General features: G+C 39.2%; 5 protein-coding genes and 2 pseudogenes across 11 annotated transcripts; 4 read left to right on the top strand and 3 right to left on the bottom strand.

The window, feature by feature from the left end:
• Nucleotides 1-2,633: 2,633 nt before the first annotated feature.
• On the top strand, nucleotides 2,634-3,206 carry LOC104608784 (tobamovirus multiplication protein 1 pseudogene; annotated as a pseudogene).
• Nucleotides 3,207-18,575: 15,369 nt separating this feature from the next.
• LOC104608722 (protein LURP-one-related 11) lies at nucleotides 18,576-19,782 on the top strand. The gene is made up of 3 exons (XM_010274786.2): nucleotides 18,576-19,152; nucleotides 19,285-19,521; nucleotides 19,647-19,782. Exons 1-3 carry the CDS (start codon nucleotides 18,907-18,909, stop codon nucleotides 19,779-19,781), a joined length of 618 nt encoding a protein of 205 aa, XP_010273088.1. The 5' UTR covers nucleotides 18,576-18,906; the 3' UTR covers nucleotide 19,782.
• Nucleotides 19,783-19,810: 28 nt separating this feature from the next.
• On the bottom strand, nucleotides 19,811-22,398 carry LOC104608723 (low-temperature-induced 65 kDa protein-like). Its single transcript, XM_010274787.3, has 5 exons — nucleotides 22,191-22,398; nucleotides 21,888-22,091; nucleotides 21,548-21,730; nucleotides 20,179-21,081; nucleotides 19,811-20,041 (listed from the first exon to the last, which is right to left on the bottom strand). The coding sequence occupies exons 1-5, from the start codon at nucleotides 22,273-22,275 to the stop codon at nucleotides 20,013-20,015; spliced, it is 1,404 nt and encodes a 467-aa protein (XP_010273089.1). The 5' UTR covers nucleotides 22,276-22,398; the 3' UTR covers nucleotides 19,811-20,012.
• Nucleotides 22,399-24,323: 1,925 nt separating this feature from the next.
• Nucleotides 24,324-79,676, top strand: SHOC1 (shortage in chiasmata 1). Of its 6 annotated transcripts, XR_016077374.1 has the most exons (13): nucleotides 24,324-24,764; nucleotides 25,077-25,163; nucleotides 25,349-25,432; nucleotides 25,519-25,593; nucleotides 26,441-28,419; nucleotides 34,834-35,041; nucleotides 38,236-38,754; nucleotides 39,564-41,045; nucleotides 41,127-41,240; nucleotides 72,916-73,209; nucleotides 77,599-77,740; nucleotides 78,064-78,185; nucleotides 78,370-79,670. XR_016077374.1 is itself a non-coding variant. In XM_010274792.3 (10 exons), the coding sequence occupies exons 1-9, from the start codon at nucleotides 24,411-24,413 to the stop codon at nucleotides 41,196-41,198; spliced, it is 4,860 nt and encodes a 1,619-aa protein (XP_010273094.1). In that variant the 5' UTR covers nucleotides 24,324-24,410; the 3' UTR covers nucleotides 41,199-41,240; nucleotides 68,216-68,934. The 6 variants fall into 6 exon arrangements, 2 of the variants coding, with proteins under 2 accessions (XP_010273094.1, XP_010273090.1); XR_016077373.1 differs by having other exon boundaries at nucleotides 78,064-79,676; XR_016077375.1 differs by having other exon boundaries at nucleotides 73,008-73,209; nucleotides 78,064-79,674.
• Nucleotides 44,933-45,310, bottom strand: LOC148790775 (uncharacterized). The gene has a single exon (XM_088890356.1). It carries the CDS (start codon nucleotides 45,308-45,310, stop codon nucleotides 44,933-44,935), a length of 378 nt encoding a protein of 125 aa, XP_088746482.1.
• Nucleotides 79,677-88,259: 8,583 nt separating the features above from the next.
• On the bottom strand, nucleotides 88,260-94,351 carry LOC104608726 (Myosin heavy chain-related protein). Its single transcript, XM_010274797.3, has 9 exons — nucleotides 93,777-94,351; nucleotides 93,312-93,512; nucleotides 93,086-93,208; nucleotides 92,874-92,911; nucleotides 92,657-92,765; nucleotides 90,199-92,454; nucleotides 89,699-89,854; nucleotides 89,007-89,149; nucleotides 88,260-88,818 (listed from the first exon to the last, which is right to left on the bottom strand). Exons 1-9 carry the CDS (start codon nucleotides 93,852-93,854, stop codon nucleotides 88,572-88,574), a joined length of 3,351 nt encoding a protein of 1,116 aa, XP_010273099.1. The 5' UTR covers nucleotides 93,855-94,351; the 3' UTR covers nucleotides 88,260-88,571.
• Nucleotides 94,352-124,290: 29,939 nt separating this feature from the next.
• Nucleotides 124,291-127,830, top strand: LOC148790774 (putative ascorbate-specific transmembrane electron transporter 1; annotated as a pseudogene). The gene is made up of 4 exons (XR_016077758.1): nucleotides 124,291-124,647; nucleotides 125,165-125,213; nucleotides 126,190-126,379; nucleotides 127,319-127,830. The product of XR_016077758.1 is annotated as a putative ascorbate-specific transmembrane electron transporter 1 (transcript).
• Nucleotides 127,831-144,179: the final 16,349 nt, after the last annotated feature.

The following is a 144,179-nucleotide window of genomic DNA, read 5'->3' as shown; positions in this document are numbered from 1 at the left end:
AATCAAAGCACTCGTGAATTTTGATGAATTGGTTAGTTATTTTATGATACCAATTGATTTGATGTAAGTCAGAACCCTTTTTTTTGTATTTTTAATAATTTCTATTTATTATTTATATTTTTCATTTGATGCACTAATTTTTAATTAATATAGTGAATATGTAACATCAGAGATATGCTTCATCTTTTTTTTCGACAATGTAAGGGCACATGCTATGTATATGTGCGGGTAAAAAATAACGGATAAAGAAATAAGTTAAGATTATATCGTCAAATTTAATTTTTATGATCTGCATGTAAGGAGATCAAAGCAAATATCTACTTTATATATTATTAGTAGGGACCCATATAGGAAAACCCAATAGTTGATGATAAAAGGGATCATAATGATGTTTTAAGTGTTGGCCGCATGAATTATTATTTAAACAATTTTTGAAATAATTATGAAATAATTTTCAGTAATTAATTTCCTAATACTCTAATTCTCAATTTTATAGAAGTTAGTAAATTACACTAATTAGTAATGATTTTTAGCAATAAATAATTATTGTAAGAAAAATTAGTGAAAAATTATTAAATTACAATGATTAACATAAATTACACTAATTGGTTGAAATTTTGAACATTTATTAATTATCCAAAAATTATCGAATAATGGATTATCTATTAATATTTGGTATATTATTTTCAGAAATTATTTAATATTTTTAAATAATGGGTTATTTCCAAAATAATTATTAAATAACTTTTGGTAGATTATTTTCCAGAATTATTTAATAATTTTCATAAATAACGGGTCATTTAACAATAGATTATTATTTGCTAAATAATTACTAAATCACTATTTAGTAATTACTGAATTACTATTAGTAATTACTGATTACTAATTAATCCATCCTAATAAGAAGAGAGTGCATCCTGAATATCATCAACCCATCCTAATAAGTGCCAAGGAGCTTTAGCTTTGTCATTGATAATGTCAGCCATTATCTTGGACTCACATTTTTTATTGGCACATTTAAGATATTTAATTGAAAATGAGCTTTTCTCTCTCTCTCTCTCTCTCGGGGAGGCTGACCTGGGTTGTGATAATTTAGCTATTGAGTCCATGTAATAATTTTTTGAATAACAACTTGGGAAGAGTGAGCTTTATTCTCCATTCTTTGAGAGCTTCTCTCTTTCCATATCTCCCAAACAATGGGGGGAGGGAGGGAGTGGAAATATCTAACACTTTGATGAGGAACAAAGGGAATATCCAAGATTTGGCAAAAAAGATGCCATACTTAGTAGCAAGGGTGCCAAAAAGCCAACAGATGATCAGCTGATTCAATTTTCCTCTCCTTGCAACAATTGCATTTTGAGGTTAAGGCTATGTTTGGTTTGAAGGAAAAAAGTAGGGAAAGGAAGGGAAGGGTAGGGAAACCAATACAAGGTTTGTAAAGGTTTTCCTACCCTTCCATTCCTTTCCCTATTTTTTCCTTCAAACCAAACACTGCCTAAGGGTCTGTTTGTTTACTGAGAAAGGGATGAGAAAAGGAAATATTCTCGAATGATTCTCCCTTTCTTGTGTTTGTTTGTTGGTAAATAGTGTTTTGGTATGAGAAACGAGAGGGACACGGGATCCCAAAATGAAGTGAGCGGGATCGCACCAAAACAGTGCGACCCCGATGGAAAAAGAAAAAGCTAAGAAAATTGGTTGGGCTTTGTCAGAGCAAGAAATCGATAGGTGGTTTGTCGATGGAGGTATTGTCTCAAATGTTAATGCATTCCAACGAGGAATAGAAGTTTAGGTTGTCGTTAGCGTCTGCTCTTTCCAATCATATACAAAGGTGGACATAGGGATCAGTGATGTGTTAGGGAAGTTGGTGTATCAAAATCGCCTGGTATGAATGATGATAATAGAGGAATTATGAAGACGGAAGGATTGATGAGGTAAAATGGCCAAGAGAAAGCAGATCGCCATTTGGTGTGAATTGCAATGGCGATCGAGAAGAAATATAGAGGGTGAAAGAGGAAGGAGGTGGAAGATGAAGGAGTAGTTGCCGCCCGTTGCTGGTTCACCGCCTTTGTTGAGAGCGGGAGAAGGTTACCGAGTTGAGAACTTCTGCCGCCGGCTTGCCGTGTCTAGACAAGGAAGATAAACAGGCTGACCTCCTTAGGTTTTGGTTGGAAGAAAGAGAAGATGAACAGTCATCTCTTCTCTATTCGGACGAAGGGGAGAGTGAAGAGAGTGAGGGAATGTTGAAGCGAGAGAGAGGTCGAAGGAGAAGGAGGTTGGAGAAGGGGTTGCTGTAGCTGGTTCGCCGTCTCTGGTGAGAGCTCTAAGAAAATTGTTTGGGGTCACCGTCTCTGGTGAGAGCTTTGTGGATGAGTATGACAACTCCAAATAGCGGTAGGAAGGCTTTTTCTACACTCTTTGCGCTTTATACGCCCTTGTTGCCTTCGTCGCCTTGGTTCAGCTTACCCGGATTCAGATGAGAGTACCAGGATATGGTTGAACAACACAAAAGGCCTTCCACTTGATGAACTTTGTTGTGAATGGGTTGCGTGCTATACTCTTTGGACTCTACAAGAAAGTGTTTCTCCTCAGGCCAAAATGTATTATCACATAATTTAATTTTAGTATAGATATTTGAGATGATACTTTTGGTTATCCCTAGACTTCTATTTTTCTCAACATACACATTGCTTTTCTTGTTCTGGGTAGAGATATATCACCAGGCTAGAAGCCTTCCCACAAATAAACTTAGACATGTGCATTTGATTGTTGATGGAGTTATGTACTTTGTACATGTATGCATCTGGATATATCTAAGACTAAGTCAGAAGCCCACTGCAATGACAATTGCTAAACTCTTTCTTTTAGCTATTTCTTTCTTCGCTGCTCTTGGATTCTTGATATATGGTGGAAGGTTATTCTTCATACTGAGGCACTTCCCAATTGAATCTAGAAGATGTCAGAAAAAGCTATATGAGGTTGCTTTAGTAATTGGGATTTATTGCACATGTTTCTTGATAAGATGCTTTGTGGTTGCTTTATCTGCGTTTGACAAGCATGCTGACATTGATGTCTTGAACCATCCCCTCCTCAATTTTGTTTATTTCATGTTGGTTGAGATAGTTCCATCTTCTCTGGAGCTCTTCATCCTTCGGAAGTTTCCCCTCAGGCATGTCTTTGTCTCTAATCAGTATCACCCCATTGAGTGAAACGAAGAAGCTAGCAATCATCAATTCAATGCTATCCCTCTCCCTTTATAGCTCTCATCTGCTGGAAACTCTTTTGACATGGTTTGGCTTGCATCAAGACTCAAAAGAGAGTAATATTATGTCTATTCCATATAATCAAATCATGTAATATTATGTCTATCCCCTTCAAAAAGAAAAAGCATTTAACAACAATTAAAATAAAGTTCAAATAATGAAGCATTTCTTACTCTTAGTAAAATTTTTGAATGAGCAAGTTTAATAACACTATCATGCCACGTGGCAAGTTTAATTGCACGTGTCATACATTTGGGGGGTGCAAGTTGTCATAAAAGTAAATTACATGCATTTTATAGTTGAGCATGATTTTTCTCATAAATTTTCTTGCAAAACAAACATTGGAAAGTGGATTTTCTCACAAAAATTTTCTTAGCAAACAAACGCATTATAACTAACTGAGAAGATAATTTTTCCTCTTCTCATCCCAACCTTTCTCAACCCAATTTTCCCAGCAATCAAACAGACCCTAAAGGAATTAATTCCAAGATCCCTAATAGCAGCATCGGTTATGTTGCCCATTAAAACTTTCCAACAATGGAAGCCACTTGTTCAATAAAAACCTACTCCAAGGAAAATGTCCACAAGTTGTTCCAATATCTTTCATTGCATCCCGACAGCTAGAAGAGCTGGGAGTTGGATTTCCAAATTCTAATGTTTGGACCAGTTTTGTTTCACATATTCTAAGAGAGGCATCGACCTCAACAAGATTTTGGGCATACCAAATTAAAGGAGTATTAGAAATCAATTCTCGAGTAGTCGGGCCTAAAACACACCTTACCTTTTTTGATATGCCAATTGTAGTCAAAGAATGAAATTCCTCCAACATAGAATAAGTTTTCTTCCAAGTAGAGGAACATTTGTAGGCTTGGTTCTTCTTAAAAACTATAATAATTTTTTACTAAAAAATTGAGGCCACAAACCTTTCATGTTCAATGCTCTGAATAAGGATTTAAGCCAAAAACCTTGTTGACATCATTCAGATGTCTTAAACCTAGGCCACCTTCCTGAATATTCTTGCAAATATCACACCAAGCAACCCAATTGTGCTTGTTGTAATCCTCTAGGCTAGATCATAAAAATTACCATAACAGTTTTTCCATTCGATGGATAGTGTTTTTTAGCAAATTAATCAAAATCCATCATCATATAAGTGTTCATAGATGCAAGAGCATGTTTAAGTAAACTTGTCCCCATATGAGAGAAGTCAGGCCTTCCAAGAAGCAATTTTATTTTGAAATTTCATAAAAAGATCCTCAAACATATGTTGTATGGCTTTATCTTTATGGATTGGCATCCCAAGAGATTTGCAAGGAATAGTGCATTTCTCAAATCCCTAGAGTAGCTTCAACCAAGTTGCACCGAGAAGTAGAAGCCTTAGAGGAGATATAGAAAGCATTTTTCCTCATATTAATCTTTTGCCTCGAGCATTGTTCATAACACTTGAGGAAATCCATTAGTTTCGACAAAGAAATTTTGGTGCCATTTACAAAGATAATGGTATCATTTGCATATAAGCAGTAAGTAATATATGGGCAACTCTGAAGGACTTGATAGAGCATGGAGGGATAATCCATGTACAACTGAGTAAGCCCTCTACTCGAAATTTCTTTGACTATAATAAAGAGGTAGGGAGAGAGAGGGTCCCCTTTCCTTAACCATCGAGTTGACTTAAAATAACCATGAAGGCAGTTGTCTATTTTTAAGGAAAAACAATAGTTACTAATTACATACTGCTTTTTAATCAAATTTATCCATCTAGCTGAGAACCAACCGATCTAGAACAATAAAGAGGAAGTATTAGTCTAATCTATCATATGATTTCAATACATTTAGTTTAATTGCCACATTGTGACTTCTTATTGGTCTTTCCAGCTCTTGGAAACCATCTTGAACAAGATCAATATTGTCCACAATGTTCCTATCCTTCACAAATGCAATTTGCTAAGGGGATATTATTATATGCAGAAGAATTAAAACACAATGATTTTATAGGAGAAATTGCAAACACTGATTGATCTGAGGTATAAAAAGGAGGAAGAAGCCTTATACTTTGGGATGAACGAGATATAAGTGGAAGTAAAACTCAGAGGGAGGTCTCCTCCTTGGAAAAAAATACTAAATCGCATCCATAACCTCCATTTGGATCATATCCTAGTAGTGAATATAAAAATATCCCATGAAACCATCGGCTTAGGGGAACTATCTTTTGAAAGAGAGAAATTTTGAAACATGACTTCTTGATTATTACACCATGTATATATGCTACTAGTTAAACCTAAATCATGAAGACCTTGGTTTGAATAAATTTTGAAAATCGTGCATAGATGAGGTGTTTGGCCAATTTCCACCAAGCTTTTCTAAGGGGTAAAGAATAACATTAAAATCCCCCCAAAATCATACACATCATTGAAACTTGTGTCAGAGCTACAAATAATTGATTCCAAAGTTTTCTATGTTCTGCCAATTACAATTAGTATGAACATTAAATAAAATGAAACTTGGAATCCAAGTAATTTTAGCATAGCAGCATAACCAAGAATTTGTTGAAGAGATGATCTTTTCTACACTAACTGACCCACACCAAAAAAATAACTAGTTTGACCATTTTAGAGTTATTGAAAGCAATGCCAGAGTAGCCTACCCTAGAGGTAATATGAGAAGTCTTTGGAAGAAATTTTGAATTGTGCTATAGCAATAATTCCAACAGAGTGAAGTCTACACAATTTCTTTAATCTATAAACAGTGGGGTTGCTTCCCAACCCTCTATTATTCTAGAATAAAATATTCTTAATTAAAGTGACAAAAACATTGTACCTAGATTCATACTAGATCTTGTATTCATTGTTCTACTTATGACATTGGTTGTAGGCTCGTAGCCTTCTTTTTCCTTTTGTTACCTTTTTTTTCTTTGGTTATTCAAAGTCTCCATTAGATAGCATGCCAAACTGATGGCCTTTGTTTGCTATTATTTTTTGTAGATTTTGAATTCTTTTACCAATATGAGATTGAAAATTTCAAAGCTCCTCCATGGTAGCCACACTTGCATCTAATTTCCTCTTAGAATGATCCTAAAACTCATCATGTCTAGTTGTAGCCACACAAATATCATTAATAGATTTACCTATTTACAGAATCAAGGAAACTATAATTTCCTCATTTTCAACTCTCATATGATTTCGAGATGGGGAAGGATTTTCACAATTTAGAGAAAAATTTTGATAATTGACATGGGTGTTACCTTCATAAGGATCATTGAGAATGAGAGCATTCTCACCTGATATTTCTGGATCTAGAACCACTATTTCAATTATAGGTTGAGAAATCAGCCTATACATAGTTTTTTTCTTTTGTAGGAGAGATTCGATTAGGCTTTTTCCCTTTTTGTTTAGTATGTTTTTCTTGATTTTCCTTGTTCTTCCTACATCAAATTACCGCATGCCATACTTTAAACAATTTTCGCAATAGTTTAGAAAATTTTCATAAACGATTGGTTGCCAAAACCCTTCCTTTCCAAATCCAATCTAGACTCTTTGGGGATGAGGTTTCAATAGATTAACATCTATAAAAATCCTAGTCTCCATTGTTTTGATAGAGTGAGCATAGCTTGATCAAACTTCATAAGATGATAAGAGTAATTAATCTTGACATGTACAATCGAGGTTTCCCACTTGGGGACGAAATCCAAAACCAATTTCAACAATCTAACAATATAGAACCAAACCTTGAAAGCTTCTTATTGTCCAACAGATGAGAAGAAGAAGAAAAGGAAGAGAGAAGAGAGAAAAAAGATTTGAGAGCCAAAAATGTTAGATTGGTGACACTAGCTTTTTAGTATTTATATTAGGGTGATATAAACAAATAAAAGAAAGGGAGAAATTATAACAATACCCTTACGGTACTAATCTGAGTATACTAATAGACTTTTGACACTCCCCCTCAAGTTGGAACATATATATCAATCATGCCCAACTTAATTGTCACATAAATCATGATGTTGTAAGTGATGTAACCCCTTTGTGAAGATGTTTGCAAGTTGGTCTTCAAAACGGACATAGGGGGTACACTCTGATAAAATATGTTTGTCAACTTTAATGTGTTTAGTTCTATCATGCAACACTGGATTAGAAGCAATGTTTATGGCTGCTTTGTTATCACAATATAAGGTCATAGGTTCATCAATTACAAATCCCAACTCACCCAACAAGTTTTTTAGCCACATAATTTCAGCCACTCCATGAGACATTGCCCTATATTCGGCTTCAGTACTAGACCTAGCCACCACATTCTATGTTTTGCTTCTCCATGTGACTAAGTTCCCTCCTACAAAAGTATAGTAGCCACTTGTAGATTTCTTATCACTCAGAGATCTTGCTCAATCTGCATCAGTATACACTTCAACCTTCAAATGCTCGTGCTTTTGGAATAATAAATCTATACTTAGAAATTTCTTAAGATATACGAGGATTCTTTCAGCAGCTTCAAGATGGGTGGTTTTAGGGCATGTATGAATTGACTAAGAACACCCACTACATAAGTAATGCCTGGCCCAATCATGGATAGATATAGCAATCTTCCTACAACCCTCTGAAATTGTTTCACATCCTTAATGGAATCACCTTGACAATCACCTAATTTGTGATGATGATAGGTTTCACTCCTAATTTTTCTGTATCTTGGAGTAGATCTAAGACATACTTTCTCTGGAAAATGAAAATACCCTTTTGTGAACAGGTAATTTCAATTCCAAGGAAGTACCTTAAAGGACTTACATCTTTCACCTCAAACTGAGTAGCAAGAAATCCCTTCAACTTTTGAATTTCATATTTCCAATCACCAATTATAACTATATCACCTACAAACACTATCAGGGTTGCAATTTTTTCTTCCCCTCTTTTCACAAATAATGTGTGATCAGATTGATACTACTTGTAGCCTCTTTGTTGAATAGCTACATGAAACATGTTGAACCAAGCTCTTGGTGATTGTTTTAGGCCATATAATGGCTTTTTTAACCTACACACTTTTTGTTAATCACCTTGAGCCTAGAAACCAGGGGTTGTACCATGTACACTTCTTCAAGATCACCATTTAGAAATGCATTCTTGATATCTAGTTGATGAAGGTCACAATCAAGATTAGTGGGTAAAGAGAAAATGACTCTAATGGAGTTCATCTTAGGAACTGGTACAAAGGTTTCTATATAATCTACTCCATACACTTGTGTAAACCCTTTTGCCACTAAATGAGTTTTATACCGCTCCATTGTGCCATCAGCCTTGTGTTTTACTGTGAAAACCCATTTATATCCAACTGGTTCATTCCTCTCAGAAAAATCTACCAATTCCCATGTGCCATTTTTATTCAAAGAATTAATTTCTTCATTCATAGCATCTGTCCATTCAGGCACCAACAAAGCTTCTGCCGCATTCTTAGGAATAGGAACACTATCAATGGAAGAAAGAAAGGCCCGAAAGGAAGATGAAATATTCTTATAGGAAGCAAAATGGGAAATGGGATGTTTAGTGGTGCAATACCTAATACCCTTCCAGTGAACAATAGATAGGTCAATGTCATCAGCAATAGAGGCATTAATAGCAATAAGGTTAGAAACATCAATGGGAACCAAGGTACCTAGTTGGGTAGGATCCATCCCCAGAGAGTTTGATGGCATTGGTGGTACAACTTCTAGGTGCTCCACAGCTCTTGAACCTGATTGACCTTTGTAACAACGAAAGAAAACATGAAAGGTAGGAAGATTAGGAAGAGCGAGCTGAACCAGTTTTTCCTCATTCCTATATTCCCCTTAGGAGAAATAGGGAAGAAAGGCGCACTCTCAAAGAAAGAGACATCCATAGAAATGTAATATTTTTGAGAGACTAGACCAAATCATTGGTACCCCTTCTGAGTTGTGGAGTACCCCAAGAAGATGCAAGAAATACCATGAGGATCCAATTTTTCATGGGTGGGTGATAGGTTTTGAACAAAACAGTGATAACCAAACACACGTGGAGGAATAGAAAGAAAATGAGCTTTGGGAGAAAGGAGTTGATGTGGGGCTTTGTACTCTAACCAACGAAGAGGGCATACAATTAATGAGATAAGTAGCACAAAGGACAACCTCAAGCCAAAAACGTTTTGGGACACTTATGTGAATCAGTAACCCCCTAGCCACTTCAAGAAGATGCCGATTCTTTCTTTCAGCAACACCATTTTGTTGGGGTGTTCGAGCACATGAGCTATGGTGAAGTGATCTACGCGAAGCAAAGAACTCCATGATATCATTATGAAAGTATTCTTTGGCATTATCAATATGGAAGACTTAGATTTTAGTTTGAAATTGGGTGAAGATCATTCGTTGAAAAGTTTGGATAATTTTTGATACTTCATCCTTAGTTCGCATGGGATACACCCATGTGTATCTAGAGTAATCATCAATAAAGGTAATAAAATACTTATTGCCACTCTCAGATGGTAAGTAACAGGGCCCCAAACATCAAACTGAACAATATGGAAAGGAAATTCAGATTTATTATTCATTGAAGAAAAATGAGTTCTACAATATTTACTCAATTGGCATGTAAACTCTGACACAAACACTGACTTAAACAACTCTAGGAATATTGATTTCAAAGACTCAAAAGATAAATGACCAAGATGAGTGCGCCATAAATAAACTTGAAACTTATAGGACTGACTCTTAGACTATGTGACTATAAGACCAGCCTTATTCTCCAACCCATCCACCATACATCCTCTACCAATCATCTTCTCCGAAGCCAAATCCTGGATCACATAATAAGGGAAAAAGGTCAAGGAGCAATTTAACAAATTAGTGATACTACTAACAAAGAACAAGTTAATAAAGAATTTTGGAACATGTAAAACATTAGAAAGGGTAAGACCAAAGGGAAGAGAAGTTCATTGACCAGCTATGGTAGTGCACGACCCATCAACTAGTCTCAATTTGTCTTTTTTAGAGAAGATGATACCTAGGTCTAAAAGTAAGTGGACTTACCAATCATATGTTTCGACGCTCTAGAATCAATTATCCATGGAGAGTCATAGGAATGAGATAGTACATGGAAAACTGTGGCTGAATTACCTGATGTACTATCATAGAGTCCTAAATGGTCATGAAAGGAATTAATGATGTCCTCCCTAGGGTCAGAACCAGAGGTGTGTATCTGAGTTACAATACTAGTAGGGAGATGATTCTCTTGAGTAGCCATGTTTTCTGTAGTGAGCTTTCTTGGACCTTGCTGTCCTGATTTTTTATTCAGATCTGAACCTTATGTTTTACTCAATTTCTGAGCCCATTTTGGCTTCCCATGAAGTTCCCAGCATGTATCATGGGTATGCCGAGACCTCTGGCAATGGGTGCACCATAGTTTGTCTTTCTCATCCACCCTTTTTTGAAAGTCCCCCTTCTTAAAGGGATTTCCCCCACCTATATAACAACATTTCCTTTCGCTACAAAAAAAATTATTCATCAAATTTCTTCTACTTTCATCTAACTGTGCTAATGCATATACCTCATGGACAAATGGAAGATCCTTACTGCCTAGGATCTAGACTTTAATGAATTCATACATAGGGTTCAAGCCATGGAGAAATGCAAATACTCGTTGCTAGGAAACAAGGGATTTGTATGCTTTTGCATTTTCATCACACTTTCAGTCCACACTCTAATAATGATCTAACTCCTTTCAGATGGAGGTTAAGTCTGAATAGTACGTAGATAGACTCCTTTCCCCCTGTTTGCAAGTACAACCACAGGGAATGATAAATCCATACCCCAACACAGTCCATTATGCATTGGAAAAACACCAGATGTGGCAGAATCTTCACCATTCATGATAACTATTTTAGGTCACAACCAAAATAGTAAAAAACCCTAAAACAGTATAGTCCAACAACCCCAAAAGTCAATGTTTATTTAATTTTGCCTCCAGCCTACACAATTTCCCCTTTCACACACTATATTATTATTAAAAAAAGTTTTTACACCAAAAAAACACCAGGAAAGTAGAAACAACCACCTTTCAGTTCAAACACAACCCTTCAATCATCAAAGGAGAAAAGTCTATAGCCCTTCAATCATCAAAGAAGAAGAGTCTACTGTTGTTATAGTACATATAGGACATCTCCTGACCTACAAACATACTATAGGACTGTTGTCAAAGCATATATAGGTCATCACTGACCTACAAATCATCCCAGGGATCAATCGATCCCACAAAAAGGAAAGAAGAGGTTTTGATCACCTCACATTAGTTAAGCAAACCTATTACAGGTTCTGTCCTGGTACACGACTAGAAAAAAATAAAAAAATGGAGTGAATCTACTTCTAGAACAATTCAATGTTGTACTCTGGATCTTCAGTAAAAACAACAACTACTGGTGAAGAGAGAAAACATAAAGAAGGCTTGCTTGACCTCCTATAAGATCTAATAGTCCCACTCTGATACCATATTGTCTAGAAGATGAGAAGAAGAAAAGGAAGAGAGAAGAGAGAAGAGAAAAAAAAGATTTGAGAGCCAAAAAGGTTAGACTGGCAGTGCTAGCTTTTTAGTATTTATATTATGGCAACATAAACAAATAAAAGAAAGGAGGAAATTACAACAGTACCCTATGGTATTAATCTGAGTATACTAAGAGACTTTAAGCACTTCTTGTATTCTTGAAGCCAAACTTTCAGATAATCTTCCTCCCCTACAAAACAAATTAAAATGTGCTTTGGATATAATTTTATAATCCATACCTCATTTTTTAGAAGGAAAGAATTGGAGATGGAATCTTTTAATTTAGGAAGAGATGGTTGACCATACATGCATTTGCTCATCAACGCCCATTAAGAAAAGATCATAGGACTGCTTCAAAACTTCTTCTAGGAAAACTATGACCGGTTCTCCTTGTTTAAGTGTGGCATTAACAAGTGGCACTTGGAGGGAAGGTTTTGAGAGAAGAAAAGCAAATGCAGGTTTTTCCCCATTAGGATTCGCCATGAAAGAAGAGGGAGGAGGGGTGCTTAGGGTTTCATGCCATGAATTGTTTCCACTTATCAATCACATTAAAGTGCAATAAATATGGTTTTTCAAATATTCAAATAATCTATTTGGGTTGGATCTTGGTTGGAGTATCTAAAATCCAAGACAAATATATCTCCTTCTTGACCCAATTTCACTATAGCGGTTGCTTGACATAGTGACCATAGTGTGAAATGGTCTTTGGAACGACACTTGTGACCAATAATTCTTACAAAAGTGGCAGCCAATGGACGGTGGTCTTAAGGTTAGCTTGCTTACGTGTTTAATTACATGGAATTAAAAAAATAAAGAATTCAAAATTTTCTAAAAAGGGAATGGGGATATTGGAGCAAATTGGTATGGAAGGTAGACTGATTTGCTTTATATATGTAGTATAGATATATTTTTCTAGATCGTTTATCCATTCAACCCAAATGGTTGAACCGTTGATATACCACTTCCATGAAAAAGTAATTATATTTCTGGTCCTATTAACAACATTGATTTTCCTAGCCATAGCAATTTCTTATCTTAAGTGGTCCGAGTCGTGGCACTTGGAGCATAATAACAGAATTAGTTAGAGAGTTTGTTATAATCCATGTGGAACAATTCACCATGTCAGTTTACATATGTAACCCTCTATATATATTGTACTAAATCTCTAAATGAAATGCAAGTTTTCTATGAATTCATTCTTCCTCTATTCAGAGTTTGTTATGGTATCAAAACTCCGTCAAGTTCTTGTTGGTACTTGTACTTACATAAACTTCCATTGATTTCATAATTCTTGTGCTCTCCTTCCAATATGACTTCTGACATTAGCAGTATTGCAAGATCGATGATATTGGTGGAGAATGATCCTTCGTCATCGTATTTTCTGCAAGCTTCCAATAATCTTGGCACTGTTCCTATTTCTTGCCCCCTTACATGGGAAAACTATCCAACATGGTAGAAAGCCATGTGGAATGCTCTGTAGGCAAAGAATAAGCTCACCTTCATTGATCGCACGCTTCCTCAACCAGATCCGGGATCCCCTGAATTTATAGAATGGCTCAAATGCAATTCGATGGTGATTGCTTGGCTCTTTAGCTCAGTAGCAAGAGAATTGCATGAGAGAGTAGTCTACATTAATTCGGCTTAGCAAATATAGTCCGATTAGGCAAAGTAATTCTCACAAAGAAATATTCCAAGAATATATGAAAACAAACTTAAAGGTTTGTGGGATAGCCACCTTATCCCCAATGCTTGGTTGCATCAACTACAATGCAAGGAAAGAAGTCTTGGATGAAAGAGAATGTGTTCTGTTGTATCAGTTCCTCATGGGACTAAATGATACTTTCAACACAGTCCGGTTCAACGTTCTTGCCACTGATCCTCCATTGGGAATAAACCGAGTATATATTCCTTGATCGTCTACGAAGAATGTCACCAGTTTTGTTGTCACCATTCAAAGCTTGATCACAGAAGCGGCGATGATGCACACTATGAGCAAGATGACCAAGAATCCAGGAGAACCTAAAGGCCGTCCACGCTATGATCATTGTCATCCCAATGGTCATACCAAAGACAAATGTTTTAAGCTAAATGACTATCCTCCAAATTGGGATAAGAATAGAACCAAATTCAAGAAAAATGGTTTTGGTGGTCCATCTAATTTCATGCCATCACAACCGATCCGTTGCACATGTTGCAGACCAAGGTGTCTACGATAGAACAATCACTGATTCATGGACTCTCTCTAGAAAATTACAAGCAATTGATGAATATGCTCACTAATGAGGCATCTCTTACTTTCTCTGTTGAAGATAACCCCCACCTCAACTATATTGCCTCAAAGACAAATGGCTCATGTTGAAGATAGGTTTGTTCGACTACCTGATGGATCTACATTGCTTGTAACCTATCACGGTTTGGTTCTACTAGCACCAAATATATTAATCGACAATGCCTTATGTGTTCCAAGTTTCCACTGCCATCTCTTGTCCATTAGTAAACTCATTTCACAACTGGATTGTTCTATGGTGTTTTCTTTTGGTTTCTATCTGCTATAAGACCATGCCTCCAAGAGGTCGATTGATCTGGGTAAACTTCAGCAAGGAGTATATTACCTTTAGTGCCTTTTCCTCAATAAAATTAGCATAGTAGCTACTACATCATGTTCAAATTATGCTATTTGGAATCGTCAAATGGGACATGTTGCTCCATCCCACATCATTGCCATATTTGGTTTTTCACCTTCTGAGAACAATATGTTCCGTGAAATGTGCCGTTGAGCCAAGCTAGCTCATTTATCATTTCCTTTGAGTACTTCGTGGGAACTTTATCCTTTGAACTACTATACATCGACATTTGGGGCAACTACAGAACAACCTTACATTCTAGAGCTCATTTTTCTTACCATTGTTGATGATCATAGTAGGTGTACATGGGTTTTCTTAATGCGACACAAGTCTAAGACCTACACCAACTTTGTCACATTTTACCAAATAGTTTCAACACAGTTCAAAGAGTTCTATTAAGCAAATTAGAACTGATAATAGATTTGAATTTCTATCTACACCAATGCTAGAATTCTACGTATGGTATAGTATACCAACAAATTTGTGTTGATATGCCTCAACAAAATGGTATTGCCAAGAGAAAACATCACCATCTTCTTGACGTGGTTAGATCACTGTGGTTCTAGGCCCATTTGCCGATTTGATTTTGGGGGGAATGCATACTTATAGCTATTTACCTTATCAACCACACCCCAATACCAACCTTGAATGAAAAATCTCCCATAGAAGTATTGTTTCACAAACCACCTATGTAGATCACATACAGGTTGCCTGTGCTTTGCACGGAACACAACACCCTCACGTGACAAGTTTGGTGCACGTACCCAAAAATGTGTCTTTGTGAACTACTCATATGCACAAAAGGGTTACTCTATATATGATTTGGATACCAACACCATCTTTACATCCAGGGATGTCATATTCTATGAAAACCATTTTTCATTCCAAGACACTCAATCCCCTGACACACATCCGATTATCCCATTAGCTCAACTTGATGATGGACCTTTACCAAACCCATCCATCCATTCTGAAGCACAAGTAGCTACATCACAAGTTGTTGATATTGAACCTGAGCTTCCAATTAATAGCCCTATCCCTCCATGACCTACAAGGACTCAGAAACCACCCCCATGTCTACTTGACTACCAATGTCATCCACCCCCTTCACTTCACCCTTCAGCCCACAATACAATTCAGCCCATAACAACCATATAACCATCAACCTTCATTGAGTCCACTTCCTTTGCTGAAGTCGTGAAATATGATCATAGGTGCAAATCTACGACTGAAGAAATTCAGGCCTTAGAACTTAACAACACATGTCACCCGACAAATGACCCATTGGATCCAAATAGGTATCTAAAACCAAATTTCATGCCAATGGGTCTATTGAAAGATATAAGACTCGTCCTATAGCCAAGGGGTATACCTAAGTAGAGGGTCTTGATTATCATGATACCTATGCTCCAATAGATAAGCTTGCAACAATCCAATGACTCGTGGTTGCCATAGTTAGGGATGGCCGTTACACCAACTTGACATGAATAATGCCTTCCTTATTAGAGATCTACTTGAAGAAGTATAATGAAGATTTCTCAAGGTTTTGACAAAACCAAACCAAACATGGTATGACAATTGCACAAATCCCTTTATGGTCTCAAGTAGGCTTCAAGGATGTGGTTTGAAAAATTTTCCATTGCTCTCAAACGATATGGCTTCACACAATCAACAGCTGATTACTCTTTATTTCTATCATCAACAATCTGATGCTTACACTACAATACTTATCTATGTTGGTGACCTTTTAATCACTGGTGACAACCCATCTCATATACAAAGTTTGAAAGAATACTTACATTCTTGTTTCTGCATCAAAGATCTTAGAGTTCTCACCTACTTCTTGGGGATTGAAGTCAGTCGCTTTGCATTTGACATTTTTTATGTCAACACAAATATCTTATGGATCTCATACAAGATACAAACTTGGTTGGCTGTTGACCCAATGCTACACCTATAGAGCAACAATGTCAGTTTCATGATTCCTCTATCCCTCTCCTGGAAGTAGAGGTGTAAATCAGGCTATGCCGCTAGCGGCCCGACACGAATTTGGATTGGCCTGGCACAATGGTCCGTGGGCTGTGCCAGGCCCGACACGACCATGCAGGCCGTGTTGGGCCTGGGGTTTTAGGTCCACAGGCTAACACGACATGGCACGATCGAGCGGGCTGGCATGGCCCAGTCCACAGCTAGGCCCAACATGGCTCATATATATATTTATATTTATATATATTATATATATATATATTATATATTTTATATATAGTTATATAATATTATATAAATTATAATTATATAATAATATATAGTATATAATATATTAATAATTTTTTTTAATTTTATTATACTAATTTATTTAATTATTGCATATATAAGCAATTTTATACACAAAATTCAAATAAAATTAAAATTTTAAGTTTTTTTATCAATTTTTTTAAATAAATAGCTCTGACCTAATGCACGACCCAACCTGGCCCAAGGCTCGACCCATGGGCCAGCCCGACCAACCCCCAAAATTTTCATCGGGGAGGGCGGCATGGTCCACACTTTGCACAAGCCACCCACAGGCCATGCCGTGCCAGCCCTACATGGCCCACTTTACACATTTACTTGGAAGATCCTACACAATACCGAAGACTTGTGGTTCGTCTTCTATACCTCACTATTAAAAGGCCTGAACTTAGCTACTCCGTTCACATCCTCAATCAACACTTACAGAAGCCCACTTAAGAACATATGGATGTTACTTTCTGGGTGTTACCTTATCTTAAAGCAACACCATCCCATGGCATTTTCCTCTCCTCTACAGTTGAGTTTATTGTTAAAGCCTTTTGTGACTTAGATTGGGCCACGTATCCTTTAACCAGAAGGTTTACAACAGGTTATGTTACAATGTTAGGAGATTCCCCACTCTCTTGGACATGGTTTTTAAAACTGGACCGGACCAGACGATCGGATCGAAAAAACCGGAAACCGATCACTTGACTGGTTTCATTTCCCCAAAAACCGGATTTTCCCCCAAAACCGTTGATTTTGGTTAGCGAACCGCTGAACCGGGCAATTAATTGTTTGAACCGTTCGAACAGTTTTGACCATTTTTATTTTTTTTGAATTTTTTTTATTTTTCTATCAGAATGGGCCGAGTATTCGATTCAAACGATCGTACCATTCAACTCGGTAACCGGACCCCTAACCGGTTCGGTCACCATGTCAGTTTTAAAAACCATGCTCTTGGAAGACCAAGATGCAAATTACAATTTCCAGGTTTTTTGCCAAAGCAGAATATCGTGCCATAGTAATTGCATCTGCAAAGCTAATATGGTTGAAACATGTACTTTCAGATCTCACCATCTCAATGAGTGGCCTTATACATAGCTAAAGCTAATAACCCAGATAGACTGTCATTTCATTCATGAGTATATCGCCAAGAAAGAGATTGCTACTCATCTAGGCAAAGAACAACCTGCTGGTTTTCTCACAAAGGCTTTGGATTCTCCTCTTTAACTCATAAGTTGGGCATTTGCATAATTGCATCCTCCCTAGTTCTCCCTAATCCAACTTGAGGGGGAGGGAGGGGGGATAACAGAATTAGTTAGACAGTTTGTTACAATCTACGTGGTACAATTCACCACGTCAACTCACATATGTAATCCTCTAATATAATTATATATTGCATTAAACCTATCAATGAAATATTCATTCTTATGCCACGTGTCAAGAAATCTAGATTCAAGATATAAACAACAATGGTTTTTAGCTGGAGACAAAAACATACACCCGGCTGAACTATTGGCCCACAGTGAGCACTGGCGTGTTCAACTGTGATAGGTAGTTCAGCCGGGTGTGTATGATTTCGTCTCTAGCTCATCCGGCTGGTTTTCATCAATTACGATCAAAAGTTCATCTGGAATTAGATCATACTGATTATTTTTCTTTTCTTTTTTTTTTTAAGCCAAAATTAGATCATGTAGATAGTTTGTAGATTTCTTGGCTCTCTTCGTTGGTGAGCCTCCAGTTTAAGACGAAGTTTGATCCACGTCAACGTAGGACAAGGAATTAGACAAAAATGTGGGTTTGAAACATTGAAGCGATAAGTTCTAATGAATAAAACAAAATATAAATGCATAAATAATCACTAGACTTCCTCTTATTACATGCATTAAAACGTACTTTAGTGGTTTAAAAGCTTCTTATACTTTTCTTCTATAATTATTTAAGTCTTAATCAATTAAAACACCCAATAAGAAGAGATGAAGTTCGACATTCTAACTTCAAGTGTGTCACTATGTGGATTAAATAAAGGTACTCACTTCCAACTCCACGTCTTAAACGTGACCAGCTTAATTAACTAGTCATAGATGAATTATGACCAAGCAGCTGTCACAAACCCAAATTAAAAGGGTTGCTGCCTCTCTAATTTAACATAATTAACAACTTGTAATAATTGGAATCTATTAGGAGAATCTTCATCATCTAATTAACCCAGCTTTCTTTCTGATGGCAAAGGTGCATCCGCAGCTGGCTTCTTCTTCTTCTCCTCCTCCTCCTCCTTCACCCTACGCGTCAAGAAGAGAAACTTTTACCATCTGGATGAAATCACTGGTACTACACGGTAATGGCTGCACTGCCTTTGATGCAAAAGGAGATGTTGTTTATCGGATTGATAACTACAATAAGAAGGGTGGCAACCAAGTTTATCTCATGGATCTCAGAGGCGAAGTCCTCTTCGTTATACATCGGAAGGTACAATAAAATTGTGATTTTCTCTACATTTTTTTTTTTAATTTTCTTTCTTTGTAGTTTATGGTGATCTAGTGATCATCAGAAAGGATTGAACTGATTTTGCTTTTTTTTTTTTTTTTTTTTCTTTTGCAGAAACCGGGAGTGCTTGGATGTTGGGAGGGTTACAGAAGCAATGGCTCCGAAGAGAGTATGGAGAAGCCATGCTTTAAAGTCAGAAAAGTTTGCAGGATTCTGAATGCAAAGGCAACCTATAGAGTTACCGTGGGATGTGATAGAGCTCAACCAGATTACTACAAGATAGAAGGAGGATTGAGGACTGACAAATCAGCTTACAAGATAGTAGATGAGTTAGGGGGAGTTGTAGCCGAGGTTAGTTCCTCTTGATTTGTGAAATCTCTTATTCAACTTTCTGTTTCTTTTATTTTTATCAAATTAGTTAATTACAAAAGACAGCATTAATTAAGTCTAATGTTTTTGTGATTTTGGTGGAGCAGGTAAAGCGAAAGCAATCATCTTCAGGAGTTGTGTTGGGAGGTGATGTATTCACTTTGATGGTAGAACCTCACGTAGATCACTCCCTTATCATGGGTATTGTGGTTGTGTATGGTTTAATCAATCATAAACTGTGACTAGATCTCCATTTCTTCTTAAATGATGATTATGAAATCTACTTTAATCTTCATTTATTTATTTGATTAATTGTTGTCTTAATTACTGCAAAGACTTCTATATATATTTACCCAAATACCACACAATTCAAGCATAAATATACAACACAAAATAAATATAAGTACAAATTTAGACCAATACACATCTCCTGCCAGCTCCTGATAGTAACGATATATCATCCTTCAAATTGTTCACTCTTGAAGCTTCCGTCCATTTGCACCTACACAAGGAATGAAGATGAAAAGAATCAATGGATCACGTTGTCTTCAAGCCTCTAGAAGTACTTAATTAAACTTATTGACAAACTGCCATGAGATCACACTGAGACTATATATATCGATAGATAGATAGATATACCAGCAGGAGCACTGTGAGAACCCTGTAACGCTCCATGTTGTCCTTCCTTCCCGAACCAAGAATAAACCGCTCCTTTGATCTTACTGACCATGCCCTTTCGATACTTCTCATCTGCAGAGCTGACTCTCTCCGTGGAATTCTTTTCCTCGGAGCTCAAACGGATTTGTGTACCCGTCGACTCTGTCACCTCCCTCTGAGGTGGTGATCCCTTTTCTGGCTCCTCCTTGCGATTATTCAAAGCTTCGGAAATTACCTCGGAAAGTGCTTTATCTTCATCACCAGGCCTCAGCTTTTCCGCCAAGTATTCCTTCACAGAAACTCCTTTATCAGGCACAATAACGTTCCCGCCTTCTGAACCGGTCCCCGACGCTGCCGCAGTCGCGGTTCCGTTCCCTCTCCCGTTCGAGTTCATTTGCATCTTGGATACCACCGCGCTTCCTGCCCCCGAAACTTTCTCGTACACTGGGGCTAGCGTTCCCGTCACCCCTTCAGCAAATTTTCGGCCATATTCACCGGCAGGCGCCGACTTAGTTGAGTCCCCACCTTCTGGCGTTCCCGGCACCGCGGCATCGTTTCCACCATAGCCAAGTTTTGACGCGACTGCATTTTTTGCAGACACTGCTTTCTCGGCGATTGCGGAGGTAGCAGAAGAAATTTTCTCAGTATAGCTGCTGGGCTGTGTTGTTGGATTTCCGGCTTCCCCGGCTTGTGAATGAACTACTGCTTCGGTAACAGGGACGGTCTGAGCATTTCCTGGGGATGTATTGGTCTGGTCGGGAGGCAAATCCGGAGAGAACTGATCATGACTTCCGGTGTTGGACCAGGCTTCCGGTTCTGGCTGCTCGGAGACCTTCATTTTCCCGAAGGACTCGAGAATGGGCTCGACTCTTACTTCTTCGCCCCCTGATCAAACATATTAGCACAAAGTTAATGATCAATAATTTAGGTTGCGTTTGGATGAGGAGCTTAAAATTGTTTGGCTATGCTTTTATAAGCAAATCTTAGTATCTTACCAAGCGCTCAAACCACTTTTTTTTTTCTTTTTTGCTCAATTTTGTTTTCCACAACCCGAAGCTCAAAAGCAAAAACCTTATCCTAACGAATACGGAGTAGGTAATTCTGAATTATACTGTAGTTGATGGTTAATTATGGACGATTGATGGTATGATCAATAGACTAATCATCTCTGTTGTATGGTTTATAGAGACACATGTATAAATGCATGCTATTACTCTAAGTGATTATTGTTTTTCGTACTTAGAACAATAAATTAATTAATTAAGAAATTAGTACAGTCGTGTTAATTAAGAAATTATCGGCTACAATCCCAAGTAACAACCAAACATGGCATTAATCCTTATGACCTTACCTGCGCCTGTGGGATCAGTTGCTTTAGTCTGATAATTTGCGGGGTCAGAGGTATCACCTCTGCCCTTTGGAGCATCAGGGTCCTTCAACAATGGCGGCAACCGTCCTATAGGACCCAAATTGACCCTAATCGATTGCCCTGAGGCATCCTCTTCCTCGATCCGATCCGCTATGGATTCGTATACTGAAAATTTCACAGCAAAATCATCAACAAACAACTTTCATTCATTAATCCCCCCTATTCAATTCCTAAAATAATTGTTACCAGCAACTAAAGGCAGGCAATCTCGCTTATAATCTACCAACGCCAACAAATCTTTAATACTGAGATAAGAACCTACTCGGTGGTTCCTTATGAACTTCAGTGTCTTGTTCATCTTCTTCCACTTCGTCGTCGTCGTCGTCGTCATCATCGTGATCATGATCATAATCGTGGCCGTTGCCATGCTTTTTAATACCGAGTGTATCCTTTATCTTCTTCGCCTTAGCTTTTACCTTCTTTAACACAGATTTCTTCTCATGGTGTTCATCCTCACCTTCAATAACTTCACCCCAAAAAATAAAAAATAAAATGCTTGTAGCAAAATGGAAATAAAAATGATCTTAACAGATAAGATAATCTCTGAAAATTAATGCTTCCTCACCGGAGCGGAGACCGGCAGTATGAGGGTCATGTGGGCCTTCCTCGTAAGTATGGCTTTGAGCAGTTGCCACTCGATCAGTATCCATTTTTTTGGAGCAAAAACGCTCTTACTCTTACTAGTCAGTAGTCACCACACGGAGAGACCTTACTTCGTCGGTCAGTACGAGTAGGACTAAACTGAAAGAATAGTAGATCCACTGAACTGTAAGGTCTACAATGAACGAAATTGGCTGTTATATAAGAGGGGGCGCCACAGGCAGAGGTGATCGTATCATGTTTTCGCCACCTTAGCAATGGGTTGGTCATTTTATTCAAATACATGCAACACGTGTTTGGTAACTCTCAACGTGTCCTCGAGAGACACGTTCCAGCTTTACACGTGGCTCCGAAGTGGTGCATGAATTAAATAAGCAGTGCAATAAGAAGATGAGGACGAGGACTGAGGGGAACGGGATCTGCTACCCACACATGGGCGGCTCACAGGCACATCCACCGTGCAATGGGAACATCTGGCTTCATAAGGAAATTGTTTAAAACTCATTATTAGTTTTCAGCGTTTTTCTTAAATTCACCACAACTTTCAAAACGTTTAAAATTCACCATGTTAATAAGTTTTTATTTCCAAAATTCACCTTCCGATTGTACCATTAATGTTTCTTAACAGAAGTGTCTATGTCAGCATAAATAACAATTTTTATGATCAAATCACCCTTAAATGGCGCATTAGAGGAAAATGGTCTTTTTCATTTTTTTTTTTACATTTTAGTGTTTTGTTATAATTTCTAATGTTTTTTATAATTTCTGTTTTTTTTGCATTTTTCTTTTTTTTACATTTTTCTATTTTCTACAATCTATAAAATTTCCTGTATTTTTTGTTATTTATTTGTAATTTCTGTGTTTTTTATAAGTTTTGGTGTTTTTCTACAATCTTTATTTTCTGATGTTGTTTTTTAACTTCTATAGTTTCTATAATTTGAAAATATTTTTTTTTATTTTGTATGCAATTTCTATAATTTTTTATATTTTTTACAATTTCTGTGTTTTTATGTATTTCAAATGTTTTTTGAACTTTTTCCTTTTTTTTTCATATCTAAGTATTAGAATATATGTATATATTTTATATTTTTATATAAAGGTTAAAATGGTAATATATTAATAGCCATTAGTCTCTTTAACGTCAAGTTAGTGACATAGTGAGTTTTAGATATTTTGAAAAGTTGTAGTGAGTTTAAGAGAAATGTTGAAAACTCATGATGAGTTTTTGACAATTTCCCTAAATTATAGGTACGAGAGATGTTTCCAATGCATGGTAGAATGTGCATGTACGGTCGGTGTGAGGCACCCTATGTGAGGAGCAGATTCGGTTTTGGATTGAGGACTGAGGCGTAGAGGACCATGAATGGTTAAGAGCCTGAATCTCCTGCCCACGAGAACCTTGCCCACGTTTATCGCAACTACACATAGAGAACATCTCATCCTCTGCATAGTATTATGCTGGGGGAGATGTTCCCAATTCACAAGGGGTGATGTGTTGTGGGTAAGTGTGGGCAGGAGATCCGGAGTCTGACTGAGTCTGGATCTACTGCCCGCACAAACTCTACACATTTATCGCGGCCACACATGGAGAACATCTCATCCTTTGCATTATGCAGGGGGAGATGTTCCAAATTCACAGGGGTAGTGTGTTGTGGGTAAAGGTGGGCAGGAAATCCTGAGTCTGACTAGTTGTTCTTTAGGCCTCATCGCTGATGTGGCCATCACCGTTGGATTTTCGGTGGGGCCGTGAATTTAGGTTATGCATCAGGCCTCATCGTTATCTAACACCATCACAGCGCTTTTAGCCGTGGATTAAGAATATCTCCCGTACTTGGAAGATATTTCCAATGCACGGCTGCGATGTGCTATCAGTTGGCATGAGGCGCCCTGTCACAGTGTCACCCTGTGTGAGGAACAACCGAGCAAATCCGATTTCTTGAAAATCGACAGGGTCCATCTTCACTAATTTGGTGCTTACGTGGAGGAGGGACAATAACGGCAACGTCACACTATCGTACGCATAGTGCGCGTAATTTAGTGGAGATCCTCACCTCTATTTAAACTGATCAGGCGGCAATTCATTCGCAAAACGGCCTGAACTTCTCCATCTACTCTGCTGCTTCTCGCGACAAAGAAATTGAAGAACACTACACCTCTGCTTCATCGAAAAGCCACCGTTAATAGCATGCGTACTCGTTTTCTCAATATCGACTACTTCAAAGCTTCGAATGGAGCCCTAGATGAACTAAACTTTCTCCGTCTTCCAGTCCCTCATTTCCCTCCCTCGAACATCTGCTTCGGAGGAGAACTTTGTTGCTTTGATTCCGTTTTAAGCGTCTCTTTGGACGTCGAGGGATTTTCAATTGATGATGCTCTCTCTCGCTTCTTCTCTGACGTTCTTCCTCACAGCATTGTCGTTGAAATTGCAGATTTTCCTGATTTTTGCGCACAGAATCGAAATGATTGCACTGTCGGAAGGAAAAGAATTGCAGAAAGGACATTTTCAATTTCTCAACTCGCCGACTTTCGATCCACAGAGGTGAGATGGAAGTTTCACTAAATTGATAAATAGTTCCTCTGCACCATTTTTTTTACTATGAAAAAAGGCGTTATCCACTTATCTGATTCCCCCCTCCCCCTTTGCTTGAAGTCTCTACATAGAGTCCTTTGCCGTTTCTGTACATTGTTAAATTTTAAAAAGGAGGAAAAAATTGGAGAACTTTAGATCTCAACTCTTCATTTCTGTACAGAGAGCCGCTAAGAACTTCTGTTCATTTTGTTTTTGTTTTCCCCGGTTAGAATGCTTTTCCTAAACTCTTCATTTACTATTTATATTTGAAACTCCTTGCAGGAGAGAAGATTCTCTTTGTATGACGGAATTATTTCAAATAAGGCAAGGAATTTCGGATCTGAACTTCTGGATATTGAAGTAATAGAGGTAAATGATTTACTTGAAAGGGAGAATGAACTTCGAGTTTAGTTGTTTCTTGTTTGAATTTGTTGATCGGAATATCTTTTAGCGAATATAAGTCCTATTATCAGCTGGAAATAGATGATCTCTTGTTATTTGAATTTTGGTAAGGATTTCACTTTTACAGTCTTTGGTTCATGTTTGTTGCAAAGGAAAATGAGCCTACTGGTGAAGACAAGTACAGAAGCGGGTTTAGAGTTATGCAATTTGAATCACATGAGCTGGATTTCTTCTTGGTTAGTTGGCAATATGTTGAAGGGATTATTACGTTTATGTTTCATCGCTGTTTTTTCATTTTTTTTCCTTTTTTCCCCTTCCACAGGATGAGCATCTGTTCTTTGATGGAAAAGAAGATGGACAAATCTTCTCTGAAATCCTAGAGCATAATAGTACTACAGTAAGTATTTATTTACCTTATTCCTCATCTAACGCATAGAACAATAATTATATTAATCTTTCTTTCTCTCTCTAAGACGATAGTTAGTCTTTCTCTGCGGCCCTTAATATGAATGTTCAGATTCAGATTTTGTGATCAGTTCCTTTGTGGTACCAGAGAAAACTTGGAATTCCCATTCCACTGTTGCTAAAAATAGATGACGAAATGTCAGAACCATGTATGCTCGTAGGAGAGCCCAAATCCTGGAAATGCCCCAGTAAGAAGACAACGTGCTGTCAACTTAGAAGTTTATTGTTATGGTCCTGGATCAATAGTTGACTCCCGTACCCTTCCTTTTCTATTTCATCTCTCTTCTATCCATATAGGAGAGCAGATAGTTATTATCATATGTTCTAGTAGATCATCAGAAGTTGAAACAATTACCAAGCGGTATTAACTGAATCCGTTAGCATGACTATTTCAGATTTCTAGGGACAACGCTGATATTTTCAAAGAAACTAAAGACACCCAAATATTCATTCTGTTCTCTTTTGATAGATAACAAAGGATTTTTTTTTTCTTTTCTAATAAATAATGAACATTTGAAAAGATATATTATTTCTTTGTGTAATTGGGAAGAAGTCTTCTGTATTAGCCTTTCATCCATGTCTTGTACCTCTTATTACTAAATTTTGTTTGTTTGTTTATTTACTTGTTTGGTTTTAAGTTGATTGCTTATTTATTTCTGTAGCTACTTTGGGAGTTATTCACAGTTATTAGCTTATTGCATATCTAAGGGGACACCTGTCACACGCTAAATAGAATTCCAGGATAAGTGCAGCAGATCCTGACTTGGTCCTTGTTGCAGCATATGCTGGATTTCGTGCTGGGAATCACAATTCAATACCCTCATGAAGCTACAAAATCAGTTTATTCAGTTGAAGAGATAGCTTCAGACTATCATATGGAGGAAAGGGAATCTTATCTTATGGAAGATGCAGGTTCTGCACAGGATGCGATTTGTTACTATGGAAACAAATTACCTCTTTTAGAAGCAAATGAAATTAGCACGAGATGCTACACAGGCCCATCCATGGATGAAGAGCTTCATTTTCTATTTGAAAATATTGGATATCAAAATTTGACTGAGGAAGATGTCCTAGTGATTGACAACAAGGAATTATTGAGATCTATGGATACTGATGTTTTAGAGTGCTTACCAGAACAATGTTCAATAAAGCAATGCCCTCAACCTGAACTGACACATCTTGATTTGGCCCTAGAAATGGAATTTATAAATGTAAAGGAAGAGAATGATCTTAAAGAGGTATCAGCGGTTAGCCTGGAAATGTCAGGTGGTGGTTCTTTTCCGGTAACCAACCTACCTTATTTTCAGGAGTTTCAGATCCTTGATTTAGACTACAAATCTTTTGAAGCCTTTTCTGGCTCACAAACAATCAAAGAACCAGAGGCATGTGCCAAGATGTTCAAAGAAGATACAGACTCTATTTGTAATTTTTATGAGTCAATTGTTAGTCATGAGCTAACACTGGCTGATGACTCATTCAAACCCTTACCTATTCCTGTTGTCTCTGATGGCATAGATGTACAGTTAATGTCTACAATTATTGAGGAAATATTGGTCGACTCCAAACCACATCTTCCATCTGCATCTGATGGGATATATTTAGATTGGCACTTCTTGGAGGAAGATGGATGTAGACATGATATTTTTACTACTCAGTGGAACATACTAGAGGGGATAGATACATATAGCACTGATTATGAGTCTTTTAATACTGAACTGGTGGTAACTGATTTTGTTTACTTTGAGGATATTCCTGATGGGTCAAACGTGTTAGAAAGAAAGGAAATATTGAATGAGATTACCAGTGTTGATAATAAGCAAGTTTCTTCAAGTTTGTCAAAATATGAATGTGAAACCGGAAAAGAGAATCTCCAACCCAGTGGAATTGTTGAGAAGGTTGTGCCATTATCTGAAATGATGTCAAATTTCAATGATCTGGAGTTTTTCTTGAATCCTCACAGAGCTGCTATACAGAGAAATAGTGAACCTGCTGTTAAGGATACACCTGACAACAAAGCTGAATTCTCTGTTGTTTCACCCAGCAACTCAATATCAGCATGCGCTTCCACTGAAGCAAAATTGCAAAAGTGGGATATTGAGGTTCACCAAGTTAAACTATCTGACAATATTCTGGATCTCATTGTCCACTTCCAAAAAATCTACTTGGAGGTATTGGAAAGTAGTACAGATTTGAAAAAGAACTCATCTTCAGTTGTTAATGATATTAACTTGCTAAGCATTAAAAAGCAAAAGCTGATGGATTGGATTAAATACAGAAGTGCAGGGAGAACAACATTGGCTTGCAGTGATGAAACCCTCGTAGCATTTGCCACATTATATGCAATTAAACAGATGGCTTCTTACTTGTGCTTTTATGGAATCCATGTGACTTCTTTGTATGTAAACAAGTTATGTAGAAGCTTCAATCACTTGAAACTCAGATTAAGCTTCCTCCAATCCTCGATTGAGAATGAGCTCCAGAAGGCTGATATTAAAATAACTGAATCACACCCATCCCTATCTGTTATCCAGGAGATTTTGTTGGCAAAAACATCTGAAAATGGTAAAGTATTGATTGTGGCTGACCAAGTTTTCTGGTGTCCATTGAAGAGATTGTTGAATTCCATGGGAGTATTATTCCATGAAGTACAAAATATTCAAAAACATGCAGATCAGCCAGATGCTTGGGATGGTGATGAGGGCAGAGAACTTGCAATGCAAGCCTTGCAACATTCTGATTGCTTATTAATATCTCAAGAGTAAGTCTCCATCTCTACTTATTGAAATCTTCACAATTTCTATGGGCATGAATCCCAGGAAATTCTGCTAAATGCAAGTTATAATTCATTTTTCTTTTTAATATTTCATATGTATAGCTAGTTGAATTTTCACTTTTTTCATTATTCCTCTTGTTGAATTATAAAGTTAATCAAAATCTGCATAGAATAGGAAAAAATGTTACAATTTAAATGTATTTATTAGACATTGCAACTTTCCCCATGGCATGCCTAAATCCTGAGACAATAGGTCAGTTAGATGTACTACACCACAATTATGAGGTTATTTAATCCCATTCTATCCACAAAATGAAATCTAGTCTATTATAGTTGTAAGAACACTGAATGTGTTTGGCATGCATGATATTCATTTTAGCTTTTATAGCTCATTTTTCTAGTCTTTCAAAGATTGTAGTAATAAGTTCTTAATTTTCATATTTTAACTTCTAGCTTTTTCTTCTTTCCATAATAAGAGTCTTTACATACTTGTGGACTTGTCCTGCAAGATATGCAGGTTGTATTTTTGGATTCTTGAAACAATCTTTCCAAATTTGATATGATGTCCTGGTTTATGCCTTTTATAAATAGATAATTATTATTTTTAGTTTATTAGATAAGCGACTGCTGTTCTGTGGGATCACACCTAATCACATCATAAGGGATTTCTTGGTGGTAGACCACTCGAAACTTGAAAGGGTTTACAGCTTGTTTTGCAGTAGTCCCATTTCAGGTTGAAAGGCTGCTACATCAGCACCACATAGGCGATTCAACTTTAACGTTCAAAAAACGTATTTGGTATAGCAGATTCAACTTGGACTCTGGATTTTGCATCAGCTTTTGCACATAGGGGGGGGGTCTGGAAGAAACATCAAAATGATGTTTATTGAATTTGGAGGGTATTCCTGCTTCATTTGTCTTGTGGTGGCCTACATGTTTGAATTACCAAATATTGTAGTCTGATTTTTGTGCCAAAATGTTTCTTTGTTACCTGTGTAGCTTGAAACACCATGATGCAAGTTGAAACATTCACCTTGAAACACGACTGTATCAAATACCATCTTAATTTGATTGTGATGGGTCTTCAGCCCATATTGCAATCCACACCCACCCTAGATACGACTCAGGTTAGCATTCAGCCCAGACCAGCATCAGAAGCCCAAACACCAGCTGGCCATGCACGTGAAGTTGGTTGCCCTCCTATTCGCTACATATACACAAGGAAGCCATGCTAGTCGTAAATATCTGCCATGCATGTCACTTGTGGATCCTTGTATAAGCTATAAATAACACACAATAAGAGACCACGGCAGACCCTGATTATTCTCACTCATTCGCTTTTTCCTATCCCCTTGTCTTCAGGAGGATAGGTTACCCTTGAAGAGACCTCTGTAGTGGGCAGTATCCCATTAGAGTGGTATCAGAGCCCTGATCAACGAGCTGGTTGGAGAATGAGGATGCCAAACATGAGAGCTTCAGCAGTGGAGGACCGCACAGACTGGCTAGAAGGGAGCTCCACAAGGTGCTAGGAGAACTCCGAGAACTGAAGGAGTTTGTCTCGGCGGTAGCTGGTCAGTGCCAGAGGAACGCTAGTTCATCTCAGAAAGAAGGCGACAGTGAAGGGTCGAGTCAATAGGACCAGTCTCACACTAGAACCAACTTGGTATGATCAGCCAAACTGGTATTTCTGACGTTTTCAGGTGAGGACCCCCTTTCTTGGATATTTAGAGCTGAACAGTTTTTCGAACTTAATGACATATCTGAACACCAATGAGCATCGATGACCTCAATCCATTTGGAAGAGGAAGCCATCCAATGGCTACATTGGTATCAGCATTCCAACCCCCCAGATGGGATGGTTAGAACTTACAGAAGTTTTATGCATTCAGTTTGGTCCTTCTAGGTTTTAAGACTTTGGTGAAGCCTTGGTGAAGTTAAAACAAGTGGAGTCTGTGAGAGGCCAAAATGAATTTGGAAAGCTAGCCTCTCAGGTTTATGGGTGGCCTTAGAAAGCTTTAGTCTACAGCTTTGTAAGGGGACTGTGAGAGGGTATCCAAGTGGAGGCAAGGCTCTTCAGCCAATGACAATGGTAGTTGTGGCCGACTTGGCCCGTTTACATGAAGAACTTCTGAATAGACTCAGACAGATACCAAGGCCCAACCACATCGACCCAATCATTAAAACTCCACCTCCTAACATTGAATTGCCCTCGGTAAAACCAATTGGACCATTGGGCCTACCTCTCAGGAAATTATCTTGGGTGGAAATACAGTCCAAAGGGAATGGGGCCTCTGCTATAACTACGATGATAAGTTTGGTCTGGGTAAGAAGCCCCCGTTGTTCTTACTACAACTTGATGAGGGGGATGATAAGGATCCTATGGTTACAATTGATGAGGAGGATCCGATTGAGCCAAGGAAGGAAGAAGCCCCAAAGGTTTCTTTCCATGCCCTCACAGGTACCTTCTCCCCTCAAACCACGAGGCTTAGGGGAATTATTAAAGGCCAACCCATAGCTATTCTTGTTGATAGCAATAGCTCTTTGAATTTTGTCTCTAAAGTATTAGCTAAAAGGTTGAGCATGGTGGTTGAGCCCATTGAGCCATTTTCAGTACATGTGGCCAATGGATACAAATTGGTCTCTGACGGGGGGTCTGTAAAGCAGTGGAAATTTAGACCCAAGGTTATTTGTTAAAGGCTGACTTAGACCCGTTGGAGATAAGGGGGTTGGATGTAATCCCGGGGGTGTAATGGCTAAGATAGCTGGGCCCAATCACAAGCAACTAACCAACCTAACTATGGTGTTTTAGATGAATGGTCAACCCTGCACCTTAGAGGGCCTTGAGCTTAGGCCTCAAATACAAGAAGATCCGGGAATGGGCCTCAAATAGTGCCAACACCTGTCTCCACCAGTTGTCTTATTCATGGGCCTAGATCTAGTTGGCCCAACCCTCACGACATAAATGTGTACAAATGGGTTAAAATCGAATTAGATGGGCCTTTAACAAATTCTCAACTCCTAACATGATGTCTTCCAAGAACCTAAAGAATTACCCCCCCACTAGAGCTCAAGACCACAAAATAACTAGCATACCTAGAGCGGGACCCACCAATGTGAAACCATACTGATATCCACACTTCCAAAAAGAAGAGATAGAGAAGATAGTAGTGGACCTCTAAGAAAAGGGGATGATACAACCCAACTCCAATCCTTAACTCCTCCCCAGTTTTTCTTGTTAAGAAAAAGATGGGACGTGGAGGTTTTACGTGGATTACCAGGCTCTTAACTGCATCACGATAAAGGACCGGTTTCCCATACCTGTCATAGATGAGTTACTAGACAAGTTGGAGCTGCTAAGGTGTTTTCTAAATTGGATCTCAGAGCCGGATATCGCCAAATTTAGGTGCACCCAGGAGATGTCCATAAAATAGCATTTCAGACACATGACGGGCACCATTTTTGGTTATGCCTTTCAGCCTAAACAACGCCCCATGCACTTTTCAAGCCTTGATGAATGATATATTCTGTCCTTATTTGAGGCATTTCATCTTAGTATTTTTTTGATGATATACTTGTGTACAATGACAGTTGGGAGTCCCACTTGCAGTACCTTATCATCACCCTAGACACCTTGCGAAAGAACAATCTCTATGCTAAGACTTTAAAGTGCTTATTTGGACAGACTGAAGTACATTATTTGGGACATATAGTCTCGCAGAGACAAGTGAGAGAAAACCTAGATAAGATCTTAGCTGTAATCAACTGGCCTACCCCTTACACAATCAAAGATCTCTAGGGGTTCCTTGGTCTTACAGGCTACTACAAGCATTTCATAAAGAATTATGGGCTTCTGGCAGGCTCACTGACTTGGCTACTCAAGAAAAATGCCTTTAATTGGGATGAGGAGGCCCAAAAGGCTTTTGAAACTCTCAAGGCAGATCTATTAGCTCCTCCCATTCTTAGCCTACCAGATTTCTCCCAAGAATTTTTTGCCGAATGCAATGCCTCTAAGTCTGGGATTGGTGCGGTTCTGATGATAAAGAATTGATGGTTGTGGCCTTATCAGTGTTGAAATGGTGACCCTACCTCTTGGGACACCCCTTTATCATAAGAATTGACCATCAGAGTCTTAAACACCTACTAGAGCAACCAGTACACAACCCAGAGCAACAATTATGCCTTTTCAAATTGTTGGGTTATGATTACCGAGTAGAGTACAAGCCAGGCCCAGTCAATCAGGCTACAAATGCCTTGTCTTGAGTCCATGAGTTATTAGTAATGGTTGATTCTAGGCCTACATACCCATTGTTAGAAGGGCTCCAGGAGGAGGCCAAAAATGGCGAGGCAGTTAAGGAGATTACCAAGAAGCTTTAGACAAACCCTACAACCACACCTAGGTACAACCTAATAGGTCTCGACCTCTTCCACAATGGTCGATTGATCATTTCAGCCCACTCTCAGTTCATTCTCAAGGTGCTTAGGTTGTTCCATGACTCATCCTTAAGGGGACATTCTAAGGTTCTAAGGACCTATAAAGGGGTGCACTATCATTTCTTCTTGCTAGGTATGAAGAAAAGCATACAACAGTTCGTGGCCCATTATGTTGTCTGCCAGTAGTGTACATATGATAATTAGACTCCCGTTGGTTTTCTTATGCTACTTCTTATCCCGAGTCAGGTCTGGGATGACATCATTATGGACTTTATCATGGGGTTGTCCCTCTCTACCGACAAGTCAGTGATCATGGTGATTGTAGATAGATTGACCAAGTATAGTCACTTCATGGGCCTTACACACCCCTACACAGGAGCCCAATTGGCCTGAGCATTCATCCAAGAAGTTACTCGATTGATCGTCACTGACTGAGATCCAACATTCATGAGTAGGTTTTGGATCAAATACTTCAAGGCCCAAGGGGCCAAGCTGTGCCACTCCACTAGTTACCATCCACAAACGGATGGGCAGTCAGAAGACGTGATCAAATGCCTGGAAACTTACTTAAGGTGTTTTACCGAAGAAAGACCCAAAAATTGGTTGCAGTGGTTGCCATGGGATGAGTTGTGGTATAATACCACGTACCATGCCTCAACAAGTATCACTCCTTTTAAGGTGCTCTATGGGAGAGAGCCCCCTTCTATCTTGCCATATGAGCAAGGATCATCAGTGGTAGCTAAGGTGGAAGACTCCCTAATGAAGAGAGATGAAATCCTAAGATCCTTGAAAGAGCATCTAGCGTGGGCCTAGTAGTAGATGAAGGCCCAATATGATAAGAAACACATGCCCGCCCACTTTGAGGTTGGTGATTATGTCTATTTAAAACATTGACCTTACCGTCAGGTGTCCTTAGTCCACAAGCATTGGCCCAAATTCACACCATCGTACTTTGGCCCATTTCACATCACAAGCTAGGTGGGCGAAGTCACCTATAGGCTGGACTTGCCCGCTTGTTCCCGCTTGCACTTAGTATTCCATGTTTCACTACTGAAGGAAAGCCTCGGGCCTAACACATCAATTAGCCCCAGCATTCCTGAGTTCGATGATGAAGGGAAACTACATCCTGAGCCTGTTGAGATCATTGATTTCCAATAGGTCAAGGTAGGGAAGAAATATAGCAAGGAAGCCCTGGTAATTTGGAAGTATCTACCTTGTGAAGATGCCACTTGGGAGGAGTATCTGGAAAAATAATTCTCTCATCTTAACCTTGAGGACAAGTTTAAATTGAAGGGGGGGGAATTGATGGGCCTTCAGCCCATACTTCAGTCCATACCCCAGATATGGCTCAGATTAGAATTCAGCCCATACCAGTGTCAGAAGCCCAAACACCAACGGGCCATGCACGTGAAGTAGATTCCTTATGTTTTGAGTGGTTTTCACTTGCGGTGTAAATGCTGTAATCCATGTTGTGCAGGTGGTCATATTATTAGCATGTATCCGAAGGCTTTTTTTTTCCTTTGTATGTTAGAGGATATGCAACACCTGCTTTATAGTTAAATCCCCTCTTAACTCGATGGATTCTATTTTTCATTTTTACAATTACTGGTTATTATGTGACAGAGAAATATTACAATCAAAATGTTCATTACAGCCTTGAAGACGTGCATCATAGTTTCTCTTTATGGTTAATTAGTCGTAATCTAGTAGAAAATTATTCCTTTTGATTTTATTCCGAAGGCAAGAGCAACTGCCTTTGTGCATGTTACAAAATAAGGAATGGCTGATATGATAGTTAAATCCTTTCATATCCCCAAATCTCCATTGTTGTTTGTACTTTGTACATTTATTGGTTATTGTGTTACAATAACATATCACATATTACTGCATCTGAAGGCAAATTTATGTATGCTTTTTGGTTAATCACTAGTACAAAAGATAATTCTTCCTTTTCAATTTATTCCGAAGGCATTTTACTGCATCACTTCCATTCAACAAGTTCAGAATTCTCTTGGAATATGGAGGTTCATACAGCTCATCTAGAATATCCACAATTTGCCCGAAGGTAGTTGGTTTGCCTTTTGTCCACTTCCTGAAGGTGGAACTAGATGAATGCATTGCTTCCAAAGCGCTTTGTGAAGGTGTTTATGTACCAGAAAGTTCTCAGTTTATAATGGTAACATTGTTTCCTTATGAATGGGTATCAACTATGAGATAATTAACTATTTCCTGAATATTCATACATGCTATGGATTGATTGAGTTACAAGGATGGTCAGTAGTTTATATTTTGTTTCTCTTTTCATTTATCAATTTCTTAATTATTTTTTTAAGTTAGTTTATTTATGCAACGTTTTGCAAAAGAATGGATTTTTATATTTAAGTTTTCATACTTTATTCCATTAGGCATTAAGAGATAGCAAATTCAGAATGTCTATTGTCTTTTAAGTGGTTATAAAAGATGGACTTGTCAACCTGATTTCTACTTATTTTCTGTATATGAAAACAGATGATTTGAGTTTGATGGGCACAAACACAGTGATTCTGGAAATTATCTTTCTTTGTAACTCAGTTAAAATTGGTATTCAGGGTTTAGAAAATAGGAAAAGGTCAGATTAATAAGTTAGACTTTGGGTTAAACTGAGGCAGCTCAAGAATTAAGGTTTGTCAAGCACAAGCAATTAAAACATGTGTCCAGATCTTCATCACATATCTATACATTACTCAGTTTTCTGGATATTTAACCCTTAAATTATGGGTCCGTTTGGCAAGTCTTTTTGAGAAGATCTTCTCGTAGCTCTGACAGTCAATAGATGCATTGAGCTTTTGACATAAGATCTGGGCAGCCTGAAGACCGTTTGGCAGACGTGCATCTTTCCGTGCGTCGTTTTGGGTCTTTCCGCATGAGATTAAGACGCGGAAGACGCGGGAAGCTTCATTTGGAGCTTCCCGAAATCAGCCCAAAATGGGCTTCCCGCATCTTTTGGGTACCCTGTCTTTTGGCAGCGGAATCTTCCGCGTGCCAAATGGGAATAGACCGATTTTCGGTCTTCCTGGCTTGTAAGTATCCGAAAGACCATGCGGAAAGACACGCCAAATGGGGCCTATGTCCAGATGTTTTGCATGCAGCTACTCATACGAACTTTCGTTTTGGACACAAGATTGTGCAAGTGTGTATTACAGCTATTTGGATGAAGCTTTAAATAATAAAATTAAGGCAATGTTCTGTTCTTGAAACAGAACTAAGAGGCCAGACATAAAGTAAGATACTTGAGACTATCTCTATTAGCTAACCTGTCCATTTGAGTGTGACCTGTTTTACCTCCAGTATCAAATTTTACTTCCCAGCAATGCTTTTAAAATCAAGCTGGAAATGGAACCACTTTTTCACCTGCATGGTGAGTAAGCAGTTCAACCATTTGGGTCAAATAAGTCAGCCTGTGACATAAAAAAAAATAAATAACAAAGATATAAAAAATAAACTAAAATGTAAAGGAAATTACAGAAATATTGAGCATTCTCTAATATTTTATATTTGTTATATTAAATAAAAATAAGTGTGTTAAATGAGAATTATTGTTATTAATGATGGAAATGGCCAAAAATATAAAAGGAAAAAAAATAATATATGTCTGACATGTGACCCAGTGAACAGGTCAAATGTTTAAGTGGTTCAACTGGATTGGTCAACAGATTGTTGACTAAGTCAACAGTTTTTGAAGGTAGATGATTCCAGGTGTGATTGGGTTGAAAACATTACTTCCTAGGGATTGTTTCATTTATGCAATGTATCTAAATGACTTTGTTGTCAAACCATTTATTGTCTATAAATCTGTTTGAAATCATAGTTTGCATTTCACATTACTCTTATTTTTACAGAACAATTTTCCATAATGTTAAGTGTGCTTTCATGGTTCAGTGTTTCTGTGCAGCACAACCTTACCCTCCATCCTTCTTTACTCCCTTAGTACATGTTATTACTTGGCAAAGAATCATAAGAAATTGTGATAACTAAAAATATAGTTAGTAGCGTAGCATACTGAAGAAGGAAACAGGTAATGTGTCAGTTATAGATATGTTATGTTAGAAGATAGAAGAGGGAACACAGTGTAAGATGGTAGCAAACCTTCCTATGAACACTAGGCAGTTGGTGAAATTAAGGAATTGTTGTAAAAGGAAATGGTGAAGAGAACTGGGAAAAGTGATAGGTTAAGAGCCAGGGTTTGGGGCTGGAAGATGTGGATAAGTCCAAGAAATGGTTTAGGATTGGTATGGGAGGTTAAGAAAGGGTGGAGAACTTTCTTGGAAATCAAAGACAGGTTGAATCAATAAAATTGTTGTCTTCTAATGGATTTGAGTTACAACTATAATCAGTATTTAGATCAAAGTTACAGATAAGAAGAAAAACTAAAGAATACGAAGAAAAAATTAGTAAAAGAGTAGTAGAAGAGGATTAGGGTCTAGGAGAAGAAAACCTTCAGAAGATCTAGAGTAAAAATCTATTTTATTAGTCCATTCTGCATTGAAAAGAAAAGATAACAAATGCATATAAGTAACTAGGATGATGGCTTTGGAGTTGACCATAATTATAATATGGTCACTGCAAACTAAAGTAAGAGAAAAGAAACACTATAACTTATAATCTACTGATCCAATGGTTCTGAAACTTCACAGAAACCCTAACAATGATCTAATTAACAACTTAAATTGATGAAGTTCACATAAAAATGTAATATCACCAAATCTGTGACAAGATTAGAGAAAAATTCAAGAAAAAACAATAAATTCCTAGGCTCAACTCTAAGACTACTTTGATGTCCATATTAGAATGGTGTACTGCAGGAAATGAAGTTAAGAATGAATGGCTCAAGTTTGATGGATAAAGGGGTATTATATAAGAAGGGACATGGTCCCTCCTCTCTCATTGGAGGTAGGGTCATTTTACTTTTTCAAACAAGGACAAGAAAATAACAAATTAAACAATATCTAAACATAACATTTAGATTTTCTCTTTCTGTTGCTTATAAGAAATTTTGTTCTTCTGTTATATACAGTTTTGTAGGAAGATGAATTTCAGATGCAAAAGTTAAAGTAGACAAATTCATATAGGAGCTTAAAATCCTAATGAAAATTTCCTGTTTTTAAATTCTGAATTCATGTCATTGATTTCTACACTATATATACTAGTTCCTGTTCTTTGATGGTTCCCATGGCTTTGTCATTTCTCTGGTTTCCTTGGTACATCTAAATATTTTTTATATGATTTTTTCACTTCCTTTCTCAGGCTATGCATTGTCTATATTTATTATTGTTGATGTTATAACATATAGTTTGACATTATACTAATGCACTCACACTAGCTATGCTCTAGGGGGAAACCACTCAATCAATTCCTACCCTGTATGAGGGTATCTATGGCCAGAAGTTTGAGGAACTGCTAAACGTTTTACCTATTGAGGAGAGTTTTCAAATGGAAATTTTGGGAGCTACAGATCATGTAGAGACTTGCAGTGTGCCTATGACAGGTCCTAGTGTGTCCTCTGACATGGAAAGCAAGCAGATACAATCAACTATGCCTTCATATCCTGATATAGTCCTTGTTGTGAACACCCAAAATTTTGATAAGGAAATGCTAATATCCCGGAGAAGCTCATACCAAAGGATTCTTGCACTGGAGAAACAAGGAGTTCAAGTTGTGGAGCGTGAAATGAATCTTCCTGTGGATCTTGTCATTAGTGCTGCAATGTGCCTAGTATGGTATGATTATAGAAACATTGGACAAAAAACAACATCTACAGAAGAAGCTTCTTCAAGCATACCATTGTGCATTGAAAATATTGCGACGAACATTCTGACATCACTCAGTTTTGCTTTCAGCAATTGTATCCTGGTAATTGCCTTTTTTATGATGCTTGGCTCTTATTTAGACATTAAAGTAGGCTATTTCACTGGAAAAGACAAAACTAACCAGGTGCAAATGATGACAATTTCTTTCTCTAAGGTATATAGACAGATGGTATGTCATTAATAGAATGAACTGAAAACTTAGACTTGAACCTACAACCTAATGATTAAAATTATATTATTCATGTCAACTTTACTAGGTAGATACATGGTAACTTCATATACATATGTTTGGATGTTGTCAGATTGAATCTAAATCAGATCGGATCAGATTCAGTCCAGTTTGGTTGTAATGCATATCTAAAACTAGAGATCCATAACCTACTTAATTGAGTCCATCAAAGAAGAAAAGAAAAAGAAAAGCCTACTTAGTTGGATTGTATCCAACAGCCGAAGGTAAGGTCACAAAGAGATGGTGAAATTTTGCATGAAAAAAGATCACTCAAACAGCAAAAAGATGTTAAGATTTCCTGTCACAAATTTCCAATCACTTTAGGCTATCTTTGTTGGTCTTAGTTTGATCTTAACTGAGTGCACATCTACTTAAATGAAGGTTCCTGGTTGTTACATGCCTCTATTTGTGCAGGTCCTGCATGATGTAAGTCAATTTCCTTCAGTCAAAATGAACCAAACATGGTTAATTTAAGAACCATTTCTTTAGTCATAGAAACATTTATATTTTGCTTAATGCTTTAAAATCCACAATAAGCCTACAATGAAAATTATTTTATATTGCTTATAAATGATACTGGATGACAACCTTGGCTCTTTACCTTCCACTCTTTTTCTTCACAGGTATTTGAGGGGGAGAGAAATTTCCTTGCTTCCACAATGGAGTCATCAGATGCAATCTATGCTGCTGCAGCTAGTCTGGGAGTAGATTTACAACTCTTTTACTCGTATTCATGTGAATTAACAGATGAGATTATCCTTGGTTGTATCAGATATGCTATTAAGTTGAATAGAGGCCTATATCCAAAAATGCTTGAATCAGAAACCCTTGCAGAATCATTTCTTACCAGCTTTCCTTCAATTAATCCACTCTTGGCTCATGCAATACTGTGTTCTGGAGGCCTTCTTGTTGAATTTCTTAATTGGTCACATGATCGCAGAATCAGGGAAATTGGGAAGTATCATGTTCCTGATGAAAGTCTTGCTCTATTTGGTGCTCTATGTAGATTTGGGGAGCTTGAAGAATGTAAGTCTGGAATGACAGAATGTTCATCAGTATCTTCTGCTCCAGATTCAGGGGATAATCACAGCAGAAGTGCCTCAGATAGAAAAAAGAGAAAATATTTAAGCGCCAGCACACTTGAAATACCCATGGATGACTTGCAGTTGGATAGATTAAATCAATCTACAGGTGACAACTTGAAGTCTTCTAGAATGTTTCAGCCATTTCAATCATGGAATTTTGGCAAAGGTCCTCAAACATTAGACAAGATTGAGGGTTCCAGTTATTCTCTGAATGATCAATTGTTTGGTCCAAAATGGGGCTTGAATATTTTTCGAATGGATAATGTAGACTATAATGGCAACAGCCCTGAAAATATGCAGGAGGATTTCAGAGGTGAAGTTGTTGAGCCCATTAATAGTTCACTTATGTGTGAGGACTTTCCCTCCATTGCTAACCCTTTCAGGATGCCAAATATAGAAAGAGATCATATAACAGGAAATTTTATAACCACTAGATCATCATTTGGTCCAAGCAACCATCCTTCCTTCCCAATGTCTGAAGAGATCAGCTCTAGCACAGATATCTGGAATCTTTTAAAGGATCACAAACCAAGGTTGGAGGAAAACATTTGTGGATATCCAACTATAGATGCCAACAAGGGCGCATCTGCATTGAGACAACAAGAAATGTTAGACAAAAGAACTATCCAGGGCTCTAACAGAAATGTCAAAGAACAATTATCTCAAGATAGTGGAACAGTACTGTCAAATTCAATTCGTTCATCACAAATTCAACAAGCATCACCTTGGACAATCAAGTTTCTTAATCGAATCAAAGAAAAGAGCAGGGCACATAGGTTATCCCTTCCATGTGAAACTGCCATAACTAGTTTTGGATATTCTGGGAATGCGGAGAAAATTACAAAGAGAAAAAGTCCATCAACTTTTGATCATTATAGGTATCAAGGAGGAAGCAATCCAAAGAAAACAATCAAACAAAAGAGGCAGAAGTCATCGACACAACCAACTTCATCCAAGAATGAGAAGATTGCAGATTCCATTCTTCCAACATGGACTCCTATTGATAAGAGAGCGAGACAGGTATATCTGCAATACCTGTTTTAGATTTGCAAATAATTTTCTTGAGATTGTATGAAATTTATTACACTTGACCAACTGCAGACTCTATCTTTTGTGAGGAATGCAAGCGGAACACAAAGTAAGCTAGTTTGGAGTAATAGAAATCTAAGATAAAGATTGCAAAACAAAGCATGAAATGGCTGGATCATGTGCCAGGTACAGTTCCTGCACCTTCTGATCGCTATGGTTTCTTCATTTCTAGTTAACAGTACAATACATTGGATTAACTTAGAGCAGGTTTTGGTGTATAGTTGAACCAAGATTGGTTCCCTATGACTTGATGTTAACTTCATTGAGTAGTTTTAATGCACAAATACGCTGCAAACACTTTGGCCCTCTGGTTGACTAACACATGTTTAACTTGCCAAAATATTATTTAGTCCTATGCAAGTCGGTATGGGCCTGAATGAATAGTACAAAGACAAAGCTTACCATGAAGTAAATTCCTTCAGGATACCCTGGAACTGGGACAAGGTAGATAGAATGCCATCATTAGATGTAATTGCACCCAAGAGAGGACAGATATGAGGAGGATAAGTCTACCTCTAGTAATTTAACTTGGTTGAAATTCTGCTAAGAAACTCTTTAAACATGTACTGGCGGGCCTTCCCCTTAGAGGTACTTACAAAAATACCGGCGGTTAATTTAATCGACCGGTATATATATATATATGTATATTTTATATATTTTTAATATGTGTTACATATTTTTTATGTATTATATATAAATATATATTTGTTATATATATAAATATATACTTATATTATATTTATAATGATCTATTTATAAATATATTATATATTTTTAAAATATTTATAATATATATCATTTATTATTTATAATATAATATTATACATATATTTAAATAATATATATTATAAATATAAAAAACCAAAGAACTGAATTGATCAAAAACCGAAATCGATGAACTAATTAACCGGTAGTATCGGTTTGGTTTTGGTTTGACAAAACGAAAAAACCGTGAACACCCCTAAGCCGATCATATGCTTTAAGCATGTCCAACTTATCAAGCACATTCTGCCCTCTTACTTTCCTATCAATTTCCTACATTAACTCCTGCACGAGGTCAATATTATCCAAAATATTTCTGACTTTAATGAAGGCCACCTGTTGAGGGGATATCAGGTTGTGCAAGAGTCCAACCAGTGTATCAACCAGAATTTTTGAGATAATTTTGTAAGAGAAATTACAAACATTGATGGGTTGATAATTTGAAATAAGTGAGAGGGTTCTGACGTCCTTTAGGAATAAGAGAGATACAAGCCGAAGAATAGCTGAGTGGAAGCTCACTTCCCGAGAAAAACTCTTGTACTGCTGAGATGGCATCCTCCTTTACAATATCCCAATAGTGTGTATAGAAATATGCGATGAAGCCATTTAGACCTGGTGCACTTTCCTTGGAAAGAGAGAAAACAACAATTTTAATTTCATCCTCAGACAAAGGGTAGTTAAGTTAAATAATCATTATCAGAGGGAGAGATAACTACTGGAATAACCCTCAGCAAGTCAGAATTTACACTATACTACTCGGTTATAAGAATAGAGCCGAAGTAGCGAATGCCCTCCTAAATGATTTGGGAATTATCTGTGTTCACCATACCATCCTTCAAAGAGATTTTAGATAGAGTAGAGAAGTTTATTTTTTTGGCCTTTACCGTGGTATGAAAAAAATTTTGTGTTTCTATCTTCTTCCGCTATCCATTGTACCTGAGATTTTTGCCTCCAGAAGATTTTCTCTTGCAAAAGCCAATGGTGTAGATTATGTTTGGCATTTTGAAGAGCTATACCATTGTCAAAGGAGTTTTTCTGGGTATGTGCAAGTTCTCTCCTAAGGACCTCGTCTTCTACTTTTTTGATGTTCTAAAATAAGTCTTTTCCAAACACTTCTTTATTCTTCCAAGTTTTGAGGCAACCCTGTAGGCATTTAAGTTTGAGAACCAAGCGTTGAAATGGGGATTTAGAGGCTAAATAGTTGGAAATTGGAATAAAGCTTTCATGACTAAGCCGCATTTGTTGGAAACGGAACATAGTTGGGTGGTCCAACCTATCATCATGAAGCTTAAAGAGACTCGGACCATGGTCCGAGTACATACTATTCAAGTGAACAACTGGAGTTGAATTAAAGGAAGAAAGCCAATAACTGTTGACTAACCTCTGTCAAGTTTGGCCCAAACATAGGCATTACCTCACGACCATTACACCAGGTATACAGATTACCAGAAAAAAACCCAAGTCGTGAAGAAGATCTTGGAAGTCTCTCATGGACTATATATTTGGCCGAATCCCCCCAAGCTTTTCATCCGTGCTAGTAACAACATTAAAATCCCCCAAAAGTAGACAAGGTTGTTGACACAAATTTCATATATTTCAATTAGCACAAAATATGGAGATAAATCACAAAAATAAATTTATAATAAAGAAAAATAAATAAGGGAATGATCTCTCTTTGATTTCTACTTGCTGACGTGAGCAACCTTTGATTAATGGTCGAATTCAATGAAGGCGAGGGCCATTGGCGTGTTTTTCGTACTTCTTGAAGTGTTGATGTAGGTTTCCTTGATTTTAGTGTTTGGGAGATTTGATGTAGATTTCTTCACTCCGAACTTCGCGCTTGATCAGCTATAGAGGATGCTTCTCTAAGAAGGGCCCTTTTGTGGTGGCTTGATCTTCTTTGGAGAGCATGAATCCAAGTGAATAATAGAGAATGAAAAAGTTTTTCCCTTATTTCTTCTCTTTTGATCTTGTAGTTGGAGGTTGCAGGAGCTTTTGGTTGCTTGCAATCTTCAGTATTGGTGTTTGAGAGGTTCTTGCAATGTGATTGTTGAAAAAGAAGGATCCTTTCTCTTCCTAGGCAAGACTATTTATAGCAAAGGATTAGGACCGCCACCTCAGCCCATTTTACTAACCAATCCCATGTAAGTGGGGTGTTGGGTTAGGGTTAACTCCCATACATGAACCATGATGTAGGAGTTAGTGGTCTTGCCAATGGGACCACCCCATTACAATAAGAGATGAGCTAGATTGGACTTAATACACTTGGGTCCTTAAGCCACCAAGACATATTTATGTAGACTTGGGCCTTGGACCTGTGGGGCCAATATTAATTCCGAGGCTGTCATGTAAATTAAGTTCATTTATTTGGATTAAAAATTCACATGTCTACAAATGCCCCCTTGATGATGAGGTAACGGAGCTCCGTATGGTGCCGATGTCCTTGACGATGTTGACTTTCATGTTGGATGGTAGCTTGACTTGGCTATTGGAGAAGTTCTCTATATAGCTTGTGAACCTTGAGGAGATGATGCGTCTTGGCCTTGAAATATGCTGAAAATCCTAATTTGTGATGTGTGTAGGCTTTTTTAGTAGAGAGCTCCACATGTGAGGACATTGAGATGCTTTCATCTTCTTGTAGCTTTTCTAGTTTGATGATGATGGACAGTTTGATGAACCTTACTACTGCAATCGGTTAAGCATTTTACCTGTACCCACATGGATGTGGTGATATTTGAGTCCTTATTGGTGTCTATGTCCCTCGACAAAGAGACTTTGAAGAAACCTAGACCCTTAATGGGATACGTACATTTGGATCAAAGCTGTAGTACGTTCCTTTATTTCACCACCATTTACGACCTGGATTACTAGAGCTAATTTGTGTGGAGATGATTGCCATTAATGGGCTCAAGACGTAGACCCTTTGGTGTAACAAGGAGATAAGCACCATTGGTGTAAACTTCTTCCACCACGTGAGGCCCATCCCATTTAGGGTCAAATTTCCTCCCTGAATGGTGTGAGAGAATGATAGGTTCTTAAACAACAAGGACAATATCTCATTTCTGAAAGGAGCGAAGACGAACCTTCTTATTGAATGCATGAGCCAAACGAGCTTGGTAGCACTCTATTCTTTGTTGAGCTTCTAACCTCTTCTCGTTTAGTGCTTCAAGCTCAGCTAGTCGTAACTTTGCATTCTCATATTCTGTAATTCCCTCTTGGATAGCTATCCTTAGGGAGTTCATTTGTCTCTCTAGGGGAAGTACAACTTCTACACCATATACTAAAGCAAAATGAGTTGCATTTGTAGCGGTGTGGTAAGATGTTTGATATGCCCATAAGGCCACATCCAGGCGTTCATGCCAATCTCTCTTAAACTTAGACACAATCTTCTCAATTAATTCACAGAGTTTTGTTAAAGGCCTCTGCAAGTCCATTGGCCGTTGCATTGTACATGGTTGAAAACCTTACTTAATGCCAAACTTGTCACAAAACTGTGTCACCAATGCTATTGAGAATGACTTTCCGTCATCTGTGATTATGTAACGTGGAATACCACAGCGGTAGACAATGTGAGTCCAGAGGAAGTTGACAACATCTTCTTTCTTTTCTTCTCGAAGAAGAACCGCTTCAGCCCATTTGGAAAAGTACTCCATTATTGCTAGGATGAAGAGGTGTTGGCAAGAAGACTTAGGCAAAGGACCAACCACATCAAGTCCCCATGCATCAAATGGCCACGATGCAATTATAGGATGTAGAGGTTCTGGTGGCTAGCGAATAAAATCCCCATAGAATTGACATGCCCGACATCTTTTGGCATATCCAATTGAGTCTTATACCACTATTGGCCAATAGAAGCCCATTTGCTTAAGGCAATCATGGAACTTAGGTCCTAATTGATGAGCATCACAAACTCTGGAGTGTGTTTGGTCGACTGCGCTTTGGATTTCGTCTCCACGGATACACCTTATGTAGACATCATTGAAGGAGCGTCTGTAGAGGTTGTCATTGTAATATAGGAAATGAAGCGCTTAATGTCATATCTCAGCTCTATGCTTGGGATTTTCGGGCAACTTCTCGTACTGCAAGTAGTCAATGAAGGGTCGTCTCCAGTCCTCAACCTCCATAGTAAATACAGAAACCACATTACTTTCCTATTATGTCTCTTCTTGAGGTGACTTAGGGGGTAGAACCCATTTTACACAAATGGGTATTGTTATTGCTTCATCACCCGTGAGTGCTAAGCTTGCCGCTAGATTAGCAAGGGCATCTGCTTGTTTGTTTTCACTTTTTGGTACGTGCTCAATGGTAGCATGACTGAACTCCTTTAGTAATTGGATTTCATAATGGTGGTAGGGAACTAGGTGAAAGGAATGGCAGGATCCATTGTATGGATGCCAAAACTCTTGTGGAATGAGTGGGCGAATTTCAAAAATTTCCTACCTTCTTTCCAACTGGGAATCACATTCCCTGATTTTAGGATCAAGATTCAAGGATCCTACTTGAACCAAACCAGACCAGATTTGAACCAGAAGAAAAAGGGAGTGATTATACCTGATCTAGAGAAGTAGTATCTCCCAACGTTGGTGTTCACGCCCAAAGAAGATCCCAAGATCAGCTCCCACTAAAGATGACACAGTGATGATGGAGCCAAACCAGCAGTTTTCGTCCCACGAACCAGGTTCTTCTGAAGAACTCGATGGAAGACTGTGAGCACTACACGAACAATCAAGAACCTTTCTTGATCTTCTCTAACTGAGGACTCGAACTGGCAGAAAAGGTGGCAGCGGCTACTAGAGGAGAATGCTAGAGAAGAAAGTGGCGAACTGCTATTTTCTTATCTAGGGTTATCTGAGATCCTATCTCAAGAATGCATGGTGGTCTGCTGAAAACACCTAGCGTTCGAATTCAAGTAATTCGAATTAGGGTTTTCCTCCTCTTTCTTAATGATTAAGAAAACCTCCTAATCATATTAGGAGTTGCCCTTATCCAAATTTGTATTTGGATTAGGACTCCTCTTAATCTTATCTGCAGATTAGATCAACTTTTGGGCTTAACCTAATCTTAGATCCGCCCCCTTAAGTGACTGATCAAATCAGCCCAGATCGAAATGGGCTTTAGGCCCAATATGTATTAAGTCCTCAATAGTCTTCCAACCTGCTGCCCAGTTGGGCTTCTTTGTATGGCATGGGACCCAAGCATTGATCTACACTTCAGCCACATGGGTTTGGCCCAACCTTTGTTACAAGGCCTAGCCGAAATCACTAAAAAGCCCAGTGAACCCCTTGAGCCCATCACATGGACCCCATGGGCCCACCACTTACACTAAGTGGTCCCTGGGCCAAGCCATCTTATAAAAACCCAGGGACAGTGGGCAGATGCAAGATTAGCCCATCATGTATTATCCTAAATGGCCTTACACTTAACCTCTCAGCCCATAATGATCAAGCATTGCCCGACAAGAGATGACCTCTCCCTCGGCTGCAAGGAACAATGTTGCACTCTCTAATCACATGGATCCCGGGAATTAAAACCATTTGCAAACATTTTGAAACCATATATAAGTATATATCATATATATAAATTTTGCAAAACAAAATTCCAATGATTGAAATCAACTGCCGACAGTTTGGTTTCCATCAGAGAGAGTGCATCCCCGATCATTACCTTTGTTCGACAAAGGGGCTGATCCCGTCACTATGATCACCCACTCAGATGAATTCTTAGACTGTCCCAACATACCCAGGTTTTGACCCCTACTAAGGATCTCACTGATTGACATATCAAAGACAACCTAATCCGACACCTAGTGCAGTACCATAACCGGGTCTAGGGGTCAGGTGTAACTTTCCAGTTTTGCCCATAAATCTCCAAGGTCTAGGGCAATACTGGAAATCTGGTCCGGTTTAAGGGTTCAAGTAATCCTACACTGCGTGTGCCTTGGGTCTCACCCTAGCGGCTGAGACAAGCCACCCGAACAGTTGGCAGCACACCAGTGTCAGCCTTGGCAGGATAAATCTCCCCAGACTTATCCAATGACTGTGAACATTTAAAACCAACACAAGTCTCATTAAGTGTCCAGTTTTAGGGTCTTACACAGAAGCATACCACACAACGTGAATCAAACATGTACTTTATTTATTTACATTAAATATCAAAAGTACATCAAAACTGATTGAAGCTAAGGGCATACAAAACTGTCTAACAGCTCCCACTTGCACTTAGGTCCAATCTGGTACAAGCTGGAGTTCCATACTTTCCACGTGTTTCTCAAACACCTTATGTGTGAGTGGCTTAGTTAATGGGTCTGCCACATTATCCGCTGACACTACCTTCTGAATCAGGACGTCCCCCTACCAACGATCTCCCGCAGTACATGGTACTTCCTCTCGATGTGCTTTGACTTCGAGTGGGCCCGAGTCTCCTTAGCCTAGGCGATCACTCCATTGTTGTCACACAACAATGGGATGGGTGATGTGCTGGACGGAACCACTCCTAATTCGTGAACAAACTTCTTCATCCACACGGCTTCCTTGGCAGCTTCACTTGCGACAATGTACTCGGCCTCGGTTGTGGAGTCTGTCGTGGACCCCTGTTTGCTGCTTTTCCAGAAAACAACACATGATCCTATCGTGAAAACATACCCAGATGTAGACTTTCTATCATCTGGATCCGACTGGAAATCAGCATCAGTATACCCTAGAATTTGTAGTGAACTACCATCGAATACCAGACAAAACTCTTTTGTCCTTCGAAGGTATTTGAGTATGTTCTTCACAGCAGTCCAATGCTCCTGCCCTGGGTTGGCCTGGAACTTGCTTACGACACTCACCGCTTGAGCAATGTCAGGGCGAGTGCATAGCATGGCATACATGATGCTCCCTACGGCTGAGGTATAGGAAACGTCTTTCATGCCCTCAATCTCCTCAGAAGTCTTGGGAGACATCTTCTTGGAGAGAGTGACTCCGTGCCTGAAAGGAATGTTTCCTTTCTTGGAGTTCTCCATGCTGTACCTTTTGACAATTTTGTCAATGTAAGAAGCCTGGGATAATCCAATTATCCGCTTTGATCTATCTCTATAGAGTCGAAGACCCAGTATATAGGAAGTTTCTCCAAGATCTTTCATGGAGAATTGCTGCGAATGCCATACCTTGACCGAAGTCAATATTCCTACATCATTCCCAATGAGTAGGATATCATCCACCTACAACACCAAGAAAGTGACCTTATCCCCACTGGACTTCCTATAAACACAGGGCTCATCCAGATTCTACTCAAAGTCAAACGATTTGACGGTAGAGTCAAAACGGATGTTCCAACTCCTAGAAGCTTGCTTAAGTCCATATATGGATCTATTAAGTTTACATACCATGTGTTCCTGGCCAGCAGCAATGAAGCCTTGCGGCTGCTGCATGTAGATATCTTCACTAAGATCTTCATTCAGGAATGCGGTTTTGAAATCCCATTTGCCAAATCTCGTAGTCATGGTATGCTGCTACAGCTAGCAGGATCCTAATGGATTTAAGCATGGCCACGGGCGAAAAGGTTTCCTCATAGTCGATGCCTTCTTTCTGAGTATACCCTTTCGCCACCAAATGAGCCTTGTAGGTCTCAATCTTGCCATCGGGGCCCTTTTTCCTCTTATAGATCCATTTGCAACCAATTGCTTTTACCCCGGAGGGCGGATCTACTAGAGTCCAGACTCCATTGGCCTCCATCGAGTCCATCTTAGCTCTCATGGCCTCCACCCACTTCTAGGAATCTATGTCCAACATAGCTTCCACGTAAGTCACGGGATCCTCCTCATTAGTCAAGGCTTCCACCAGGTAACTATCTTGGTCATAACTATAACGGATTGGTGGCCTGGATACCCGGGTGGATCTTCTAGGTTGGTCACTACCTGGAACTTGTGGGACATCTCCCACTGCTCCTGAGCTCTCCTCATCAAGAACTATTTCCTGACGATGGGTGTCCAAGATGTAATCAGTCTCTAAGAACTGGACATTTCGACTGCAGAACACTTTCTGCTCACTTAGGTCATAGAAAAGATAACCCACTGAATCTTTTGGGTAGCCTACAAATAGGCAACGACTGGTCTTGGATTCCAACTTGTTCGCACTCGTTCTTTTAACGTGCATAGGACAACCCCAAATCTTCAAGTGTCTGACACTTGGTTTCTTTTCGGTCCATAGTTCGTATGGAGTTTTCGGAACCGATTTGGTTGGAATTCGATTTAGCACGTAGATAACAGTCTCTAATGCATATCCCCAAAAGGATGTGGATAATTCCAAGCATGTGAAAAGTGACCGGACCATGTCTAACAATGTCCTATTCCTCCTCTCTGAAACACCGTTAAGTTGCGGTGTTGCAGGAGGAGCCAACTGCAATATTATCCCGTTGGCCTTCAAGTAGTCCCTGAATTCGTCAGAGAGATACTCGCCACCTCGATCTGATCGAAGAGCCTTAATTTCTCTCCCTAACTATTTCTCGATTTCTTGTCTGAACTCCTTGAACTTTTCAAAGGATTCGGACTTTTGTCTCATTAGGTACACGTAACCATATCGTGAGTAGTCATCGGTGAAGGTGATGAAATACATGTGTTGGTTACGAGTCCTAACACTCAGGGGACCACATACATCAGTATGTATAAGGTCAAGTGTGCTTGTACATCTTTCAGGCTTACCGTTAAATGGCCGTTTTGTCATCTTGCCTCGGAGGCAAGGCTCACAAGTGGGAAGATCTTCTACGATTAGAAAATCCAAAGGACCATCCTTTACCAGTCTTGTGATTCGTCAATACCGATATGGCCAAGTCGGTAATGCCACAGGTACGTGGGACTAACTATATCACGATTCATTTTCTTGGGAATTTCGACCGACGTAGTTTCGGTTAAGTTAGTTTCTAGAGAAGGACGTAGAACATAGAGACTGTTCTCTAGTTCCCCGCATGCGATGAATTTATTATTCCATTTAACAGTAATCATATTACTAAAGTAAACAGTATACCATCAGCACACAGTTTAGAAACATAAATCAAATTTCTTCTCAAGTTCTGTACATAAAGACAATCTTTAAGTACAATAATTCCTTCTATAAAAACTAATTCTACGGTTCCAATTGCCGCAGCTGCAACACTTGCAGTCGTTCCCAAGAAAAGTGTCACTTCTTCTTCACTTAGCCTTCTGCTTACTTTGAACCCCTGTAGTGAATTACACGCATGAGTTGAAGCCCCGGAGTCAACACACCAGGACACAGAAGTGACTAACAAATTAGTCTCAATGACACAAGTTTCGAAAGTACCTTTCTTAGATTCCAGGTTGGCAAGACAATTCCTTTTCCAATGGTCGGCTTGCTTGCAGAAGTGACAGTTTATTTTGTTTCTTAGATTTAGTGGCCTTTTTCTGGGGTTTCCTCTTTGCCCTCCTCTTCTTACTAGATTTGCCAGCTTCAACAAGCATGGCTATCGGTTTATCCTTCCTAATCAGTTCCTCGGCCCGTTGCAACATGTTGCTAAGCTCTTGAACGCTGACATTCAGCTTGTTCATATTGTAATTCATTATGAATGGATTGAAGGACGGAGGCAAGGAGTTAAGAATGGCATCGACATGTTTTGGATGGCATCGATCTTTGACTGATCAATTTCAATCCCTCGATGGTGAACAATGAACCTGAGGAACTTGCCTGAGGTGACTCCAAATTTATACTTGAGAGGGTTCGTCTTTAGTTGACATCTTCTTAGCCTGTTGAAGATGCTATGCAAGTCATTGAGATGGTCTTTTCTCTTCTTAGACTTGACAACCAAATCATCGACGTAGCACTTGACCTTCTTGTGAAGAATGTCATCGAAGATCCATTGCATCGCTCGTTGGTACGTATCACCGGAATTCTTAAGTACCATGTGAATTTGATTGTATCCAAATGAACCATCCATGAAGGATAATGTCTCGTGGCTTGTAGTTGCATCTACCATAAGTTCAATGATAGACAAAGGAAATTCGTCTTTTGGGCAAGTTTGATTTAGGTCTTGGAAGTCAACATAGACCCAAATTTGGCCATTATTCTTCCTCATAGGGACAATGTTTGCAATCCAAGTTGGATACTTCACCTCCCAAATGAAACCAACTTCAATGAGCTTGTTGATTTCTGCTTCAATTTGCGGAAACAACTCGGGCTGGAATTGATGTTGTGCTTGCTTGATTGGTTGTATCCCATACGTAATAGAGAGATTGTGGACAACAACCTTTGGGTTTAACCTGGGCATTTCCTTGTATGTTCATGCAAAGACATCTTTGTGCTCTTGAAGTAAATTGATGTATTTGTCTTCTTCTTCAGGGATGATGAGTGCACTGATGTAGATTGGTCTTGGTTCCTCTTTAGTGCCAAGGTTCAATTCTTTCAGGTCATCCACTGTTGCTTAGCCTCCTTCTTCAAAGGTAGGTGGGGTAGGCTCAAGTTCTTCATCTGAAGAAATGTTTGATAGATTTTCATCCTCCTCCTCCTTAATGGTGATGTGATTAACTGAGACAATGCCTTCATCCTCAGTTATCCCTTCACTTTGTTCTTCCATGCTTTGTCCTAGTTGAAGGTTGAACTTTGATTGAGAAGATGGACATGTGATGACAATAGTCTGTTGTCTAACTATCAAGGTCTCATTAGAGGAAACTTCCAAGTTTGCCACCCTCTTTATACGAGAAGGAACAACATTTCGAGGCTCTGACTTCTCCTTTGTAGCAATGGTTCATTATAGGCTTTGACTTTGTTGTCGGCCCTTTTTCTCCATATTGGCACCCTTGGAACCTATACAGGAGAGTACTTAATTCCTTGGTGATTGAGCAGATGACGTTGGAGCAGCATCTTTTCCTCCAATCTTGTCGAACACTGATTGTCTTTCTCTCGGTTCTCCTAGTCGATCGAAGACTGAACTCCGTTGTCTATGCTTCTTTTCCTTCTTGTCCACCACTTCTATATTGATGTGGTTGGATGATGCTTTCCTCCGTGAAATTCTAGTTGGTGGATTTCGATGGTATCCTAAGCCAACATTCTGCTAAGGGATGTGGGAGCATTCACTTTGTAAACTTCTTTGTGTCTTTGTTAGGCCATAGGCTTGTCCACTTGTAAGGACTGACTCAAGGTCCCCTAACCGACGATTTTCACCTTCTCTATAGCCTACCTTCTTGAGGAGCTTCTCAGCATTGGGGTCAAACCATCATTCTTGATGTTGCCTTACTTTACTGGTTGATGAAGCTCTAACAAATCCCTTTAGTGGAGGTTTAGAGACTAACGACTTTGATGCTGTGGAAATTGGAAGCACAAGATCCTTCTCGACAAATTCAATGTCACCCCTTGATATTGGTGTAGTGCTTGGTGCAGCCATTACCTCAAAAGGTAGTTGCCCTTCCCCTTTCCTCGACTCTGGAATCATCACGGCTGGCCTCAAGATCCAGAGAGATCAGTGAACTCAAAGAAGTTGATAAAGAAAGAAGAGTAGTGCAAGCATTCAAAAGGAATGGTCAGAACACAAAGTGAAATGCAAATACATACGCACATCTAAATCTGATTTCTTTCACTGTTCGTCATTGAATGAGCTTAAAAGCTTGCAATTGGTATCAGAGCGAAGTTCATCAGTTGATGAATGGCTTGACCGAAATTTTGTTGAATCTTAGTTATTAACAAAATTTTGATTTGTCTCTAGTTGATATATTTGAACAAGATAACCCCCATACAGAGGTGACCAGGACTCTAATAATTCTTATCACTGATTGAGATTGGTTATCCATCAAACTAATCTCAATCCAATCGTACCTCACTTAGAATCCCATTGTAAATAGGAGTTTGTCTCCAACTTACAAAACACTCTCATAGACCCATATGTGTCAAGTGTCAACCCAATAAATGAATATATATAATTTTTTGAAATTGACAAATACTAACAGTAGTAACTTGATCAAACTTTAGCGCTGGTCCGACTGCAAGAGCAATCAATCAAAGAACCCTTCCACATAGTAGCTCACAAGCAGGAAAGGGAAGTTAATCCATATTAGAACCACCAATAGTTTCCAACCTGGTTCGAATTCAGGCACCCACTTGAAGAGTCTAAAAACAAAAGATTTAATTTTGAAAACCTCTGTTAACCAAACCTTAAGAAACTCGGCCTCCTCTGCAAAATGGAGGAGAACATGTTTAGAATTAAGTGTCATGACCCATATTTCAGATCGAAGACTGAAAGTTTTGCATATAAATTCTTTAATCTCAAGGAGAGGGGGGCACCTATGCATGCACTTACCAATCAGCACCCATGAAGGAGATCATAAGATTTATTTCTCAGGAATGTCTTTAGGAAACAAGATAGTAGGTTCACCTTGTTCTAGACCAGGTTTAAAGACTGGAACATCAAGAAGAAGTTTAGAGAGAGGATAAAGCCGAGATAGAATAGAGGCAAAAAAGGGCTTCAAAGCAGGGAGAGGAAGGGGATCGTCCTTGGGATTTTCCATGGATGAGGAGGACGTCAGGGTTTCATGCCATCACTAACCATGCAAAATTGTTATCCCACAATATATATATATATATATATATATATATATATATATATATATATATATATATATATATATATGTATGTATGTATGTATGTATGTATTTATATATATCGGATAAGTACACTGTACTCCACCTCAGAATTCTGAATTCCACTATAAACCTACAACAATTCAAAATGTCAAACAACCCCACCCTAAATATCAATACCCACACATGTATTGGCATCAATTCCAAGCTGGCACCTACCCCAACTGTACAGTTGGAGCTAAGAATTCTGGGGGTGGACTGAACAATCATTCTCCCTACTATATATATATATATATATATGTGGTAGGGAGGTTGGGTAATCGACGAAGATGGGAAAAATTTCCATCCTTGCCCTCAGGTTGTGTTGCCCCATAGAGTAATAAGTTTTAAGCCCAATAAACCCTAACATTCTTTTCCCGCACGAGGCCCATCGGGGACCTGAATCCGTAAATTTTTTTTTAAAAGTTTGTTTTCAGAAATGTATTTGATGGTGCGCAATCCGGTCACTCCTAGCTGGCACTTGCGTAGCTCCCGTAAGGTACCTGAGATGGAGAAGATGAGGGATTCCCGGGGGCTTGCCCGGCGGGAACACTTCGACGCTTAAGTTAGAGCTCTATGAAAGATGCAAAGAGAGAAAGAAAGCTAAGAGTGCAGATAGCGCGAGTATCAGAAAGTTACCTCTGTCCTTTGGGATTGGGCTACTTGTAATAGAACTCTGTCGAATCAGGCCCATCTGCCTCTGAAAGGGCAGGTATAACCGCCACTGTCGTCTTGCCGCAGCCGTTACAGCCAAGGCTGAGGTGGCACGCGCGGGGCTGTCGTTGCAGGGTACGTACCTGTCAGGTGTAAGACACCTTCTAAAGGTGGCGGGCACAACACTGTCTGATGAGAGACGTGGTTGCAGTCTCCGGGTTTGTCAGGTACGGTGGTTGGGTAGGAGGCCTTCCTGTGATGTGCCGAACTGCTCTTCTCCGAGCTACCCTATACTGAGCTACCCTGCAAGCGGCGAGCTGCCTGTGGCAAGCTACACCGAGCTGTCTGGCCCGAGGTGTCTCTACCTCGGGGTATCTAGAGGCGGATCGGGGTGTTCCTGTTTGGGAGTGGCCTAAAATCCACTGGGAGGAGCTCGGGCATTAACAAAGGTCAGGGGGCCCCGAGCTTGGAGGTAGCTCGGAGCGCCTCAGCCATGGGAAGGAGGTGCAAGCCAGGCGGCTCTCGGCGAGTAGCCTAACCCACCGAGTTGTCAGACTAAACTCGGTGAGCCCTTCCCACCAAGTTGCGGTTGCGCTTGTTGTGTTGTCACGTTGAGTCATCGCTTGAGCGAGGTCATACCCACGTGTACCCGTGCTGTGAGGTCGGGCCAAATCACCCTCCATCAATTGCCCCCCACTCCCTGTGCTGGTAGCGTTGACCCAGTGCGGGGAGTTCATGACGCGCCGGGTGGATTTGGCTTCGGTACTCATGCCACTCCGTCGCGCGATTCGCCTAGCTGGACCGGTCTAGTTTTTGGCTCAATCAAAAGAAACCCAGGTCGCGTTCGGTTTATGCGCGGACGTCACGCAATTTGGACTTCACGGACGCCAAAAAACGTGCTAAACTAATTTCACCTCGAGGAACCCATAGCCAGTTTCTTTGAGAGCCGTTGGATCGTCTCAATCTTGTTCGTTAACGCCCGGATGCGGTGGCTATAAATAGTGGGGGACCCTTGGCCATTTCTTCGCCACAAAGTCTTCAGTGTTAGTATTGAGCTCACGTTTGAGGTTCCCAGCTCGGGTTTTCTAGTTCAGTTATTTCCCTAGTTCGGTTCGCGTTTTCTGCGGTGAGTCCCCGAGCTTCTTTTTCTTTTCTAAGCTTTCTTTCCTTTCGTGCTTTCATGTCGTCTAGTGTAGATAGCCTTATCGACGAGCCCGAGGTAGGTAACTCGGCTCAGGGTGGCTCTCCTGCTGCCCAGCCGTCCGATGTACGAGGCTTTGGGTCATCTAGCATCCACCTCCCACCGAGGTCGGGTGCGAGATCAGTTCGGCCCTTCCACCATGACTCTGGAGAGACTTCAGGATCTCATACAGAGGTTCCACCTTCTTAGGGAATACTCTTACAGCCTTCCTACAGACAGTTTTCCATGGGAGCATGGTCCCGATGAGATTGTGGTCTTCAGGGAGCAACTGGTCGCTGGGCTCCGTCTCCCTCTTCCCCCCTGATTGTTGAGGTGCTGGTGCACTTTAACATTACCTTGGACCAGCTTCACCCGAACTCCATACGGAATGTGGTTGGGACCATTTCCCTCTACTTCAACCGCTCCCTCTCCATTGACCTAGATATCCTCTGTTCTATCTTGGCAATAAAGAAGAGCGCTTCGGGCGCTCTCCCCAGGCACAGATGGGCTTATTATCTGTCTCCCCGCCCGGGCTTTAAGTTAATGCACAAGCTCCTGAGTAAAGTCCCGGCCTGGAAGCGGGACTACTTCATAGTTCGGAGCAGCACAGGGTTGCCTTTCCCCACTGACTGGAGGGTGGCCGTTCAAGACCCCAGTGTTATCCTCGATGGGAAGACTAAGAAGTCACTTCAGTCATGGGCTTCGCTCGGGTTGAATTACAAGGACTTCACAGCCGAGGAGAAGCTCATCCAGGCCAGCTTGAGCCCGGGTAGGTTTGTCTTTACTTCGACTTTTTTGTTCGCATACTTACTTCAGAGTTACTAACGCCGAGCTTCACTGCAGGTCCCATGGAGGTGGAAAAGATAGACGGTCAGAGGCTCTTCCGCCAGATGAAGAGGAAGAAGCGTGTCGCCAAGAAATCGCGCGTTGAGTCTCCGCAGTCCTCTACCGAGGCTCAACCTCCACAGGCCCCGGCGCCGGAGCCCGAGCTCCCCGGCGCTCAACCTGTCATCAACTTGGAGGGAGACATGGTGCCTCAGGGGCCCGATGTGGCGGCAGAGCTCACCCCTAATTCTGCCGAGACTCCTGCTGAGGGTGCCACTGAAGCTGCTGCTGAGGCTCGCCCCGCAGAGGCTACAACCGAAGCTCGTCCTGCTGAAGTTGCCGCTGAAGCTTCCGAGGAGTCCACTCATGCGGCAGAGATGTCGGTATCCAGCTCGGGGAGTCAGGAGGATCAAAGCATTCTAAACCCCCAGTGCAGCCTTCAGAAGAGTAAGGAGGCTGTGTACTCGGAGGAGGTCTCAGAATGGGCTGATGTCACTCCTGGTCAGCTTGGTGCCCAAGCTGCTTCTCATACCATGGTGGTGAGTTCCTTGCGAAGGACCCTCTTCTCTTCTTCTTTTCTTCCTTTTTTGTTTTTTTTTTTGACTGGTCTCCTTTTTGTAGGTGAACTCAGCCGTTCACGCCTTGACCCTTCAATCTGATCGGCATCTGAGACGGGCTTTGGAAGCTGAGAAGTCATCCTGCGCAGCCCATACTGAACTGAGGGCAGCTCGCGGTCAGATCCACTGCTTGCAGAATGATGCCTCAGCTCAGAAGAGCTTCATCGAGGTGCTATTGGCGGGGAAGAGCGAGCTGGCCCGAGACAAGGACAGATTGAGGGCCGAGGTGAACGGGTTCAAGGTTGGCCAAGAGACCTTGAGGCTCGAGATGGACAGCCTCAAGGCAGACCAGGATGTTCTAAGGCTTGAGGTGTAGGGCCTCAAGGAAGCGAAAGGAAAGCTGGAGCACGAGGTGGAGTACCTCAGAGGTGACCTCAAAGAGAAGACTGAGATCTTTGAAGATCCCCTCAAGGAGACCAAGGTCTAGGCCGTCATTGACTATGTTAAGTCTTCGAGGTTCGACGACGTGATGACCGAGGCCTACCACAAGGGCTTCAAGCTCAGCCGATGGTTAATCAGGCACACCTACCCCGGCCTTGATACGAGCGCCCTCACCACTTCGTGGATCATTGATGACATAGTGCGTTAGTCAGCGGATGATCCAGACTCTGAGGATGAAGGTGCCGATGACAATGCAGAGGCCACCGGTTCGGCTAATGCCCCTGAGGAGGTCCCTAGCATTGCCTCCGAAGTAGTTCAACCCCTATACCTGCGAGCTTGATCCTTTTTTTTTTGTAACAAACTTTTTGTAATGGAATATTTGTAATGATAATACACTTTGCTAAGTGCTGTGCAATTTACTTTATTTGCTGAAGTGATTATTTTACCCCGAATTGTTAAGCTATCAAGCTAAGTACTCGAAGCGGGGGTTTCTTGACTGTCGTCACCCCGAACTGTCTCCCAGTACTTAATAGGGGTAACCGTATGTACACTGAGGTGAGCAACATAGTAGGGTATATGCCCGATCTGTCTACACCCGGGTTAAGTTGACATCGGTTGTCCCTAACGGGTTCAACCTATTGTGTGCCGGGGCGGGCTATGCATCACAAGGTTCGTACCTGAGCTGCCTGCGCCTTAGGCACTACAAGTACTTAGCCTATGCCGATGAGGCAGCTAGGTCTTATACAGTGCTGAGGTCTTTCATTAGCTCATGCCGAAGAGGCGACAGGGTCTTATAGTGCCGAGGTCATGTTAGCTCGGCATTCTAGCCCTTAGGCTCTGGGAGTGACCCGTAGTCTACTCAGTTGTTATAGGTAATTCTGTCTTTAATTGACAATATTCCATGCCCGAGGTACCTATCTCCCTTCGAGGGTTTCGAGCTTGTATGTTCCTTCCCCGAGCACTCGTTTCACTCGGTAAGGTCATTCCAAGTTGGACCCAAGCTTGCCAGTGCCGGGCTTAGGTACCATAACTTTACGAAGGACCAGGTCACCGATGCGGAGGTTCCGCCTTTTGACCTTGGCGTTATAGTACCGAGCTACTCTTTGCTGGTAAGCTGCAGTCCTGATGTATGCGAGGTCCCTTACTTCATCAAGTAGATTGAGGTTGGTACGTAGCTCATCCTCATTTGTCTTATCATTGTATGCTTCCAGTCACAGCGTAGGCACTTCAATTTCTGTCGGGATAACTGCTTCGGTGCCGTAGGTGAGGTTGAAGGGAGTCTCTCCTGTGGCGGTTTTCTCCGTGGTTCAGTAAGCCCATAGAACACTGGGTAGCTCGTCTGCCCACGATCCTTTAGCTGAGTCCAAACGTATCTTCAGTCCGCGGAGGATGGCTTTGTTTGCGACTTCTGCTTGATCGTTTGCTTGAGGGTGTACAATTGAAGTGAAATTCTGTCGGATCCCCATGTTTTGGCACCAGTTCTAGAATTTGATGTCCTCGAACTACTTGCCGTTGTCAGAAATTAGTACCCGGGGTAGCCCGAAGTGGCACACAATGTTCTTCCAAAAGAAGTTTCGAACGTTCCAGGCTGTGATCGTTACAAGAGGTTCAACTTCTACCCACTTGGTGAAGTAATCCACTGCTACTACTAAGAACTTCCTCTGGCCTACCGCTGGCGGGAATGGTCCAAGTATGTCAATGCCCCATTGTGCGAAAGACCATGGGCTGGTGAGATACTTGAGGTCGGCAACAGGCTGATGGTGAATATTGGCATGCTTCTGGCATTTGTCACATTTTTTGAGGAGCTCAATGGCATCTGCCTTCATTGTTGGCCAATAATACCCCTATCGTAATGCTTTTTGGGCGAGGGCCCTGCCCCCCAAGTGTCTGCCGCACAGACCCTCATGAGTATCGCGGAGTACGAGCTCAACTTCAGTAGGTCGCAAGTAATGCAGGTAGGGGAGCGTGTAGGATCTCCGGTACAGCCGTTCGTCTATTATGACGTATTTGGCTGCCTGGCGCTCTACCCTTCTGGCTGCATTGTGATCTGCAGGGAGGGCCCCATGTAGCAAGAAGCTCGTGAGTGGGTCAATCCAACTCGGCTCTGCTTGAACGACGGGAGCGACCTCCTCTGCTCCCCCGAGAATGCTAGGCCGAGGCAGGTCCTCTATGTACACGGTTCTCATGGTGATATCGTTGGTGCTTGCTAACCGGGACAGGGCGTCGGCCTTAGCGTTCTCCGATCTCAGTATTTGCCTGATGAAGTGTGACTGGAAGTTGAGCAGAGCTTCCCTTACTTTGGCCAAGTAGGCAACCATGGTTGGTTCGCGAGCTTCGTAATCTCCTATGACTTGGTTGACTACGAGCTGGGAATCGTTGTAGACGACGATGTGCTTGGCTTTTACTTCTCTGGCTAAAGCTAGTCCAGCTATGAACGCTTTGTATTCCGCTTCATTGTTGGATGCCGCGAACTCGAAGCGTAGTGCGTACTCCAATTTCGTGCCACTTGGGCCCTGTAGAACTATTCCGGCTACGCTACTTTGCTGGTTCGAGGAGCCATCTACGTGAAGGATCTTGGGCTCCTCATCCCAGTTCGCACTTGCCCTAACTAGGAGAGATGCCACACTGGCTGCTACCTCACGGGGCTCAGACTCAACTGGCTCGGGAGCTCCGGGCTTGCCCAGACTGGGGGCCTCGTGCTCAACCGGCCTGAGGACTTCGGAGCTGAAAGTGCACTCGGCAATGAAATCTGCTATGGCTTGGGCCTTAATAGTAGTTCGCGGCTTGTATCGGAGGTTGTACTCGCTGAGCTCAACGGCCCACTTCGTCAATCGACCGGAGACCTTGGGCTTAAGTAAGACTTGCCTCAAAGGTTTGTCGGTGAGGACGATAACAGTATGAGCCTGGAAGTACGGACGGAGCTTCCGAGCTGCGATGACCAGTGCGTAGGCTAGCTTCTCTATCTCTGGATATCTGTCTCTGCTCCCTGCAATACTTTACTAACATAATAGATGGGTCGTTGGACCCGATCTACTTCCTTTATTAGTACCGAGCTGACCACTTCGTCACTTGCTGAGAGGTACAACTCTAAAACATCGCCCTCTTCGGGCCAGGTTAAAATTGGCACACTAGCGAGGTACTTTTTGAGCTCATCAAACACGAGTTGGCAGTCTTGGGTCTATTCGAACCCTTTGCTTTTAATTGCCTTAAAGAAAGGCAAACAGCGGTCTGCTGACTTGGACATAAAGCGGCTCAGGGCGGCTACGTGGCCATTCAACCTCTGAACCTCCTTCAACTTCTGGGGTGGCCTCATATCTAAGATGGCCTTAATCTTATCCAGGTGGGCCTCAATTCTGCGCCGGTTAACGATGTATCCTAGGAATTTGCCCAAGGTGACACCGAAGACACACTTGTTAGGATTCAACTTCATGTTAAATTGTCGCAGAATTTAAAAGACAGAATGCAAGTCTTGTATTAATTCATGTGAGAATTGAGTTTTGACGACTATGTCATCTACATAACATTCTATTTTTCTGCCAATTAATGGCTCAAATAATTTATTTACAAACCTTTGAAAGGTTGCCCCAGCATTTTTCAACCCGAAGGGCATAACCTTGTAACAATATAGACCGAACTCTATGATGAAGGTAGCTTTTTCTTCATCTGCCGGGTCCATCCTGATTTGGTTATAGTCCGAATAGGCGTCTAAGAAACTCAGCAACTCGTGCCCTGAGGTCGCGTCCACCAGGTCGATTCTGGGGAGTGGGAAGCAGTCTTTCGAGCAGGTTCGGTTTAGGCCGGTGTAGTCGACGCACATGCGCCACTTGCCATTAGCCTTCTTTACCAGAACGGGGTTGGCTACCCAGCTCGGGTAATAGACTTCTCTTATGAAGTTGGCTGTGAGGAGCTTCGCGACCTCCTCGTTGACTGCTTTCCATCGCTCTGGGCTAGGTTGTGTTTCTTCTGTCTAACGGGCCTAACTACAGGATCAGTATTGAGCTTATGAGTTATAAGACTAGGGTCTATACCGGGCATCTTTGTCACGGACCATGCAAAAACATCTAAGTTTTGAAGTAGGAAACTTACTAGTTAGGATCGCAGGGGTTCCTAGACTGAAGCACCGATCTGAAGTGTCCAGGCTGGGTCTTCTGCTGAAGTTGGAATGGCAACTGTTTCTTCCGTGGGTGCAGCTTGTTCTTCGCCTTGCTCTGTAGGTCACTCCAGTTCGAGGTTGTCAGCCACCTTAGTCTTTCCCTTGAGAGCGGCGACATAGCACTTGCGAGACTCAAGCTGGTCGCCCCGTGCTACCCCTACTCCGAAATCTGTAAGGAACTTCATTGCCAAATGATAAGTGGAGACCACCGCTCATAGGACATGGGTGATCGGCCGGCCTATTATGGCATTGTACGAGGAGGGGGTCGCGACCACCAAGAAGTCATGGCTGAGTCTGACTATGCTGGGCCATGTGCCGACTTCCACAGGTACTGTTATTTTCCCGAGGAGCCTGACTTCTTCTCCATTGAAGCCCACCAGGGGAGTATTAGTGGGCCTCAAGTCACTTCCCTACAACTAAAGCTAGTCGAACGTGGCTTTGAAGAGGATATCTGTCGAGCTACCTGAGTCAATGAGAACGCGTCTGACCTTGAAATCATTGATCTTTACTTTTATGATGAGCACGTCATCGTGGGGGTAGTGGACCCCGCACACATCGTCCTCCGTGAAGATCGGTTCCTCTATCTTCGGCCGCTTAGGAGGATTCTGCTCTTCTCTGGCAGCCTCGCGAACTGATGTCCGAGCTGTCACCGATGTACAACCCGCAACGATCGAGCCTCCGACTATCATGTGGATGGTGCCCCGAACTGGCCTCTCTTCCGGGGGCTGCCTCTGTGACTGCTCTGTTGGCCTGTTGCTGGACTCAGGAACATCCTTACTATGCTCCCCTTGCTGACCTGCTTTATTATTATTATTATTATTATTATTATTATTATTATTTTGTACAAAATTCCTTAGATAACCGCGACGAATGAGTTCCTCTATCTCGTCGCAGAGATTGTTACAGTTCTCGGTACTATGATTGTGGTCTCTATGAAAACTACAATACAAATTTTTATTCCTTTCATTAGGATTCCCCCTCAGGCGGGGTGGCCACTTCACGTACGGGGCGTCCTTGATTGCCATCAGGATTTCGGCCCGCTTAGCTATCAGTGGGGTGTAGTCGGTTCGGTCCGTCACAGGGGCTTGGAACGGCTGACCCGGCTTTGCCCCCCGAGCTACATCCTTCTTCTTTTGGTTGTCTCCTTGGCTGGAAGGTTCTCCTTCTCTCTTTCTCTTCTCGGGCGCGCTCTCGCCCTTCTGGTCGATCTCTTCTTCCGTGGCTATGAACCTATCCGCGAGCTTGAGGAATTCAGTTATGGTCATCGGCTGGTTGACAACCATGTGCCACTTGAATTCTTTGTGCGTCACGCCTTTCTTGGCTGCTGCAAGGCGCACTGCGGGGTCCAGGCACGGTATCTGCATGCATGCATCATTGAGCTGCTTGATATAGCCCCGGATGGACTCTCCCTCTCTCTGGACTATGTTGAGAAGACTTTCCTCAGTTCACGGGCACCGCTTGCTGGTGACGAAGTGGGACGTCAAGGCTTGCGCGAACTACGCCCAACTTCTTATCGATCCGGGTGCAAGGTTTCGATACCATGTGTGGGCCACTCCTCTGAATGTGGTGGAGAAAGCCACACACATGCAAGACTCGCTAGCCCTTGCCAGGTGCATCTGCGACTGGAAAGCGTCTACATGATCATTTGGGTCGAACGACTCGTCATATCATTCGGGTCGAACGACCCGTCTACATGCCCTTGCCAAGTCCTTGGGCATTGGAACAACCAGGAGCTCGGGAGACAGGGGGGATGGAACAGAAAGGAGGGGAGCTTTTACTTCACTCGAGCTTACCTCCTCCCTGCCTCTGAGTTCGAGCAAATTGTGAGTAGTAGTTCGGCGAGCTCGACGACGATGTCTTTGCTTCTTGGCAGGCTCCACGTTGGTACTGCTCACCTTCATACTGTCAGGAATAGTATGCATAGGAAGCAACTCAGGCTGCTGGTGATGGCTGCGGACGGAGGGGTTCTGCTTAGAGTCTACAGCTAGGATCTCGAACCGGTTCTCCAGAAGTGGGGCTTCGAACTTCGATTGCTGAGGCGACGTAGACCTGGCGAGCTGGGGTCCTCCCGACCTGACTGCCCACGGCGAGATCGGAGTGGCTGGTCTTTCCTTTCTACCACGAGAGGAGGCTTGGCTCTTAGGGAGGTTCTGGGAAGCCTCTTCTTTGCGAGAAGGGCGTTCATCCTGGCGGTGAGACCTGGCTTGCCGTGAGGCTGGGTGCCAAGGAGGGAGCTGGGGCAGAGGCTAAGGCAGCTGAGGTAACTGCTGCTAATAGTGATACTGAGAGACGTGATGCAACACTTGCTGCTGGTAGACTTGGTGTTGCTGCAACTGCTGCACTTGGGCTTGCATGGCCCGCATGCACTGCATCAAATCATCTAGTTGGTTCTGGCTAGTCGCCAGAGGGACAACAATTGGTTCAGCAAAGGTTGTCGCAACAGAGGGGGGAAGGGGAACACTCATAGGCGCCACTGCTCGTGGCACGTTCAGGCTAGGGACTCCGTCCACCGAAAGAGGAATGGTGAACTGCCCAATGTAGACCACGGGGACCTGGAGTTGTTCCCTGGCGATGTCCATCTCCATGTTGCGTCCGACATTGCTTCAAGAAGCCATGAGTGTTGAGTTTTTAGGAAAGAAGGAACTATGAAAGCTAAGAGGAAGGCTTTTAAAAGCATTTCCCACAGACGGCGCCAAATGATGGTGCGCAATACGGTCACTCCTAGCTGGCACTTGTGTGGCTCTTGTAAGGTACCTGAGATGGAGAAGATGAGGGATTCCCGGGGGCTTGCCCGGCAAGAACACTCTGACGCTTAAGTTAGAGCTCTGTGAAAGATGCAAAGAGAGGAAGAAAGCTAAGAGTGCAGATAGCGCGAGTATTAGAAAGTTACCTTTGTCCTTTGGGATTGGGCTACTTATAACAGAACTCTGTCAAATCAGGCCCACCTGCCTCTGAAAGGGCAGGTATAACCGCCACTGTCGTCCTGCTGCAGCCGTTACAGCCAGGGCTGAGGTGGCACGTGCGGGGCCATCGTTGCAGGGTACATACCTGTCAGGTGTAAGACACCTTCTAAAGGTGGCGGGCACAACACTGTCTGACGAGAGACGTGGTTGCAGTCTCCAGGTTTTTAGGTACGGTGGTCGGGCAGGAGGCCTTCCTGTGATGTGCCGAACTGCTCTTCTCCGAGCTACCCTATACTGAGCTACCCTGCAAGCGGCGAGCTGCCTGTGGCAAGCTACACCGAGCTGTCTGGCCCGAGGTGTCTCTACCTCGGGGTATCTAGAGGCGGATCAGGGTGTTCCTATTTGGGAGTGGCCTAAAATCCACTAGGAGGAGCTCGAGCATTAGCAAAGGTCAGGGGGCCCCGAGCTCGGAGGTAGCTCGGAGCGCCTCAGCCTTGGGAAAGAGGTGCAAGCCAAGCAGCTCTCGGCGAGTAACCTAACCGGCCGAATCGTCAGACTAAACTCGGTGAGCCCTTCCCACCGAGTTGCGGTTGCGCTTGCTGTGCTGTCACGCTGAGTCATCGCTTGAGCAAGATCATACCCACGTGTACCCGTGCTGTGAGGTCGGGCCAAATCACCTTCCATCAGTATTTATTTAAAATAAAGGAAAATTAAAATGCAAATAAGATTTTAAATATATTTTGGTATATGTATATATAATATAAATAATATTATATGTTTAATATAATATATACACATATATATGTTTAATATATTATATACAAATATATTTAACATATATAATTGGGGTTGGGGCGGGGTGTGGACTTCACTCCTCATCCCCGTCCTGGTCCCCAATCGGGTGTTCCTATTAATCCCATCCCCACCCTGTCCCCGCTAATGTTGTCTCCATCCCCATCCTTGCTTGGTCGGGGAGGTTGAATACTCAACAGAGACGGGAAAAATTGTCATCCCTTCCCTCGGGTTGTGTACCCCATAGAGCAATAAGTTTTAAGTCCAATAAATCCTAATATCTATTTCTGTGCATCGTACAGGGGCCGGGCCGCTAGTATGCTCTTAATTGAATGTCATTGCAGAGATTTTTTGTGAGAATCATTCATAAAACCCAAGGAGGGCAGTTTAGGCTTTATATACTCAAAACATATCCCTATTGATGAAACTTGGTTGGCGTTTTGAAAGAGGTCACCAACCTTAGGCCTTCATGTTGCGTGCCAAATACCTCACAAGAGGGTCCTTTCTATGGACATTGAAACCAAAACCTTCTTCAACTTGGAATAGTATGTTATCTATTCAGACATAGGTTAAAGGAGTTGAGTTGGCAGATAGGGAACGGGTGGCAAGTTTTTTTTTTAAACCAACATGTGGCAAGTTTTTTTTTTTTTTAAACCAACATGTGGCAAGTTATGCCTTAATAATCTATCATCAAATTAATGATTTCAAAGTGGCCGACTTGATTAATTTCGACAAGTCTTGGAACCATACAAGGTTTAATAATGAGGTGGATACACAATGCATCCATTCAATGCATCCGTCTTCCATTGCATCAAGATGCTTCTGATGAAATTATTTGGACAAAAAAGCAGATCAGGTGTGTTCTCTTGTTCTTGAATTTATAAGATGTTAGGGCATGATTGGGGTTCCTCGTCCAACAGCTATTTGGTAATGGCAGCTGGTTTAATGTGCAAATAGTTTTGGCATGCTAAACACCATTCACCACGCATTCACATGCTTTTATGGAGAGTTTTAACAAATACTCTTCTTGTCCTTGCCAACCTCTCTAGATGTTCGGTAGTACTTGTTGTCATTCGCATTGGCGCTCATTCAGACTATCCTTTATCTATATGGATAGTTGAATGGTTCACTAAAGATGGTACTGACCTTTAGATGCATAGTTAGAGGATGGAAAGGCTTTTTAAATTGCAACTACTTGTTGCTAGAATTGTTCATTTTGTGTAGCCATTATCTCTCTTATACAAACTCCCATGCATGCATCTGTCCATATTAAGATAATATTTGTTTTTTGTTCTTACCTTCCAAGGTGAATAACCTGTTTATCCATCAATTATAAAAATAAAATAAACAAAATACCTATTCATCCATTGCTTCTTTGCCTTTGTGATTTGGGGATATCTTCTTAAGAGTTATGATGTAGGTAAATCCCAAGGACGTAATCCATTTATTATGATTTGTGATGTTGGTTTAATGTCCTTTCTTCCTCTTGGGAAAGGGAGTGAGCAATTTGTAGAAGTCTGCTTCTTGCCACTCTTTGGAGTATTTTGGCAAAAGAAATTTCAGCTTCTTCCAAGCTGATAGCATTCTCGATGACTATTTAACAAAATCATCATTTTTTTATTGGAAACGATAATTTCATTAATACAAAATTAAGTAAAACCATCAACTTCTAAACAGTAATCTTTATTACAAAACTATCCACAACATGGGAAGTAGTGGGGAATGATTCAAGGGATTATGATCTAACAATGGATATGGTACTGAAAGAACAGAATGATGGAACAAGATTCATGTAGACAACCCCATATAGTTGGGACAAGATTGATGTAGACTATTTGGGACATTGTTTACATGGAGAGAAGACTATATATTCTTTTTTTTAGCCCCAAAATTTACTCCCGGTGGAGGAGTTTTCTAAAAACTAAACTCTTCTTTGTAATTGTGCTTATGTATAACTTTTTAATTCTTGATCTCATCATAAGCATTCATTTCGTGTTTGAGTTTCTTGGTTCAAATGATTGTCTCAAGCATACCAAACACTATCTTACAAAGATAAAACACATTTCAATGATCTAACCATTATCAGTTAAATTAGGAAGTTTCTATTGCACTGGTCATCTTTGGAGAATCAGTCATATAAAATGGATAGGAATTGGCTTAATCTTCCAAGGTATAGGTTTTGGTATATATATTTGGTTTGGTAATATATTTTTTGGGATTTAATGCATTGTGTAGGGATGATCCAACATATATTAAAGGAGAGCAGAAATTTATTGAATTTGTTGCTATTAATGGATTTCGTGATGGTAGGATATTGTGGCCATGCCAAAAATGTGTCAAAGCTTCATTAGAAGATAAAGATGAATACTTGGCCCATTTATTTTGGAATGGGATAATGCCAAGTTATACTAATTGGACTGATCATGGGGAAAAGAAGAGGAATTATATTAGCAATAATGCACCAAATATGGATGTTGATATGCACGAAATGTTGTGGGATGCATTTGGAATATCAGACTAAGTGTATGAACAAGTGAATGAAGAAACTGAGGGACCAGATGCATATGCAATGGTAGGTTTTAATACAACAGTTGAAGAATATTACAAATTGTTAGGTGATGTTGAACAAGATTTGTACCCGAGTTGTAAAAAAATCGCAAAATTTTCATCTATAGTGAGGTTATTTCAGATTAAGTGTCTTTGGAGGTGGTTTGACAAATCATTTACCATGTTACTTGAACTATTGAAAGAGGCTCTATCAGAAGGTGAGGTGTTGCTGAGTTCATACTATGAAACAAAGAAGACCATAAGGCAATTAGGTTTTGACTATACTAACATTCATGCATGCCCCAATGATTGCATGTTATATTGGAAGGGGGGATGAACACAAAAATACTTGTAAGGTTTGTGGTTACTTTTGATGAGACGATTCTTCCAACATAAATAATGGCAATGAGGCATCTTCATCTAAACGTAAGGGCAAGATTCTAGCAAAGGTTTTACGCTACTTTCCTTTGTGACTAAGGTTACAAAGGTTATTTATTTCATCCAAAACATTTTCATCAATGAGATGGCATGAAGAGGGACGTAAGAAAGATGAGACATTAAGGCATCCTACTGATTCTCTAGCTTAAAAAACTTTTGACGAAAAACACCTATCACTTGCATTAGATACATGTAATGTGAGACTTGGGTTAGCAAGTGATGGCTTTTGCCCATTTGGATCAATGTCTACGTCTTATAGCATTTGGCCTATTGTGCTAGTCATTTATAATCTACCCCCTTGGATGTGTATGAAGCAACCATATATGATGTTGTCCTTATTGATTCTTGGACTACATGCACCAAGTAATGATATTGACATATACTCACAGCCATTGGTGGAAGATCTTATTGATTTATGGGAAAATGGTGTACTGACACATGATGCATTAAAGAAAGAGTTATTTCCATTGTGTGTAGTTATCCTTTGGACAATCAACGATTTCCCTGCTTATGCTAATTTGTCAGGGTGGTCTACTAATGGTAAATTGGCATGCCCTATGTGTAAGAGGGATACTTGTTCACTAAAGTTGAAAAGTTGGCACAAGTTTTGTTATATGGGTCATCATACATTCTTAGATAAAAGTCATAGGTTTCGACATGATAAATCATTATTTGATGGTAATGAAGAGTGGAGATTAACACCTATAAGATTAACAGGGAAGCAAATGATAGATGATGTGCAAGGATTAGAGTACACACTTGGTAAGGGAAATGAATCCAGTGGTGGAAGAAAGAGAAAACGTGGGAACAAGTCTAAATATGATAATTATAATGATGATAAGCATAAATGGAAGAAAAGCATTTTTTTTAATTTGCCTTATTGAAAAGATCTCCTGTTGCGACACAATTTGGACGTGATACACATAGAGAAGAATATATGTAATAGTTTATTGAGGACACTATTGAAAACTGAAGGGAAGACAAAAGACAACTTAAAAACTCGTCAAGACTTACAACATATGGGCATAAGAGAAGAACTTCATCCTAAGTTTGGTTCTTGATCTGATAGAACCTATCTACTTGCAACATCCTACACATTGAATAAGAAAGAAAAAACCATTTTTTGTCAAGTGCTTGAAGATATAATACACGACCGATACAGTCCGATACACTGTATGTATCGATCGATACAATCCTGATATAGTCCAATACACTATATGATACAACTCGAAATTCAAATTCGAATTTAATGATCTTAATTCAAATTTATTTTCCCTCCTCTCTTAATATTAGTAACTTTTCAAATTCAAATTTAATGACTCTTAATTAATTATCACATTTAATAATACGCTATCAAAGACGAATTGAATAGTGCATTTAAGTCAATGTTTAAATTCGAATTTGAATTTGACATGCCACGAACTTGCCTATTAAAAATCACAAATAGAAGACAGAAGGATTTGAACCTTAGTCATTTGTTTGTAATAACTACAAGTCCACCACTATGCCATACCATAAGTGTCTATCATATAAATTTGTATTTTAATTCTTAATTAAATTCGCTTGTTAGTAGATGACTACCAATAAAAGCTAAAATTCATCATTAAAATATATAATAAATAATCAATGTTTAGAGAACCAGGCTGGACATCAACCCAAAAAAGGGAGTTCATAGGTTAGAGGTTCAACCGATGTTAAATTGTGATGACATAATATATTATAATATATATATATATATATATTATACGTATATACAATATTATAAATTCTATATTGGATTCTAATATATTTAAATTATATAATTGTATTCTTTTATAATATATATATATATATATATTTTTTTATTTTAATTTCATTTTTTTAGAAGGCACCTATATCGAAAAGTTATCCAAAATAAAAACAAAGGTCATCGCAATAGGACATCTCAATAAAATGTTATGGCCTTTAGAAGTTTGCATTAATGTGCTAAAACAACTTAAAAAATCAGTTGTTTTTTTAAAACCATGACTGATTTTCTAGTTTTCAAGTTTGACTAATCGGGTCGGCAATTTTGGCAATTTTTTAACCCAATCTAGTCATCGTCCAACTAGTCCAATAGGCCAATCAGTCATATTTTCTAAAAAATGCTAAATATTAATACAAATTATATTGATTCTTTAAATATTATGGTATGTATGCATACACACACATTTTAATTATTTCATCATTTTTCAATAGTTTTCAATTATGTTTCAATATTTCACACTTTGTATAAATCACTAAAATATGGATTTTTATGTTTAAATAGCTTATTTATAGTGATATAAAACTCATATTTATTGTAATTAACATAGATTTTTAGGATTTATATGAGTTTCTTAGTGTATCCATGCGTATTTTAATTTTTCGTCCGTATCCATGCGTATCTTAAGTATATATCGATACATCTCTTAAAATTGTCTCTTTGATACACATTACATTTCCGATACTTTAAACTTTTCCCATAGCCATATAAAGGGTGTTACCAAAGAATGTGAATTTTATTTTGGTTGAACTATGCAAGTTCTTTAAGGACTTGTATTCAACAATTGTGAAGGGTTATGACTTTGTTAGCCTAAAATCCAATATTGTAATAGTACTTTGTCAATTAGAAATTATTTTTCCACCTCCATTTTTTGACATAATGGTACATTTGCCCATCCATCTAATAGAAGAGGCTAGGCTAACCGGACCAATTCAGTATTGTTGGATGTATCCAATAGAGGGCTATGCTAATTATATTCAATTTTGAACATTATCTATTTTATTGATCTATTGATTAAATCATTTTTATTCATTCATTTTTCATGGATAGGTATTTTCGTACATTGAAGTCATATGTACAAAATAAAGGTAGGCCAAAAGGATGTATAGCCGAGGGGTACATAGTGGATGAGTGCATGACCTTTCTTCTAGATACCTTCAAGGTGTTGAAATTAGGCTAAATAGGCCAATAAGAAATAAAGAGGATGGGCTTCGTGAATTGATGAACAATTTAAAATCTTCTCAGGCATATGCCATGGCATAGGAAGTCGCCCTCATGTTCAACTAGATAAGGAAACACTAATGAAAGAACACTTTTATGTGCTAGGCAATTATGATGGTGTTGGCCCATATATTAAGTAAGTTAACTAGGTTGTATGCTTGAGATTTCTGATTGAATAATGCTCAATTATAACCACAACTCATGCTTACAATTCTATACAATTGTAGGAAACAGCTTGAAAAATTCGTGGAGAGAACCCTAGATCACGACCACATTATTGTGCAAAGAATCCACGATAAGGAATTTCTTAACTAGTTTATGAACCATGTTAGTAATGTATACTTTGAATTTCCTTTTGGGAAATATTTGATATTAATCCACTATCATGTTTCTGATAAGATATCTTTTAAATTTTATACACATAATGACATTGCGTATTGAGGGAAAGAAACAATTTTTGAACAGTTTGAAATGGTTGGCTAAGTGGCCCATGCATAACTGCAAAGAGATATAAAGGAGTTAACATAAATGACTTTAGGTTTCATACAAAGGTACAAGCTACAACCAATAAAGCTAATCGCTCCAAGTAGAGATTAAAGCACATTGCTGGTGCAAAGAGTTATGCAAGGATTTGGGAAGAATTGGTAATCGTGTTATTTGATTTAATAAGTTTATTGTTATATTTATATCTTTTGTGTGTTAAGAGTGACAATGTATATAATTTTTTTGATAACAACGAAAGCAAAGGAATAAAGAAATATCACGCGTAGAGGTATTTTTTTCAACTCATAGGAAAAAAGATGGTGTACCTGTTGATCCACAATCTACTGATATAATGGTAATCATATTTTAAACATTGAATCTTATAATTTAATGACATGTTAAATCATTATTAATATTAATGGATGGTCTTCTAATGCTTTCAATTTTTGTATTCTATTTAAAGAACAAATGCAAAATTATATATCACAAGATCCAAAAGATCAAGGAGAGGATAATGGACTGAATGACATATATGCTTGTGTCATGGGCCTAAAGCATCATGGACGAGTGCGTGGACTAAGGTTGGGTCCAACCGCAACTAGGTTCAATGGTCCCTGATGACAGGAATGAAGAACAAACAAGAATTACACAAGAAGGGCAAAAGGCAGCTGAAGAGCGTGCAAATAAATTGATTAAGGAAAATAGGGAATTACGAGCTCAACTGAATGAAATGGAGGCTAGATTGGCTAATAGACAGGTAATAGTTTGTTTATATATATATAGTCTAAATGTTATTATGGACTAATTTGATATTTGTGTTCATTATTTATAAATAAGGGCTCCCAAGGCGAATCATCTCAGTTTCCAAACCACTCTTCACCTCATGCTTTTCAAAGCCCCTTTTACCACCAATTTAGTGCCAACCATAACAATGATTTATAGAATTTAACTGTAAGTGTTATTTTTTATCTCATACATTAATTTTAAAAATAATACAAAGACATTTGGTAACCATTGAATTGCCTTTGTAGGAAAGTACAAAATGTTATTTGTTGACTAGTCATCAAGGGATGTTTGCATCTGTAGTAGAAGCAACTATAGGAGTGGTATCTGACTTGGTCCAGGATGGGTTAAGGTTGTGATCGACATTCCTATCCTCAATGATGCACTTCTAGTACGTCCACATGGACGTTACAAAACAATTGAAAGTGTTGTTGGTGTACCCATTACTTGGTTTTATGGATTTGTAAGAATCTTTTACTATTCGTATCCTTTGAATAAAATATTTCAATATTAATTTTAATATCTATCATTCTTCTATTGCAGATTGAAACAATTTTTTAAGTGGATTTGCATTAGGAGCATGAGATGTCATTGGATCACTTGTTTTCTTTTGAATTACCCCGTCTTGCAAGAGAACAATTGGATTTTTTATTCAATAATTTATTTAAGATGCTTATAATAAATAACTTTTTTTGTGTTAAATGATTTGTTCAAGTTTTCTATCTTTTCTTTTGATAGGTAAAGTGCCTATTGCCTTTGAATACCATATATTCTAATGATTATGAGAAAAAAAGGTTTGATATGACCATTAGTGTATAATCATGTAAAAAGGTTAACAAAGAAGGATGAGATCATTAACCAAAATTGGTCCTTGTTATCTTGGGTCTTGGAGGGTACTGGATACATTGACCAGTTTACATAGGTACATAGGTACCATGTTGCTGTAAAGACGCGCTACTAGAAGAGATTTGATCAATCAAAACCCTGTGAATTTTGGTCAATACCACCTGATTGTTTACCACTTTTGTGATATTGGTTGATTGGTAAATGTCTAGTATTTTACTGTTTGATTTTTGTACTGATATGGCTTTTGTGTTACTATTTTGATTGAAGATGCATTTTAGTTGACTTTTGTTTTCTATTTGATTCTAGATAGATGGTTTAACCATTATTACAAAGGATGACTGGAAATTCTTTTTGTGAAGAGTGGAACTATGCTAAGGAGAAAGGTATATATGCCAAAATTGAGTACCCTAACTGTGTGGCAAACAAATTAACTGGGTCTTACAAAGATGTACTAGTTTTAGATGAAAATCTGAGCATGTCTCATGATGAAGCAAATGATGAATCTGAATCCAGCCTTCCTATTATTAAGACTATTCCAGAGGTAATGTTGAAAGTCTACAATATTGAATTGCTTTAAAACAAGTACAAATAGAAAACTTCCCACCTAGCCACACTCTTTTGTCATCTCTGATAGGGTCAATATAAGTATTAAAAAGCTTTTGCAACAAACAAGGAAAATGTCAATACCTTGACATGAGAAGATGTACAAAGAAAGGGCCATGTAAACAAAAGATGGTCTAAACAATTAAAATGGCAATATATGTGCACTATACAAAATATCCCTTCCCAACCAGATCTAGGTAAACTATCTGCCAAGTGCCAACTAGAGGTGTTAATTGGATTGGATTTGGTTCACCCTGATCCAGTTCAATGTGAGTCCATTTACAAATGGACTGGACCCAATCCAGTCCAAATCTAATACAAACCAAATCCAATCCAATTCACTAAAATGTAAATGGACTGGATTGGATCCAATCCAAACCGAATGAAATATCAAAAATTATATATAAAAAAACATAACATATAAAAATTACAAAAATATATGAAAATGAAGAAATCTGAAAAATTACAAAAATATACCCTGACATTGAAAAAACACTTTTGTAAAAGTGCTTTCATAAAAGTACTTTGATAAAAGTGCTTTTGTAAAAGTACTTTAATGAAAGTACTTTCGTTACTTACATAGAAGTGCTTTTATAAAAGTATTTTCGTATAAGTGCTTTTATAAATGTACTTTTGTATAAGTGCTTTTGTAAAAATACTTTCATAAAACTACTTTTATAAAAGTACTTTTGTATAAGTGCTTTTATAAAAGTACTTTCGTAAATGTTCTTTCATAAAAGTGCTTTTGTAAAAGTGCTTTTATAAATATACTTTCATAAAAGTGCTTTCGTAAAAATGCTTTTATAAAAGTACTTCCATAAAAGTGCTTTCATAAAAGTACTTTTATAAAAGTACTTCCATGAAGGTTCTTTCATAAAAGTACTTCTATAAAAGTTCTTCTATAAAAGTGTTTTCATGTAGAAGTACTTTTGCAAAAGAGCTTTTATTAAAGTGTTTTCATAAAAGTACTTTTATAAAACTACTTCTATAAAAGTGCTTTCATAAAAGCACTTTTGTAAAAGTGCTTTCGTAAAAGTATTTTTGTAAAAGTGATTTTATAAAAGTACTTTTATAAAAGTACTTTTCATAAAATTACTTTTATAAAAGTACTTTTCATAAAATTACTTTTATAAAAGTGCTTTCATAAAAGTGATTTTATGCTGGGTTCAGTTTTGATTGATTTCAAATTGGATAAGGGTTTGGCCTCATGATTGGGTTATTGGAAATTTGGTTTAGGTCCAATTTGGACCAATAACAATATGGACAAATTTATTTTGGATTAACCAAATCCAATAATTATACAGACCGTCCAAATCCTATTTGATAAGGTTTGGATCGAATTGGATCCAACCCAAAAGCCGATTGACACCCCTAGTGCCAATTGATTCAGCTCTCTTGGAACCCATCTGAAGCTATGTGTATAGGTGATGTTGTGGATTTTAAGTAGGTGAGATATCTTCCAAGGGGAGGATTCCCTATACTTAACCCAATTTATAGCATTCTTGGAATCTCCTAAAATCATCTGGTCAGTAATCTGCTGCTGATTAGCAATCCGGACTGCTTATGGTCCTTTGTATGAAACTTTAATCTTGAGTGTCCTTGGTTTCTATACCAAAGCCTTATTTGGTATAGAAGGTATTTTGTTGGAAATTACTTCTAGTAGTTGGGTTGTCTAGTTGAATTGAAAATTGTAACTTGTATAATTTTGAAGTTATTCTTAGAAGTTTCTTTAAGAGTTTCAGGTATTTGGCACATTAGGAAAGATCCATTAAAAAGAAAGTTATAGAAGGAAAAAACAGAAAACAAACTACATAGAAGAAAATTTGATCACTTCATAGTTTGGATGAAGATATTAAAATTGGCTGAATGTTGGCTCTGGGCTTCTAGCTTCCGAAGAATTGTATGCATATCAAAAGGGTGCCTTGTTAAGAAATTTGTCTTTGACCATCTCATTGTGTGGATGCAGCTTTATTAAAAGCTGCATTACTTTCCTCTCATCAAGAATCTTTAAACTTTAAATGCAGCAACTTGGATTTTTTCTTCCCATATTGACTTGATATTCAGACCACGAAACTATTAATTCAGGATAGAATTCTTTTTTCCTTTCATCTTGGGAATGCATGGTTATTTCATATGCAATTTGAAAGATTCTAGATAATGTTATATTGCTGACAAAGTTATCCAGATAACTACAAATCTCCAATATCCAATAAACAAGTTTCACATTATTAAATCCAATGGTCACAGTTTTTTTTTTTTTTCACTTGATCTTCATTCAATTTTTCCTCTGCAGTGAATCCAGCTTCACAAAAATCATTTCTCCCTTCATGGCAGGAAAAATATTTTGGACAACATAAAAGGGTTAATTCAAAAAATTCCAATAGGAAAAGATATTTAAAGAGGGGATCCAAATGGAAAGGATATATAAAGAGGGCTGTTAATGGACTTCAAAAGTTTAGAAATCCAGTTATCAAGAAAAAAAAAAAGACTTCAAAAGTCCAATACCCAATTTGGCACTGAATCCTACTATCCTGAATCGGATGATAGAATTTCCATCTGATCCGATTAAAAGTTATTTTATGTATATACTCGTGCATCTATATGGATATTATTTACAATTATATAAAGTTATAATTGAATAAGTTTAATATTTTATATTTATATACATTTATTATACATGTGTAAGCTAAAAGCATTTTTTTGAACCAGACCCCAGAATGATTTCTCTATATTGCTTGGCAATCTTACAATTTTGTTTCACTTCCTTTTTGAACCCAGACTTTGTGCGGTTGTGCCCTTTGACATTTGATGTCTTTATGTTAAAATCCAAGAAGTTTGGTCTATTATTTTATATGGTATGGAAAGTTTATAGTTTATCCTTATTAAGACCTTATTAACTTGGTAATATCTCCAGGTTGTCAAGGAGAATCAGACACTTCATAAAGGTTCCCGGGTAATTGATGGGGAATCAGCTACTTTAGTTGACATGAATATATTTTCTGGTGATGTCCTGTGGGTGACGGATTCAGAAGTCCATGAGAATCATGATATTGCTGGTAAGTTAATTTGAATGTCAAATCAACATTTGAGAAGGTCATGGTGTTTGTTTTTTTCTTTTTTTTTTTCCAAGTGTGTAACTAATTGATTATTAATGTCATATTAGAATGTCAAATTGAATGTCAAGCAAATTAACATTTATTTATTTATTTATCATTTTATGATTGCTGATAAACGAGGTAAACTAAATCAGGATTGAAATATTTAGCTAATTTTCCAAGTTAATAGAACAACCAAGAGGTAGATTTGTAATCATCCTAAAAATGTGCAAAGGATAGGTGTCATGTCAAGTGAAAATATCATGTTGGTTTTCTCTTTGCAGTATTTTGCAGACCGAGGTATTTTCTGTGCTGGTCGTGTAACTGAGGAGGAGGATCTGCAACGTGTTGCTGCAGCAGCTGGTGGAAGTGTACAGACTTCTATTAACAACATATCATTGATGAGGTTTCTGTCTTGTCGTTCTTTGACTTTGGCATTATTTTCTTAATCCCCAAGCTATGTTTTCAGTAACGACATGAATATATGAAAGTGAAATGTATCACTTTTGAACTTCAAATTGAATAGTTTTTTATACTAGGTTTGCTACTTTCATTTCATTCCAACTGAAATGTGGGAATTAATTGTAAAGGTTCTGGGGTCCTACAAGTTCTTTGAGGAAAGGCAAGTTGGGAATGAACGATTTAATTTATTCAGTGGATGTTCATCTGGTCAGACAACGACTATTGGTCTGGAGCCTGAATCTCCCCTCAGTGAAAAGGCATCAAATAAGGCCGACTAGAAACTGCTGCAGCAATAACACACAAAGTAGAGATGGCAAATGATACTTCAAGAACAGTGATATCACCAATTCAACAAGCCAAACCATCAGAAAAAGGTTCTTCATTGCTACAGCTCTAACAGTCTCTTCTTCTCTCACCAAATCCCAAAGCTCAGGAAAATATGTTATTTTACCTAAGTCCTACTGTTACTGACTTGAGTTTTACTTGTATAGATAAAAGGACACAAATCCCAACAACCTTGAGAGAAAGCCAGACTTGTCCAGTAAATCAGCTACGGTTGATTTATGATAAAAAACTGACATCAAAACAAGTTCAAAGTCATAACTATTCCATAACTCATTCTTCACAATAATGCCTTATACTCCATCACACAGTCCGAGAAAAGGCAAGGGAGGAAGAAAGTTCAGCCTAGTGAAGAGTAGCAGAGATCTCATAACCCCAGAAAAGCTAGAATCCTTATGAAATTATAGTTTTTTTTTTTCCAAATGCTATTATTTAACGAGTTGTCTCAAGCTTTAGAGGTATACCAAAAGAAAGCTTGTTTTTGCAATCATCCCCTAGCTTCCCAGTTTTTCTCATACCCATTTGCACCCCCTTCCCCTGTAAACTACTTCTGGTTATATGCTACTCTTAAAGACTTTGTGATTTACTTATTCTTTTCATATATGCTAAGTTAAGAGTACTCTTGGTGACCATGTTTAATGTCAACTTCAAAAGTTTTTGAGAAGAGTTGTGGATGCATATTTCCAAGTGATGGTTCGAAAATAAAGTGATGGAGGCCCATCCCAAGGCCCATCTCACTCCTAGGGGCGGCAGCTCCTAGGATAAGGTCAAGAGTCCAAGATAAGTCAAGAAAGGATAATTCAAGATCCATCAAGACTTAATCCAAGACTCCAAGACTTATCAAGAATCCCAGATTATCAAGACTCTTCCAAGATTAGCAAGAACTCAAGACTCCAATCAAGATCCAACAAAGACTCCAAGAAGCATCAAGAAATCCAAGACTCCCAGATTCATACATAAGGAGAGCTAGGGAGATCGGACGGTGGAAGATCAAGCCCAAGAATTCCAAGAGGGTTCGACCTTATCAAGACAGCCCAAGAGGATCAAGATCAAGATTAAGATTCATGTTCTTTCCTAGTTCTTTTAGAATTTCCAAATGTATTATAAATACTGCTATTTTCCCAAAGTTATTCATGAATTCATACTTGAGATTTTCAAAACTTCTTCAAGTTCTCTTCTTCCTATTTTCGCCACCTTTTCTCTCTCCTAGAGAAATCGGTGTTTTCGCTAGGTGCTAGCGAACGCCCGGTGCTTGCATAGCCAGATCCGGTTCTCATTGCTTCCACGCTGCGTCAGGTAGTATCAGAGTAGGGAATTCACCCAGTCATGTCCAACCCAGACGGTAGCAGTCGCAACCCACCCCGTGACGGAGATCAGGGGTTCCCAGCTGTTTGGAAAGCAATCGAAGAGCAGCGTACAGCCACACATAACATCGAACGACAGTTGAAAGAGGTGACTGAACAACTGCAAACCTTGTTACGGGAGGTTGTCCCACGAATCCGGGAAAATCCACAGCATATCGCAGAAGACGACCACGACAGACCACCAGTCGCTACTGTGTCCCGACACCCAGTTCTTGACGACGACAGTGATGACGATTTCGAATTTGGTGGTGCTCCAGTTCTTCCTGGCAACGACAAAAACGGTAGAAATTGGCACAATCAAGGTAATTTCAACCCCCGTAGGAATAATGATGAATTTAAACTCAAGGTAGATATTCCTACTTTTAGTGGAGATCTTGGTATAGAGGGACTTCTGGATTGGATCACAGAAGTCGACAGGTTTTTTGATTACATGGAAATACCAGAGGAACGAAGGGTAAAATTAGTAGCTTTTCAATTAAAGGGAGGCGCATCTGTTTGGTGGGAACGGATGAGAGAGACCCAGATGAGAGAAGGAAGGGGTCCTGTTCGAACCTGGAGGCGCATGAAACAATTAATCAGAGGTAGATTTTTACCTCTTGACTATGAACAATATATGTTTGAATCTTATAAGAGGTGTGCGCAGGGTTCTCGTAGTGTTAATGAATATACATCTGAATTTTTGAGATTAGCTGAAAGAAATCAATTATCTGAAAGTGATAACCAGCAGGCAGCCCGTTATCTAAGCGGTTTAAGACTGTCTATCAGAGATAAAATTGATGTACAGATGGTTCTTAGTGTGCAGGAAGCAAGGAACCTAGCCTTGAAAGCAGAATTAATGTTCCAAGACAAGGCACGCAGTGATAATTATCGCCAGTACAGCGGGAGCGACAACAGACAGGCAACTGTCGACAGGAACAAATCAGTTCCGGCAGTACAGCCTTCTCACCCGGCAAGTACAAGTAACACCGGTAAGGCTACTATAGGAGGACATACTCGAGGTAATCCTTCCAACCCTCCTAAACCCAGTAACCCTTATGCAAGGCCTACTCCTATTAAATGTTTTAAATGTAATGAGGTTGGACATAGATCCAGTGACTGTCCCAGGAGGAAGGCAGTTAATATGGTAGAAAGGGAGGAGGAAGAAGATATTGAGGAGGAAGTATATTGTGGACCTGATGGGGAGGATGAAGAGGGTCCATATGAACATGAGGAGTATACTTGTGTGGTAAGAAAATTGATGTTGTCCCAGAAGAATAAGGATACTTCTCAAAGGCACAGATTATTTCGTACCAGATGTACTGTCAAGGGAAAATTATTTAATTTAATTATTGACAGTGGTAGTCAGGAAAATATTATTTGCAGGGATGTCATCCAACAATTACAGCTGATTCTTGAAAAACATCCCAACCCATACACAATTGGGTGGATCAAGGAAGGAGGTGGCGTACGAGTGGAAGAACGCTGCAAGGTACCTTTTTCAATTGGTAAGTACCATGATAAAGCATATTGTGATATTGTAGATATGGATGCTTGCCATATTTTGTTAGGGAGGTCTTGGCAATTTGATACAGATGCAAGGCACATGGGTAGGAAGAATACCTACCAACTTGAAAAAGAAGGTACACGTTATACTTTGTTACCCATAGCAGAAAAAAGTATTACAAATACTCTAAAGGCACATGAGAAAAATTTCCTTACCATCACCCATCATAATGCTGAATTTGTTAAAGAATGTAAGGATACTCGTGAGATACATTTGTTAGTCGTAAAAGGAGAAGATGTTAATGATGAAAATACAATTCCAGCTGAAATACAGGGACTACTGGATGAATTTAATGATGTAGTTCCAGAGGAGTTACCAAATGAACTCCCTCCCATGAGAGATATACAACACCATATTGATTTTGTTCCAGGTGCTAGTCTACCTAACCTCCCACATTATAGGATGAGTTCTAAGGAGAATGAAATTTTACGAGAAAAGGTAGAAGAATTATTGAAAAAGGGACACATTCAAATCAGCATGAGTCCTTGTGCAGTACCTGCCTTATTAACACCTAAGAAGGATGGCAGTTGGAGAATGTGTGTCGACAGCAGGGCCATTAACAAGATCACCATTGGGTACAAATTTCCCATTCCTAGGTTGGACGACATGCTGGACCAACTAAGCGGAGCTGTAGTTTTCTCAAAAATAGATCTCAGGAGTGGATATCATCAAATCAGGATCCATCTCGGAGATGAATGGAAGACAACCTTCAAGACTAGAGATGGCTTGTTCGAGTGGTTGGTCATGCCCTTTGGACTAACCAACGCACCCAGTACTTTCATGAGGCTGATGAACCAGGTATTGCGCCCCTTCATTGGTAAATTTGTGGTAGTTTATTTTGGTGATATTTTGATATACAGCAAATCTATCACTGAGCATGTGGGACATATTAGGGAGGTCCTGAAAACATTGAGGGAAAATAAATTATATGCTAATTTGAAGAAATGCATCTTTATGAATGATAATTTATTATTCCTGGGATTTATTATAAGCAAGGATGGTGTGAAAGTAGATGAGGAAAAGGTGAAAGCCATTAGGAAGTGGCCGACCCCATCCACTGTTACAGATGTCAGGCGATTTCATGGGTTGGCAACCTTCTATAGGCGTTTTATTAAGAATTTTAGTAGTATCATGGCTCCCATTACTGAATGCTTGAAAAAGAGGAAATTTCAATGGGGAGAAGAACAAGAGCATAGTTTTGCTCTCATAAAAGAAAAGTTATGTACTGCTCATGTTCTTGCCTTACTAGATTTCAATAAATTAATTGAAGTTGAATGTGACGCCAGTGGAGTTGGCATAGGGGCTGTATTGTCCCAAGAGAAAAGACCCATTGCTTTTTTTAGTGAAAAATTATGTGAAGCCAGGAGAAAGTGGTCTACTTATGACAAGGAGTTTTATGCTGTGATAAGAGCCTTGAAAACATGGGAACACTATTTAATTGCAAAAGAATTTGTTCTCTATACTGACCACTAGGCCCTAAAATATCTTAGTGGGCAAAAGCAATTAAGAAGTGATTTACATGCCAGATGGTCTACTTTCCTAGACAAGTTCCCATATAAAATTGTGTATAAGACAGGACAGCAAAATAAAGTGGCTGATGCACTTAGTAGGCGTGTAGCTCTCATCAAGACCCTCAGCGTTGAGATTGTGGGTTTTGAGTGCCTAAAAGACTTATATGCCCAAGATGAAGACTTCCAATAGGTATGGGAGAAATGTGTGAATAAACAGTCAGCAGAAGACTTCTTTATTTATGACGGGTTCCTTATGAAAGGGGAACAGCTGTGTATCCCTTGCACCTCCCTCCGCGAAAAGATCATCAGGGATTTGCATGGGGGTGGACTAGCAGGACACTTGGGAAGGGACAAAACAATAGAAGCTGTTAAGGGGCGATATTACTGGCCGAAATTGAGAAGGGACGTGTCTACCATTGTAAGCAAGTGCTATGTTTGTCAGACAACTAAGGGACAAACCCAGAACACAGGTCTCTACATGCCCCTACCCGTTCCTACTGCTATATGGGAAGACTTGCCCATGGATTTTGTGCTAGGCTTGCCAAAGACCCAGAGGAACATGGACTCCGTCTTCGTGGTGGTTGATAGGTTCTCAAAAATGGCCCACTTCCTCCCATGCAAGAAAACAGCAGATGCATCCGCAACAGTCAAATTATTTTTCAAGGAGATTGTTCGCTTACATGGGGTACCCAAGACCATCACTTCAGATCGTGACACACGGTTCCTCAGTCACTTTTGGATGACCCTGTGGAGGTTGTTTGATTCATCACTTAATTTCAGCAGTACAGCCCATCCGCAGACAGATGGACAAACAGAAGTGGTAAATCGAACCTTAGGGAATTTAATTCACAGCATATGCCGGGAACGGCCGAAACAGTGGGACTTCGCCATAGCCCAGGCTGAGTTCGCCTATAACAATGCAGTGCATAGTTCTACAGGCAGATCCCCATTCTCCATTGTGTACATGAAGGTTCCTAACCATGCACTAGATTTAGTGAAACTACCCAAGGTACCCAGCGCCAGTATCTCAGCAGAGCAGATGGCAGAACAAATCCAGTCCGTCCAAGACGCCGTGAAGCAGAAGCTAGAGCAATCCAACGCCAAGTACAAGATGGCCGCAGACAAACACTGCCGACCTCAAGTGTTTGATGTAGGTGATGAGGTTATGGTCTTCTTAAGGAAGGAAAGAATTCCCGTAGGTACCTAAAACAAGTTGAAGCCTCAGAAGTATGATCCATACAAGATCGTGAAGAAGATTAATGATAATGCCTATATAGTGGACCTACCAGATCATATGGGTATATCCAAGACCTTCAACGTTGTTGACCTTCACCGGTACCTACCAGAGATAACACTTGCCTATCCTCGTCACGACTCGGGGTCGGGTTCTCTCCAAGTGGGGGAGAATGATGGAGGCCCATCCCAAGGCCCATCTCACTCCTAGGGGCGGCAGCTCCTAGGATAAGGTCAAGAGTCCAAGATAAGTCAAGAAAGGATAATTCAAGATCCATCAAGACTTAATCTAAGACTCCAAGACTTATCAAGAATCCCAAATTATCAAGACTCTTCCAAGATTAGCAAGAACTCAAGACTCCAATCAAGATCCAACGAAGACTCCAAGAAGCATCAAGAAATCCAAGACTCCCAGATTCATGCATAAGGAGAGCTAGGGAGATCGGACGGTGGAAGATCAAGCCCAAGAATTCCAAGAGGGTTCGACCTTATCAAGACAGCCCAAGAGGATCAAGATCAAGATCAAGATTCATGTTCTTTCCTAGTTTTTTTAGAATTTCCAAATGTATTATAAATATTGCTATTTTCCCAAAGTTATTCATGAATTCATACTTGAGATTTTCAGAACTTCTTCAAGTTCTCTTCTTCTTATTTTCACCACCTTTTCTCTCTCCTAGAAAAATCGGTGTTTTCGCTAGGTACTAGCGAACGCCCGGTGCTTGCATAGCCAGATCCGGTTCTCATTGCTTCCACGCTGCGTCATAAAGGATCTTGTCATCGTAATGGATCCAAGATGCAATAGGAAAACCTCTCCTGGCCATTTTGATGTTATCTAGAAGTTTATGAAGCATTGATCACTTGAAAAACTAGTAATGCAGATCAGCTTACTAGAACTTGATTAGAAGTGCAAATCAAATTATTATAATTGATTGTATTGGATTCTTGTTTCAGGTTTCAATTTTATAATTAATGAAATGCTTTTTTTATTAAAAAAACTCAATATGCCATCATGCAATTGATTTCATAATTTTATGCTTTAGGTTTAAACATGTGTCAACTAATATTATTATTTTAAAAAATTAAAAAATCTACGCCGACGGTCATAGAAACCACCACCTTTGGCAAATCATTATACCTAAGCCAGCGGTTAATACTATGTCTAAGCCGACAGTCCAAACCGCCACCTTTGGGTAAATAAGACATTTATCGTGGCAGTTTATTAGATGATAGTTTAGTCTAAGCTGACGGTTAAAACTGTCGGATTTGGTTGGCAAATGACAAATGGATCTAAGCTAGTGGTTTTGACTACCAACTCAATAACTAGGTTGGCAATCAGGCTGTCATATAACATACCTTGTCTCGGCAGTTTGGTCCGCCATGGTACATTATATAGGCCGATGGTTCTCTAAACACCGTCGGATTGAGTTCATGTCTATGTCGACGGTTTAAAAGGCTAAGTCAGCGGTTCATCTAGCGCCGGCTTAGCCGGTTTTTCTTGTAATGTATTAGAGTGGGTGTCAATTTTGTTATCTACAACTTTAAGAGTAGCTTTGTTTATGCAAGAGTTATTAGATTAATGTTGTGTGTGTGTTAAACATGTACAAAATAATGTATAATTATTTTTACATATAAATATATGTATATATAAGTATTATTTTGTGTTTAATTTATATTTTTAATTCAGTATTTAATTTTTTTATTTGTAAAAAATGCTAAAAATTGCAATTTGGGGCCAAAAAGAGTTTTCTTTTAGTGAAATTAGTGGGGCAAGGTGCCTTAGGATAGATCTTGGAAAGTTACCCAAAATCAAAATAAAATCACCTCAATCGAACAACTGAGGGAAAATTTATGGCCTCTAGGGGGGCATTCTACAATGTGAATTGTTTTTCTTGTTGCTAGTTCCAAAAATAAATCAAAACAATATTGTTTGAAAACATATTGTTTCTTAAAACAAAAATACAAGAAACATGTTCTTTGTTGTATATATGTTTTTCTATTTTAGAACTAAAACCAAAAACATGTTTTTATCTGATATTCAACATCATGTTGCATAAATCATATAATTTCTATGTTAGAATTTTTTCTTTCGTTTTAAAAACCAATATTTTATTGGTTCCAAAAACATGTATTGTTTTTTCAAACAAAACCAACTTGTTTTTTCCTTTGAAAACAAAAACAGAGTTCAAGAACATGTTTTTGTTTTGTTGATGTGGCAATTTCAAAAATAAAAACATTCATATTGTAGAACACCCCCTAAAAGTTTGAACATACATTGAGTATGCAATTCATGACCCGGTGATTGGGTCAAATAGATCAACGGTTGAACTGCTTAACAGGTGATACAGTTTTTGACCAAGTTAATTTCTTTTTTTTTTTTGGTTAAATGCCAGGTTTTAGGAGAACTAGACCTAGAATCAAGGTCGGGTAATGATTTGAATGATTCAACTAACCAGGTCAATGACTAGCTGAAAACACTAAATGGGATGGAATAGGTAGAGATTTTGCTTAATGAGAGAGAGAGAGAGAGAATGAGGCATAGGGGTGGATTCGAGCCGAGCCGAGCTGAATAGTACGAGGCCCGAGCTCGGCTCGCTAAGGTTGTACAAGGCTTGAGCTCGAGCTCGAGCTCGATTCAAGCTAGAATCTTGAGCTCAAGCTCAGTTGAGTCAAAAACTCGTAAGCTCGGGCTCGTCTCGGCTCAAACTCGATTTGAGAAAAATTGTTTTATAAAAATAAAAAATTATATATAAAAATATTTTTTATTTCATATTTAAAAAATTAAAAATTATAATATTTTTATTATATATATTATTTTCTATAATTTTATTTTATATATATATTCGAGCTTAGCTCGCGAGCCTCACAAGACAAACTCTATTAGGCTCGAACTTGATTCGAAGATTGGTTGAAACTGAATTCAACTCGAATAGTTCGTGAAAAACTTGGCTCGTGGCCACCCCTAACGAGGTATCACAAAATATCTAAAACGACAAAATTGGGAAGACCAGAGATTGGCTAATATTTCTGCATTCGATCCATTTGCTTTATTTCCACTGCCATAAAGACTTGAAGAGACCAACGGGGGAATCGCAGGTTTTGGCTTTTTTGGGTCAAACAAACTTTCGCCTTTAAATATACTTTCATTAAGAACAGGGAATGCGTACAGTACAAGAAATGATGTGCTAGCATTGCCAGTTGTATTATATGAGAAACAAAAAAAACCCGTTTCCTTCACATATATATAGGTTTTAACAGGTCTTAATGTAATGGCCTAGAAGCTTTACAAGGAAAGAAGTGAAATCAAGATTTAATAATCTATGTCGTGACCAATGATTGTAGTCTAGGTATTCCCTAACCCTTCTAACCTGCTAACTACAGGTCTAAGCATATAGAACCTTGCCCCTTTGGGTGCCAAAGCTGCATTGTCATGCTGACTATGTTCACCAAACTGGACATCAGGAACATCAGTTGTACTTTACATCGCCCATATTCCTTATGCGCAGTCGGATGAATGTGGCCAGCAATGTGTTGTGATCAGCAGATTCGGATTCGTCATATCCACTACTCAGCGCTCACACACAGAGAAGGGCAGCCCGAAACCTGTTTCAGAGGCTCCTGCAAATGCAGGGTCTGTGGAGGGAGAGATGTACCTAACCTTACCCCCTACACAGAGACTGTTTCCAAGATTTGAACCCTGGTCACAATGAAGCAACCCAACTGTTGCACCAAAGCCCACCCTCACAAAAGGGGAGAAAAGTTCGAAATCTGTGCAGGCATGACGACCAGGCCTAAATTGTGCTTCATACTTGAAGAAATATTTTCCCACCTTGCCTTGAGGCATGTGCTTCTGGTTCAAGGCAATTTAGGCAAACACCTTTTAAAACACTGGAGCATGTATATCTGTATCCCTAAGCTCAAATCCCGGCTAAGTGCTGCACATCATATTCCTATAATTCTAAACATGTATAACCCACTCGGAGAGAAACTTTTGGATGTCTACCATTCTCATTATGGTCAAAGATGACTTCAACTGACAAAAGAATAATATATTAATGAAATACATTTTACATTTTTCATGAAAAACTCTACCAGCATTGCACAACCTCGATCTGCCACTTGAATACATATAGTGATCCTGGGACCTAGTTGATAGTTATGGACTACTTGAAAAGGGGGAGATGAACAATGTTCACAAAAATAAAGAATGTATTATTGCTTTACATGTTTTGTATCTTGACAATGCTCTACTGGCACTATCAAACATGGATCTCCACTTGGAAAATCCAGGTGTTCACCTATACATGGTATCCAGTTTGTAGAATCTCATTGAAGGGTAATTAATTTTTTCTGGCATTCTTAAGATTGCGTACAGTCATTACAAGCTGTTGCCTTTCACCTTCAACCTCCGCGAATTTGAGACTTATGGCCGAGTATCTTTCTTGCATTTCTTTAAGTTCATCTTCCATAAATTTGTTCTTCTCTTTCAGTGATGCCATTTCACTTAACAGTTCTACAAGGTTTTCTTGGTCATTGGTATGGGAGGTAGAGACTTTCAATTCTTTCTCCAGGAAAGTTCCACTGCTACTGCAGATACAAAAGCAGAAAAGGGCAATAAATTGTCAAAAGAATTTAATAAAAGCTTAACTTTGTTGTCAAGAGCTTTAATTTTGTTGTAGCATGTCCTCGACTGAATTAATTTCATACAAATACCAGTTTTATAGATGCAAATGTACAGCAATCATAAAACCAAACTGTGGTGGGCAAACATTTACCTTCTGATATGCTCTCTCTCATTGTCACATTGAACAGATATATATGCTTTACTGCACTTCTCAGAATCCAACAAATTTTCTTCATTTCTTAGTTCTTCAAAATTGGTAGCATCCCCATTAATTTTCTCAGTACCTTTGGCTTCCTGTGTTTCAAAGACTCCTCAAAGAATTAGTAATTATTACATAACTGGACTGTAGCAAAAGTAAATTCTTTAGGCTTGGGCAAGATCCTGGGTACCTTGAGACTAAAAAACTTGAAGGAGAATTTGGTCTGAGTTTAGTTAAGAATAACTCAAGAAATTTTGACAAAAATGTATATGTATTCAAGGAATTCCTACATTTCTCCATCTAGCCCATCTGGGTATGATTGTATTTGTTTTTTTTGATCAGCACCCATCTAGGTATGATTACCAGACTGCTTTTCCTTTTCTTTTTTTCCCATATTGATGGTAGGTAATGGATTGTCCTTGAAGTTATGCTATTGATCTTAAACAAACCAGGAGATAAACATCTTAAAGAATGCTCCATACTTCGAATGCCTTGTGTATTTTTTATAAGTGCATATAACATTTATCTAAAATGGGCAAAGGTTGAACTCAGGGACTTCTTAATTGAACAATGAGTAGTGAATATCCTACAACCTGTTAGCATGCACATTTCAATATGAAGTATGGTTTATAAATATAACTAACCTTTTGGAATTGATCTTCAAAAATCCTGGTACTGTTCTGATTGAGTTCCTCCACCCGGTTTTCTAGTTCATCGATCCTGGTACACAGATCCTTTTCCTTCTGCAAGAATGAATTGGCTGAGCTTTCTAGTGCAGCTTCTTTTAGCTTTATTTGACCCTGTAAGAAACACTAACACTGTCAGTACTGTGAACTATTTAGCAATATATTTTTCAGTGAAAATTTGTGAGAAAACAGCAGACATTTAGGATGAAGGAACTCAGACTGTGTAGAAGCACTAGAAAGCTTTTCTAAAAATTTATAAATATAATAGCAAAAACGTCATTGCTAGCTGCAATGCTAAAATTATGGCTGACAAACATAAGATCAAGGGTTCAAGTCCGAGAGTGGCCACTTCATGCAAAAAATGTGGAAGGGTTAGGTGGACCTGGATAACCAGGACCAGCATTGGACGATGGCCTTTAAGATCACAATAAAATATTTTTATCTGGTTGTGTATTCACCTCGAGCAATTTTATTTTCTCACGCAAACTAGCAACCTCCTTGGAACCACGAGAAACTGGGCCAGACTTGTTATTTCTTAAAGTTTGTTTTGTCCCCTCTAAACCTGTAACCTGTACAGTGCCATCTTTGAGTTTTTTCTCCATTACTGTAATGCTGTCTTCCTTCTTCTTTAGGTCACCCTTTAGATGAAATACCTGTTTCCTCAGGTTCTCCTTCTCCAACTCATCTTCAAACAATGATTGCTTCAAGTCATTATATTGAGCTTGGGAGGTTTCCACCTCTGATTGCAGAATTCCAATCAATGTGTCCTTCTCATCCTTCAGATGCCTCAAACTATTTAATTCCTCCAGCGAATTATCTGCTTCCTCCATCAATGAAGCAACTCTTCTCTTTAGTTCATCTCGTTCCATATTTCCCTTTTCTACCAATTTCTCCATTTTGCTGACTGACGTCTTCAGTTCTTCAATCTCAGCTATCAATTGTTCTTTCTGTTCTGCCTGTTTGGAGAGGTTATTTTTCTCTTGTGTAAGCTCTTCTACCTGGACTTTGAGCATTAGTATCTCCTTTTTCAAAGCTTCGACCTTTTCTTCCTCGGAATTCTTTTGATGTTCAAGTTTCATAGATTTGTCTTCAAGTTCTGAGAACAAATTCTTTGCTTCCATTATCTTTGAATCAATCTGGTTTGAAAGATTCAAGAGTTTTGCTTCATATTGATCTTTAACCAATACCAGCTCTTCATTGGCTTTCTCAAGCATTTCCTCCAAATGGCTTTTCTGCAGACGCAGTTCACTAGCTTCTGTCAGTGCTTTCATTGCTAGCTTCTCGTTTGCGTCAAATGTTGACATCATTTGTGTGGAGAGCTTTTTAAATTCCTCCTGAAGCCGCTCCGCTGTGTTAGCATTTTTCCATCTTGTCTGCCTCAAGGCCTCCTCTGCTCGGATGGCCCTCTGCTCCTGCTCAACTTTTGCACGTGTCACAACTTCCAGATCAGCTTCAAATCCTTGCGCCTGCTTCTCAATTTCCTTCTCCAAGTGCTTGACCTGGGTTTTAAGTTCATTTATTGTGGTCAGTGATGTTGAAAACTCTTGTGCCTGCTCCTTGAGTTGTTTCTCCAAACTCTCAACCTGACTTTCTAGTTCAGTAATAGAAGCCAGAGACACAGAGATCTCATATTGTGTTTTCAGTTGTTCTTGCAGTTGGTTTTGCTCTAGTTTTGCAGACATATCATGGTTCTCTTGTTTCAAAATCTCATAGTCCAAAGCAAGCTGTTCCGTTTGCATCTCTAGCTCCTCTCTTTCTTTCCTGTACATCTCTATTTCACTGTACAGGTCAATGATCTTTTGCTCAAGCAAGTGAGTTTCCTTGGCATCATCATGTCCGTTAGCTATTAGTTCCAATGCTTCTTCTTCTTTCTCCTCATCAATTTGATGCTTGGGGAATGCTTCCTGCACCTTGTCAGCATTCTCGTAGGAAAGATGGGATATTTCTTTGTTTTTCTGCTCCAACATTTCATCCAGGTCCTGCACAGCAAGAATCAACTCCGAATTGGATTCTTGTGTCTTCTGTAGTTGTAAGCGAAGATTAGCATTGATATCTTTTTCATAATTCAGCTCTTGTCTGATTTCTTCTAGAAGAGCCCATGGATCCTTGCTCTCAAACTGCAGCTTATTCGAAGTTTTGGTATCTTCAATATGTTGTGATGCCTTTAATTGTTCACATTCTTTTTTAAGTGCATCTCTCTCCTCCTTCAGGCCAATAACTTCTCTCGAGAGTTCCTGTCCCCTTTTGCTCTCCTTCACAATCTGCTTTCTGAGAGTCTGTAGTTCCAACTCTGATACTTCCGCCTGCCTGGTCAAAACAAAAAGGTCGCTTTTGAGCTTTTCAATGGAAACATCTGATGCCTGTGACAAGCTTTCTTTCAGAAGAGTGTCCTCAGAACTGCTTGTTGAGCCATCTAAACTTCCATCTGGAGCTGAACTCATTGACCACTCTGTGTTTGATCTCTGATGAACATTGTAGTTGGTTGTAGTGGCATTAACCATTGGCTTCTGAGGCATGGTACTGTGGCTAAGAGATGATAGGTAGCTTCTAGGGTTCTGATGGGCATTATTGTTTTTCAATCCAAGTTCTCTTGGGGTGTTTCGTCCTGAGCTGCTATCTGAACCTGGCCCTGTCATAACATCAAAGCCAATAGATGATCTGGGATTTCTCTTGGCTTGAGCATTCTGAGATGCGATTTTATTCAATGGCCCATTCTGTGAACAACCCGGAAGATATATTAGAAACAACTTTCTTTCATAAACCAAAATTTCCTAGTCAAGGCTACTTGACTCAAAAAAACTTGAAACGCTAAAGTAACAATCAATAAAATCCAAGAAATTCCCAGTTTAGCTAGAACTTTTCTAGGTGAAACATTTTAAGAAGTATATTCTTGGGGAAAATGAGATGAAACCTTACTTCAGTAGCATCATTGCTGTCACTTTCGTCTATATCTGAATTGCTCATCTGGCTTCTCAAGCTCCTATCTTGGAATTTAACTGTCACATCTCCATTTTCTCCAACCTCTCTGCAAAGACTCTCAATAAATTTAAAAAAAAAAGGCAGTGGTAAAATTGTAGTCCAAGCATAAAATATTTGAAAGTAAAAAGGAGATAAACAAGTATTTTGTGTACACCTTCGATCGACATTCCCTTGAATTCTCTGAATTGTGACCTGTCTCAATAATCACAACCACAATTATCATGAATCTCTGTAGCTAGTTGTGGCTGAATTAAACATCTGAATCTAAAATTGCAGTTTCTTCTGTTTTGCAGCTTGGATACTTTACTTTCTTTTGAAAAGTTATAATTTGCAGGTATTAGAAATCCAGGGAGTAAAAATACTAACATGTAGAACTGCTCCAGAGTTCGAACTTTTAAGGGGTAGAGAGATAGAGAAAGGTTTAATTGCCTCTGCATAATTTGCAAAATCGATAGAGACTTCTCCCAGAAGACCAGCTTTCGATGATCCCTGTGAGATAACCAATGTACTTAGAATGCACCAACAGAAACACAGTAAGAAGAAAAAGGAAGGACGAAAGCTGAAAATGAGAGAGATTGGAAACATAGCATACAGTGGAAACGAGGCAATGGTAAACTTTCTCATTAATTTTCCCTGTTTTCGTCTCCCGCACGAATTTTATTGTTTCATAAATTGGATTTTCCCAGCGACAGGTTCCATCCCGAACTGCAGTCTTCTCCAATTTCACAGTCGGTTTTCCGACATCAACTGGAACCAGGGAGACGATCAGAGTCTCCCATCCTACCAGAGGAACCTGTAAAAAAATAAAAGAAATTCAAACAGAAACACATCAGGTGCGCAATTCCCTCTAATTATCTCATTACATTATCGTCATTACCAATTTCTGCCTTCATAAGCTCCTCCAATCCACCCATCTCATTCATTAAAATGAAGAAAAATTAAATAAATAAAATTCATGTGCAGTTTACGACCAATTTAAAATAAACAAGATCAAGCCCATTTATGATTAGAGCAACTACAGTAAGACTTCACTGGTAGTATATCAAAATGGTAATACCTGGGTCGCCTGAAACTGCAATTTGAATACAGCTTTGATCTTATTCTTGTCGCTCCGCCATCTCGCCGACTTGAACATCTTCGCTCAGTTCTCAGTTAGCCATTTCTGATTTCCCTATCAAATAGGAGAACCCCTGGTATCTCAACCAGAAAGTCTCAGTTCAGGTCTCACCATACTATTGTCCCCAACAAATACCATAACCGGAAAATCACCATTCTTTTCTTAAAACCGAAATTGATTTTGTCCAGCTTCTCATCCACGTATCAGGCATAAAACAACAAGCCGAAACTCGAAAGAAGCAGGAAAGTTCTGCTTTCCACCTCAATGGGAGAAAAAGAGATCGACTACTGTCCAGAGTTTGGACAGTAGCATGAAATGAACCGGTAATGGACCAATGTAACTACAGATCGACATGGACAGACACCTCAAGTGAAGATGTCGAACTCAGTCATTCACCAAACAGCCGATTATTCGAGCCCAGATGAAACCCAAATTAGGAGGAGAGCAGTCAAACAGATCTAAGAATACACCGTGTTCTGGTTTCTTTCTTTGTATACGATGGACGGAGTTGGCTTAAGAGATTAGAAAAAGAAAGGGAGAAGCTTCTTACTCTGTAATATTAATTATTTATTCTAAATAATATAAAAATAAAACCAAATTAGGAAATCATTTTCCGCGTCATATTAATTATTTAGACAATATCAGCTGGTTGCTTGCGTAATTGCGTAACTTTCTAGTGACAAAAATGCCCCTCCACGTCAAATATATTCCCTTCTTGGTCAAAAACTCAAAGGTACCGGTATCACCGGTCCACCGGTCCATCACCATGACCGTTGAGGTGGAGCGGATCCACTGGATTTCTATTAAAATATTTCACGAAATTTGACCTTCCCCCTGAGCCCTGACCCCTCTGTTGCACGTGCCACTCACCCAACTAGTTATGGGCTTAAAAGGATCTGTTTTACTTGACCAAAAATGCAAAATGACAAATCTATTTTCCACCCGGATGAAAACTTGAGGATCCATTTGGCTCCCAATCTACTATTCTTTTTTTATTGTGGGCTGTGGGCATGAGCACGACACGTGGTGGGCCTGATTGGGCCCCCTAGCCTGAGCTTGAGTAAATATTGATTTTTATTTTTATTTTTTGTATTTGCCTTGTTAATTTTTCATTCCTTTTGCTCTTTTACTTGCTGCTCTTGATTTTGTTTTAGCTCAGATTTGTTCTCAGGCCAGAAGTAATTTTTAGGTTAAGATCTGAGGATTGTCTTCTGATAGTAGTAAGTAGTACCTGAGGGATGGGGTCAGGACCTGGGAGCTGGCTAATGGGCTGCTCCACAATGTGAGACACATAATGGCCCAAAGGAGCCAAATCACCCATCATGCGCAGCGCAGCATTGCAGCAGTGCAGCAGCACAGCAGCACAGCTCCATTAGTTTTTAGAATATTAGATACCCTCCTGTTCGTACAAAGACTCGTCGATCTACTGAACAAACGTGTGGTGTCAACACATGAAAGCATGTGCCCACATCTTTTGTCTCGGAGAAGCCTCTTTCTTTTGTATGGAAAGAGACTGTGCATTGTAAAGGTTCTGATTGGGAGTACAGCTACCAAACTTACCTTCACAACTCGCAACCAGTCTTTTGCCCTCTGAGTAGCTGATTTTGATTGGGTTTGGAATGTTTTTTGGAATTTTCAGGTGGTGTTTTCCAAACCTCATTGATTCCATTACCATGGTTTGTCTGATGTAACAAGTGATTTCTCTCGTTTTTGAAACTCATTTACTTTTTTAACATTTTTACTCGGCTGAAGTGGCTGAACTCAATGGCTTGCCGTTTTGTGTTTTAGTTGATAAAATATGTAATGGCATAGGGGTGTAGCCATGGAGGGAGAGGCGTATTGGTACTTTTAACCACGTGGAAATATGAATTTTTTTATTTTTTTATCAAAGTTTGGTTTTTGGAGAGTTTTTCATCTATATTTTTCATTAGAAAATAGTGAGGTCGCGAAACACTTATAAACAGACCTATCAGGACCCAAAAAATACAATACAATACAATACATTCGATACGGAGCATATCGAATCAGTTTTTTGAACATTAGGTATAACGATCAATCTAACTTCATCTTCAGCCACAAGCGTACAACCTGCTGAATAAAGAATGTTCAATTTCAAACTTGCTTAAACAATAATAAAACAAAAACATTGAAACTTTAACACATTTTGGTGGGTGGGTTTGGGTTGTAACTTGTAAGTAATGAATTTTTTTCATACTTCTAATTTTAGAACAAGAAGATCTAAGGATTCATTTGGTAGGAATAGGGATTTGGAATCAGAATTCCAGCTATTTGGTTAGATGGAATGGGATTCCAGCTATTTGATTAGATGGAATGGGATTCCAGCTGTTTCTTTATACTTCCTGTCCAATGGCATTCTCTCATTTAAGGGAATGCCATTCGCCATCCCCCTTGGAAATGAGAATCTCTTCATTAATTCCGGCCAACAAAAAGAAACAAGAAAAAATGACAAGTGACTTTAATGCCCCCTCCCCTTAAAACCCTAATTTTCTTTATCCCATACCAATCCTCCTTAGGAGTCAGTGTATATCTTATTGGAATCTAATTTTGATTTCTATATAAACCAAAACGAGTGGGAGAATAAACAATTCTCTTTCTAGGAAATTTTGATTCCAATTCCAAATATAAACCAAACAAACTCTAAGATTGCTAATTAACAAAAAAAAAAGATTACATTGATGATTCATGTGAAATATAGGGAGATTTTAGTAATTTGATGATTGAAGGTCTGTTTGATTCATACATAAAATAAGAATTGAAAATTTTTAGAATCAGAATGGTCAATTCCCTCACCAGTTTGAGTATTTGGCTCAAGTAGGAATTGTAATTAACTGGAATGGATTATCATTCTCAAAGGAAAAAATAACCTTCAAATGGAAAAATGCCATTCTATCAGGATTCAAGAATGGGATAAGGATTCTGATTTTATCCAACCAAACGGTCTATTCTGACTCGGGATTACATCGGATTACAGATCCCTATTTGTAATAACTACACCGACCCTTGGATTTAGGCGTAAAAATATACCCGCTAATAACTCGAAGAATAATAGGGAAGTGAAGCTGGGATTCAAGTGTCACCTCACCAGTTTACACGTGTCACTGTCATTGCCAGATCACCAGATGCCCCCGTGATTTCTTTTACATCTCGAAAGTGACTTGTCAACCACGAAACACTTGATTCTCAACCAGTTTTTCTCTGACTCGATCTAGATTGACAACTTGCGAACTATCAAGTATCGCACTTCTGGCAAATTTTTAATCAGTATTCGGGGTATTTTACCAACTTTCCCCTTACAAAACCACATGCCCCATTATTCAAAATTTGACGGCATCACCATCCCTTAGGGCGGGACCCATTAAATGACATGTGTGGTGGGTCCCGCCATGTCAGTAGGCGAAGAACCGAAGAGTTGCAAAAATACAATTTATTTTTTTCTCCTTAAATCAAATCAAGGACGCAAACATCCTTCAGTGCTCTTCGCAGACGGACACGTAACCATTACTGACATTCAACCAAATATTTCTCATTCCTTTCTGTGAAAATCTGTAACAACTTGGATTCTCCTCGGTCCTACTCCTACGCACACCTATCGACACTAGATCTAAAATTGGTTGAAGCATGTGGGCGTGAGCCACGTGGCTAATATTAGTCTAGCAAAATCAAGATCGTTCTCTGGCCTTTGACCTAGGAGGCTAGGAATTTATTTTCTTCCTTTCCTTCTTTTTCTTCTAACTTCTCCGGACGAGCCGACGAGGGATGAAATGCAACCGTTTATGCCACCTTTTGAAACTTCTCTCTACAGACATTGGTGGCCTTGTGGGGCCCAGGAAAAATGCCATTCCATCCTCCATGTGTGTCAGGGCCACGAAATTCAGAGTTAGCGACTTAGCATCAAATGGCTGTTAAGTAGGATTCCTTTTGGATCATCTCAGGGGTCTTTCTTTTAGGTGCCAACCAACGATCCATAGTCCATTTGATTCTGATGGGCCCCAAACTCCGCAGAAAAGATACCGAAGAGTGTCTTTGACGTTAGCATTTTCTTTTAATGAATGATATATGGTAGGTGGAATTTCTGGGCATCTTACCGACATGTACCAACGATCATTAATTTCCCGTTTATATTGATTTGGCCTTGGGCCAGTAGCTTCAGGCCTTCAGCCTTTTAGGAGATTTGACTCTCTTTATCTCTCCCCTTTCTTCAAAGAAACGATTCCTGTGAACTTTGATTAGTTAGGGTGTCCTTAATTAATTAAAAATTAAGCATTACTGTTTTATCAAAACAACAACTAAAAAGATTCCCGACGGAGACACCCTCCTTCTTGCTCCTCCTTAAGCTAATTGAAGTAATATTTTATCGACATGTTTGTCGGATTCCGGTTACCAAAAGCCATGAGCCTGCGTCCAGTGTAAGACATACAGCTGCCGGAATCTGACATTACAGATCGAACAAAGGGTATTGGTCACCTGATTACTATTTATATACATCTTATATAGTGTACATTTGACTCGGAAACTGTACCCGTGCAGTATTAAAGTGGGAGAGAACCCCAGTGGACTGCATAAACAATTCCAATTGTTAGGGTTTCTCAACGTGAAAAGAGGAGGATGCATTTATATTTTATTTTAACTATTTTATATTTGTACCGATGCAATTCTGGGATACCAGTTGATTTGTTCGAACATTAAAATATAAGTGCATGTGCCTCTAGTCTAATCTATACGTAGCTACTGCTTATGTTCGTATCGAATTGTAAAACATGTTTAATAACAAGTTTACGGAAAACCATGTAATTAAGAGATTAGAATAAATAAATAATTTTTTTTTAGAATAAGAGAAAAAGATAAAAGAAAGAGTGAAGATTGGCTTGAAGGGTAAGAAACGAGGAGAGTGGGGGCCCACGAATAGAGAGACTGGGCTTAGGTAGCAGAGGTGGTTGTGAGTGTCTCCTCCTCTTTTAACTTGGCTTTAAAGTTGGTCATGTGTTGGCCGTGAGGTGAGTGAGAAGGGTGAGGGGCTGCCCTGCCCCTAAAGCCTCTAACCACAGTTTTTATCAATTAACCACATGGGGTTAAAGCGTGCCTGCGCAGTCTAGTCTGCAATCTGCAGAGAGCGATAATGAAAACACAATCCCAAGTAAAAGAGAGGGAAAGCAAAAGTTGGGCCACCATGGGCCCACCACTATCACCAGCTGGTCCAGCTCCCTAACTGTAAATTTTCGGGTTTTAAAAGTTTCTGAACTGTCAGCCCAACTGTCCCTGGGAGAAGGGTCCCGGGCCCATTTGTTACGTACCCCACCCACTTTATCTCTGTGTCAGTTCAGTGCTTCCTCATCTTCCCAGCTGTGGGAATTGGGAACCAAGATCAGATGCTAGACTACTCGGACCAAAAGCTTTCATGGCATTTGTTGTAATCATATTTATAGCGGTCAATGTGTTCTTAACTTCTTACCACCTAGCTTTCTAGCGGAGAGAGAGATTCTTACCACGTAGTTCATGTATTAGGCCTCTCTTGGTGGCCCACCATATTAGCCAAGATTTGGTTGTTTTCCACATGTTTTTCGAACCGCCGCTGACCTAGACAGTTGGACCGTTTAGTCTGGGAAACATTCAGGTAATTGGTTCCATTTTATCCCAAATCCGGTTCCTGGCGAAAAACAGCTGAATCGGTTAATGATTCATTGACCTGAGTGGTTGAAACGTCGATCCATTCAATGGTTTTTGACTTTTTTTTATTTCTTATTTTATTTTTATTATCAAAACAGGCCGTCCATTTGAATTGGATGATCGAACCATCAACCCAGAAACCAATGATTAGAACGGTTCAGTTTCCAGGTCGGTTTTTAAAACCATGATTTTCCATTGAGAAATTGAGTTTTTTTTTGATATTTTAATAACTTCCTCCACCACTGGAACAAACCACCTAACACACCAATGAACCAGCCCTCGGTTGCAATATTGGGTCTAGGTCTTTCAATTACAATATTGTGGTAGAATAATGTCTAGAGTTCAATTATAAGTACATGTTAAATCCAGATGTCAGGAGATGTTCCCAATACACGCTGAGAAGTATGTGTGGGGCACAGATGTGAACTCATTTATTTTTCATTAATTCACTATTATGTTCAGTCAATCATGTCTTTAGAATATGGCATAATAATCTTAATTATAAAACAATTTCCCCATGAGTAAAATCGATTTTTTTTCATAATTTTGTAATTTGTTATTGAAAATTCTTTAAATTGTCCTGCTAAGACATGGATCATGGTGGGGGAAAAGCCAGATATAGCTAGAGACAGTTCCACTTGCAAGCAGCAACAATTTTGACAATCCCATATCGGAAGCAGAAAGAATCTACTCTTGAGAAATCACCTCTTTTTATCCAGTTGATATATGGAGCTACTAAGTGGGCCGGCCCGAATAGTTAAAATTCATTGCAGGCTTAGGTGTGGACCAGAATGAAAGAAACTGAGTCATCTTCACATTAATTGGGAACAAGTGATATGCATCGCTGTTATGATGTATACAGAATAAATAAATAAATAAAAGACTGTGATGATAAAATAGTGGAAAGAAAGAAATATCTTGTTCAAGCTCTTTACCTTTCCCATCTTTATCAGTGTTAGATAAGCTTACTTTTCCTTTTACATCATATTTCAAAATATAATCATGTTTATAAATATAAAAAAGAGAATGAAATTTGATTTTCTTATTATTAGGCTATGATTAAGAAAAATAAATTCTACTGAGATTGAATGTAATTATTGTTGTTTTTTGCTTTCATTAAATCCTAATTCAAGGATGACCATCAAAGGATTAAAAAAGCTTGTGGTAATCTTTTTTGCTAGGCAAAAGTATACAAGTAATTATGGAATGCAAAAGATAGAGTGAGTATATTTCCTTGAATGTAAGAGAGAGAGAGAGAGAGAGACAGACCCTTAAAGGAGGACAGTACAAGTCTACAAGATGCTCACGTGGGGGGGTCGACCCCAATGGCTTTGCTGTATGGTAATGCCCACATAGAAAGGTAGATCGTCTGAATATCAAAACCAAAAGCTTGGGTCTTGGGGCCTTGAGGGGGGGAGCTCTGATGGGCTACAAGACCAAGACCCCTAACAAGGGTTTGGGCTATAAAACTCCTGAAAGGGTCATCAGATTCCTGCAACTTTCCATGTGTATGGGCCCAACCAAGATTGTTAAATGGATCAAGACTTCAAGAGCTAGTCTGAAAAACCATCTCGACTCTTTTACTTTTTCTTTTTAATGTTATCAATTCAATGGACAATGGGTTTACTGCATGCATTTATTCCCCGTATGAAAAGAAAGGTCCGATTGTTATTATTACACATAAAAAAGCTTAAATCAGTGATTTAAAAGATTTGTTAAGGTTGATCTTTTTCGGCACTCTCTTACGTGGGACCTTCTAAAAACATATCCAAGTCCAACGCTCTCAATGAAAAAGGTACTTGGCAAGCAAATGGGTCCCAGATCACAGTTAGGTTTCCTCTTGCATCAATCCGAGATACGCTTTGCGGCAAGAAAGATTTTAATAAAAACCTGAAATGTATGCAAAGATAAGAAAGATCACATGCAACAAAAAGCTAAACACATAAAAATCGATGAATCCATGTGAGATGATGAATTTGGAAAAGAAGCATCCATTGTGTTGTGTAACCAGAGCTATTTCTTCTTTTCCTTTTCAAATTTATATTTATTAGTTTAATTATTTTCATAATCCTGGATTATTTAAAGGATCAGCTCATGGCAATGGATCTGTTGGGCCAGATTAAGACGAATTGGGAGATGTCTGGCAGAATTTGAAGATGAGATATTCTCCATGTGTGATTGCGATGTTGTGTGGGTAGACGTGGCCAGAGTTTTTATGGATAGGAGATTCAGACTTGAATTTGAAACGCACTGATATGATATCCAACCAAAGATCGATGAAAGGTGATTGGCCACTTGTCCTGGGCGCCAGGAGAGTTATCTGATTCCTCTGTTGCAAAAATAGAACCTCCTGTTCTGATTAGCCTTTTCCAGAGAATAGAAGTGATCGAGCAGAACATAAAACAGACCAATTATACGTGGCAAAAAGTTGTTCCAATTTTTTAACCTGACCCAACCCAACCTGAAAAAAGGGATAGGGTCTTATATTTAACTATCTGAATTTGAGAATGTCCCGATCCAACCCGACCCAGAAGAAAACTGAGTTGGGTTGGGTCATAGGTCAATATGCTGATCCAATTGTCAGGTCTAATTGGGATATTTACGTATTGTTAGAATTTAGAAGTTTTTACTCTTTAATCTTTACTCTTTGAATTATTGAATGTTCAAGCTTTTATTTTATGTTTGAAATTTTAAGGTTAATTTCTTTAATTTTTACATTTTTTATGTATTTTATTTATTTTTTAAAATGCCAGTTATTTTTTAGATGATTGGAATTGACCTGTGGGTCAATCCAAACTCAAACATTTAGCGTTAAGGCCTAACATTTGCCAGCCCAACCCGAAATTCAACCCGACCCAAAATCAGTTCAAAGTGTCTTGACCCACCCAACCGAGTCTAATGGCCAATAGTAACTTGCCAACCAAGTCTTCACAACTTGGTTGGGCCAAACTGAAAGGGGATTAGTTGGGCCAAGAATTGCTAACAAGTCTTTACAACTTGGTCCTAGCTCCATTTGAACTGACGTAATCTGAGGAAAAAAACATAAGATGTATTATGTTAGTTGGGCTAAGCCCAGCCCAGCCCAATCCAATCCAACCTCTGGAAAATTCAAAAATAGGTAGAGGTTGGATTGAAAATTGAGGCTGCGGATGAAAAATGCCTGCACGATATAAACTCGGGTTGGGTAAGTGTTGAATCTTTGGAGTTTGGGCAACCCAAGTTACCCAACCCAACCTAAATGATGTATTATGTTTATATATGAGAAGGAAATGAAGATGATGATGAAAGGTGGTTTATTATAAATTATTATTACAATAATGAAATATCAATGTACTATTTTCATATGTAATTGTAGACTTACATAAATATGTTACTTAACATTTATGCATTTGTTTGTGGACTTGGAAAGTTCCGGTCTAAACACAACTTGACCAATCCAACCCTGTGATTGGGTTGGGTTAGGGTAGATAGTTTAACACATCGAGTTGGGCTAGGATTGACCTCAACCCAATACAATTCGATAACATGTGAACCAAACTTAGGTTGTGGCCTTGGGCGAGAAGATCCAACCAGAGCCAATAACATGTGAACCAAACATGGGTTAGAGGTGCATCTTGGGCCTGGCTCACCTGAGTTTTGTTGGACCAACTAAGATCAAGGTGGAATTTGTCGAATTGTAGGTTAGGCTATCTGGCTGGCTTTAGGGTTGCGACTTAGGACATGTTGGGTTGAGCATTTGTTAAAGTTTGTATATTGCACCTGAACTCAAACGTAGTTGAAATTCTTCAACTCAGGCAACTGAACTTCTACCCTTATTAGATTGTGTAATGGATATATTTTTAACCTTTATATTCTTCTCATGACCTTATTCATGAAAAAAAAAATCAGTTCAAAAAACCTTGTTACATGTTCGGAATATTCGGTTTTTTATGGGCAGATTTAATTACTAAAACTAAGAATTAAGGATGTTTGTTATGAATTAGACAAGATACCAATACAAGGTTGGATGTACACTGTACAGCTAACATGGCCAATTCTATCAGTTTCCTATCTCAGAGATGATTTGGATTGGCCAGAGGATCTCTCGATTGAATGGGCCAACTAATAAATCCAATTCATATCACCAACCCAGCCCACCAACCTGAGGTGAATGCTGAATAGGTGAGTCAGTTTTGAAGGTGCCAACTGGTTCAGTAGGTAAGGTTTGTGGCTAATCGGTCACAGATCAAACATTGTACTGAGCAAGCAGGCTGGTGGGCTGTCCATAATGTATCACCACTCCGATTGTACTTAGATCTCAGAATTTGAGCCCAAGGTCTATACCTTTTACATTCCAATCTCCACCTCAACTTCATTGACAATGGATTTAATCTTTTTTTTTTTCTGCTGAGACAAGGGATTTATTAGTGTTTGTGGGTTTTCAGATTTTTCACCAGACAATAGCTTCACAGCATTCTGTATGAAATCTACCATGTAGGCCCAGTTCGTTATTCGGAAAGTTATTTACTTGGGTAAGTTATTCTTGCTAAACAAACACTTACCCGAGTAAGTGTATTTACCCATATCCTTTTATTTCCCAGATAAATAAGGTAATGACTATTTTAGTCATAGAAATCCATTATTAAAAGGGATATTTTCATCCCATTCAAGTTTTGACAACTTTCTATATGAGAAATTTATTTACTCATTTAGGAGATGGATATCACTTACCAAGAAAATAAACTTTCCCCAGTCCCACACAAAACTGAAAAAAGAACACGGGATTCTTGGTCAATGGGAATCAAAATCCCATTGACCAACTTTCCCCCCTCTCAAAATCCAAAAAAAGAATGCACCTGTAATGTTAGAAGATGGGCACTTTGTTGTTGGGTGTGCGGTTTCACTTCCCTCTTGTCTTCCTATTGAAGCAAGCTGTGGCACGCTTGGAAGGTTTGAACTTGGCTTGAGAATTTATGCTTGAGTAGATAATTGTTGAAGGCATGGTTTTCGAACTGTCATTGATCCAGACGGTTGGACCCGAGCTTGGAATGCTTGAGGGTAAAAATTTCAATATCAAGCCTAGGGCTAGCACATACACAAATAGTTCTAACTCTATCACCCCTTCCTTGTGAAGCCGTTGTGTGTTTCCAATTTGTTTGACCAATCCAAAGAGTTAGAACTAGAAAGACATAATGGAGGGCCATTATATTGGTTCCTTCTGAAGAGTTAACTGTTTGCTTACAAGTTAGCCCTCTTAGTCCCTGTTTGGTATCACTTAAAATAAGTGTTTATTCAAATACGTAGTTAAAATAAGTGGTGGGATCATACAAAGCCCCTATTTGATTTCATTTCTAAAAAGTACTTCTTTTAAGAGTTGGGACCACACATTAAGTGGTACTTCTTAAAAAAGTGACTTAAATTTGGTTTTTTTTTCAGCACTTCTTGGAGAAGTACCTCTTCCAATAGAATGGAACAAACTAGTCCCTGATATTTTTTTAATACCCAAAATACCCCTGTGCGAGGGTTTAACCTCCCTCTCCTCTTCAAACATAGCGAACTAGGTAGCGACACACCCAGTTACAAGTCCACTAGTGATGATCAACGGTGAGGAAAAATGGCCGACAGACCTGTCATTTTTCCATTTTCTTACATTATGTGAAGTTTTTCTTTATATTAAGCTATTTTTCTTGGGTTTGTTTAAATTTGAAACTCCCCTATTTGATGTGTTTGTAGATCTGCAATTTGGAAGAGTTTAATGACGACAATCTCACCATCCAGCCACCGGTGGCAAGGAGGTTAGTTCGTCCAATCTCCCCTATTTGATTCGAAAACATTTTGGTTTTATATGAGAAATCCGATTTTTTTTTGTTAAAAATCATGCAAAAATTGCTAAAGTTGGATGAATATTTGGTTGCATTTTGAGTGAAGTGAGGGCTAAAATTGTCATTTGTGTCAATATAAGCATTTATGAGGAAAGTAACTTATCAAACATCCCCACCCAAATAAATTCTTAAAAACACAATAAGTGATTTGACAAGTGGGTCACCAAACAACCTTAAGTGCTTGTTAAAATAAGTACTTCTAAGAAGTACTTGTTGCACAAGTACTTTTAACAGCCACTTAATCATCAAATAGGGCCTTAGTGAAAGTATTTATTCATGTTTAGCAAAAAAAAAAAAAAAAATAGAGAATAAGTACTTATTTTAAAAATAAGTGCTTATAAAATAACTAACCTTAGACCAACTTATTTGAAGTGGTTATAGGATATGTTCTTATTTTATTTTAGTGGGACAAAATTGTCCCAAAAAATGAAATACCCATATTACCCCTCTCTGTAAAGAAGAATAATATCCAGAGGTTGTGAAATTCCACTCTTTTTTTTTTTTTTATTTCTCGCCATTTTTGGTCTACGATTCTGGTGTGGTAGGTTCTAACCCATTTTTTTTTGCCATTATCTCCGGGATCTGTGTTTGAAAGAGGACACAACTAGCTCGCGGTGGCCTCTTCAAGGGGGAGTTCTAAGCTCTATTTTCTTATTTCCCCCTTTTTGTTTACACATATATATATATATATATAAGTAGAAATTGTGGTTAACTTGCTAATATTTGCTTATGATTTTAGTTTATATATTTTTTGATTAATTATAAAAAGCATTATTTATTATTCTTGACATATTGTATATGAATTTGATTTGGTGCTTGAATTAATTTTTGATCAGATATTGTATGTTTTTTTCCATGGCTAATTACAAAATGATGTAGTAGAACTTTTCCTTCAAATGATAATCCGAAATTGTTATCATTTTTATTGCTGCCATATCAGTATTTTTTTAATATTATTGTTGTTACTTGATGATTGAAATTATTAGTGGTATAGTTTATTTTGTGATTGAAACGATAATCCAAATTTGTTCTTTTATTTTCTGCACTAATATTAGTATTTTTACAATATTATTATTGTTATATTCTTAGTACTATTACTCTTACTATTGTTATTATTACTATTATTATGATTATTATTATTATTACAAGAAATTGTATTTTAGTTATTAGTTGTATTTTCTTATATAAAAAATTATTTAATGGTGCCATGTTTGTTGGACCTATGTGTGTCATGAGGATTAGAATTGTCATTTTCATTGAAATGGTTTGACATAATATTCATAAAATAACATATATATGCATTTGGTAATTTAGGGTTATAATTGTCATTTCCACAAAGATAAGTACTTGTTGGTTATTTGGCTCACCAAAGACTGTATCCCAAATAAGTATTTAAAATAAGTGTGAGTGGGTTGGGAAAGGACCCCCCAAACACTAATAAGTACTTATTCAAATAAATACTTATGATCCCAAACCACTTATTTGCCAAACATACCCTTAATATTGAAATTTTTACCCTCTTCAAGCATCCCAAGCTTGTAGATATGAGCCTAAGGTTTACCTTGTCCAACTTTACTAATAAAACACAACAAAAGAAAAAAAAAAATCTTCATTAATAAAAGACTTGAAAGTTTCCCTGGTATTTCACTTAAATACTGAAACATCCCCTCACTTTTCAAATTGGGCTTAGACCTCCCCTCTTAGATGATATTAATGGACAAAAAACTCCCATCCATTAATTCACAGTCCATGCTTGCTAACATGTCACATCATGTGAGAAGTTACTTCTTTCCTTGGTTGTGTCTTGCATGGACAAAAAACCTCCCTGCACTGAGAAAAAGACAACCTTGAACAAATTGCAGCCACACACATCCAACCTACCATTGTGATTGGTGTTTCCTGTTTCATCAAGTGATATGGAACACAGACCAAAATCACTTTATGCTCTTAATGTAATGATGTTTTCTCTTCTAAGTTATTTGTCTTGTAGTCATTGAGACGTGAAGATAGCATGTTGCATCACATGAGACTAAATGTTAAATATTCTTATTTTGTTATGTTTTGCTTTTTGGGTTGTTTGTGTTATTGTCACTGAGACGTGTGCAATAGCTTGCAACCACTATTGAATATTTTCCTAGACCATCTAAATATTCAAAACAAAAATCAATTGAAGGTCCCTATGTTAAGGAATTCATTCCTTTAAAATGGAGTTCCTCTTCCAAAGTGGGGGAAGAATTAAACAACCACTATTAATTTCAACTATTTACTATAAGTCTCGAAAACACGATGAAATGATTAACAATACATTTGGAAGCAATCTAAAACCAACTTTGGGTGTCATTGCAAATACTCTATTTTCATTGTTGTGGTTGATGAACAACGAATGACGAAGATTTGAAATAGATGAAAATTTAGAAATAAGAAGGGAAGATAGAAAAGAAATAAAAATTGTAAGGCCAAATTTGAACAGTGAAAATATGATCACAGCCAAAAAACAAAGGGTGTGAATTGTTTCTTTTATTATAGGTATATGGATATATGGATTATAAATTAGTCTAATCCCTATACAACTATGATACTGAAAATTAGAGCCTCAGTAAGTGCCTTGAAAGCAGCTTGTGAAGACTAACCTTACCAAGTTGATTATTCACTATGACTCTTAAACACTCATAAACCTTTGGAATAGTAGGAACAATCCTTTGACATGGTTAGAGAAACTACATTTGTCTTATATCAATAGTCTAATCAAATATTTCCATTCTATATTTTTTTATTCATGTTAATAGATGGAAAAACCAAGTTGCTCACGTTTTTACCTATTTATGAAGTATTTTCTTTTCTTTTTCAAAAAATAAGTAAATGCCACAAAATTTGTTTTTTAGTGACATTTATTAAATGCTGTGAAATGTGGTCTTTTGTGATGTTTAATTAAATATTGCCAAAAGTCGTAGAAACATTGTCAAATGTGTTAGAAGCAAGGTTCAAAGTATCGATTGTATCGGTACTTAGAAACGGTCGAAATTTTATTTTTTTTAGTTTTTTTTCACATTTTGATTTTTTAGGAAGCTTTTAGCATGCTTTTTATTATTAAAAAAAATTGGGGGTCCGAAACCCTAGAAACAAGCATTTCGGACCATATCTTTTTCAAAAGATATCGTATCCTATCAATAGATGTTTCACAATTATTGACAAAGGGTTCAACAAACATTGTGATAAGTTTCCATAACTTTAAAGATTGTGGTAAAGGGACAAGTGTCGTGGAAACTTTGCGCCAAAAGCCAACTACAAAATAAGGTACATTTACTAACAGATTAAAGTTGTTGGTACAAGACAAAAACCCCATTGGTAAAAATCTCATAAACGTCTTTTTCATGTGTTTTAGCAACAATCTTTTTTTACAAAATTACCAATGATGTGTCATTAGTATATGTATACCGATAGATGTACCCATCAGTAAAAAAACTGAATATTTTGATTAAATATCGATGGAACCTCATAGGTATAGATTTACCAACAGTTGTATCCATTAATAAAGGTCTCTATGATTGTATTTATTTCCATTTTTTTCAAAATTTTTTATCTTAATTACCGATGGAAGATCCACTAGTATAACCTTTATCAACAGAGGTAAGTTTCGGTATATATTTCAATAGCAACAGTTTTCATACATTTAATGATAGTTTCTTCCATTAGTATAGCGATTGCTTTCATAGAACTGGTGGCAATTTTTTTCGTCAATATATGCCAGCTCTTTGAGATTATTCTTGGTGTTTCTTAATTATTTATATTTCTTCTTAAAGAAAAGTACCTTAAGCAAATTATTATCTTGTAAATTATATATGCAAATATATATACATGCAAAATTCATTTCATTAAAGAAAAATCACACATAATTTATGTTTATAGTCACAATTGATTTTGGTTGTCCAAATATATGATTGTTGGTATATATGAGATTTTAGTGATGATGTAAACGTTTATGTCATTATTTTATAATACATATATTAATGGATGTAATTATCCGTCAATAAAATCCATATATACCCATAGATTATGACCTTCAATAAAAATGTTTGTTGGTATATATACTCTTTTTTTGTAGTGATGTTTTTCAAACAAAAAAAAAATATTATCTAAGGGCCAGTATAAAGAATATAGTGGTTCTAGCTGATAAGGGCAACTTTTCGCCCTTAATATCAATTGATGAGGAGTAATTTGGTCGACCAACAACGAAGAAACACATGGCAAATCCGAACCGTTTGATGACACCTCGACGCTCTGTGGGGAAGGTCAAGAGGAGCCAAAACAGCCTAGATTGACCCACCTGGCTTACATTCCAACCTGAGAGAGATTGGGAGGTCACTCCGTGGTAGGGCGGCATATATCACCTTGGGAGGACAAGTTGATGACCTCAGAGGTTGACATGACCTCCCTGACCTGAGCAACCAAAGACTTGAGTAGCTAGCTAACTTTCGGGGTACCGACCCTCTGACTTACGTGGTAGTATGTTCTTATTTGGAGTGGCATACCTATAGATTCCTGCATGATTTAGAGAATCCAGATGTGGATCACCACCAACATGGGATGAAAGCACCCTGAAGATAGCAGACTGATAAGGCCAATTGCTCCCAGATACACATGATTAGTGCAATTAACTTTCTCTCTTTCTCTTAAGTTGTCTGCTATCAACACTCTCATCGCTAACTTAAGCATCAGAGTGCCCATCCTAGGTCCATCACCTAGGGTACTCTAACCTTCTGGCCTTTTTTTACCGACCTCATCAGCCCATTTGTTCGAGTTGTCCTCCAATAGGGAGTTTGGCAAATTTGTGCAATATCAATTGGTGTTGTTTGTGGGAAACTAAGCGAAAAGCTAGCTCGTACTCTCACTCATCACAATGTCTTCACCAAAGAACAACAACAACGTTCAAGTCGAAGGAACCTCTGTTGGGGGCAGAACCTACCCATCCAACTAGGATTGGTCCAAAATGACCAATCTGGACAAGTTTTGATTGTCTTGCTCGGACAAAACCTCCTAGTTTTGACTACGCCCAGTGTGCTGCCCTCGCTGGTCGAGCCCTTGATGGTTTCCATGAGAGTAGACGGCCAACAGTTTTAGAAGTTGGTGTAGTACATCTATGGCATGGACTTACTGATGTAGAACTAGGAAAATTGGCTTGTTGGGATGGCTTGGATGTAGCCGCAGTTCATGCCCAACTTCTACTTGCCCCAAAATCCTGGCCAAAACCCTACTCAGACCGTCATCTTGAACCAACAATAGCCTGATAACCTAAAATCGAGTTGGGTACAACCTCCTCAACAGATTGTCCATCAATTGGAAACTTGTAGAGGCCTTCGAATGCTAATATGGCAAGGACCTACACCTCAGAGGTAGGAGATCATTAGAGGCACCATCTCGGCTAGGTCAATGAACTCATCTTCCACCAAGGGGTCCCAGAGGAGCAAACGCTAGAGGCATGCTCAACATGAGCCTACTAAGAGCCACCTTGGTCCTAAGGCGGAGGAGCCCTAGACAAAGGATGTAGAAACTAGCCGAATTGAGACATCTATCATGCCCCCACATCTCCTAGACGTCCCCATTGTCAGCCAAGATCCTTATAGCTTCTTGGCCCAAGGACTTCAAGGCCCCCAACCTAGAATCCTATGATGTTTCAGGAGACCCGATAGATCATGTGGAGAGCTTCCAGGCACTCATGTAGCTATGTGGATCCAACGAGGCCAGCTTGTGCATGGCGTTCTCGACCACCTTTTGAGGTACAACTTGGATGTAGTATTCAACGCTGCTTGTGAGCTTTATTGAAACTTGGAAGCAATTTGCTGACCTCTTGACTACCCATTTTGCCACTATAAGATGTTGCCCCAAGTCCACAACTAGTTTGATGAATGTTACCCAATGCCTAGATGAGTTACTCTGAGATTACATAAAGAGGTTCAACTTGGAGCATCTGTAAGTGGTAAATCTCAACGCCGTTGTCCAATTGACCAAAGCAATCAATGGTGTCTGACATCCCAACCTATGTTGATTGATTAAAAAGACTCCTCCTGTGACCATGGAGGATTTCCTTGATCAAGCCAATAAATACATCAAAGCCAAGGAGGCGGTTGGTTCCCAAAGCAAGCTAAGCGAGAATAAAAGGAGGTTGGATGATGACCGTTGAAAAAGCAACAAGCGTAGTAGGAGAAGAAGAAGGTCGCCCAACCGTAGGATGAGGTTCTCTCTTAAACGTTCTAGGTTGTCCTCCCAACACTCTTGGACTCCCCCAGTCGAAACCAAAAACTATACACTGTTGAATACAAGAAGGGGAGATCCTAATGGAGATTAAGTTGGCGGAATACTTGAAGTGGCCACCTTGTTTGAAGGGAAAACCAACGAACATGAATCAAGACAAGTACTGCCACTTCCTCAAAGAAAGAGAGCATGAAACCAAAAAGTACTAGAACCTAAAGGATGAAATCGTGAAACTGATAAGATGGGGCTACCTAAAGAAGTTCATCTAGAGAGATGACCAACTAGATAACTAGTAGAGAAGAGAAAAGTCTCCACAAAGGAGAGAGTAGCCCCTGCAACAAAAAGATGACCCACCGCTTCATGAAGTGATCAACATGATCACTGATGGGTCCATAGCAAGCTACAACTCCTCGGTTGGTAGGACCTTAGTCCGTGAGTTGACCCATGAGGAGAACCTGTCGAAGCGACCATGAGTAGAAGAGGTGATCTACTTTATTGAGGATGACACACGTGGGGTCCATTACCCCCATGATGACACCTCGTAGTAAATCTTAACATCCATGACTATGAGGTGAAGCATATTCTAGTCGACTATGGTAGCTTGGCCAATATTCTTTTCTTGAAAGATTTTGAGCATATTGAATTGTAGAGGAAGGACCTCACCCTAGCAGACGTAACCTTGGTTGGCTTTAGTGGAGAGGTGGTCCAACCTTTAGGAAGGATTAACTTGCCGATAACAACAGAGTCCATGCCAAACAAGATCAAATTTCAACATGACTTATTGGTTGTTGCAACATCATTGCCATACAACGCCAAACTAGGCTGCCCAATTCTACATGCACTTTGGGTCATGGTGTCTACCTACCACTTGGCCATGAAGTTCCCCACCAACTATGGAGTGGGAGTGGTGTAAGGGGACCAACTTGAGTCCCAAAAGTGCCATGTGGAAGCTCTGAAGGGAAAAAGGAAGTAATCGTCGGAGGTGGATCTAGAGTCGTTCCCAAAACCTGAATAGGACAAAGCTCGCCCACCGAAAGACGTCGTCCTAGTGCCGGTCTCAAACACTGACCCTGAGAAGATAGTGTAGATCAGTTCTCGCCTTGAGGAACCTCTACACTCTGAACTGATAACTTTCTTATGATTTATATTAAGGTATTTGTCTGGTCAACTACCAACATGCTCAGCATAGACCCCTCTGTGATTACCCGTAGACTTAATGTAGATCCTTTGGTTAGACTAATAAAGTAGAGGAAAATGATCTTTGCCCCAGAGAGGTGGAGAACCATTGACGAGGTCGGAAAGCTCCTCAGTGCTGACTTCATTAGGGAGGTTGAGTACCCGAGCTGGATCACAAATGTGGTGCTCATGAAGAAAGCTAATGAGAAGTGGTGTATGTGCATCAACTACACTGACTTGAATAGAGTCTACCCAAAAAGTAGCTTCCAACCTCCTTAGGATAGATTGGTTAGTAGACACAACCTTGGGGTTCGAGCTATTAAGCTTTATGGATGCATAGTCAAATTACAACCAAATCCATATGGATCCTATAAAACAAGAAAATACCACTTTTGTAACCAAAATCGGGTTGTACTATTGTAAGGTCATGCCCTTCAGTTTGAAAAATTCTAGGGCGACCTACCAATGACTTGTAAACAAAATATTTTTTAATTTAATTGGAAATAAAATTGAGGTTTATGTTGATGATATGGTTGGAAAAAGTAGGTCTTCTAGCTCTTTAATAACCGATTTAACCGATGTATTTGCCATATTAAGAAAATTTAACTTGAATCTCAACCCAAATAAATGTATCTTCGAAGTCATGTCAGGCAAGTTCCTCAGTTATATAGTAACCCAAAGTGGAATCGAAGCCAACCCCGAGAAAATCCCAGTCATGTTAGATATGTATACCCCAAGGTTTGTTAAAGAAGTTTAGAGACTAATAAATTGGATAACTACCCTTAACTAATTTATGACTAGGACGGCTAGGTGGTGCCTTTCTTTCTTTTGAGCCATTAAATAGGCTAAGGATTTCAAGAAGACTGAAGATTGGCAGCTCGCCTTCGACGAGCTCAAAAAACACCTCAACTCGCCATCGTTTTTGACGAGGCCAGAGACAAGTGATAAATTAATGCTCTATTTCTCTATGAGTGACGAGGTGGTTAGATCGGTTCTAGTTCGAGAAGTGGAAAAGTGCAATATTGACTAGTCTACTACGTAAGTAATGTTATGCATGTCATTGAGACTAGATACTCAAACATAAAAAACTAGCCTTCGCCCTCATCATAGCAGCTTTAAAGCTACGTCAATACTTCCAAGCCCACACCATTATCATCCTCACCAATTAACTTCAATAGAAAATCTTGTAGAAGCCTGAGGTCTCGAAACGGTTAACAAAGTTGGCCATTGAGCTCAATGAGCATGGCATCCGATTCGAGTTGCGCCCACCAATCAAGGTGTAGGTCATGACAAACTTTGTAGTTGAGTGCACATTCAATACACTGATCCTTGATCTAGAAGAGCAAGTGACCACCTCGGAGGATTCAACTAGTGTGGCACCTGTACCTAGTTGGGAAGAGGAGCCCTAGATCCTCCATGTGGTTGGCTCGTCTAATCAGAGAGGAAGTGGACCTGGATTGATGCTACTCGGACCTAACAAGGTGAAGCTAGAGTATGCCCTTTGCTTCAACTTTCAAGCATCAAATAATGAAGTTGAATACGATGCTCTTATTGCTGAACTGTCATTAGCTATGGACGTTGGCACAAGACACGTGGTGACATGTAGGCTGTAGTGACTCCTAACTTGTGGTGAACTAGGTGAATGGGCACTATAAAGCTTGGGAGTCTGCAATGATACCAAGAGATACTTCATCAGTTCAGTTCGTTTTACATCCAACAAATACCGAGGTCTAAGAATGCCGAAACCAATGTGCTTTCCAAGCTGGTTGGCGCCATCAACAATATGAGGACGGCATACATTGACGATTTGCTATGTCCTAGCATCGATAAGACGACAGGGGATGAGGTTGCTCCCTTCCTGGTAGTAGAACCGAGCTGGATTGATCCACTCGTTGAATATCTGTGCCATGGGACTTTAACATCAGATCGGAATGCAACCTGGAGGGTCGAGCAGTAATCAACTCGCTTCGTCATAATAGGCGAGAAGTTGTATCGCAGGTTGTTCACTCTCCTCTACCTGCGCTGCCTATGGCCTGCCGAGGTGAACCATGTGCTTCGAGATATGCATGAAGGTCTTTCCAGTGAACACTTGGGGGGTAGGACACTAACCCAAAAATCCCTACGACAAGAATATTATTGGCTAACAATGAAGGTGGACGGTATCCAGCTTGTACAATGTTGTGATAGGTGCCAGTGCCATACCAACATACCCTGGTAGCCAATTCCTATAGTACCAGACCAGCCTATGGTCGTTTACTCATTGGGGGATATATATTCTCGGTCCCTTCCCACTAGCAACCGAGCAGAGAAGGTTTTTGGTCGTAACTATGTACTACTTCATAGCTCGCAATGTATGAAACTTCTTTTGGAAAAACATTGTCTACCGCTTCAAGTTACCTCGCGTTCTGATCTCGAACAACGACAAACAATTTGAAGACATCAAGTTTTAGGACTGGTGTGTCGAAATGGAGATCCAACAGAACTTCACATCAGTCGCTCACACCCAAGCGAATGGGCAAGTTGAGGTGATGAATAGGGCCATCTTACAAGGTTTGAAGGGCCGACTTGTTGAGAAAAGTCATGGTCCTTGAGCTGGGCTCTAGGAAGCTCGGTCCTAATTGGAAAGGCCCTTACAAGGTGGTCAAAGTATTGGGCCCTAGAATGTATGAGTTGAAACCCTTGAGGGGAGGCTGGTTCCCCATACATGGAATGCCGACAACCTACGAAAGTATTACATTTGAAGTTTCGAGCTACACACACACCCAAGTTCCTATGTAACCACCCGCTAAGGCAATTACGTATGACTGACCCGCTTTAAGAACCTTAGTTCATTGGAAACGAATGCCAACCCACTCTAAGCACCTTGGGTCATAAATTCAAAATCCAACCTCTCATAGGCATGTCGGCATAAACGCACATCGACATCATTTTGACTTAGCCAAATTTGTGAAACGCTTAACTTAGAATGAAAAAAATAACAAAAAAGAAAAAAATAACTTGGCACGTTGGGAAAAAAAGCAAACTTCCATTACTTAGTCGAAAAGAAATGGGGGTACATCATGGTTGTAGACATCCTATTTTTGCACCCCTTTGTCTTTCTATAGCACTTCATGCTCCAAGCATGCTTCAGCTAACCTCTCAACCAACCTCTCAGCCAACCTAGGGTATTATTGAAATGTTAAAAAAGTTGGGGCCTCAAAGATCCAAGACCATAGGTACATATAGCTCAAAAATCTGAATCCAACAACATCAAAATCACCCAAATCCAACACCATTGACCCTTTCATCTAAAGATCCAAAGATGGAACTGATTTTGACTGTCCGATCAGGGTCATTTTGATCCAGAACATCATTTCACATCAAATCAGAAATCTGAGACCATAGGTATGTATAGATAAAAAATCCAAATCAAACGACACCAAGATCACCCAAATCCAACACTGTTTACCTCTTCATCTTAACACCTGAAGTCAGAACCGATTCTGACATCCGATCAAAATCATTTTGATCCTGAACCTCGTCTCATGTCAAAGCAGAAATCCAAGACCATAGGTACGTAAGGCCAAAAATCCAAATCCAACGACACCAAGATCACCCAAATCTAACATTGTTTACCCCTTCATCTTTGGACCCAAAGCCGAAACCGATTTTGATTATCTGATCGGAGTTATTTTGACCCTGAACCTCATTTCACACCAAATTAGAAATCCAAAACCATATATACATAGATCCCAAAAGTCCAAATCCGACAACAACAAGATCACTCAAATCCTACACCGTTTACCCCTTCATCTCAAGACCTCAAGCTAGAATTGATTCTAATCATTCGATCATAATCATTTTTTATCCTGAAACCTTATACTATATGAAATATGAAATCCAACCTTGTAGATGGATAGAGCTCAAAATTCTGAGTCCAATGGTACTAAGATTGTCTAATTCCGACACCGTTAACCCCTCTGTCTTAAGACCGGATGCTAGACTTGATCCAAGCCTTCAGTTTGGAATTTTCTTCACTACAACTTCAAACCTAGGGCATTCCACAATACTACAACCAAACCTTTTTCCCAGCCTTTAGAATGATCTTAAAAATATAAGATTTGATCAGATAGGAGCCTCTAATCAATCAAGCCAACCACCTAAATTTTGAATGTCCAATTTAAGTAAATTGGTGAAATCTTCCACTCATTGTTTTGATTGATTGAGAGGATCTCTCCCAAAGTTGTATTGATAGACAATTCTCTCAATCAATCCCTCCAAAAACCCTTTAAACCTCATCCATTGATTTCCCTTATCTCCTATCTCAGCCCTCAATTCCCCTTTCAAAAAATCTATAAATACCCCCCTTTCTCACACTCAAGACACACACAATCTAGCTTAGGAAGAAAAATATACTCCCATTGACCTTGAGAATCCCCCCTTCACGTCCCAAGTAGCTTCACATACATCACTCTCATTTTGCACTCTCTCACTATCTTTCCCCATCTCCAAATTCAGCCGAAGCCATTGACCATTGTTTGATGACCCTCTTGGAAAAAACCAAACCCACACTCTTTTAATACGTTTGAAGCTTGAAGATTTCATATTATTGCAATTTATCCAACTTCCAGAAGTTGGCTTCCCTAGACTAATGATGAGCTGATCATTAGATGCAAGGAGAGGGCTGTGCGATAGGTGCTTGATGATCAAACAGCCCGTTTGGCTCAACTTTTTGGGAAGATCTTCTGGTAGCTCTGACATGTAAAAGTCGTATTGAGCTTTTGTATGAAGATCTGAGTAGCCCAAAGCACGTTTGGCAGACGTGCATCTTTCCGCACGAGATTAAAATGCAAAAGACGTGGAACTTCATTTGAAGCTTCCCGAAATCAGCCCAAAATAGGTTTCTTATGCCTTTTCGGCATTCCGTCTTTTGGTGGCTAGATCTTCCGCGAATTTAATGGGAATTGACCGAAAATTGGTCTTTCTGACTTGTAAACAGCAGAAAGACTGCATGAAAAGACACGCCAAACAGGCCCAAAGTTAAGACCGCCATTGGATAAAATTGATGATGGGACGCACCAGGTCTCACCAATTCCAATTTCTTATTGAGCAAACACTCTCGTTAACCCGCAATATGAATACGAGTTTTATTAAGGCTGCTCTTACTTTCTTAACACGTAAATTTTCTTGACATGCGTAGATCTTCTCTTTTCCATTTCTCAAATTTTGTTTACTTCTTGAGGATCAGTTTTTATTTATTAATTTTCTTTTCTTGTTGAGTTTGACGATTGTCTACTTAGCATTACAGCCGTGATTCAAGTGTTTCCGTTGTATTTAAAAAAAAAATCATGCATAAATCCGTAGTTTTTCATCTCATAAATAAGAAGTTGTTTGTTTTCCCCTACCTCTTTCATATTATTTGTGTTAGTTTAATCATCCCCTATTTGTATTGCCACATCGTGCAAGGGGTTCAGTTATTATGTGTGCATCATACTTCTATTAGAAATCTGTATCGACCATTACACTCTTAGTTCATAACTGCATTTATTTATTTATTTATTTTTAACATTGTGTTTTGTCATCAAAATTTATTTTGTATATTACCATTTAATTTTTTTTTATCGCCTAAGTCAAGTAAGAATTCAGTTTCACTAGATCAACATTCATTAGGTTTGGAAATTATCACCTTATCCACTTGTGCATTGTAGGGCATTTAATTTCCTTTTCTAGGATTCAAATTTCACTAGATCAACATTCATTAGGTTTACTTTACATCCTTAAGCATGCTTTTGCAAAAAAATTATCTTTTTCAATTAGTTCTTCTTCTTTTCAAGAATTTCTCAAATTAGTAGCTAATATCGTTTCATCTCTTGCATTAGTACTATAGGTCAAATTAGAATTCCTTGCATATTGTCCATTGCTTATTGGTTTTAAATTGTTATTTGCGCTTTCCTACCTTAGAGCTTGTGCACCAAACTGTTCACTTGAAAATTTTGGCCAATTGTTAAGTTGTTCTTTCATTGTTTAATGCTTATTAACTATTATTCTCCTATAAATTGTTAGGTTATAGTTAGCTTTTCTCTCTTGCTTAATTTTGTATGATATAGCTTTCTTTGGCCAAATTAGTGTGTTATTTATCACTTATTTCAAGCTCAAAAATTATAAAATTTTCTTTGTTATAATGGTCAAGTAAAGGTCGGTTTAATTAGATGCTTGTGGGGTGCCTAACACCTTCCCACATTATACCTTGGTCCCTAAACTCTAAAAATCTCTTTCCCATTGGGCAACGGGTCACCAAGAAAACAAAAATGTTTTCTTGAAAAATCCTGGGTTTTTTTAAATTCCCAATTCCAAAAGAATTAAGTGGAGACTCCATCCACTCCACACCTCATTCCACCCCCCTTCGGGTCAAGTAGCCACAATGGTTTCAAAAAAACAAAAAGAACAAGGAAAGGTGAAAGCCGAGCTCAGAGGCTTAGGGTACATCATATTTATGGGCGGGTGGGGGGTCCAAGAAAAAGGTTGTGGTCAATCTTCATTTCGGGGCACATCGTCGCCCCCAATTTGTACATCCTCCACATCAACAGCTTCCTCATCTTTGCCATCCTCTCCTTCCTCATTGGAGTAGGGCTCCTAGTCAAACCGGTTTATCATCTCGGTAGTGTAGGATGAGGTCTTTAGCTTCTTGAGGTCAAACCCTAGGTTCAGAGACCCCACAAGCATATGACATAGCTTGAAGCCTTGACGGAGAGCACCAACACCGGAGTCCTCCCTCTCTTTCTTAAACTCCTAAGAGGTGTGGTACTTGAAGACGCCCTTGGCCTTGGCGGCATGAATCTGCTTAGAGAACTTTGACCTTTGCTCCATGAGCTCGGTCTCCTTATGCTCAAGTTCGATGGCTTGCTCATCAACCTTCTTCACCAACTCAACCACCTTCACCCTTTCCTCCACTAGGTCATTCTTCAGCTCCCAAACAAGTCTAGAGGCCTGCTCAAAGTAACTGTGGGACTCCTCCAAATCCTTGGTCAGAGCCTCATTTGTCTAAAATCCGACTTAGCCTGACCCATTAGTGCATGTGCCAAGGAGTTTGCCTGCAAAGAGAAGCTCAAGAGGATTAGAAGAAGATAAAAGGGGCACATTAAAAGTTAAAGGGTCTAAGAAAACTTACTGCCTTGAGGTGACAGAGTAGCTTGCCACCAACTTGAGCAGGCCTCCATGTAGCATGTGTCACTACCTCCTCCGGGATGATGGCACACTTACTCATCACCAGATAGGGCTGTTCATAAGAAGGCCCAACCCAGACTGACCCAACCCCGAGTCGGTCGGGTTATCTTCAGCACCGGTTGGTTTTGGGTTGTAAAACATCATAAACCGATGGTTCAGATCGGTTTCGGTTTTCTTGTGTGAAAACCGAAACCGACCCGAACTGAACTGACTTAGTAGTTAGTAGTTAGTTCCTACTTCCTAGTTAGTAGTTACAACCTACTTAGTTCCTACTTAACTAAGTTATCTCTATCCTAATTACAACCTAACTTAATTTCTAGTCTTCTAGTTAGGAATAACATTAATGGCAAGTATTGTAAGACAACTAGACAAGGAATTTTTTGGAAAAGTTTAAAGAAAAGAATCAAAATATCATAGTTTCTATGGTCTTTTACACCAAATAGGCAACCAATTACAATTAGAATTAGGTGTCCTTTTTTACTTAGATTAGAAGGTTTCTTGAAATATACAAATTTCAGTCTTTTTTCTCTAATACAGTTTGACTTTCTATTTTCTTGATAACTTCTATTATAAGTTTCTAACTTGGTCTACCCCCATTATTGCAATTGAGTTTCTATCAAGCATGGTTGAACTTAGAGCCGAAACCGACCCAAACCGATCCAATCTGACTCAAACTGACCAGGTCGGTTTTGCTTAACACTGGATCGGTTTCAGTTTCAAGTTCAGGTAACCCGACCAGGTCGGGTCGGTTGGAAAAACCTCAGTAAACCGACCCAACCCGACTCGTGAACGGCCCTATCTCTAGAGATGTCAACAAGTCCAGGATCGAGTGCCTTTCCCTAGAGTCAACCTACGAAGTGCTGGTTTCCTCAACTCTAGGGGGCAGGTGACTCTCCTCGAGAGCCTAGATGTCGCAAGATTCTATAGTAGCACCCTATTTCTCCTCGTCCTTGATGAGGTTGACAACCTTGGTATCAACTTGTGTGACCTGTTCGTCAACTATAGCTTGAGGATGCTCGTTGGGGGCTATCTTCCTCTTCTTCATAACCTAGAAAAGCCCCAAGGTTGGTACTCTTGACATGTCTCCCTCACAAGTAAGTTGAAGCAAGCTAAGCTGCCAAGTGAAAAATCAAAGGGAAAAATACCTAAGTCTGACACGATAACCTACCTGGAGGACTCAACCTAGTTTGGATCAGCTTCTCCTTGACTAGAAATTCACTTACTTGCGACCTCCTATTGACTAGGACTTGTACTCTCAACAAGACCTCACCATTCCTTCACAAGGTACATGTAATTAGTGCAATTAAATATCTCTTTTTCTCTGAAGCTCTTTGACGGGTTGTCGAAGCCCTCAGATTTAATTCTAGTCCCACTCTACAATAAAATTGTAGTAACAATGGTACTAGGTCGAATCCCATAGGGAGCAAGTAATTAGTTTCTCAGCCAAGTGCACAATTTAAAGAGTGGGAATTTCAAATAATTAAATTTCTAAACTAAAATAACAATTAACACAAAATAGCAAATAACAATTAACAAGGAAAATTTCAGTATTACCAAACTCTGATCCAAGGATTCAATTTGAGTCAATTGATCACCGATACTAGGCTAAAAATAGCAATCTTGCAATTCAATCATTTAACTTTTAGATTTATTAGGACAACCATAATAAACCTTATACCTTCCTATTTTAATTGACCAAACCCAACATTCAATCAACACTTATCATTAATCGATTGGGCACGATAGCGTTTCATATCAATTAATGATAGCAATAAGTTTTATGAAAGCAGTTAAACCAAAATAAAAATAATGAGATAACTGCAATTATTAAATTTTGTTATATTTATTCCCTTTAGGTTAAAACATGCCAACACATTGGTCAAAGGCTATCACGAACAATTGACCCACAAACATATTAACCTAATTGCTACTTGTACCACTATTCATGACAATTACGGATCACCAAATCATGGATAGCCGTAGGAAGATCAATATTAATTAATTTGTCAGATTAATCAACATCAACTTCCATAAAAATATGCACAAGAATAAACGAATACGTGAATTAAAGGCAAGAATTTAAATTAAGCACATAACCTCATGGTGACACAATTGACCCAAAAATTCCCCTTGAATCAGAAAAGAGAAACTCAGCCACTCATGGTTGTCATCTCCTTGCCGCCGTCTTTCTCTTTTTCTCCATCTTGCTTTGCTTCAAAGATGGATTGATTGAGTGATTGATGCCTAAAGCTAGTCCGTCCCCCACCGAATCATGAATAGCCATAGGAAGATCAATATTAATTAATTTGTCAGATTAATCAACATCAACTTCCATAAAAATATGCACAAGAATAAACAAATACTTGAATTAAAGGCAAGAATTTAAATTAAGCACATAACCTCACGGTGACATAATTGAACAAAAAATTCCCCTTGAATCAGAAAAGAGAAGCTCAACCACTCATGGTTGTCATTTCCTTGCCGCCGTCTTCCTCTTTTTCTCCTTCTTGCTTTGCTTCCAAGATGGATTGATTAAGTGATTGATGCCTAAAGCTAGTCCCCCCCCTTTAGGAGGAGGGGTTGTTTCCAACTCCTTTTAGGAGTTCATTCTCAAAAATAGAAAGTCCTAATTAGTTTTGATCTAATCCTATCCTATCTCTTTTCTAGTAATCTCAATCTTCTTTATCTTTTTAGGATTACATTTGAAATTTAAATCTGATAAGACTCTTTATTCTTGAATTCGAGTTGGATTTCTTTAATAAAATTGGGCTGTTACAAGGCTTTCCTGCGAATTGGCCTTCAGCTGTGAACTGAGCTTCTCTACGAACTTGCTTCGACTTTGGGCCCGATTTTGACCTCGTTGCAGACCAAATCTGTCAAAGCCAGAACATGAAAGTTGTGGAGTTCTTCATTTTCTTTCCGGTGCATCTTGAATCATCACAATCGGAGTCCGGATGTGAGAGTTCTGTCCAAATTACTGAACGGTGCCGAAACTGTGCAAAATCATCCGATAAGCCTTGTTTCCCTCTTGTCGCCTTTTTGTCTGTCCTGAATCGAAATACAAGAGTAATGAGTCCAATTAAGTGTTAATTAAGTATAAAAGACTGAATATTAAGGGATAAAAATATGATAAATTTTATTCTCATCACTCTTTGCTATCAACACTTTCATCACTAACATAAGCATTAAAGTGCCCAACCTGGGTTCATCTCCCCCTGCTACTCTGACTTTTGTTGCTCGATGGACCAACCTCATCATCTGTTTGTCCGAGCTGTCCTCCAGCGGAGAGTTCAGCGAATTTGTGCAACATCATCAATAAAAATAACACTTTTAATAATAGTAACTAAAACATGGTAACTTAAAAAAAATATATATATATCAAATAAGAGCACTGTTATATGAGATGAGTGCCAAACATCGAACTTCGTCCACAAAAGCTTAGATATCAAATAAGAGAACCTTGGCCACCGCCTTCTCTGTTGCATTCTTCCACCAAGTTAATGCCTACAACCGACGGCTTTGCTCTGCTGGCGAATAACAGGGAGCTTTGGTGATTGGTTTTGGGGAGCCGAATCACCGAAAATGCAAAAGAAAATGAAAACGAGTTGTTCCAAAAGTGGGTGTTCCGGTGAACGGTGACAAATCGCCGAAAATCCAAAAAATAATGAGCGGAATCATCTCTGTGAGGTTCTTTTTTGCAACTGAGAACAGAGGTAGGAAAGGTTTGAAAACGATACCGAGAAGAAGAAAAAAAAGAAAGAAGAGAGGGAGAGGTTTGCCGTCACTGTTCGATGCTTTGAGAGGAGGAAGGAGATGAACAGTGCATCTCGTACCCTTACTTGATATATTTTTTTTCTAAAAAAAGTTACCCTGTTCTGAAAATTATATTACAAGTGTTATTTTTATTGACATCAGGGGAGAAAAGTTGTTCCTTGTGGGATAGAATCCCAGGCATGTATTATAGATTCTTTATTTCTACTAAAAAATCTTTAGGTATTTTGGATTCACCATTAATACTGTTACGCTGTGACAAATTCCAGTTAAGCTGCTTTCTAAAATTCTTTTTTAGAAAAAAAGAGATTATCTAGTAGTATCATTACTGGTAGGGTAAGCACACTTAGTAAGCTCATGATTAAAAGCAAATTTTAATGAAATGTAATGATAAATGATATCCACGTAGGAATGAAAACATCATTCAACGGCATCGATTCAGGCCAATTACACGCAAGTGAAACACTTGTAGATTAAAAACCTCATCCATTTGGTGATTGATAAATGGTTCAAATAAATACATAGGAAGCTGGGAAAGAGCGTATAAACAATAGACAGACAGGGTTGGTAGATAATTAATTTAGCTCATGACTTCGTATTAATATTTGGGGAAAGCAAGCGGCACAAGAGGCAGAGTTTAACAACCGAAAGAATAAAAACAGAGGAACAAAGTGAGAGTGAGAGAGAGAGAGAGAGTAGAGAAGAGAAAAAAGAAGGCAGAGATGGTGTTGAGGGTGAATGCACGGCCTTTGACGTTTGTATGTCACTTGTTGGCAATTGCAGCTACGGTAATGGTGTTGGTGTGGTGCATTCACTTCAGAGGGGGTTTAGCCTTCAAAGCCACCAACAAATCTCTCATCTTCAACGTATGCCCCTTCTCTCTCTTAATCTAGCTATCTTTCTACGTCCTTTTTTCTCTTTCTAGCATATTTGTTCTCTCGCTGATCAGTATTATGGAGAGTATGCTGTTTCTATTCTTCTCTGTTTAATTGTAATTTCGAATGCTTATAACTGAATTTCTGGTTTTTCTCTTCTCAATTATTCATTTATTTTTATCTGATGATTATATATAGATCGGCCAGTGCTTTGAGTGATTGATCAGCTAAAACAATAATTACTAAAATGATCATATTTATAAACCTTGTTCCTTCTTTTTCCTCAAACCCTTCACATTTTAGTCTCTATAATTCTTTATTAATACACAGATGACTAATAAAAAAGTGGTTAAAATGTCTGGATTCTTTCACAACCGTTCCATTTTTTTACTTGATTACTATATTTCTGCCAACATTTCTTTTATCTTTTAATTAGTCAAATGCCATTTTCTCTTCTTTTCAGTATGTGCTTGAGCTGATCAGTTCCTTGTTCCTTTCAACTTTGCAGATTCATCCGGTTGTAATGTTAATTGGCTTCATTATACTAGGAGGTGAAGGTAATTTGATGGTGATTGTAACTAAATGCCTATTAATATTTTACATAATCCTTGTTGGATTTTAATCTCATTAGAAATTACGTGAAAAATACATTTGCACACATGTTTTGAAAATTGTTTTTTCTCTTACTAAAACCAGCTTTTAACTTGTCCCACATCGGAAAATTACAAGATTTGTTTTGAATTTTTAAATAGTAAGTTATTTACACTCTTTAGAAATAAAGAGGAAAGTGTGGAGGTTTGCTATTGCGCAATGTGTTTATGCGTGTGTGCGGCGCAATGAGGCGATTTAGAGGCATAATGGCTCGTGAAGGGTGGCGTCTTTGACTTTTGGTGCGAGGCTGATCGTTGATGTTTCAACGGCCATGATTCGATCAAGTGTAATAAAGAGGCACTATTCAAAGTTCACGTATTGGCCTGTATCGGCCAATACATATCATTCTGAGACCCCTCTAATACGCCCCTACAGTGGGTATATCGGGAGCCTGACTGGTTCAGGGGTGGAGGAGCCCTAAACTAGCCCCCTAAACCAGTTTTGAAAAAAATAGAAAAAGGTATTGATTCGCCCGATGTACTGGGCGTATCGATATTTTGAACCTTGGTCATAATTTCAAAATTGTGACTGTTAAATGAGCCTTTTTTGAACCAGCACCTTCCCATGTTCCATGACTTTTCAGAAATTATTTATAAAGCGTGAATCAAACAATTGCACACAAAAGTTTTCGAAACCACTTCTATCTCATAAAAAGGTTTTTTTAGAGACTTTTCAACTTTGCTAGTTGTAGATTCTCACCAAAGACTTTGTTATATCCTATAAATGGATTTGCCTATAACCCAACAATAAATTTAGTGGAACTGAGTGGGAGCAAATAACGTTCTAAGATAATGTCTTTAGACGTGCCTCAGAACTTCTCCTCCAAATTTCAATGACCCCATTTTCCAACAATTCTTATTATTATTTTTTTGAACCATGCAGCCATAATAAGTTATAAAGCTTTTCCTTGGAGGAAAAAAGTGAAGAAAGTGATACACCTTACTCTCCATTTCTTCACACTCATACTTGGTATCGTGGGAATTTATGCCGCCTTCAAATATCACAGCGAGTCTGGCATTATAGCTTGCATTCTTGGATTGGAATTGCAACCATCTGCTTATACGGAATTCAGGTAAATAATCCTTTAATTTAACATTGGAATTGGAACCATGATATATGTGTCTGTAAATACATACTTATTGGTTGCAAACAATCTGGTATTAAAAATAGTGGTTCCTAACTTCCTATGGCAGCACCAGCACCCACAGTAAGCAATTAATGTTGGCAACGTCGAGGCAGAGGCTACAATTAGGGGTATTAATTGGATCGTATTTGGTTCAATCCGATCCGGTCCAATATGTATTCATTACAAATGGATCGGGTTCAATTCAATCTAATGAATATTTTGGATCATTTTAAACGGTTTAATTTAATGTTTAGACTGTCCAATCTGTTCAAATTGATTTAATTTAAAGTTCTAATCTGAACCTGGTCCATTCACACCTGTATATTATCTTCTATAATGGACCGGATATTATTTTAATCTGACCCAATACAATATAAATTCATATAGATGGATTAGGTCCAAACCAATCCAATAAATACTTTGGACCATTAAATCTTAACTAGTCCAATTCAATATGTTATATTGGTCCATCCAATCAGATCAAGTTGATTTGGATTTGGGCGGGGTCCAACCTAAAACCAGTCTATTGACACCCCTAGCTAGATGGGGCACAAGAGGTATTGAGACGGTGTTTACGGGTGCAAATGGATTGGATTAGATCTTTTTCAAAAGAATCTATCCATTTGAGACCCCAGTCTACTTCGGGATTGTTTGGTCATCCCTAGCAAATACATACATACATTAATCGGGTTCAGATTGGGTCAAGATGGATGACAAAAGAAAAAAACCCATCAATCGATCCGGTCTTATATTGGGTTGGGTCAACCAGAGTTGCACTTGCGCCCCTAATTAAGCATCGATCCCTCCCGTTTTTCTTTGCCCTTCTTGATCGTCTGTATCAGACTATCAGTGTTTTGAATGAAGTGATGAGAGGAGCAATTGCAGTGGATATACGGATTCATGGTGTTCATGTACCCGGGTGGATCATCTGCGGTGAGAGGCGGGTCTCTCCCTTGGCATGTGCTGTTTGGAACGTTAGTGTACATGTTGGGGGTGGGCACGGCTGCACTAGGCTTTCTGGAGAAACTCACATTCCTGGAGGACTTGGGCCTCTACAAGTACGGGCCCGAGGCTTATCTTGTCAATTTCACCGCCTTGGTTATGATATTATTTGGAGCCTTGGTAGTATTGTCTGTTGTTTCTCCCGCACATGTACAACATCACTTCACCTATTCATCTCTCTAGTACTACTGTCTTTACTTTACTCACCTGTTCTATTTAACAACTGATTAAGCCTTGCAATTTGTTGATTTGTATTGATGCCCTCGTATTAGGAGGTGCTCTATAGTCTATTTAGTGGTTTTTCTCTGTCAAGATTGATTTCCACTCTTTTGTAGTTGGGGTTTGAACTTATAAATTTTATCTAAATCTCCATAAAATAATTAAAATTTGCAATGACAGGATATTTTGGACATTTCACTTCCGATGTCCCTCGTAGAATTTGAGTAGGATGAGTAAAGGGAGGGGCATCCGGAATTTTATGTGATAGGCATGGTTGGTCACATGCATATAAGATCATTTATCACATTTGTTAGAACAAGTGATAAATCGAAATGAATTTGGGTGAACCTAATACGAAATGATTCAAATACCCATAATTTAATAATTGATATGACACTGAATGGAATTTAATGGAAAAAATAGGATTCATGTACGTAGTAACCCCATCATATGGTTGGGACAAGGCTGATGATGATGATTCCAAGTTGAGTACTTTTTATGAGTCTGGGTCACCTACCAACAAAATACATTCCAACAACCTACCAACATGATCTAACACCGCATATCTCATACATGTCGGGTCCTATTTTTATAATGGGTCCAGTCTTATAGTGAGATTTGGCAGGAGATTCCAACACTTTCCACTTGTTCAAAAGTAAGTTTTTCAAAGTCAACATGCTGTTTAGGTAGACTTCTACTTTTATGTTTTATATTAATACTCTCAAAGAAATAAAAAAGAATAATCCTACTTTTAATTTTTTTTATTGCATTTTTTGTGTTGTGAATTGGATTTGGGAAAATGTATTTCCACAGCATGCTTTCTTTAGTACAAAGCAATAACATGCGTTTGGGTACAATAACATACTCTCATGCTTTGACATCAGAGCATTGATGTGTTTTTTTATTTTTGGAAAAATTCCCGATTAGTACCTTGTACTTTGGGTCTAGTACCACTTTGGTCCTTGAACTTTAAAATGCGACAATTTAGTATCCAAACTTTCAAAACAGGACAATCCAGTCAGTAGCTGCTGTTAACTAATTGTTAATCAGTCGTTATATAGCACTTCAAAAAGACACAAATGTCCTTCAAGTGTCGTGTAATTTTTTTATCAACCATCCAAACAATGACAAAAAATTAACAGTCTCAAATCCTTGCCTCTTCTATTCAAGAAAGTTGGGGTCAACAGAATGCCCACTCAAACGTGACCCCAACTTTCTTGAATGAAAAAGGCAAAGATTTGGAACTGTTAATTTTTTGTCAACGTTTAGATGGTTGAAAAAGAAAATTAAATAACACTTGAAGGGCATTTATGTCTTTTTCAAATGCCACTTAATGACTGGTTAATAACTAGTTAACGACAATACTGGATTGTCACGTTTTAAAAGTTTGGTTCTTCAATTGTCGCATTTTAAAGTTCGGGGACCAAAGTGACAGTATTAGACCCAAAGTATAGGGTACTAATTAGGAGTTTTCCCTTTTTTTGGTAGAAAGTGGATGGATACACATATTAAGCATTCATAAGTTAAACGTGGAGTTCTATAAGGCCATGTGGCTATCTGTTAATTTTCACATTGTCAAACAATGTATGCCACACGGCCAATTGTTGTTTAACCATTTATTAATTTTGTTAATTATCTAATCATTTTACTATTTATTTTATTATTTTATGACTTATTTAATTAGTCATTTCATTAGTAGGTTAATTACCTTTATTAATAATTCAATAATTTATTAATTAATTATTTATTTGTTATGAAACATATGTTGCTAATATTTTTTCCTAATTATTTAGGTATTGTCCCTATTCTATTAAATTAATTCATTAACTATTTCTAATTTTGTTAGTTGGTTCATTGTTTTTCTTAAGTATTAAGTCTTTTCCCTATTTTATTAAATTAATTCATTGGTTATTTATATATTTTTATAATTATTTAAGCATTTCATATATATATATATATATGTTTGATTATTTAATTAATTTTTAATCATTTTAATACAAAAAATCATGGTTAATTATTTTTGTTATTCATTAAATGATTTATTAAATATTTTATTATTTTTATAACAATTCATTTATTATATGACATATGTTTAATGTTTTACTTAGTTATTTAAATATTTTTTCTTGTTTTAGTGAATGATTTTATTAATTAATCATTTTTTTATTAATGATAAGATGGTTTCATGTATGTGCTCCTCATGTGATCACTTGAAACCCATAGTAAAGCATTGACCAAATGCACAAAGTCAAGAAATCTGATTTTATACTTTTGGGTATTTTGGTGCTTTATTACGTACTTTGGAACACATATTTATATTAACGAAACACTCAAAGGTAATTTTTATATAAGATTCACTTCATTAAACAAAAAAGTACTTTTATAAAGTACATCCGAACAACACCTTGTGGTAAAGCCATGACCATACAGAAGATCGACAGAACAACACCTTGTGCTAAACATAACTCATAGGTGGATTGGGAAAGGTCCACTTTTGAAAACCAACATCAGGTTTCTATTGGGAACACTCCTAATCCTGATCCTCTACCCACAAGAGCCTACATACTACAACTGCACATAAATTGTCTTTAATATCAAGCTGTTAAGAAACAGGGTTGGTTGTCCTCAGTTAGATTTGTGCTTTTCAAACGAAAATTTCTTATATGGGGTAATAAGTACCATGGTTTTCAAAATCGGACGGGACCAGACGGTCAGAGTGGAAAAATAGGGAATTGGTTAGGTGATCGGTTTCGTTTTACTCCATAACCCTTATTTTTTTAAAAATTGTTGGATTTAGTTAGCAAAACGTTAATCTAGGTGGTCGAAAGGTTCAAACCATCCAACAGTTTAGGCAATTTTTAGTTTTTTTTTTTTTTAATTTTTTGTCAGAATAAGTCATTCATTTGATTCAAACAGTCATACCGTTTAACTCGAAAATTGAACCCCTGACCGATTCATTATCCGATTCGATTTTAAAAACCTTGGTTAGTACACGAGATAACCTATCCATTAATACGCCTATACTATATGCCTAAGAGATAGCTAAGCTGCATTCTAAAAGTCTTGATTTAGAAAAAGACTATCTAGTGGTAGGGTTAGCACATAATTAAAGGCAAAGTTTAATTTAGAATAATGATAGAGCCCATCCATTTATGCATGAAAGTATCATTCTACGACAACAGTTCAGGAAAGATACACAGATCGATGGAACAATGGTTTTCAAAACCGGACTGGACCGGATGGTCAGACCAGAAAAACCGGTAATCAGTTAGGCCCTCGGGTCCAGTTATACTATAAACTGGCGATTCCTTAAAAACCGTTGAAAAAGTTAGAAAACCGTTGATTCGGGTGGTCGAACCATTAAACCGTTTGACCCGGGCAGCGGTTGCGGATTATATTTTTTATTTTCGTTGATTTAAATCAAATAAAAAACCAAAAAATAAAATGACCCCTATATCCCTGACCCCAAATATTAGGAATGCTTAGGGTTCGAATGACCCCATTTTCGTTCTAACCTTCCCTCTTCTCAGCCCTCACACCCAACCGACCACGATCTACGGCGTTCGATGGCAATACACAGCGACGACGACGGTTCACGGCGACTGGCGACCGGTGACCGATTTGCAGCGGCGGCTGGCGATTTTGCAGCGGCGTGCGGGGGTTTCTAGCGGCAATAACAGTTGTAGGCTTGCAGCAGCACTTGCAACGGCAATCACCTGCGACCAAGCCCAAGCCCACCGTCACAGTCACACCACCATTATCGGCGGTGGCCATCTTTGTTGCTGGTGCCATGGTAGGGGCAGTGATAGCCAAGCTTGAGCATGTCAAGGAATTCATAGCTCAAAAACGCAGAAAATTTGCAACACCAATTAGCCCAGAAGCTGCTGCAGTGCGAACCATCAAAAACTTGCGTAGTTTCCAGTATATTATTTCACTTAGCCTGCCTCTCCCATGACTTTCCGGACCAACCAACCCGAATCTGCCCTCGCAAGTCTCTCTGCATTTTGGGAGCAGAGCATGCAAAATCGAGCAATGGATCTTAGAAGCTTTGAACGACACGACTCTTTCTGCACTGGCATTTGAGTTGTCTCACCTCCTCTTTCAATCGACACACTCGACGTAGATAACTCCGGTGGCCCTGGCTTCTGCCTCTATCAAGCTTCCCCAAGAACCCATTTTTCAGGATCTGTCTGGGCCATGATCTTTCTGAGCCTCTTGCAAAGACCTTTGGTGTTTGGAACCTTATTGACAGTGGTGGCAATTTCAAAACTGGATATGTTCTGGTTCTTCCGATGATACAAATTACAAGCTTGACTGATTTTCTGTTGCTTCCTGACTTCCTGTCACTGCCCCGTTGGTTGCCATTAACGATTTAATTGAGCGTTTAGTCCTTGGCATTAGAATCTTGGTCATCGTGACCATTGTTGAGCTCATCCGCACACATGCTGTGATTCACCTTCTTTTGTCGCTTGGCATTGGATTACCTTTAGTTCTTTTTCATGCAGTCTATGGAGTTAGAGTTGATGATGAGGATTTCCATTGAATTCAGTCTCAGATTCTCAATTTATGGATATAAGATGATCTAGTGTTCTACTAAGGCCCTCCAACAATGTCATAGTCATTTAATAATCTGTTGGTTTTAAATTTTATTCATGTTGGTTTCCTTAATTGTTAATTATTTAGATAGTTTTATTTTTCTATATTTTTTTATTTTTTTTTGTGTTTTTTCTGTATTTTATTTTTATATTTTTTATGTATTTTGTATTGTATAACTTTTGTATTTAGATAGTTTTATTTTCTATATTTTTTCTGTTTTTTTTTTAATTTTATGCTATTTTTTTATTATTTATAAATATATTTTTATTTTTAATTTATTTATGATGTCACAAGTCAAACCGTTCGACCCAAACGGTTGAACCGCTTAACCGGAAACTGGTCCCTTGACCAGTTCTGTTTTCGGTTCGTTTCTAAAAACCTTGGATGGAACACGTAGGCATTGTAGATTCTCATTCATTTGACCTCCACGTACATGGTGATTGATAAATGGTTTGATAGTGATTAATGAACAAAAATATATCTATATCTATATTTTTATTATTATAAAAAGTATGAAACTTTTAGTTGACCAAAATAACCCTATTATTTAGTTTGGTCCCTCTCTAATTGTGAGGGCAGAAAATGTAACGTGAACTATTTTTTGCTGGGAAAATCTATGATGCAGAAAAGATATGGTATGGGAAGAGTTTTGACCAATCAAAATCCACCCATGAATTTTGATAAATAATACCTAATTGGCTACCACATTTATGATTCCAGTTAACTGGTCAGAAGTTTTTCAGATATCATATCTTTTCTATATCATAGTCGAACCCTTTTTTCCTTTAGTCAATGTCTTCTCATTAAATTTTATATTTAAGGTATTAAATTCCATTATCAACATTGGATCTAATCCCAACAAGGGTCCTTACAACAAGTCCCAACAGTCACTACCGTTATACATTGAGAACATCTCACCATGGAAAACAAGGGAGATGCTCCTAATCCATTGCTGCAAAAGCTGTTAGGACCAGTTGTTTGGACCCTATGTTGGGACTTGATCCAAACTCATTATCTTTCATTGAATGTTATTCTTCCCTAAAATGCTCCTATTTTAGAATTTGGATAATCCCTAATTGTGAGGGTAGAAAACTACAACTTTTCACCTCATTCAATTCCATGTTATTAAGTCTTATATTTAAGGTAGTAACTCCAATTCTTTCCCATTGAATCCTATTCTTATATTTTTTTTTCTTACCAATAAATTCTATCAATTAGATCTATATCGAATACTTGTAACAAAATGAAACCTATGTTTTTTTTTTTTTTTTTTTTAAATCAACAAAGAAATGAAACCATTTCTCGGTGTTGGTGGTAAGGAATTGAACCACCTAGGTCATACGGATGAATCCTTGATCTCTTAGTTGAATAATAAAACTGAAAATAGAAATAAACACAAAAAGTTAAAAGATTGTAGAAACATGGGCATGTATATCTAATATTTTATATTACTGATATTAAAGAAATAATGTGTGATAAACAATAATTGTTTATATTGTTGTTGGGGACGGCATATAAAATTTCAAATTGACCTAAAAAATGATATTGCTTTCATATTTTATGTGCGGGTCAATAGTTCAACCTTTTGGGTCAAATGAATCAATCCTTGATGTCAAAATAAAATAATAAAAACTTACAAAGACAAAAGACAAAATAAAATATGAAAAAAGTACAAATTTCACTAATATTTTATACTAATAATATTAAAGAAAAAATAAGTTTGAATAACAAAAATTGGTTTTATTAATGATGAAAATGAAATACAAATCTTAAAGCAAATTAAGCCAAAAATGAAACTGTTTTCCTATTTGTCAATGAGTTAATAGTTTAACCTTTCAGGTCAAATGTACCAACCTTTCAGGTCAAATGTCATTAGGTTGTTCCACGTGTCCGCATGCTAACAGGTCAAACCAATTTACCCCTCATCAATTGCCCCCCACTCCGGTCTACGGGTCAAACCTGACCGACACAACTAGCTCAACTTTAGGGCTAGATCACATCTTGAGAAGGCGCGAACGTCACCCGGATCATAAACTCCATGGACGTCAAACACATGCTGAACCAAATTCGACCTCGAAAGTCAAGCGACCGCCCTCCTGGGAATCATCAAATCCAGTTGATCTAAGTCGTCCGTGATCAGTTATACCGACTATAAATAGGGGCTTTAGGGGCCCATTACTCTTCGTCCTATTTGAGCTCTCGCACTTGGAGGTCGCGCATTGTCTTCAGTGTTGCCAGTTCAGTCTTCGGTTTTCGAGTTTGGTCTCCTTTCTTTAGGTAAGCCATGTTTCTTTGTTCCAGTTTGCTCTTTTCCTTTGTTTAAATCATGCCGAGTAGTAATCCTTCTAAAGAAGAGAGGGTGGGGTCCGGTCTGGCCGAGGTGGGTACCTCAGTTCAAGACCAGCGAGGTTTCCATAAAAGGGCTTCGTCTTCTCGTTGAGTAGCTAGCCCTAGAGAACCAAATCACTTTGGTCCTTCTCGGATGACCTCCGAGGAGGTTAGCACCTTGGCTGCTCCGTATAAATTCCCTGAGCGCTACGGATATTATCTTCCTTTGCAGGGCTTCCCTTGGGATCATGATGATGAAGAGATAACTGTCTTTGAAGAGCACTTGAAGGCTGGGCTCTACTCTCCACTTCACCCTTTCATCCCCAAGGCCTTAAAATATTATAACATCACTATCGATCAACTTCACCTTAACTCAGTTTGTACTTCGGTCGACACCATTTCCATTTTCTTCGACTTTGGCCTATCACTAGATATGAAGACCTTCAGCTCGGTCTACCACATTAAACAGAACCTTGCTAGTGCCCCGAACAAGTATAGCTATTACATGTCCTACCGACTTGGATATAAACTTCTTCATGAGTTTCCTTCGAAGGTCTTGGCTTGGGAAAAGGAGATACTTCACTCTTGCTGTTGACGGGGGGTGGCCTTTCCCAACCCAATGGAGGCAAGGTATCAAAGACACTCGGGACCAACTAGATGAAAAAATGCAAGCTAGGATGTGGGACCTAGCAGAGTTCGGGCAGAGGCTGAATGATTATCTTTCTGAGGAGAAGTTGGTTAAGGCTGGACTAAGTCCTCTAGGTAAGTCGTCACCTCGGGTGCGGGTACTTCGTCTTTGCATTGCTTTGTTGTATGCTGTCTTGACTGACTTCGACTTGTCTTCTTGTAAGCATTATGGCAGATTTATCATCCACGAGACTTTTCTCCGACATGCAATAGAAGAAGGGAAAGAGAAAGTCCCACTATAATTCTTCTTGGGCACCGACTATTGAGACCATCGCTGCTACTGTGCCTATTGCACCCACTCCGACCGAGGAGGTCTCGTCGTTAATTTGGATGAAGAGGATTAGGAAGAGAGATCGCCGCCACATCTGCCCGAGTGGCCCAAGCTCCCGAAGTCCAACCCAAACGTCTCGGGGAGAACACTTCTAATGAAGTCCCCGAGGAGTGCTAGAGTATCATGGATGTCTGGACCAGCCTCACCAAGAGCAAGGAGACAACCTTCCCAAATGACATAGCTAGGTTCACCACCAAGATGAAACCTGCTGAAGTGGATGCTAAGATATTGCGATGCCTTATGGTGGTAAGTTTTCGAACTCTTTGCTATGTTGTCTCCGAGGTGCTTTTTTACTTCTAGTACTTAATAAAATTTTCTTCTTTTTATTTCAGGCCAACTCTATGATCCACGCCATCATGAGGCAATCCGAACAATAGATTGCCCAGGCTGAAGGAGCCAAGACCGCGACAACTGAATATCGGTCTCGGGTGGAGAGGTGCGTTGATGTCATCGACAAAATGAAGAGTAAGATGGCAGCGAACCGCGAGCGCATCGAGAAGCAGGAGCTCGAGATTGAACAGCTGCATGGACTACAGGAGGAGGTAGAGAGATTGAAGAAGGAGATCGAGGAGCAAAAGACTACCTTTGCTGAGCATGAAGCTATCCTCCTCGACGGGTTGGGATTTGCCAAGACCCTCACCATCAAGGAATATAAGGCCTCCCTAGCATACAACAATGAGATACAGGACCTCGGTACCACAACCTTCCGCAAAGTTTTCAAGCTCTACTGTATGCTAATGAGGTTAGTGTGCCCCAAGAGTGACCTCAGACCCATCACTACCATGGCCTACACTCGAGAGATGGTTAGCAAGGTTGATGAGGACCCTGACTCCAAGGAGGAGGAGAGCGACGAGGTATTCATGGAGGAAGCCGATCTGGACTCCACAGTCGAGGGTGCTATGGAAGTTGACATCGCCAGAGATGATGCCACTACCACTAACAACAAGGATGGGGGCGAGGAGCTCCATGATGTATGACTACCCGCTTTGCCTCTTTTCTTGGACCTCCTATTGTACAAACATTACTCACCAAGCCTCCGAGCCCGACCTAGTGAATTCCCCCCCCCCTTTTTTTACAACTCACATGTACAAAATTTTTTGAAGTAATGAAAATATAATTTCTCTTTTACCACATCGTGTACAATTTATCCTTTTCCACCTCGCGTACAATTGTTTCTGAAGTTCTAAATATTTTTCTAAGTGTAGGTTTGCTCGAGATGCATAACTTCCAGAATGGCTAGGCATAGTATGGGTGTAACCTGAAGTGACTGTGTGCCAAGGCAACTAAGCATAGTATGGGATATACTTGAACTACCTATGCGCTAACAAGGAATAAATAAAGATGCACCCGAACTGCCCGTATGCTTAAAAGCGACTAGATCTTACTTTATTGCGGTGCTGGGGTCATTACCAACTCGACACAAGGGCCCTTTGGCTTAGAGTGACTCAACGTCCACTCTTTGATACATGATTTAGATGTGCGGCTATACCAAGTTACCGAAGTGGGTGGTCCTCCATACTTAGAATAATTTTGATGTGGCAGATGCTTGACTTCTGAGCTCATAGTTAGTACTTCCTTAGGTTATTGACATTCCAAGCGTGGGGTACCTGCATCCCTTCCAATGTCTTGAGCTCGTACGTCTCTTCACCGAACACCCGTCATACTTTGTACGGACATTCCCAGTTCGGTCCCAACTTACCTACATTGGGCTCAGGTACCATGACTTTCCAAAGTACAAGGTCGCCGACTCAGAAGTGGCATCATTTGACTCGAGCATTGTAGTACCGAGCTACCCTTTGGTAAGCTGTAGTTCAGATATAGGCTAGGTCGCACACTTCTTCAATCAGGTCAAGGTTGGTTCGTATCTCATCATCATTGGCCTCCTTGTCATACACTTCTAACTGCAAGGTCGGTACTTCGATCTTGACTGGGATGATGACCTTTGTACCATACGTCAGGTTGAAAGGGGTCTCTCCGGTTGTAGTCTTGATGTTAGTTCAGTAGGACCAAAGGACGCTGGGCAGTTCGTCAGCCCACAAACCCTTAGCTCGAGAAAGCCAAGTTTGAGTCCGTGGAGGATTTCCCTGTTTGTCACCTCGGCCTGTCCATTCTCCTGTGGATGCACCACCAAAGTGAAATTCTGTTGGATCCTCATCTCAGCACACCAATTCTGGAACTTTATGTCCTCAAACGAATTCCCGTTGTCGGATATCAACACCTTCGGGAGTCTGAATCTGCATACGATATTCTTCCAGAAGAAATTTTGTATGTTCTGAACTGTGATGGTCACCAATGGTTCAGCCTCCACCCACTTCGTGAACAGATCGAGGATGTCTTCACCTCACTGGGCGAAGGGCCACGGGCTGGTTAGATACTTCAGGTTGGTAGCAGACTAGTGAAGTATGTTGGCGTGCCTCTGGTAGTTGTCATATTTCCGGACGAGCTCAAGTGCATCCACTTTCATTGTAGGCCAGTAGAATCCTTGCCTGTGCTTTTTGGGTGAGTGCCCTGCCCCCAAGTGTCCTCCACAAAGACATTCATGGATCTCGTATAGCACCCGACTTGCTTCTGATGTCACAAGCAGCATAAGTAGGGGACCGTAAAGGGTCTCCTATACAACTGCTCACCAATAAGGACATAGCGAGCTGACTAACACTCTACCCTCTGAGTTGCGTTACGGTCTGCTAGTAGGGTTCCATGGAGCAGATAGTCAACAAGCAGATCAATCCAGCTCGGTTCTGCTATCAACACAGGAGCAACCTCTTCTGCCACCCTCACAATGCTAGATCACGATAGGTCTTCAATGTACACCGTCCTCATTGTGATGTCACTTATGTGAGCTAGCTTCGAAAGCACATCAACCTTAGCATTCTCTAATCTTGGTACTTGCCGGATGAACCAAGAGTGGAAGTCGGGTAGGAGCTCCCTCACTTTGGCCAGATAAGCCATCATGGTGGGTTCTCGAGCCTCGTACTCACCATTCACTTGGTTCACGACCAGCTGAGAGTCACTACATACCAAGACGTCCTTCGTACTGACCTCCTTTTCCAACATCAGCTTGGCTATCAGTGCCTCGTACTCTAACTTTACCTCGCTTGGCCCATAGAATATGAGTCCGACTCCGCTTCCTCGCTGATTAGACGAGCTGTCGACGTGGAGGATCCAGGGCTCCTCATCCCAAGTTGGGGTCTCCCTAGCCTGAATGGGTGCACGCTAGTTGATGCCTCCAAAGTTTTAGTCGGCTCAGTCACCTTAGGGTCTGGTGTGCTAAACGTACACTCGGCGACGAAGTTAGCCAGGACCTATGCCTTTAATCGCAAGGCGCAGCACAAACCAGATGTCGTTTTTGCTCAGCTCGATGGCCCACTTTGTGAAGCATCCTGAGACCTTAGGCTTCTGAAGAACATGAACATGCCTAAGAGGTCTATCAGTTAAGACGACAATGGTGTGGGCTTGAAAGTAGGGGCGTAGCTTCCAAGCTACTATGACTAGTGTGAAGGCTAGCTTCTTGATGTCGGGGTACCTGGTCTTAGTTGCCTACTAAACTTTACTGATGTAGTAGACAAGCCTCTGGACCTAGTCTACTTCCCTTACTAGTACTGAGCTGACTACCTTGTCACTCGCAGAGAGGTAGAGTTTTAGCTCATCTCTAGGTTCAGGTCGGGTCAATATAGGTGGTCAACTTAAGTATTTCTTGAGCTCGTCGAACGTGAGTCAATTCGGCTAGCTAACCATTGTACTTCTTTTATTGACTTAGGTGATCTCATATCTAAGATAGCCTAGATTTTTTCCAGGTTGGCTTCGATGCCATGTTGATGCACTATATAGCCAAGGAACTTGCCCGACGTGACCCTGAGACACACTTGTTCGGGTTGAACTTCATGTTATATTTTCTTAAGATTTGGAAAACACAATTTAAATCATCAACAAGAGAGTTTGAAAATTAGGTCTTCACAACCATGTCATCTACATAGCATTCAATTTTATTGCCTATCAAAGGGTTAAACACTTTATTTACAAGGCATTGGAAGGTTGCTCTAGCGTTTTCAGTTTAAAGGGCATGATTTTAAAACAGTACAATCCTAACTCAGTTACAAATGTAGTCTTCTCCTGGTTATCTAGGTCCATCCAGATTTTGTTGTAATCAGAGTAGGCGTCCATAAAGCTTAGTAACTCATGCCCCGAGATCGCGTCTACTAGGTGGTCTATTCTAGGAAGTGGGAAACTATCCTTTGGGTAGGCTCTGTTGATGTCGGTGTAGTCGATGCATATGCACCACTTGCCATTGGCCTTCTTCATGAGCATAGGATTAGCTACCGGATTGGCTACCCAGCTCGGGTACTGGACCTCTCTAACGAAGTCTACTACAAGGAGCTTCTTAACCTCCTCATCTACTATCCTCTACCTCTCTAGGGCGAGGTTTCTTTTTCTTTGCCTAACTAACCTGACTAAAGGGTCCACATTAAGTTTGTGACTAATCATAGTTGGGTCTATACCGGACATTTCTACTGTTGACCATGCAAAAACATCTAAGTTTTTAAGTAAAAAACTTACCAGTGTAGACCGGAGTGGTTTGTTCAGGCGAGTGCCAATCTGGATAGTCTTCGTGGGCTCGGTATCGGAGACCAGGACTAGGACTGTATCCTCCATCGGTGTAGCTTGCTCATCGGTATGCTAAGGGGGGGGGGGCTCCAGCTCAACGTCATCTGCCAGCTTCGCTTTACTCTTCAGCGTCGCGACGTAGCACTTCTGAGATTCCAGTTGGTCGCCCCATACGACCCCCACTCCATACCTCATCGGAAACTTCATCGAGAGGTAATAGGTTGACACCACCGCACGTTGGGCATGCAAGATGGGCTGACCTAAAATGGCGCTATAGGGGGACGGGGTGGTAACCACCAGGAAGGTGTGCTCGAACCGGACGGTATTGGGCTTTGTTCTTGCTGTTACTGAACCTTAATCCTGTCGAGGGGCTTTACCACATCTCCGCTGAAAAATGACAAGAGGCACGCTTATCGGCTGTAGGTCCTTCCGGTCCAACTCCATATTTTCGAAAACCTCCAAGAAAATGATATCCATCGAGCTTAATGAGTCGACCAGAATCTGCTTTACCTCGAAGTCATTGATTATCATCTTGACAATGAGGGCATTATCATGCGGATATTGGATCCTTCAAGCATCATCCTCAGTGAAGTATATAACTTCCTAAACTTAAGGGCACTTCAACGAGTTCTCATCTACATGCTCCAACTCTCAGACTGCATTTTTACCCATCGCCGTGTTGCAACCTACAACTGTCGGCCCTCCGGTGATCATGATAATCACCCCGTGGATCAGTCTCTCTGGTGCTAGTGGATCCTGAGCTGGCTAGTCGCAGTCATGTTGCCTACTCAACTCTAGTGCATCCCTATGCTGCTCGGCAGGTCAGTTACCTTTATCGTTGTGCTTTACAAACTGGCTGAGATAGCCATGATGGATCAGCTCCTCGATCTCTATCTTCAAGTTTCGGAAGCTTTCCGTGTCTTGACTGATGTCACGGTGGAAGTGATAGTACCGGTTTGGGTTGTAGTTGGTTGGATCTCCTCTCATCCTGTGTGGCCACTTGACATGCTCAGTCATCTTGATCTGCATTAGTATCTCGCCCCGCTTTGCATTCAGGGTGGTGTGACTGCGATTCTAGACTAGGGGGTTTTGGATCGCCAACTTGATCGAGAACCTCGGCGCAGTGACCTGTTCTTTCTAGGCAATCTACTTCGCTTGTTGCGAGGTGACCTGCTTCTTTGGCGCTGGTGCTTGCTGCTACTTTCTTCCTCTTCCCGGCCTACTGCATCTCTAACCGAGATCCAAGAGCCTCCTCCGCCTTTGTGAACTTGCGGCTTCAGTAAGGAACGCCAACATGGAAGTTGGGGGGTTGAACTTGAGCTACCAATGTAGATTGGGGTGGCAGACTCCCTTCACTGCCATGGTGAGCTTCATAGCCGGGTCGAGATTTGGTACTTGGAGCCTCTGAAGGTTAAATCTTTTTATGTAGTCGCTGAGAGGTTCATTTTCTTGTTGGACCACGTTCAATAAATTGGTGGCTAACTTCGAGCACCTCTTGCTTGTAGCGAAGTGCATGGTGAAGAGTTCCATGAACTGACTTCAGTTTTATATTGACCCGGGGGGCAGTGCCCGGTACCACAATTTTGTTGTACCTCTAAAGGTTGTGGAGAAGGCCATACAGAGACAGACATCATCTGCTCCATGGAGCAACATCAGAGACTGGAAACTATCGCTGTGGTTGATCGGGTCAGTCATCCCATTGTACGTCTCCAAGTTGGGTGCTTTGAAGTTTTTCGGCCATGGAGTTTTTCGGTCATTGGCAGCGAGGTTGGCTGCACAGTGACCGAGTTGACCTCTCCCTTCTTCTCCTTCTCAATCTCCTTCTCCTTCTATGCTGCTGTATTTTTCTAGTCTCTTCAATCATACTACATAATGAATCCATTTTCTTTCAAGTAAGAAATCTTCTTGTACTCGGTTTCAATGGGATACTACCATTTCTTGACAATAACCAACACAAATGTCACCACAAAATTTAGTTCCTCCAGCTCAGTTTAAAACCTTTTCAGATTAGGTCAAAATCATTGTTAAATGACTATTATGAGCTTACAGTCCGTAGATGCATCAGTAAAATAAAGTGGAGAAGTTGGGACTGTATGTATAATTATTCAAGCCAACATGAAACCAGTAAAAAACCATTCACATGAACCACTTGCAATTCAAGCACAGAAGCTGGGATTGACAAGGTCCTGGTCACTGAATCTGGGCAACAAGGCATGAAACTTTCTTAGCAGAGAGAAGAGAAAAAGTTACTTTATCTAGAAGGGGACTAAAGGAATGTTGCAGAGTGCATTGAAAAGAAATGTTGGACCTGGTTTCTACCAACATTAAGAGAATGTTTCAACAAATTCTCAGGTAAAATGATTGTCATGTCGGGTTTCAAAAGAGTACTAGGCAATGGATTCTATTGCCAACAAAGAATATGTTTATAACTCCAATGTGTACTTGTCCAATCAGGCAGAAATTTTGTATTCATTATATTAGAAGTTTCTTATGGGGGTGTGTGGATTGTGGACCTGTGTTTGTATGCCTAGCTCTCCCTCCTACCTACGAAAAGACTATAAGAAACATGTGGAACATTTCTTTGGTAGGTTATCAATTGTTTTATTTCTGGATATAAACCATGTTAGCATTATGTACTGTATTTATGTCTTTAGTTATTTTATGTACTGTATTTACTTCATATAGTTCCTTTATTTATTTATTAAAGCTATGTAGATCTGATGCAATCTATTGGACATTTTGGTTCAGGTTATAATTTATGCAGTGCTGTATTTAAAGTTGAGCAGAACTTGGATTTCTACCGGAGTCAATCAGGAGAATAAAGCACAAAGATTATTAATTAGATATCTTAAATTATGATAGAAGTGGAAAGAAAGGAAGAGATTCATCAATACAACTGATGTTAAAGATGGACAGAGATCTTGGAGATGCCACCTTCATGAGACCTCTGCACCTAAGGATAAGGTTGGAGTGTCGCGACCATCTAGTGCCTGATAGATCGAAAGAGGTAATCTTAATTGATTCTTCTCTCGAGGTTAAAGTGTCTGTTGATTATCTGATTTTTGTTGCTTTCAATTATCATTTTAGACTGTTGTATTCTATGTAACTTTTGTGCAATATGCCTAGTTATTAGAAAAATTCATTTTAATCAAGTAATAGTAGTTTTGCTTTAACTTTGTTTTCTGACATATACTTCACAATGGAGTGTTAGTTGATTTAAAATTCTTAGAGCTGCCGTAACCAGACTGTTGGCATTGGGCTGCAAGTTATATTGGTACATCCCAATAATCTGATGTAATAATAATATTTAAGGTTTTAAAAGGCTAGAGGAAGCAAGGTTGTTGGGTCTTAGAGAGGTGAGAGAGAGAGAACAACTTATTTCTTTGGGTTTTTTACCCTATTTCTTTTAGGGTAAAAAACTTATGGATACTCTGAGTTTTCATCAATTGACTTAAACATACCTTGAGTTTTTCAAATGGATAATATACCTTATGGCCATAAAAGACTTTTTTACTCTTAATCATCCTTCAAATTTTCAAAGAATCAGAAGGCACCACCGAACAAACTTTTTTACCCTTCTCTCTCTCCCCCCCTAATTTTAGAATTAGAAAACTCAACTAAGATTGGGGTTGGTGACATCAATCTGTTAACAAACAAAATAAGTGTTAAACCCTAAAGAGAAAATTAAGCCCAATGAGGGCCTTGTTTTAATTTGTATTTTGCAAGATGAACCCCACTGGCCTACTCTTAACAATCTGATCCGTATATGAAAATAGGATAAAGCATTTTACATTTACTAAATTCCTAATCAATTTGGAAAGATAAATACAATAAACTGAAATGAAAGACCAAAACATAAAAATAAAAAGAACAAGGTGACCAATTTACCGTTTTTGATCAAACAACCCTCATGGTTTTGTGACCAGGACTTGAGAATTAATATTCAATTAATATGAGAGATTTGATCCATTGCTGAAGGTT

The sequence above is a fragment of the Nelumbo nucifera genome, chromosome 6 (genome assembly GCF_055504915.1).
Source record: "Nelumbo nucifera cultivar China Antique chromosome 6, China Antique-T2T, whole genome shotgun sequence".
NCBI classification, from domain to species: Eukaryota; Viridiplantae; Streptophyta; class Magnoliopsida; order Proteales; family Nelumbonaceae; genus Nelumbo; species Nelumbo nucifera.
Note: the sequence above shows the minus strand (reverse complement) of the source record. Positions and strands in the feature narration are given on the sequence as shown.

What these genes read in the sequence shown, in the direction of transcription:
- LOC104608722 (XM_010274786.2), top strand. Translation starts at nt 18,907, where the DNA reads ATGGCAAAGGTGCATCCGCAGCTGGCTTCTTCTTCTTCTCCTCCTCCT. An exon ending in TCTTCGTTATACATCGGAAG is followed by an intron (nt 19,153 to 19,284) that starts GTACAATAAAAT and finishes TTTCTTTTGCAG; the next exon opens with AAACCGGGAGTGCTTGGATG. An exon ending in TAGGGGGAGTTGTAGCCGAG is followed by an intron (nt 19,522 to 19,646) that starts GTTAGTTCCTCT and finishes TTGGTGGAGCAG; the next exon opens with GTAAAGCGAAAGCAATCATC.
- LOC104608723 (XM_010274787.3), bottom strand. Translation starts at nt 22,275, where the DNA reads ATGGATACTGATCGAGTGGCAACTGCTCAAAGCCATACTTACGAGGAA. An exon ending in AGTTCATAAGGAACCACCGA is followed by an intron (nt 21,731 to 21,887) that starts GTAGGTTCTTAT and finishes TGAAATTTTCAG; the next exon opens with TATACGAATCCATAGCGGAT. An exon ending in TTCTCACAGTGCTCCTGCTG is followed by an intron (nt 20,042 to 20,178) that starts GTATATCTATCT and finishes TTCCTTGTGTAG; the next exon opens with GTGCAAATGGACGGAAGCTT.
- SHOC1 (XM_010274792.3), top strand. Translation starts at nt 24,411, where the DNA reads ATGCGTACTCGTTTTCTCAATATCGACTACTTCAAAGCTTCGAATGGA. An exon ending in CCGACTTTCGATCCACAGAG is followed by an intron (nt 24,765 to 25,076) that starts GTGAGATGGAAG and finishes AACTCCTTGCAG; the next exon opens with GAGAGAAGATTCTCTTTGTA. An exon ending in TGCTTATTAATATCTCAAGA is followed by an intron (nt 28,420 to 34,833) that starts GTAAGTCTCCAT and finishes TTTATTCCGAAG; the next exon opens with GCATTTTACTGCATCACTTC.
- LOC148790775 (XM_088890356.1), bottom strand. Translation starts at nt 45,310, where the DNA reads ATGGACTTGCAGAGGCCTTTAACAAAACTCTGTGAATTAATTGAGAAG.
- LOC104608726 (XM_010274797.3), bottom strand. Translation starts at nt 93,854, where the DNA reads ATGTTCAAGTCGGCGAGATGGCGGAGCGACAAGAATAAGATCAAAGCT. An exon ending in ACAGCAATGATGCTACTGAA is followed by an intron (nt 92,455 to 92,656) that starts GTAAGGTTTCAT and finishes GGTTGTTCACAG; the next exon opens with AATGGGCCATTGAATAAAAT. An exon ending in TTGAAGATCAATTCCAAAAG is followed by an intron (nt 89,150 to 89,698) that starts GTTAGTTATATT and finishes TTTGAAACACAG; the next exon opens with GAAGCCAAAGGTACTGAGAA.